General features: G+C 36.3%; 8 protein-coding genes, 2 long non-coding RNA genes and 3 pseudogenes across 32 annotated transcripts; 6 read left to right on the top strand and 7 right to left on the bottom strand.

Moving 5' to 3' along the window:
* The first annotated feature begins 11620 nt into the window (after positions 1–11620).
* On the top strand, positions 11621–13493 carry LOC147485468 (zinc finger BED domain-containing protein RICESLEEPER 2-like). Its single transcript, XM_086573530.1, has 3 exons — positions 11621–12182; positions 12363–12654; positions 12968–13493. Exons 1-3 carry the CDS (start codon positions 11621–11623, stop codon positions 13491–13493), a joined length of 1380 nt encoding a protein of 459 aa, XP_086429656.1.
* Positions 13494–16503: 3010 nt separating this feature from the next.
* LOC147485469 (putative LRR receptor-like serine/threonine-protein kinase At1g56140) lies at positions 16504–35774 on the bottom strand. 2 transcript variants are annotated; one of them, XM_086571350.1, is made up of 8 exons: positions 35574–35774; positions 35169–35489; positions 20614–20784; positions 18397–18518; positions 18081–18291; positions 17838–17988; positions 17619–17735; positions 16510–17478 (listed from the first exon to the last, which is right to left on the bottom strand). In XM_086571350.1, the coding sequence occupies exons 3-7, from the start codon at positions 20720–20722 to the stop codon at positions 17711–17713; spliced, it is 618 nt and encodes a 205-aa protein (XP_086427476.1). In that variant the 5' UTR covers positions 20723–20784; positions 35169–35489; positions 35574–35774; the 3' UTR covers positions 16510–17478; positions 17619–17710. The 2 variants fall into 2 exon arrangements, with proteins under 2 accessions (XP_086427477.1, XP_086427476.1); XM_086571351.1 differs by lacking the exons at positions 20614–20784; positions 35169–35489; positions 35574–35774 and adding an exon at positions 18648–18840 and having other exon boundaries at positions 16504–17478.
* Positions 18916–20126, top strand: LOC147485470 (uncharacterized). The gene is made up of 3 exons (XM_086570974.1): positions 18916–19279; positions 19356–19830; positions 19951–20126. Exons 1-3 carry the CDS (start codon positions 19235–19237, stop codon positions 20124–20126), a joined length of 696 nt encoding a protein of 231 aa, XP_086427100.1. The 5' UTR covers positions 18916–19234.
* On the top strand, positions 21486–32952 carry LOC147485471 (calreticulin-1-like). Of its 11 annotated transcripts, none has more exons than XM_086571342.1 (12): positions 21486–21769; positions 21855–21962; positions 22051–22243; positions 22347–22605; positions 22683–22739; positions 23294–23628; positions 23763–23844; positions 24349–25442; positions 25541–25630; positions 26308–26794; positions 27112–27200; positions 32439–32952. In XM_086571342.1, the coding sequence occupies exons 1-6, from the start codon at positions 21742–21744 to the stop codon at positions 23348–23350; spliced, it is 702 nt and encodes a 233-aa protein (XP_086427468.1). In that variant the 5' UTR covers positions 21486–21741; the 3' UTR covers positions 23351–23628; positions 23763–23844; positions 24349–25442; positions 25541–25630; positions 26308–26794; positions 27112–27200; positions 32439–32952. The 11 variants fall into 11 exon arrangements, with proteins under 11 accessions (XP_086427468.1, XP_086427474.1, XP_086427471.1 ...); XM_086571348.1 differs by having other exon boundaries at positions 25391–25442; XM_086571345.1 differs by having other exon boundaries at positions 23294–25286; positions 25391–25442.
* Positions 35775–37150: 1376 nt separating the features above from the next.
* LOC147485472 (uncharacterized) lies at positions 37151–40415 on the bottom strand. Of its 6 annotated transcripts, none has more exons than XM_086572306.1 (4): positions 39793–40415; positions 39316–39400; positions 37997–38066; positions 37151–37748 (listed from the first exon to the last, which is right to left on the bottom strand). In XM_086572306.1, the coding sequence occupies exons 3-4, from the start codon at positions 38049–38051 to the stop codon at positions 37411–37413; spliced, it is 393 nt and encodes a 130-aa protein (XP_086428432.1). In that variant the 5' UTR covers positions 38052–38066; positions 39316–39400; positions 39793–40415; the 3' UTR covers positions 37151–37410. The 6 variants fall into 6 exon arrangements, with proteins under 6 accessions (XP_086428432.1, XP_086428429.1, XP_086428430.1 ...); XM_086572303.1 differs by having other exon boundaries at positions 37997–38061; positions 39793–40412; XM_086572304.1 differs by lacking the exon at positions 39793–40415 and adding an exon at positions 39563–39720 and having other exon boundaries at positions 37997–38061.
* Positions 40416–44075: 3660 nt separating this feature from the next.
* LOC147485473 (E3 ubiquitin-protein ligase KEG-like) lies at positions 44076–48055 on the bottom strand (annotated as a pseudogene). The gene is made up of 5 exons (XR_015202733.1): positions 47058–48055; positions 45892–46247; positions 45581–45813; positions 44522–44646; positions 44076–44422 (listed from the first exon to the last, which is right to left on the bottom strand). The product of XR_015202733.1 is annotated as an E3 ubiquitin-protein ligase KEG-like (transcript).
* A 1381-nt stretch (positions 48056–49436) lies between these two features.
* Positions 49437–51855, bottom strand: LOC147485474 (sm-like protein LSM5; annotated as a pseudogene). Its single transcript, XR_015201299.1, has 4 exons — positions 51647–51855; positions 51431–51553; positions 50096–50170; positions 49437–49738 (listed from the first exon to the last, which is right to left on the bottom strand). The product of XR_015201299.1 is annotated as a sm-like protein LSM5 (transcript).
* Positions 51856–52472: 617 nt separating this feature from the next.
* LOC147485475 (E3 ubiquitin-protein ligase KEG-like) lies at positions 52473–55243 on the bottom strand (annotated as a pseudogene). The gene is made up of 6 exons (XR_015202734.1): positions 55053–55243; positions 54126–54247; positions 53741–53763; positions 53432–53668; positions 53128–53316; positions 52473–53017 (listed from the first exon to the last, which is right to left on the bottom strand). The product of XR_015202734.1 is annotated as an E3 ubiquitin-protein ligase KEG-like (transcript).
* A 1073-nt stretch (positions 55244–56316) lies between these two features.
* Positions 56317–58674, bottom strand: LOC147485476 (F-box protein At2g32560-like). Of its 2 annotated transcripts, XM_086572755.1 has the most exons (3): positions 58523–58674; positions 56920–57501; positions 56317–56458 (listed from the first exon to the last, which is right to left on the bottom strand). In XM_086572755.1, the coding sequence occupies exons 2-3, from the start codon at positions 57472–57474 to the stop codon at positions 56375–56377; spliced, it is 639 nt and encodes a 212-aa protein (XP_086428881.1). In that variant the 5' UTR covers positions 57475–57501; positions 58523–58674; the 3' UTR covers positions 56317–56374. The 2 variants fall into 2 exon arrangements, with proteins under 2 accessions (XP_086428881.1, XP_086428880.1); XM_086572754.1 differs by lacking the exon at positions 58523–58674 and having other exon boundaries at positions 56920–58346.
* Positions 58675–63856: 5182 nt separating this feature from the next.
* LOC147485477 (uncharacterized) lies at positions 63857–67370 on the top strand. 2 transcript variants are annotated; one of them, XR_015203070.1, is made up of 6 exons: positions 63857–63987; positions 64067–64127; positions 64924–65010; positions 66584–66653; positions 67122–67196; positions 67294–67370. It is a non-coding gene; the product is annotated as an uncharacterized LOC147485477 (long non-coding RNA). The 2 variants fall into 2 exon arrangements; XR_015203069.1 differs by having other exon boundaries at positions 64924–66653.
* A 97-nt stretch (positions 67371–67467) lies between these two features.
* LOC147485478 (uncharacterized) lies at positions 67468–68769 on the top strand. The gene is made up of 3 exons (XR_015203071.1): positions 67468–67545; positions 67950–68018; positions 68192–68769. It is a non-coding gene; the product is annotated as an uncharacterized LOC147485478 (long non-coding RNA).
* Positions 68770–82717: 13948 nt separating this feature from the next.
* LOC147485479 (uncharacterized) lies at positions 82718–83596 on the bottom strand. Its single transcript, XM_086573531.1, has 3 exons — positions 83480–83596; positions 83299–83394; positions 82718–83065 (listed from the first exon to the last, which is right to left on the bottom strand). The coding sequence occupies exons 1-3, from the start codon at positions 83594–83596 to the stop codon at positions 82718–82720; spliced, it is 561 nt and encodes a 186-aa protein (XP_086429657.1).
* Positions 83597–96559: 12963 nt separating this feature from the next.
* On the top strand, positions 96560–100478 carry EMB2752 (embryo defective 2752). Of its 2 annotated transcripts, none has more exons than XM_086573312.1 (3): positions 96560–96818; positions 99341–99551; positions 100139–100478. In XM_086573312.1, the coding sequence occupies exons 2-3, from the start codon at positions 99369–99371 to the stop codon at positions 100247–100249; spliced, it is 294 nt and encodes a 97-aa protein (XP_086429438.1). In that variant the 5' UTR covers positions 96560–96818; positions 99341–99368; the 3' UTR covers positions 100250–100478. The 2 variants fall into 2 exon arrangements, with proteins under 2 accessions (XP_086429438.1, XP_086429439.1); XM_086573313.1 differs by lacking the exon at positions 96560–96818 and adding an exon at positions 96936–98686.
* Positions 100479–108657: the final 8179 nt, after the last annotated feature.

The following is a 108657-nucleotide window of genomic DNA, read 5'->3' on the forward strand; positions in this document are numbered from 1 at the left end:
GGTATGACTGTTTTAAGAAATAGATAGCATGACCTCCTTCGTTAGAGACGAAAATTCAGTTTAATCTCTCTGAACTGAACTGTGTAAGTTGGCCTGATATATAACTTGCGAGGAGTTGTGGAGGTCCTATACAATTTTCTTCTTTGTAAAAGTAAGATTGTAGCCATCAAGTTGCGCTCAGGGATTGTGATTGCTTGTAACGATGGTGTAGGGATATTATTTGTTTATAAAAAACATGTTCAAGTATTCTTGGGTTGAAATTGCAAGTTCATTAGATTCTGAAACCAGTAGATAGTGTTATAATATGAAATGACATTACTTATCTTCCTGAGAAATGATTATTTTTTTTATGTCTTTCCATGCCCTTTCTACTCAATATGGAAACGAAGAAGGAACCTTTTTTATGTCCGGAATATATGAGTGTGTATGTCTTTGACTCAATATCTAGCATTGATAATTGAATTGATGATCTTCTTTCTTGTAGATATATATATACGCATGTCTGAAAATTTTATTTGTTTTATAGATTTTCATGTCTTTCATCTTATTATTATTGATAAGGTTCTTTTTTTCGTGTTTGAATTTTTATGTGTTATTTCATTAGCTTTAAGGCTTACTTCCCTATTGAATTAAGGAGTAAATTAAAATGAGATTATCATTCACGTAGTTCTCCGGTGCTTGATGTGCATGCATGCATAGCGAGGATGCACCTCAATTCCGCCAACTTGTTGTTTTCCTAGTGCATAAATTCGGGTTGACCACTTTCTTCTTCAGAAGTGAGTTAATTTCCTTTATGAACTCTCCACAATTCTTGAGGGAGAAGTTTAACTTGGATTTTACGTCCATCATGGTTCAGGTTACGTAATATTATGTGAGAACATCCACAAAGCATGCCAGGAGAGAATTTATTACAATTTTTGACATAAGTGTTGTCTGCTGATTTGGCATATGACACCGTTCACAAAAGTCAAGATTGTGGATTCCAGTCCAAAGGTACGTCCATCTAGTCGATAACACACTAGTACCAACAGCATATTTTGTAGGAAGACAAGAGAGAATGTAATGAAGAATATATCAATATCCCTCGGAACAACGCAGTTGGCCATAGGCCAGATATGCTTCGATGTTGTTCATGCTTGCAGTTCTAACACATGAATGGAACAGATTGATTGCCGCTTAATATATCCTTCTACCCTATCTTTTTACCGCTCAAAGAAAGAATGTCATCCTCAATTGGAGGGAAAACATGACTTCCATAAAAAGCACATTGAAATAAGTAAATAACGATGGACCATATCAAATGAATATAACAGCCCTTCAATTTTACGAGGGAAATCTACAAATTCATCGCAAAGACTATGAATGTGGGATATAAAGAAGAAAACACTTACATAACGGTCAATGAGCTGTGGAAAAGAGAAATACAATTTGGGCCTTTGGGGGCATACTGCATTTTGAAGTAATGAAGTTGGGACTTCTTGAAGGCTATTCTAGAACATTAATTATAAAAGTATTAATTGCAGTTGAAATTCCCACATACGTAATGGACCTACCCTTTTCGAGAAAAATGAACATATATTAAGAGAATATCCTCACAAGAAAATTTAAGTGCATATATAACATGTTAGTGGTTGAGTGGACCAACCTCCACCATCTGTTCTTAATACGGCCGGACATAATCTAGAAGCTACAAGTGCTGTTGGGCCTGAGGAGGATCCACCAGTATAAAGTTCCAGAGCATGTGGATTTCTCGTTGTTCTGTTATACAATTAGGTTTCATAAATGTTAGCACACCAAAACAACAGCTCCAAAGAAATGAGCATTCAATGCTATAATTGTCCAATCAAACGCGTGTTTCATCATACCCCGATGCCATCACTATCTAACAACATATCAAATCATACATCCAAATTTTCAACAACATTAAACTCAAATTACATAGAATAACAAGATATTAAACCTGTTTTACCAGGCTACAAGCTTTCTCTCGTGAATATTCGATAATCGATATTCTATTGTGAGCTTCAACTTAGTATGTGTATTAATTCTTCTAGGTCTTATATAAAAACTTGAAAATTTGATTTCATTGAGTTCCATTCAATCACAAAATTTGATTTGCAATTCTAAAAATGAGACAAATAAATTTAATCCAAACTAAAGGTTATAATTAGGATATATTATGCAATTCTTCGTTCTAAATAACATTTTAACTAACATTATTTGAACAAATAGGTGAATTGACGAAATTGATTGAAAGAAAACAACCATGGAAAGAAGAACACTTACCGGAATCGAGAGAAAACAACGCAGTTCAGAGAGAAAGAGATTGGGAGTTTGGGAGAGAAGATGAAGAATTGAGTAGAGGGAAAATAAGTGAATCAAAACCCTAGGGTTTTTGCCATTTAAATCTCAGAGAAACTTGGAAAATGAAAATGAGGAGGAAGAAACCGTATTTCCTATTTTTTACTACTTTTGAGTAAATTCTAAACATATCTTCTAGATGTACGATCGACGGTTTTAGACAGGACACGACGCTTATTTGTGTTGGAACCGCTCGATAGATGACAAGTGTCGTTTGGGTTAAAAAGATTTTGTCATATTTTAACAGTTCTGGTGTAGTGGGAGGACCAGAAAAACCTGGAGGAGTTGTCTTGCTATGAACAGCCAAGACAGAGGATTCAGTTGATACAGAGCGCCCCATAGCCTGTTTCTCATATTGTACCTTATGAATTTAAGCATAGCTTTGTTCCAAGGAAAATTTAGGTTCTTTCCGAAGGATCTCTCCACGCACCTGATCATACTCCTGATCTAATCCACGTAAAAACGTATGAACACGCATTCTGAACATCGTGGATGTTTCATGGACGACAGCTTCAACACTGTTATTCTGGGAGGTCACCCTCTGATCAATCTCCTGGAACATAGTCACCAATTTGTTGTAATAGGAAGGAATAAGTCTCCCACTCTGCTTCGCTTCAAAGCACTTCGTATTCAATTCAAAAATTCGAGTTTCATCAGAGTCATCATAGAAAGTCTTCTCCACGGCCTCCCAAATATCTTTTGCAGTAGGAAGACGAATTTAATGGTTCATAAGAGAAATCTCCATAGAATCAATAAGCCAGTTTTTTACCTTTTCATTATTTGTTGCCTAACCTTCATATTCGGACGAATTCATAAGCGGTTCAACCTTTGCGCCAGTTAAACAACCAAGCTTTCCCCTTGCTCCAATCCGCATCCACATGAGAGGAGCCCAGATAGTATAGTTGGACTCATCTAATGGAACAGTTTTTGGGAACGTTGAGTTGTCTTGTGGGATGTAGTGGTGATGAATGATGCTTGAAGAACTATTGCCAGATCTAGCCATTGCAGAGAGAGAAAAAACGAAAAATTTGGGTTTTAGGTTTAGGGTTTGGAAAAAATTTGGGTTTAAGATTTAAGGATTCAAGGATGGTTTGATTAATGGTTGTAATACGCAGTAGATTTCAATGGTTTGGCTCCGATACCATGTAGAATCAGATGATTCAATTCAATTCAGTGTATATTTACTTGATTGAATTCTAAAGAGATTATAATTGTTTATATAGAGTTTACAGAAAATGAAACAACACAATTTGGTGGCTTTGAAAAACACGGGCGCGGGTCGCGCTCAAATCACTGGACATCTAAAGGGTTGAGGCGCGGGTCACACCCTATGCAAGCCTCATCAGAGCGCGGGTCGCGCTCTATACATAAAAATCAATATACATCTTTCTACACATAGGCCATCTACAAGGTGCCGCAGGCCGCTCTCCAGATCGCCCCAGGTTAATACTAGGCTATGACAAGTTACTGCAGGCCATATTTCTAGCCACTGCAGGTCATTTCCAGCCACTATGGTCCATTCTTTCTTGAGTTCTCTGACATGTCATTCACTAAATATGCATATTACTTCGTTCAGAAACCAAAAAGCAGCACCACAGCATTCACACAATTATGCTCTATTTTCTACCTACACGGCAATCAAGCATATACAAATACTCACTAACCACCATAACCCTTATCTTATATAAAGATTCTTAGTTCACTTCAACTCAATATCATAAAGAAGCGTGTCTGAAATTCTCTGATTGGGAAGTTCAAATATCCCAACTGATTTGATTGAAACTAAGCAAAAGAGTATAAAGAACTAAGTGTATATATATAACTACTACAGAATGACACATATACCACGGTCAATAAGAACGTTTATACCACGGTTCTTTCAAAAACCGTGGGAAATACTTATATACCACGGCGGAAATTTCTTTGGTCATTGGTTTACTAGTATATGTCACAGTTAGATGAAAACCGTGGGATAAGTTGGGCCATATACCATGGTTAGTTTTTTTTTCAGCATGAGAGTACTCCACATCCCCACTACCTTAAACATAAACAGTGGTATATAAATTTTCCACTTTCTACCGTGGTTTATGACTTTATGCCAAATAGTCAAATACGCGGAAAAAAAAAAACACAGTACGAAACTCATTCAAATTGGATTCCCGCTATTTTGTCGGTCTCTCCCCACAACTTCTACAGTTTCTACGACTCTTAGAATTCCCGCAGTGAGAGAAAACCCAATCGTCACTACACCATAACAAAGGCAAAGAATTGGATTTCTTCTCGACCTCAACTCAATAACACAACAAAGAGAAACCCTTCCCTAGCCTCTTAACTCCGCGTGATGTTTTCTCCATGTTTCTTTATCTATTCGAATTCCACCTTCGTTCGAAATTGAACTAAAGGAAGCAGTTTTGTTCATAAAACATAACCTCTCTCTCTCTCCTCTCCTCTCCGCCGCCCTCTCTCTTTGCCGCTACCCTCTCCTCTCTTCCACTCCCTCTCACTTTGCTTTCTGACTCAATAAAAACTAGGGGTAAGTTGTTTTTTTATTTCTCTGAATTAATTATTTTTCATCTCTCTCAATTAATTGTTTTTCGCTTTCACTTTGTTTAGTTGGGTTGATACAACTTCGATTTGGATCAACCCTAACTACTAATCACTTCTCCTCAATCTCTGTCATCTTTATCGTAACCCATCTTTTTACTCCCTATTGTTAGATTAAAGTTAGTATTTTTAAGTTGTTTGGGTTTTGTTTTCATGGTAAATAATGTTATCTATAGATGGCACGAAAAGATATCATCCCAAATGAAGATAGCGAATGGGGATCTAATTATAGTATACGAACGTCCACGATATAATGAAAGCAATTAAAGTAAGTGACAGTTTAGAGTTACAAAATAGGTTCGGGTATTTAAACATGGTGACTGGATAGGGAAATCATATGGGTCCAAAGTGTTAAGTAACAAAGGTGGATTTATTTACTTCTTAGCTCCAACACCGAGTTGTGGACATTGGTTTTAAGTCATAGGACACAGATTTTGAACATTTCGATATTACTTTTGTGGTTTCCTTCTTGGAAATTGTTCCCGGTTGTGTAGTTCTTGAATCTGGGACTGGTAGTGCACACTCACAACCTGAGTATCCTACATGGCAATATATGAGTTGGCCTAAAGTCAATAAAATCTCAGTAGTAAATAGTTAACGTTATTTGTACTTCTCCTTACTGCAAACTAGAACATACTCAAACTCGTATTATCATTTCTTTCGGTGGACTTAAGAAGAGTGGAGGACTGAAGAGTGAAAAGAAAGATGGAGGAAAGTAAATGTGGGTGTTGCAGTGGTGTTGTTGTAGTAAAGAAGATTTCTTCCCGTAAGAATCTTTCAAGAGTTGGAAGTCTTATGGGAATGCATTGAAAGAAACAAAATCAAGACTCACGCATTGATTCTTGGCAAGATCACAAGATGAAGAGGAAGTGAACCAGATGCGTCGTCGCCGTAGTAAGAATGAGATGAAGAAATCGCTAACTTGGTGGGACTTATTGTGGTTTGGCATTGGTTCACCATGGGTGCCGGAATCTTTGTTCTTACCGGACAAGAGGCCAATGGTCATGCCGGTCCAAATTGTGGTGCTTTCCTTTGCCGCTTTCTCGGTTTCTTTGCATTGCTTTATTGTCTTCTCGTTACCGAGTTTGCAGTTGATATTCCCCGTTGCAGGTGAGTTGTTAAGTAGGTACGGATATTTGACCAACTTTGAACTTTGATTAAGATAGTTGTGTTGACGAAGGTGGTCACTTCAACCGGAGTTGATATTAACTCACTCTTTTTGCCTCAATTTATAGAGAGAACCGGGTAAGTTAATTTAAGCCGCACATAGATCAAATGATCCGGTTGTCTAAATTGTAGACCGTCCTTATTTCCATGGCACTACATCGGCATGCGTAAACGTGAAAATTTTGTCCTAGGAATACATATGCACCGGTTGTCATGTTGTATAAAATCAGTAGTGTGCTCTCGCAATAGATGCAAATTCCTTTCCCTGATCAAAGTTGAATGTGGTCTCCTCATTGTACAGAGGATCATTTGCCTACATAAGGGTGGAGCTCGGAGACTTTGTTGCTTTTGTCGCTCTTTGGTAATATTCTCTTCTTGAATATGTTGTGTACCACGTGGTTCACTTACTACTTCTTTGGCTAGAGCTGTTAACCCGACCGGGTCATGTTTATACTTTTGATTTTCATGAACAAAGAGCTGCATCGGCTAGGTAAGGTGTCAATATGTTTATTATGCATTGTATTGAAAACTGTTAGCCATATAGAAACATGTGGCCAGTTCTATCAAAGCTTTAGGTTGATATTTACAGCTAGACTTGTCGATTGAATTTCTGGAACTGGGAATGTAATTGGGAATTAACCATTTTATCTTCTAAATGAAAATGACGAAAATGTGCATTTTTTTTAGTTTCGGTTAAAATGTTAGCTATTACGGAACTATTGTATTGTTATGTTATACACTTTGAATGACAAAAGCTGTTTTTGAAATTCCGTAAAATTTATTTCTACACGTGAACTTCTTGCGGTTCAACCGCTCAAGATCCTACAAAGACTTTGAATTACCCTTCACAAACTAATAGGGTGGAAATCGATGGAGGTGATCCTTGTGAGGAGCCATGGAAAGGAATATCATGTTTTGGGTCTTCTATTATATACATGTAATTTATAAGCCCTCTCTATGTTTTCGAGTGTGCCTTTCATCTCTTTTTGCCGATAATTTGAACTTATACCTCCTCATCTCTTCCGAACCAAATTTTTAGTGGACTTGACATTGGTGGATACCTTGGTGGGCAACTTGGCAATCTATTAAGTTTAAAGCAGCCGTAAGTGTCTTCACCCGAATCTTTCAAAATTAACTTTGAGTGGATCCTAAGTTGTACGATAACTTTGAGTGGATCCTAAGTTGCTGCACTACACCGAATTTAAGAATTAGGACACACTCTTGGGACTATATACCCCATCTCTAATTAGGGAGGCACGCGAGAGAGCAAAATGTTCGCGATGCTCGCCTAAGGGGTGTAAAAGGCTGCTGTTGATAAGGTCAATGCCGAGGGCACGCGAGCCGCGTGCGAACGTTGTCTTTGTCGCAGAGAATACAAGCTCGTGCGTAAAAAAGGCAGCAGCGCGCTAAGGAAAGAGCAGAGAAGGTAGCTGCGAAGCAAAAGAGAGAGCTGCTGTTGCAAGAGTTGAAGCACGACAAAGAAAGAGCGAGCAAGCTTCTCGAGAGGGCAACTGCAGAGGCTTGTGAGAGGGCTCGCTACAGAGGCTCGTGAGAGGGCTGCTGCGAGAGAGAGTCAACAAAAGAATGAGAATGATCTTGAGTCTTTCTTCGGCGGTAGAGCTAGCAGTGCACCAAGGCCTAACAGAACCACAACTTCGGTACGCTTAGGGGAATAAGATTAGAAGCAAGATATTGTTTTTTTTTTCTGAAATATTAGCAGACTATTATTTTCGTCTTTGTTTTCTGCATCAGGAGTCTACTTTTGAGTCCCAATTGAAAAAAAAAAACAGCACCTGAAACAGCCCGTCGGACATCTTCTGGAACCTCGTCGACCATGCGGAAGGCATCCTCAACTACAAATATTGTTGATGATCTCACTTCAATCTTTGGAGGTAATCTTGTTGATTTTACACTTTCTCTTGTGCCGATGAAGAAGCCTTCTGGCAATAGTAATCAAGAGAGCTCCCGAGAAAGTATGCTAATTGCTTAAATTCTACTTTGTTAAAGGTGCTTCGTCATCCGGAGAATTCCGGGATGTTGAGGGGAAACTGAAGAAAGACGAAGAGCGGATCGATCGCCACCAACGCATTACCGAGCCGCCAGCCGTGGAGATTAGCTTTTCTCTATTTGTTTGTGTTTATGATTATCTTTACTTGTCACGCCTTTATAAATGTAGAAAACCTATTCAAGTGCATTGACTAGTTTCATACTAAATTATTCATCAATATTATTTCTCTTTTTATGAAAATTGTTGTCAAGTTTTTTTATGGAGTCTCGTCCTCAAGCAAAAGCATTGGCGAGAAAAGAATGAGCGTGACCGGCAAACTCGAGAGAGATCGACAGAGACATGTAAGTTTTGCAGATCAACATCAAGCATACGGTTTGCTCCTAACATTATGAGTTTATATATAAAAATGCCTCTGCTGTAGATATTAACACTTCCATCCAATCAGTTTTTTAGATGCTTAGCACTTATAAAGGAGTTGTGTTTCTCATGTATGCCTTCTATTGAGCACTTGAAATAGACATACTTCTCAAAATCGCTTATTGTGAAGTCGGGTCCTCACATTGCAAAGGGTTGATGGGAAACGAGTTCACCGTTGGGACAAGATCAAGGTAAACAAATCCTACACATTATTGTCTTTTTCTTTGAAAAGTATATGTTTACATATGTTGTGAGTCTATATGTTAGGGCCCATATCAACCAGGTGGCACAGAGTGGGGGTATTATACAATGAAGTTTATGAGGGAAATAGTAGAAGCTTGTTCAACTGGATCATTTGAAAATAAGGTATTCGAAAGTTTTGACAAACACTTTATTTGGCTCAACGACTTCGCCTTATTCTTATATAGTAACACCACATGTTGTGCTTTGACTCATCCAGATAACAAATTTAGAATTGAAGGAGACATACACGCAAGATGAACTTGACGGTGTTCGACTCGATATTATTCAGTTCATCCAGGAAAATGGGGTGCTTCAGTCGGAAGCGAATGAGGATGAGTTTTAGCTATGTTCGGACCCCTCCAATTTAATTTATGAGTCTTACCTTTTTAATTTATGAAAAGGAATTTGAAGTTTGTTTTCTTAGTGCACTCAAAAAATTAATGGAAGTTTTTTTATTATTATTATTATCTTTTTGCAATGTTTGATAGTTTATTGTACATTTTGGAATTTGTTGGGAAGATGGAAATGTTGTATGTAGGCAGGCTATGTAAATTTTGTTATGCAGGTTCGGTTTTTAAGTGGAAGACTGTTACTAGCATATATATATACCACGGTTTGGCATAAACCGTAGTGTTTAGTATAACTATATACCACGGTATTATAACACATACACTAATATAAACCACGGTTTCAATAGCTTATATGCCACGGTTATGTTGACAACCGTGGTATATAATGGGCATTACAAACCACGGTTCTTTGAAAAACCGTGGTATCCTTTAAACATATATACCACAGTTTTGCTATTATTATATACCACACCACCTATTGTCACGGTTGTATAACAGTGGTAAATATATTTATACCACACTTAAAAATAGTGGTATAAGTATTATTCTGTAGTAGTATATTTCAATGACACAAAGAAGAACTAAAGTCAAGAGAGTTCTTACCTATTCCGATGATAGATATTTCAAGAATGTTGCTGGAAATTTATGTTAGGAATATTGTTAGGGATCGACCCTAACCAACACGATGATTCGAATTTATAAAACTTAGAAGAAAGAGACAAAAAGCAGAACACACAAATATACGTGGTTAGACAATTGCTTTATTCCATAAGCGCACCAAAATTCACTATTATAAAAAAGTAGTTACAAACACCAATACCTCTCTCTATCAATCTCACACAAAGCACTCACAAAAAATAACTCACCTAATTTGTAATCTATGCTCTCAAGTTTCTCTCTAATGTGTGATCTTAAAACTCTAAGGATTGAGTTCTATTTATAGACTCCTATCGAATACAAGTCCTAAAATAAAAGGGAAACTGAAACTGATTGAGATAAGGATCATGTGTAGTAGTTGGTTATGATAACCAACTCCACTTATAGAGTCCTAGTACATAACCAACTCCATGAACTAGTAGTTATCAAAACCAAAACCAATTTGGATAAGGCTTCATGTGCTGGCGGTTGCAATCAGACTTGAATAACATAACAATCTCCTACTTGGAGACTGATAAACAAAGTAACTGTACTCCTTATATAACTAGTGCATCATGGTGCGCTTCAACAATGATCCTTAGTCATAGGCTTAGTCAACATATCAACTGTGTTTCGACTTCCTTGAACCTTCTCAAGTACTAGTACTTCATCCTCCAGAAGTGACCTGATGAAATGGTAGCATATACCAATATGCTTAGTCCTCGAATGGAATGTTGAATTCTTCGCTAGATGTATTGCACTTTGACTGTCACAATACAACACATTTTCTTCTTGTATTAAACCTAATTCTTCTAGCAAACCTTGTAGCCATATCATCTCTTTGCTAGCCTAAGTGACTACAACATATTCTGCTTCTGTAGTAGACAAAGCAACTATCTTCTGCAATTGTGAAACCCAACTAACGATTGTTGCACCCCCATAGTAAACACCCAGTGGTGCTCCTCTTGTGATCCATATCTCCCGCAAAGTCTGCATCAACATAACCTTGCAGTCTCATATCATCTCTGTGATAACACAAATAGACATTAGAAGTACCTTTCAAGTAGCGCAATATCTATTTAACTGCCTCCCAATGTTGCTTTCCAGGATCACCAAGAAATCTGCTCATAACTCCTACTAGGAGTGCCTATGGTTCGGGTCGGGTCAATTTTAGGCAAAAATAGAGATCGAACTAGGGGTGATAATTTGGCCTTCAGGCCCTCAACCCGGCCCTAAAAAATGCGTGTCAAAACCCTCAAAAGTTGGCCCTCACAGATTTGAGGGGCTGGCTGGCTCGGCCCTCATGCTTGTTAGGGGCGGGCTAGGGTCTAGGTTGTGGAGCATGGGCCCGACCCTCATTTAGCCCTTCCAAGCCCTCACTTTGGCCCTCACTCATATGGGGCATTTTGTAATTTGGCCCTCAGTCAAATATAAAAAGAAAAGTGATAATTATTTTGTGTTAACCCTAAATGAGTGCCGCCATGGATAAGAATCTGACTTCCACCATCCCACGCTCTTTCTCAAAGGTGAGAATTAGACTTCCACCACATTTTGGAATTTGCTCTAATATTATGTGGTTTCTTTCAAGCTTTAACTGTATTTTATTAGTTTATTTTTTTGTTGTTGTTGCTTGTTTTATTTTATATTTTTACTTGTGATAGATCTTAATCATCTGATATTGGTATTAAATACTAAATGTTCTTTCACTTCTATGGACAGGGTTTAAGACTTTGAAGTAGCATTTCAAGTTTTCAACCATTCCTCTGTTTCTGATATTTTCTACTGCTACATTAAGGTTTGCGTATTCTGTCTTTGTCTACTGTTATTAAATGTGATGGAAGGTATGCCTTTGATGGGTTCTGATCGAGATAGTGATGTGGATATGGTTGTAGGAAATCCACCAATTGTAACCCCTAGAATTCCAAGGAAAACATCTCAAGTATGGAAACAATTTGACAAAGTTACCGAAAAAAATGATGATGAAACAATTATGAAACAAACTAATGGGAAGGATGTTATGAAGGCTGTTTGTAAAATTTGTAGTGAAAAGCTTGTTTTTGGGGGTAGAAGTGGTACCAATCACCTTAGTAGGCACGCAACAGGTTGTTTGAAGAGAACTACATCTGATGTAGGTCAAACTATCATAGGTAGAACTCCAACTGGTGGGATTTACAGTTTTACTTTTAACAAAGCAAGAGCTCGTCGAGAAACGGTTAGGTACTTTATTCGCGAAGAATTACCATTTAACAAAGTAAAAAAACCGGCTTTTTGTAGGTGGATCCAAAAGTCTTTTGGGCCTCAATTCAAACCTCCTGGTCGTCTCACATTAAGAGCCGACATATTTCTGATTTTGGAAGAAGAAAAAGCTGTTTTGAAAGACCTTAGAAGTGTTCCCGGTAAGATATGACTTACGACTGATTTGTGGACTTCAAATCAGAAATTGGGATACGTGTGCATTACTGCCCATTTCATTTGCACTGATTGGAAATTTCATAAAAGAGTGATTAGCTTTCCTATGCTTCCATGTCCTCACACGGGTAACACAATTAGTGATGCTATCTATGCAAACCTTTTAGGCTGGAACATTAGTGACAAGATAGGGACATTAACATTGGATAATGCATCCAATAATGATGTATGTGTGTCACGTTTGAAAGATCAACTCTTTGGCCATGATATGTTGAGCAGGGAACTATTCCATCTTCGTTGCAATGCTCATATAACTAATCTGTTGGTAAAAGATGGGTTGAAACATGTTGAAAGCTCACTTGAGAATATAAGAGAAAGTGTTAGACACGTCAAATATTCTCCATCAAAGCTTCAAAAGTTTTTTGAAACTTGTCAAAGTTTGAACATGAAAGAGAAGAGGTTACTAATGGACATTCAGACTAGGTGGAATTCGACTTATCTCATGTTAGAAACGATTTTGCATATAAGCCTGATCTTGTTGATTGACAGAATGCTATTGTTATTAAAGATTTCTTTGAAATATTTTATGTGTCTACAAAGTCGTTTTCTTGTTCTAACTCTGTCACATCTAGTACATTTTGCTTTCAGTTAAGCAAGATTGTATTGATCTTGAAAAGGGTTGAAAATGTGCCTAGTTTTAAGCCTTTGTATGATAGCATCAAATGGAAGTATGATAAATATTGGAAAGATGTTCCAATGCTTCTTGGATTAGCTTCTTGCATGGATCCTCGTTTCAAGTTCACTGTCTTAGAGTTGTGTTTGGACTTCATGATTATGACTCTCAATCCCAACTTGAATCTCAGTCTTCATCTGTTTCTAATGAGAACCCATGGTTGTTGCCCTATAAAACCAAATTAAATGAACTTTTTGAGGTGTACTTGCAAAAGATGAGTAGTGGTGTTACTGGTATGAATGGGACAAGTTCAAATGCTCCTCAAGAAGAGGACATGGTGCTTGCAATGCTATCAAAGCGTAGAGAAGCAGCAATTAAGAAATGCAAATCTGAGTTGCAACGCTACCTGGATCAGCCAACAATCATTACTTCCAACGAGACATTTGATGTTTTGGACTGGTGGAGGACCCTAGCAAGTACATATCCTGTTCTCTCTGCAATGGCACGTGATTTGCTGACTATACCGGTTTCCACAGTTCCTTCTAAATCAGCCTTCAAATTTGAAAGTGAAAGAGTAGTTAGCAAATGCCGAAGTTATTTGCTTCCTGAGACCGGGAGGCTTTAATGTGCTTGAAAGACTGGTTCCAAGTTGAGGAAGGGCTTCAAGATGAAGATCTGACGGACCTAGAGGAAAATATGGGAGAAATGGAACTATAATCTTGGTACTTTTTTTTTTGGGAGAACCTAGCATTTTGATGTCGACTTTTGGTATATATTATTAGGTATATATTAGCGTAAGGGACGTGACTTGATATATATTGCTAACTTAGAAGATCTGGCTTCCTTGCTATATTTTGAGATCGACATCTTGTTGATTAAACGCGATCTAATTGGTAAGCGTATGTCAAAATTTGCTTAGTATACATGTTATATATGTTTATTGACATTGTGATGCTAGTGCTATTATTTATTCACTCGTGGTGATGTGTAACAGATCATCTTTTGGATATTTTTGCTAATCAAAGTCTGATTGGGCCAGGCCCGGCCCTCTAACTTGGCCCGCAAAAGGAGGGCTGAGGGGCGGGTTAGGGTGTTATATTATATGGTCTGACCCGGTATGGCCCTCAACACAATTAAGGGTTAGGCTAGGCCGGCCTTCAAACTATAAGGGTTTTATAGTTTGAGGGCCGGGTTAGCCCGGCCCATTTATCACCCCTAGATCGAACCGTTCCTCTCAGTTCTTAAAATTCAAAACCAAAACCGAATAGACAGATGACAAAAACCAAAAGCAACCCAAACCTTAAATTCAGTTCGGATCGGTTTTAAAACCGGCATTGGGCCCTTTACACACGAATATTTGTTAACTGCCTTAAGGACTACAATCCCGAGCCCATACGCTCATAGCTACTATGTAAGTCTACCCATTTTGGGTTTGAGGGCTAGCCCAACTCTCAAACCATAAGAGTTTTATAGTTTGAGGGCTGGGTTAGCTCGTTCCTCTGGGTTCTTAAAATTCAAAACCGAAACTGAATAGACAGATCACAAAAACCAGAAGCAACCCGAACCTTAAATTCGGTTCGGATCGATTCTAAAACCAGCATTGGGCCCTTTACACACGAATATTTGTTAACTGCCTTAATTAAGGACTACAAGCCCGAGCCCATACGCTCATAGCTACTATGTAAGTCTACCCATTTATATATAGCTTTAATTGTCCAACTATTTGTATGTTTGGGAATGTGGGACTATTTTCCTAGTTCAACTATTTTAAGACAAGTTTTGGTGTTTGTACTGTACCCATAATGGATTTAGGTTCGCAGTATTAACACCCCACTTTATGGAATTGGCACCCCTTTGACCAATTTAAAGGTATTGGTACCCCTACATTAATCACATAAAAAACACTCACGGCAAGAAGTTGCTGTGAGATCACACAATCTACGGCATCGGGTTGCCACGAGATCCCATATGCCACGGAATGTGGTTGTCATGGGTCATTTTTTCTTTAAAATTTTTTTTAATAACCATCGTAAAAAAAGTTAGTTACTGCGAGATGGTTGTGTTAACTAAAATGGAGTCTTTGCTTGTGTTAATTATCAAAACTCTTCTTCATTAATTTGATCACAAATTTTTCTTATAATATTTGAAAATATTTGTCGCGAGATAGCAAAATTACGTCTCGATTGTATATTTTTTTTTGTCATGGTTTTGATGTTGTTCTTGAAATGTATAAATAAGCTTTAAAGAAGAAAATGAAGTATACATATGTCGTGTGTATTCAATATACAAAATTTGAAGTGAAAAAAAACAAAAAACATAAAAAAAATGTCCCGCGGCAAATGCCTGCCGTCGGATATGGAATCTCGCAGAAGAACCCCCGATCGTGGATTGTGAATCTCACAATTGCCTGCCGTGAGATATGGAATATGGGATATCGCGGCAACCCAATGATGTAGAACTATCGGATATGTGGAGTGAAAAAAGACATATATTAGAAATAACTATTATTGTTTTATTTTTTGCTAAAAGGGTGTCAATCCCATAAAGTGGGTACCAATACTGCGCCCATGGATTTAAACTTAACTCTTCAACAATTCACGTATGTGAAAGAAGTTATAAGTTTGTTTAGGTGAATACCAAAGCCATTGTTATCTACTTATATACTTGTCAACTTTCTTGGCCAACAAAGTTTAGATGGGAATGGATTGTGTAAGTACTTAAGTAGGGGAGCTGGTGAAGTGATTTTTTATTCTAGAGAGAGATGGATAGGCACCAAGCTATAACAATATGTGTTAATCAAGGTATAACAGTTGTGTGGCTATAGTTCATGAATTATTCTTGAATCAAGGTATAACAATATGTGTGTTAGCCACACAACTTTAAGTTAACGGAAATTAATAGATTTAGTTTCTCTGGGTATTGTTTAGTCACCAATTTTCTCCAGCTACCACATAAATTGTTCTTGTTATGAGTTTTGTTTCATTGGATTTGTGACTACTCTTCATGTTTTTGGTAAGCATTATCGCTACTAATCTGCTAGCTGCCCAATGATTTTGATTTGTTGTTACTGCTCCTCTATTGGTGTTGAATTGAATGATGGGGGAGGTGAATTTTTTTTATATAGAGAATGCTTGTTCTTAATTTGGTATTTTGTAGTTTCTTGATCAATGTTTTATGTTTTGAGATATTTTAATTGAAGTAGATAGATAGGTGGATTGTTGCAGATGCGGAGATGGGCGAGTCGAAATTTGTTCGATCTTGGTGGAGAAGACGACCCTTCACTGATGAGAGAGATGGTATTAGTTTGAGTTGAATAATAAATCTAATCTAACAGTTCTGGCTAAAGCACCAGTTTACTAGATATAGAAGAATTTAACAATATATATATAATGAGTGCTTCTACAGCAACACACACTTTGAACCGAATTTGTGAACACAATGACGTGGCAAGCAGAGAGACCTTGATTTGCCGTACTTCTTTGAGAAATACACACGCACCCCTTGCCTGATGAGTGCCACGTCATTGTGTTCACAATTTTCGGTTCATTTTGTGTGTTGCTAAAGACTTTTCCATATATAATAACTAAACACGGTTCAGTTCGGTTTCGGGACATAGAACCGAGAACCGCACCAACTCTTTCGGTTTTAAGTTTTAAGAACTGAAAACCAAACCGGTTATGCTAGAAACCGAAAAAACTGGCCGGTTTGGATAAGTTTGGTCCGGTTTTTTGGTTTTCGGTTATTGGTGAAGAGCCCTAACTCCTACTGCTTGAGCAATGTGTGATTTCGTGCAAACCATTGCATACATTAGATTTCCAATGGCTAGAGCATATGGTACCTTAGCCATGATATATATGTCTTTATGGGTCTTGAGAGATTGTTTCTTAGATAACCGAAAGTGACTACCCAAGAGTGTGCTAACAGATTTAGCATAAATCATGTTGAACTTTCGAATGACACGTTCAACATAATCAGCTTGAGACAATTTCAAAGTTCCCTTCTCCTTATCTCTACTGATTCTCATCCCAAGAATTTGTTTAGCTGCACCTAGATCCTTCATAACAAATTCACTTGCCAACTGTTTCTTCAAAATTTTAATCCCATTCATATCTGTCCTAGCTACCAATATATAGCAACAAAATAAGATAACTAGAATCAAACACTACAAAAAACAAGTTTTATGCCACGGTCCAAACTGTGGGAAAAAGACTATGCTAGCCATTTTCCCACGGTTTTGGACTATGGGCTTTTTGTACGTCGGAAATAGTCTGCCCACGGTTTTGGACCGATCAAGGCTACCAATAGCAACGGCTTTTGCATCGGTTATTGCCGACGGTCATAGTCTGTGTGATAAGATCAGTTTTGCCCACGGTCCTAGTGCGTGGGATCTGGTATTTGCGTAGTGGGTTTTGATTGTGTTTTGGGGTGGTCCTAGTGCGTGGGATCTGGTATTTGCGTAGTAGGTTTTGATTGTGTTTTGGGGTTTGTGAACCGTGGTAAAGCTAATGACCGTGGCAATTGAAATGTTTATGCTATGGCAATGGATCGTGGCAAAGTTATTATTAATTTTTTTTAAAAATGCTAATATTTCAACTCTTGGTTCGTTCCACCTGCAATCCACAAAGAACCACCAATCATTTGAAGCAATTCTTTCCACTTTTCAAAATAAAAAGAACTTTCCATCAGCACAGAACCAGGTGATCAGACCATATGAAGGAGGTTATAACCATCAGAATCTAAGGACTCTTACCTTTTGAACCTTGACATCCAGTGCTTTGGTTGGAGGAACAAGTCTTCAATCTTAATTTCTGAGGACTACTAAGCATTCCATGATGGTTCCCATCAAGCATAAACACTGTACCACGATCTGTTTTCCACGGAAAATTAGATGACAAATAAAGTAAAGTAGAGCTTGCACAAATTTAGATTTGTTTAAAGAAAACGTGGGAAAATTTGAAATGGCATATACCTATTAATAGCAAAGCATGGAATGTTACTAGCCTTCACATCTCTGTGCACGATCCTGGGCTTTGATTCCTCGTGAAGATAAGCTAAACCTTTTGCTGCTTGCAAGCATATGTTGTAGCGTGTTGGCCAATCTAGATGTAAAACAGTCTTTCCTGCATGGTAGTTGGACCCGTTCGATGAACGAATGTTAAGAATAGCTCTGAAGATGCAATTAAACGAAAAGCGCACAGTTCAGATTGCTTACCAAAGAGTGCTTGATCAAGGCTTTTCTTTTCAAGATATTCATAAACAAGGAGTCTGTCCTCTACTTCAATGCAACATCCATACAATTTTACGAGGTTGTGATGTTGCACAGAAGAAATGATGGAAATCTCTGCAATAAATTGACTCTTTCCTTGGTGAGATGGTACTAAGAGTTTCTTCACGGCTATCTCTCTCCCATCAGACAGCATTCCCTGTGGGATGATAAATGCTAATAAGTCGCTAGTATACACACACACATGTATGTTTTGCGGGTGCATAAGTTCTTGTTTGAAAATCCAACTAGACTTTGATATTACCTTATAAACAGGTCCAAATCCTCCCTCTCCTAACTTATTTGTTGGACTAAAGTCTTCTGTAGCAGTTCTCAGCTCAGCATAACTGAAAATATTTGGCTTATTGTCTATGGCCCCTAGAAGCTCTGGAAATCAATGAGAACACAAAGTATATATTGTAATACGTACTTCCAGAAACAAAGGAAGAAAAAATTAATTTTGTTTTCCAAAATGACGTATCCTACTTCGTTTGTCGATTATAAGGAAGTACTTACCATCGTCTTCTTTGCTTCTTGATCTTTTCATTCTAAAATAAAAGATAGTGATAGGCTGATAGCACATATAATGCTCAGAAGCTCAATGGAGACTGTGACACTAACAATCATGCCAGTACGTCCTATTATTTGAAGTTTTTGAACCCGTAGGTGGACAGTTACTGACAGTTGGTTTGAAATCTGATAGTAGCTCAATAGTCAGAGTAGTGGATAAGTAATTGACACCACAATGACAAGAAGAGCTAACTAAAAGACCCAGACCATCTATTCTACGTTGTAATGAGGCGTAGGCGAGTTAGCCGAATGCGCCGTGGAAAATACCGTTCGCACCTCTTTATCTGTTTAACACGTGTTTTAAAAATCAATTAATAATGAACGGAGATGAAAAAACAAAAGGGACCCTTCGTTGCTCGAAGCTAAACAATAAACTCTGGATCTTTCTTGATCATCCCGGCAAAAACTCTGGAAGTCTCTGTAACAAGTGAAACCCTTCGATTCTCAACTCTCTCTGTAACACTCGCTACAACAACTGCATATTTGTCATTCACGTTAGAAACGGTTTTGTAATCAGTGGAACCGCAGGTACAATGTGTATTGTGCTATCAATTTTGATTTCGTTTTACTGTTTTAGGGTAAGTATTGTACTCTTTGAACATTCATAAATAACTGAATGTCTTATCTTTTTTTCTTGATTGTTGCTTGCTACAGATTCAATTGCATAACATTATGGCTGATGATCAGTGTCCCGTTATCGTGAGTCGATGTAGGAAGCGAATGAACAATATGACTCAGGAACAAAGAGTTGCACACCTAGAACGTCAACGCCTTCGAATGAGAATACGTCGTCTAAATATGTCTGAAGATCAGTGTATTATACAGGCTACCCGTGATTGCCTTGGACGCAAAGAACGTTGGGAAAGGCTTGGTGGTGAACAAAGGTCAATGCAATTGGAACGTCCTCGTGCTAACTACAGGAAACATTTGGAAAACCTATCTGATGAACAGAGGTCTTTGCTAAGAGAACGCAAACGAATTAGTGAACGTAGCCGCAGATCTGCTATGCAATTGCATAAGCAGAACCCTCAGCATTCAGTAGAGCAACAATTACTTCCTGTAAACTCATCTAATATCATTACATCATCGAAAAAATCACGTCCCCCTGCGTTGAATGTGATGCCATTAGGTACATTCCTATTTGTATCAGTTATCAATACTATTACTTATTCTTATTATTGCAGCTACTTTATTTTTTTTGCTAATATTACTAACTTATTCTTATATGACTGATATTACTTAAAAATAGTTCACGGAACTTCGACAATTAAAAGTGCTACTTCTACATCTGGGCCTGCAACACTTATTAATGGTGATTCAGAAAATGACCATTTTCTCCGAGTTATGGAACAACATTTGAACTCGGAAACAAATAGACTTAATTGGTGGCTCACTAAGGATTCTCAACAACTCCTTAGGAGTTAGTCTTTGCCGTAATGAAAAACTAACTGCTCCATTCAAATCTGGCATATTGTTAATACGTGCGAAGCACGTGCACATGACTAGTCCAATTAAATGCAAAGTCAAGATTCCTGATTGGTAGGCCATATCAGGAATTAAAAAAGACAGGAAACTGCGACCATGTAAGCATCGTATTTGGAAACACCACATATTCTTCAAATAAATAAAAAAAATACAATGGGTACACCTATTTGTAGATGGGAAGAGCCAGTTGGCCTACAAATACATGACTCCAACATTTTCCATTTCTCTGTTCAAAGGACTCCCTAATGATATAGTTTTGCATAAATGGTTTGAAAATTCCTCTACACTCAGGATTGAACGAAGTATCAAATATGACAACGCTTGCAATGGAACTAGTTTAACTGAGACAATCTTAAGTCTCCACTAGGTAAATTAGAATCTTCAGCATAACTTCCGGATACTGAAAAAAAGTAACACAAGAAGTTACCTGTTAGTGCTGCACTTTGATCTCCATTAGCAATGATCCGAGCTATATTAACTTGTTGAAATCCAAAAATCACTTGAGGAAGATTCAGTGATTTCGATATCATATCCATGGATGTACCCAGTTGCCCACGCTTTCCTGAACCAAATCCATACAATGCATCTCCTGAATTACCTGCACCATAGCGATCACAGTTCTTTCATACTTGAACAGCTGTAAGTAATCTGTATCAAATCAAGATTACCAATTTACCACCAAAGATACGGAAGGGAGTTGGCAACATGTCAACAGAGAGAAAAGTTTGATTTTAAAGACAATTACAACACTACTGGGAACACTATGACTATTACTCTACCTTAATTAAGGTTCATAAACCTAGGTATCGATTATCAACTAATGCTTCATAATCAGGCTTCAACACTTGAGCAATATTCTTGAGTTATTTAGTCAATAAGTATCTAAATTATATAAACGACGCTTAGCAAGAATTATGCACCTTATCCTTAAAGGAATATCGTGTCCAACTAACTGACCCTTTGGAAGCTTCACAAGATCATTTTCATCAAACATTTGTTATCTCTATTAGTAAAATACACCATAATTAACCTGGCATTTTAAATTAGACCAGCCTTTTTTCTACCACCTAATACCCCTAATTTAATACAAAAAAATATTATTCAATGTCTTTAAAAAGGACTATTTCGTCATTTAATTTTGTATTTCCATTTATACCCTTCAATTACAACACACAGACAAAGGAGTTTTATGTAAATTAAGGGCAAAAACCAAATCCACGCCTCTATATTGACATGTACGCGGTTTTTGCCACTTAACTACCATTAATACCCACTTCAATTACCATTAATACCCACTTAACTATCATTAATACTGAGTTCTTCCAACTTCCCCTCATTTCTTCATGGGTAGGTAGGCCTTTTTGTTTCCAAACACAAATCCGGATATCCTTGACACTCTGTTCCTCTGGTTGGGTTTCTTCTGCCAATCAGAGATAGTACATTTATCTGATAATACCAAATATTCATTTTTTAAGTTGTCGATTTCAGTCGCGTTTCTATTTTACATAATTTGAACTCTGATTCTGGAGAATGGCAACAGAGAAACACCAATCATATGCTAATAACGACCTGTCGTTTTCGAGGTTCATTCTACTATTTTTTTAAGTGATTTATAATTTGAGTTTTTGTAAGTTTTGTGTATGTTATGTTAATGTTACAAATTTGCAGATGGATGGGAAAGCCGTTGGGTTAAATCTGAATGGAAGAAGGATGAAAACACAGCTGGCGAATGGAACTTCACTGCCGGTAAATGGAATGGAGATGCTAATGATAAAGGTATTCATATTCTCAGCTATGACAAGTCAAATGTTTCTTACTTGAATGTGTTTTGTGTGTTAATAACTTTTAATGTTTTTTGGTATAGGTATTCAAACTAGTGAAGACTACAGATTCTATGCTATATCTGCTGAATTTCCCGAGTTCAGTAACAAGGAGAAGACATTGGTTTTCCAGTTCTCTGTCAAACACGAGCAAAAACTTGATTGTGGTGGTGGCTACATGAAGCTGCTTAGTGGTGATGTTGATCAGAAGAAGTTCGGTGGCGATACCCCCTATAGGTAATTAAATAAGACTCCTTAGTGAATTTAATCTCAGTTTGCACACTAACTTCCCAATTGTAGTATTTTAACTTGGTGATCATTTTGTGTGTCTCGATTGCAGTATAATGTTTGGACCAGATATTTGTGGATATAGCACCAAAAAAGTCCATGCTATTCTTACCAAAAATGAAACAAACCACTTGATCAAGAAGGAAGTTCCCTGTGAGACTGACCAGCTGACTCATGTTTATACTTTCATCCTCCGTCCAGATGCTACATATAGCATCCATATTGACAATGAAGAGAAACAAACTGGAAGTGTATATACAGACTGGGATATTCTCCCACCAAAGAAAATTAAGGATCCTGAAGCGAAAAAAGTTAGTTATATCTTCTATTTCTCTTAGTAACGTTTTCTTTTGTGAATCTTAATACTGATCCAATTCTTATTAAACAGCCTGAAGATTGGGATGACAAGGAGTATATTCCTGACCCTGAAGATGTTAAGCCCGAGGTACTATCCAAATATTCATTTTTTAAGTTGTAGATTTCAGTCGCATCAGATTTGTGTATGTGTTTATAATTGAATGCCAATTCTGTGAACGTGGAGATATACTTCTCACTCTCATCAATTAGCCTATATAAATTTTGATTTGTTTGACTAATCGCTTCATAAAATACTCTGGTTTCTGAAATATCTGAGATTATTCATAGGATAACGTTATTCACTAATGCCTCGAGGGCTCAAGGTACCTAATAAGTTAAAATTTGACATGTAACTTGCTGTATTCAGATTTGATTTCTTTAGTGACTTCACTTTGTAATATATTTTCCTCATTTGGGTCATTGGTTGATGCTTCTTCAATCTCCTTATTGAATTTGATTATCTAAGGACAATGTAATTATCCTTTTCCCAAAATAATCATTGTTGTATATGGTGGTAAAGTGTGTCCTATTTTATCTTTTGTATCCAATACTTTTTCTCATGTCCATTTAAATTTTTATGAAATGTTCTATGTGGATGCTTTTTGTCTCCGTCATTGGTATTTTTGGAGTGCATTTCTGCAGGTTGGCTGCACACCATTGCATCAGGCAACAAACACTGGGAACTCAAGTTTTGTTTGAACTTCTAATCAAGGAAGGAGCACAGGTTGATGTTGTATTGATAGAGCAGGTCAAACGCCATTCCTGAGTGCAACACTCTTGGCATAATCTCAAATATTGAACAGCTTCACAAAGACGTAGCAGAATCGTACAATACACTCAATACACAGGCACAGGAGCTGGGTGCCAAAGTGACGGGTTTATGTGTAAAACTTGAGGTACTGTTGAACTTGAAGAAGTAAAATCGAACCAACCGGATGCTTATGCACATTCAAGGATCTCGAATAATAGTTACAAAGGTCAGACTAATTCCTAAGGATAATATTCATCTATAACATTTCCCTGATTTCTGTTTTGTTCTTAGTTTTGTCTTTGACTTCCAATTTCAAATGCTTAATCTTGAAGGAGTGAAAACTTCTTTGTGTGTGCATAGATTTATAACAAGATCACAAAGAGGACCTCTTCCAGTCAAATCTTTATTTACTTGAGATATACAGAATTACGTAGTCGTGCAAGTAAGTGAATTTAGCTAGCTCTATAATCTTTCTGATTATTTTTCTGCACTAGAGCGATGAATTGTAAAATTGTAGGAGGATACAATTTAAACGTAGTCAGGGTAATAACCAAAGACTTTCCTATTCTTGGAGCTCAATCACTATGGCAGGCTACTTACCAAGTCTTTCCATTTCCCTACTAGGCTGAATAGGGTGGGTTACTGGGTTATCATAGTCTCCATTTCGAAATGGTGGATCAGGCTAAGAGGATATACTTCCTACTTTAGTCATTTCCAATAGTATTAAATTAACTGACTCAAAGTGTGTTGTGTCGAACGTAGCATGAAATCTTTAGACATCTTTTTAGTGAAAAATATATGTAATGGGTACAAGAACTCCATGTTGTTCTTTGATATCTTGCAACATTTCTTTTGGCCTAGACATTAGGATAAAAACTTCAATTTTCTCTGTTATGTTGTCTTCAGTTGTTTTGCTGCTCAAGGATCTCAAAAGTTTTTCTTACAGGTAGAACTACTTGAACTGTAGAAGGGGTGATGAAGATCTGTCTTAGTAAGGGATATGAAATCAGACTCTTTACAGAGCCATCTAGGTTATAAAGGAAGAAGTTAGTCCTAGCTGGAGCCACAGCAATCTATCAGAACTTATATGGAACATGTATAATACCTCAATGAGGTTTATAAGGAGTTGATACAAGAGTTATCAGAGATACAAAATGAACTGGTGGGCTTCATTCATATTCATGTTGTGAATATTCTATTCCACCACTTGATATAAGGTTCTTTATTCAGAGGAAGATAAAGAAATTATAATCTAGCATACTATATATGTTAGACACGGGGATTTAACCCATTATATTGGGAAGAACTAAAGGCTTAAGGCGTGCATAGTAGTCATTTTCTTATTTGAGTAAATGAATCACTGCAATCTTAATTGTGCACATATTTTGGATTGTTTATATCTTAGTACGTATCGATGTTCACTAAAAAATTTATAGGTTGTGCCATATGTACAGCGTTAAGGTAAGGGATGGGTGAACCTGGCGCTTATAGAGAACAGCGGCACCACAATTTTGGGATTTTGACTTGGACGGAAACTTGACTTAGTAGGTTGGCTCTTGGATTATACTGTAGATGGTAGACCTGTATCTGCTTCTCTTTTACATCCATAGAATTCAGCTGCTTACTTTCTGATAATCTGATTCTTTAATAAGCTACATTACAAAGTCATCTTTGGGGCTTTGTTGAATTACAAAATCAATCATCATAAGGATTGGTCGTCTGTCTGGAATAGGATTTCATTCTAGCAGTCTTATAGCATTTGTTTTTGCTAACGATTGGGTGCAGAATTATGTTTACTTATTACAATTCTTATTCACCTAAGTTCTGAATTTCTGATTAATTGGACACCTTCACGAACTATAACTCCTGGCCTTGGTATACACTGTAAGGATATCCTCTATTATTGTGATCCTCAATAACTACTTCTTTTAATGTTTGTTCTTAACAAGATACCATATCTATTGTTATCCTATTTGTATTACTTGCAGGTTAATTACTTGCCTTTCGAGGATTCTAATTCTTATCAACCTGTACAAAAAAGTGAGCACTTTATGGACTTTAGAATATCATTTTCCTGTTTTATTTCCATTTCTGTTTAGGGTCCCTTCTGTTTAATAGTTGCTTCTTCTTGCCTCCAGATTTCGATGGCTGAGTTTACCTGCCCTCCTTGGCTCTCTTTTAATGCAATGAAACTGTTAAGCAGAATTTTGGATCCAAGCCCTATAACTGTAAGTACTTATGCCTACTTAGCTCCTAAAGCGATAGAAATTGGTATTGATCACATGGCTTGAGATATGTACGCATATCACATTAAATAAAAAAACTCCATCGGAAAAAAATTCTACATGTGTGAGTACCATTACAAGATTTTGTCAACATGTTTATATGCGTGTGCAAACAACGCCTGGACGTTCTAGGATTTCTTATTTGGATTTTTATTGCAGAGAATTTCATAAGAAAAAGAGGTTATAAGGATGAGCAAACTATGTACCTTTTGATGATAGTTTAGTAAGAATGCTAATGCCTTCAGTCATATAGGAAATTTCAGTAGACTGAACCCTCATAATCATTTGGATAATGATGGTTTTAAAAGGATTTTTTATAAGATGCCTAGGACACTAAAAATTTGCCCTCTGGGAGTTTCTGTGCCTGTAATCAGCTTCTTGCTTTGGCTCCAGTTTTTTTGCCCATTCCCGTCATATAAACTAAGGCTTGAGTAATAGGAAGAGAGATATGATAGAGCGGACCTTTTTTTTGGATAAGTAGAGATAGGGCAGAATGTTCTTGGCTACATCTTGGGAAAATTTCCAGATGTTGTGCATGACTTGAAACAGGTACAATTATTATTATGATTTTTACAATCTCCCTATGAGACATTTAATAAATGATTCTTCTTTTGTTCTAGCTTCTGCAAATGATTGATGGTGGGCAGGCAGTTGACACGACAGGGATATCTGATAGATATTTTGTTAAACAATTGAGGAAGCTATTTGTTTCTTTGAATCTTAAAGAAAGTGATGATGGGATCTTTTTATTGCCTCCAAAATGTCAGCCCTACTCTGGAAGTTGTTGGCCCCATGATGTCCTTGCATGAGAGGCTTAGGGACCAGAAGCTTCCTCAGTCTGGTTCAAATATTGAACCTATGAAAACAACAGATGACGCTCATGGAAGTCCAATTGTTGTTGAGGAAGACCCTGCTCCTAGAAGAAGGGTGATTTGTCCTGAAATGCCTTCTTCGGAGTTACTAGCTGCTGCAGCAAAATTAACAGAAGCTACGGCTGAGCTAAGGGACGCTGAATTTGAGTTTTACAATGATTTATTTATTGGCCCTGCACCACCGGCTGTAGCTGCTGAAGCTGCATCATCAAATGAGGCAGAGCGTTTTGAAGAGGTATTGAAATCTGACATTTATAAGTCGTCAAGAAATTTTTGTCATGTTCGCTGGTCAGAGTCAGTAAAGTTCATATATTGAGACATCGTAGGGGAGGAACATTCCTATTGCTACACACATATTTGTCATCACCCCCAAAATATTGCAACTGTAGTATGGTCATTTGCTTTTGATGATAATAATTCTCTTCCTACATCACTTTATGGTTATATGAACGATAAAGTCATGTTGACTTTCTTGAAAGTCCTTATCCCGCGGTGCACGTTTGATAGTAGCATGAGTATTTAGTACCTTCTTTGCTTTATTTGGTTGATCAGGTGACAAGAATTATGGAAGTCAAGACTGGAAGTCCATATGATTTGCTTGGAGTGAATCGAAACATGTCTGCTGATAACATTAAGAAGAGGTAAGTCAGCAAGTCTGTGTTGAGACACTAACTCCAGCTGCCAGACCATTCACCAGACAGACAGCTAGAGCTCTACGCGCATCACACACCTATGTGTCCTAAGAGTTTATTTTAAGTAAATTACTATTTATAGAATATTGTTGAATATTGTTTCCTAGTTATAGTAGGAAACTGTTAGGGTTTGGACCAATATATAAAGGTCGTAGGATTGTTCTTTAAGGGGAATTGAATTCATATTATAGAAAAGGGTAGTTTTAGTCTCTAATCAAAAGACTATTGGTAGCTGATCACTAATCAAAGGATCAATTCGAATTAATATTTAGACTCAAGAACTGAGTCTCATCATCTTGGTAACAGAGCCAGTCGATTTCTCTCAAAAAAAAAAAAATTTTTTATTCACCATGACGGTTAAAGAACTTGAGGAGATTACAGGAAGACATGCGGATACCCTTGCCACCCACACCACCACGCTCGGCAATCACACCACCCTCCTCAACGATCTCACCACAAACATGCAGCTCCTGCTTGATAGGGTTGATAATCCTAATCCTATTCCGCTAAACCCTCATCAACGACTTCAACAGCAGCACAATATCCAGGGACGACCACTTCGCCTGGATTTTCCCCGCTTTGAAGGAGAGGAACCTGAAGGATGGATTTTTCAAGTGGAACAGTTTTTTAGTTTGAATCCTATGGCTCCTGCGCAACAGGTCATCATGGCCTCTATTCATCTCCGTGGAGAAGCAGTCGCTTGGTACAGGTGGCTCCATAATTCGATGGGAGATTTAACGTGGAATCAATTTTCTAGGGCCCTTTGTAAACGATTCGGTTCGAGAAAAAATCTGGATCCTATGAGTGCAATATCTAAATTGGTGCAAACAGGTACAGTCTCTGCCTATATCTCACAATTTGAAACAATGGTTAACTTGGTTCCGGATTTACAAGAGGCTCACCAAGTCAGTCTGTTCCTTTCGGGACTAAGAACTGATGTACAGGCAGGTGTCCGTCTTCTAACACCTACAAGTTTGTCCCATGCTTTTGAGTTAGCATTGTGTCAAGAGGACGCACTAGTGGCTACTAAGTCGTTCCATGCAACAACCAATCCCTATCGCCAATATACCAAACACCCCAACCCGACCAATACCCCTAAACCTAACTCCTCGAATCCTTCGCTGCCAACGGGAGTTAAACGCCTTTCATGGGTTGAGCAGAAAGCACGGAGAGAAAAAGGCCTTTGTTTTAACTGTGATGAAATTTATAAGCCAGGCCATCGTTGTATGACAACTCAATTGCTGCTACTGGATGCGTACTCACCAGAGCAAGACCAAGAGGGTTTCAACGATGATCAACAGTCCAAGGACCAAGAAGACATCATTCAAGTATCTCGCATGCATGCGAGGGGATCATTTGGGTCTAGCACAATGCGCACCTCAGCGCTAATTAAGCATACACCTCTATCCGTGCTCGTCGATTCAGGATCAACTCACAATTTCATCCATCCGACAGCAGCTCGCCGTTGTGGTCTGTCTATCACCAGTTATGCCACACTCCAAGTAATGATCGCAGATGGTGGATATTTACCAAGTAACGGCGTGTGTTCGTGCGTTAAAGTAGAAGTGCAAGGATTTAGTTTCACCACGAATTTCACAGTGCTTGCTATCAAAAGTTGCGACATTGTGCTTGGCACACAATGGCTTCGTACACTAGGCTGTATACAATGGGACTTTGGGCAGTTAGTTATGAAATTCTCTGCTAATAACCAAGTCTTTACAATAATGGGTAATGGTTCCCCATTGGTCAAGCTCATCGACTCTCCAACAATGACAAAGGCTATCCAGCAAGAGAAACAAGTATACCTACTTTCCTTGGACGCACCGGTTACTTATTCGAATGCGGGAGCATCTCAGAAAATTCATCTACAACCACATCAGGTATCCCTACAAAGCTTACTTCTTCAATTTGCTGATATATTTGGAGTCCCACAGAGCTTACCACCTCCTCGAACACATGACCACCGCATACCCCTCCAACCAAATTCCACCCGCCGCTTGTCGGACCATACAGATATCCTCACTTTCAAAAAGCCGAATCGAAAAAATTGTTAAAGAACTCCAATTGTCGGTTTTATTCGACCTAGCTCCAAACCCGTTCTCTTCACCCGCTTTACTAGTCAAGAAAAAAGACGGTTCATGGCTTTATCGTTGATTATAGAGCCCCTTAATGCCATCACAATCAAAGATTGTTTTCCAATTCCAGTTGGGACGAAGTTATTGGATGAACTTCACAATGCCACAATATTTTCTAAACTTCGACTTAAAGAGTGGCTATCATCTAATTGGTACATGACGGTGACATTCCTAAGACAAAGATTTAGGACCCATGATGGACACTATGAATTCTTAGTCATGCCCTTTGGCCTCTAATGCACCCAAGAACATTCCAAAGCTTGATGAACGAGTTGTTTCGGCCCCTATCTTCGACCAGTTCATTGGTTTTCTTTGATGACATATTGGTATATAGCAAGAACGAAGTCCTCACATGTGCTACACCTCCGCAAAGTATTGGAAATATTGCGCATTACACAAAACTATTTGTCAACGATCTAAGTGTTCGCTCGAAAACCCTCTATTGCCTATCTTGGGCACATTATAGATGCAACCGTGTCTCCGCTGACAAGAAAAGATTAACGCAGTTGACTTCATGGCCACTTCCTCATTCCAACATCAAAGAATTACGGGGTTCCTGGGTTGACAGTGGTACTATAGAAAATTAAGTAAAGGACTATGGCAAGATTAGCGCCCTCTCACTCACCGCTTAAAAGGATTCATATGAATGGAGTCCTCAGAGCCACCGTTGCATTTAACGACCTCAAACTTGCTCGACAACAACCCCCCTGTTGGCATTACCAGATTTTACCATGGACTTCTATATTGAATGTGATGCTTCGGGACATGGTTTGGGTGCGACTTTAATGCAAAAAGCGGCGTGCCACTTGCTTATTTCAAGAAGGCATTAGCAGGAAGAAATCTGTCTCTACCTATCTACGACAAGGAAATGCCGGGTAAAATATTGCCGCGTACAAAAGTGGAGACCCTACCTGCTGGGACGCCATTTCAAGATCTTCACAGACCATAGAACGTTGAAATACTTCAACGAGCAACGATTAAATTCGTTAGAGCAGCAAAAGTGGGTATCCAAACTTTTAGGATATGATTATGAGATATGTTTCCGCCCTGGCAAGCACAATCAATCTGCCGATGCTTTGTCAAGGTTCCCTCAAGTCAGTGAAGTACTTGCACTCTCCGCCCTATAATCGATTTTGACGTAAATAGCAATGTATCGTTCTTCCCACCACGCCATGCAAGCCTTAATAGACGCCATCACGCGAGATCCATCTTCACGTAAGTTCTTCACTTATGAGGCTAACACCTTGCTCTATAAAGGACGATTGGTAGTAGCCCCCCATTCTCAGTGGTGTAACAAATTGCTAGAAGAATTCCATGCCTCTCCTGCAGCAGGACACTCTGGGTTTCTACGGACCTACAAGCGACTTCAAACAAGTTTTTTCGCACGCACGAATGAAGACTTCAATTAAAGCTTTTATTGCTTTCGTTGTGATATTTGTCAACAAAACAAAGCGTAATCCGTGGCTCCTCCGGATTACTTTACCCACTACCAAGACTCGAAGATGTTTGGATCGACCTATCTATGGACTTCATCGGGGTCTACCTCGTTCGCACAACAAAACAGTCATTCTTGTGGTGGTTGACAAGCTCTCTAAATATGCTCATTTTAAGCCATTGCCCATCCCTATACCGCAAGCAAGATTGCTGAGATTTTGTTCGAGACATTGTCAAGCTTCATGGACCTCCAGGTCAATTGTAAGTGATCGTGACCCTATATTTATAGGTAATTTTTGGGAGTCTTTTTTCTCGTTACAAAACACAAAGTTGTGTCGCAGCTCAGCATATCACCCACAATCTGACGGTCAAACAGAGGTAACAAATAGGATTTTGGAATGCTACCTAAGATGTTTCGCAGGTGACAGACCATCTACTTGGGTTACATTTCTTCCCTGGGCAGAATGGTGGTATAATTCTACCTATCAGGCTACAATCAAGATGACTCCGTTTGAAGCAGTTTATAGCAGAACTCCGCCTTCGATTCTACAGCACATTCCAGGCACAACCGCTGTTCATGCAGTAGACGTAAACCTACGTAGCAGAGATGACACCTTGAGGATTCTAAAGAAAAATATGATTGCAGCTCAAGAGCGTATGAAGATTTTGGCAGACACCAAGCGAACAGAACGCGAGTTTGATTTAGATGACTGGGTCTACTTAAGATTACAGAAGTATAGGCAAACAACTGCTGCCTCTCAAGCTTATACTAAACTATCTCCAAAGTTTCACGGACCATTTAAAATTATCCAGAAAATTGGAGCAGTGGCATACAAATTACAGTTACCATCAGGTTGCAAGATTCATCCAGTTTTTCATGTCTCTTTATTAAAGAGGTCCTTGGGGGCAAATCAACCTATTTCAGATGACCTGCCAGTTCGGCCAGACAGTACAACTTGGATTCCACACCAAATTTTAGAGACGCAGCTCACTAATGAAGGTACAATGGAGTGGTTAGTGCAATGGGAAGGATTTTCATCAGACGAGGCTACTTGGGAAGATTCTTCCCAACTGATGCAGCGTTTTCCTCAGCTTAAGCCTTGCGGTCAAGCCTTGTTTGTAGAGCGCGGGGATGTTGAGACACCAACTCCAGCTGCCAGACCATTCACCAGACAGACAGCTAGAGCTCTACGCGCATCACACACCTATGTGTCCTAAGAGTTTATTTTAAGTAAATTACTATTTATAGAATATTGTTGAATATTGTTTCCTAGTTATAGTAGGAAACTGTTAGGGTTTGGACCAATATATAAAGGTCGTAGGATTGTTCTTTAAGGGGAATTGAATTCATATTATAGAAAAGGGTAGTTTTAGTCTCTAATCAAAAGACTATTGGTAGCTGATCACTAATCAAAGGATCAATTCGAATTAATATTTAGACTCAAGAACTGAGTCTCATCAGTCTGTTACATGTTACTGGATCATACATACTGTAACGTGCGGCTTTGGATGCTTATATATTTTGAATATTTAAATAGTGTCTGTAGTTTTAATACGTGTTCGTTAAAAAATATATGTGTCCTCATTATGTGGAAGAACCATGCCATAACTATGTCAGGGTTGATGATGAAGCAAACACTTACCAATCCGAGAGGTGCCATAGGCAACTCAGCTAGATGAGGATGGACTCATGCACGCAATACCTACAACCCTACATGATATTGCGCAGAGGCGGAGGCAGAGTGCACAGTGGAAGAATGCAACAATGCTGCCAGGAATTAGAAGAAGTTAACCAAGAATGTAGGTGCGAGGCTTTAAGACAAATGATGCAACGCATGGAAGGTCGATATGAGGGCGAGCAACAGATGGAGGAGACTGTGAGGAGAGCACAGCGACTTCCCAACATGTGCGGGATGGAGCCACAGTATTGCAAAATCCCTCAACGTGGATACTAGACTAAGGGTTAAAAACCCCTTATATAGTTTCTATGTCGTGAATGCTAATAAAAGTCACCCAACTGGCTCTTTGGGAGCTTAGTGAATAAGGGCTAACAAACACATGGTCGTGTGTTCTATAGACACTTTCTAAGCAACTAGAAATAAAGTGAGGATCTTTTGTTTTTTGCACTTTCATTTCTTTGAAGTATCATATTCTACGCTACTTATTTTCTTAACCAGGAATCCCAAGTAACTAATGTTATATATTATGCACAACCGCAGACTCTGATATCAAATCATCAATCAACTGGAAAGGATATGATGTACAGTGAAAACGATGAAGTAGCTAGGAAAACTTAGAGACTAGCTCAGACCAGATGTGGTTCAGAAAAATTATATTAGTTATCATCAAACTGCAATGCATACATACCAAAGGTGAGAGTACATGAAAGATCATCCTCACTTGTGGAGAGAATATATAATGTGGGGTGGTGGAACTTTGAAGTATAAATTAGAAGAGAGAATAAGTAGTACTGAGTAAATACATGAGAGTCAATTGAGTGTGCTGAGTTATATAAGGTTTGTTTTACTTCAATTTGATTATCAGTTTATCACTACAAACTAGAAAGGTATATGTTTTGCCTCATAGTGTTCACTTATGGTCCATCTAGACAAGTGCTCTCATCCACAGGCCCATCAAGCATTTGTTAAGCTGAACGAGGGTTTTAAAGAATTGCAAGATCCAGATAAGGTAATTATTCATAAATCGTAGCTGTTTGCTCAACCTTAGAGAAATTAGGCGTGATTTTGTTTTGGAGTTTTCCCTAGGAGAAGAATACCATACCTTAGGAAAATGCAATTTTAGAAATTGATGATACTGTTTAACCATGATCAGACGTCTTTTGTATATATCGTTTTTCACCTCCCTTAACTGATCTTCATCTATAATCTTTGTGAATAATGTACAATAAAAAAAAATAAATTAAAAAAAACAATTATGGTATATTACTATATTTGGTGGTGCTTATTGGAGAAAGTTGGCGATAAATCCAACGCCTAAAATATCCATGTTAGAATAGGAAATATCTAATTCAATGAATTATAAAAAGGTCATCCAATTATAATTCTAGATAACTATAACAATCTGAAATTTAATCTCTTTAAATGAGTAAAGAAATATTTTCTAACTGAATTAAATTCATCCCAAAGATACTCGGTTAATATTGGAGTATCAATGGATTCAATGGGTCGTATTCTTGATGATTTCTTGCATATATGTGAGTATGATGCATTCCATTTCATAATGCAGTTACTATACGAGAATCATTCCCTTTGACAATTGCCAACGCCCAATGCATGAACACTCATAAGAAGAACGTACTTCCATAGATTCCCACCCGTCTCACTCTACCTCCTGAGTAGTTGCTTATGAGTAGATGGTTACAACATATCGATTATTATAGTTGAGGACAAGTCGAGGCGACCTACTTCTTTTTTTGTTATTGGTGTACTTTAATTCTTATATTGATGTAATATCCTATGTAGATCGAGTATGTCGCTATACCAAGATATGCCATTGTAATTCCATTTTGGATGATTGATTAACAAACCAAATGACTCGGCTATGGAGAGCATGTCCCATTCTTCCAATTCAACACCTACTCTGGTTTGCATATTATCTATTTACCTAAGGTTTGGATAATTGATTTCAAATAATAAAGTTACATAGATGCTTTTGATGCACTAACCTTTTATCTTTGTCGTTTGCAACGTGCATTTGCTAGGATGAGAAGCTTAAAGTACATGTGATTTGGAGCTATACTTAAAAGTTTATTACTTACATATGTTTGGAAGTCAAATAGGAATGGAGTTCCATTCAATTCAAATTTTAAATGGCTGCAAGTGTGTCTACTCAGGCATAATGTCAATTGTAAGTGTGCTCATCCAAATTATGTTTACACTATTTGGTGAGTTTTGTTTGATATCGCGTGCATAGCACGTGCATCTTGCTAGTACCTTTAAACATTCTACTATCCTTCAGTACATGACTCTTAAGGTATTCAAGTAAAGCAAATGTAACAAGTCTTTCGAAATAGTCCAACTATATAAAGGACAAAAATTCTATAAAACAACATCAAAAGGGTGCAAGATGGGCCATGCTAATTGTTATCACTCAAAAAAGGAAATATTAATAACTATATGTTCACCTTTAAGTAAAACAAGTGTATGGCACATTCCACAAGTTTTTTTTTTTTTTTTTTTAAGTGAGCATTAAGATTTATATTAAAAGAATAAGAAGGTTACATAGATTGGGAAAAGGGGAAAGAAGTACGAAAAGGAAGAAAAAAAAGTACAAACGAGGATTTGTAAAAAATTGGCGATGTAACAACCCTACTAGGCGTGCCTCTTACCTTACACCAATTTGTACCGCGCCCTAGTCAAATCTATAATAGATACTTGTGCTTGCTTCCTACTTAGAAATCCATGATGGCTTGCCACAGTACATAGCAAGGTCCTCATTAGCCTTACTGGTAGCTTTTTTTGCAACTTGGTCCGCAGAGAAATTAGCTTCCCTCCAAGTAGATGTCGAGATACAACTCGTAGTTCACTTCTGCATTTATCCTATCTTCTCTTAAGTCTCCAAGGTAGTTTCCTTGATCCAAAAGCCACAATTGCCACTGCTGAATCAGATTCTACCCAAATGTCCCTCCAATTTCTTTGAATGGCAACTTCTACACTTTCGAGAATGGCTAAACAGTCAGCCATATAGTTAGTGTTTACTCCTATCTTTCTCTATATAACGAGGAGAAAATCACCTGAAGCAATTCTGTATGTAGCTCCAAGGCCGGCAGTTCTAGGATTGTCGAGGGAAGACCCATCACAATTAATCTTAACAATACCATTACGAGGTGGCGTCCACCGGCATGGCCGAATTCTTGGTGCTCTTGGTAATATTGCATTAAAATTCCAAGTTTTAAGAATTTGGAGGTCGGCAATCTTGTTGAAGGAATGCCCAAGAATGAAAATGAGTAATCAGAGCTCTAATCTCCCTTCTGATCATAGAGGTATAACGACTGAGGTCATTGTGTCTATCGTCATGATAGATCGTGTTCCTATGCCTCCACAACGTTACAATCGTTCCCACAATGGCTGCATCCCATAATTGTTTTATCATAGGGCTTCTACCATTAGTGGCTTTTCTAGCATCAAGTAAGGAGGAACACCAATTTCTAAACTTGAATTTTAAACAGACACACTTCCATACCTTCTTTGCAAATTCACACTCCCAAAGAAGATGTTTGAGGCTCTCTTCGTATTGACAACAGACATAGCATCTAGATGGCAACTTGACACCCTTTTTCTGAACATTCAAGTCGACTGCCCCTGCATTACATAAGAGTTTCCAAGTCGTAGCTGCTGACTTGACTGGAATATGCGAGTTCCACACCATAGAATGCCAACTGCTCTTATTCTTCTTGGCTCTAATTTCATCAAAAGGCCCCTTTACTGAAAAAGCCCCCCCTAAACCCTAAACATTCCACAAGCTATCTCGCTCAACATGCCTAGACACGAAATACATAACTTCATAGGTAAACACCGTGGATTGAAAATCTCCATGCCCAAGTTGCCCAAATGTTCCATCTCCACAAGTAAAACCCTTCTAGTATCTAAAACACAAAAAACACCCAAGTCCATTAAACACAAGTGTTATATATAAAAAAACAAAGAAACACAGTAAATAAAGCAATGAGTAAGAACCTGATCGATAACCACCTTCAGCCATTCTGGAATCGTGCACTCGGAGTTGCCTTCTTACCTAAGGAGGATCATCTAGACTCAACCATAAGCTTTCAGCGGTATCTCGTGGCTTAAAATCTGCACTTTTATTTTGTGTACAACTTGATTAGGATATGATTTACGTTCAAATTGCTTACCTTTTTAGCTTAATGCTATTGCTTGTGAGAGACCTCAAAACAACTAGCCCACGGTCCTTGAGAGAGGAGGCATAAGCTCACTATCAAGTAAGATATTAGCGACCTTTCAATTCGCGGTGAGGCCGAATGTGCACCAATCTTTTATCCTATTAATAGATAAGCATACCAACTCCGGTATCAATACCATATTTATGTATGCAAATCGAAAAATCAGTAAAGGTACCATATAAAGACTTCTACGACCCAAATCCCTGTCTTTGTGGAATTTTTTTTTTTCCTATGGCTATGCATGCCATGGTACAGTCACCACGAAAACTTCTACATCGGGCACACCTATTTCCTTTGCAATCTTATGGCGAACAAGTTGCGCCGGTGTCCTTCCCCGAAAGCAAGTGGGTTACGCTTTGCTTTGCCGCGATTAATTTTATTTGTCGCGACTTTGTGCCTACTGCCGTCATTGATATAAATCAAACCAAGATAGAAAGAGAAATCATAATTTATCAAACAACATATTATCAAAAAGGTAATGTAAAATGATTGGTTATGGTTTACAAACCTTAAAGTTGTCTAAATTATAGAGCTCCACAAACCGTCTCCAATCCTCCAAAGGAATGTCTCCTGGGGCTTCCATTGTTCTCACTTCTTCCGAATCCTTCCCATTAAGGTATGTCTTCTTTAAGTTATACTTGTGGCTCCTCCAAGCAGCCATGATCTTGTCTCACACATAATCACCATCAAGCCCCTCATCATCATCATTACCCGCAAATTGAAACATATTATTCAAACTATCAATTATGGTTTTATAAGGGAAGATATCGTTCTTAGCACAAGCTAGAATCATATCTGGGAAAGATTTATAATAAATCGGGATCTCACGCTTAACGAGGTTAGCAATTTCACTAGACAAGTAATGTACACCATCTTCAGGAATGCAAGGCTGCAAGGTGTCTTCAGTTAGTTGAAGAACAATTTTCTCACCCGGTTTCAACCTTTTTGAAAGCGGTATAGCGGAACCTCTAGTAGTACCTGACCTTCGCCGTGAAGTGGCAGACATACCTGATCATAGAATGCAGTGAAAGTCAGAGAAGCATGTAGTTATCAAGTAAGAAAGTGATGGTCCAACACAAACAATGCATACACCTTGAAGGAGACCAAAGAAAAATAAACATGGTAAAATCTTAAGGAACCAATAGATAAGGAGAGGTCTTAAGGAGTAAGGACACGGTACTTTCTACACTTCTCATACCTAACATTTTCATTGGATAAGAGATACTAACCAACAATGTAAGAATTGAAAGTAGTACCTGCCCCTTCCGACTCCTGAAGTGGAACTGAACCATGTGATGTGTTGCTAACCATTGTAAATTACCTGATCTTAAAAAAAAAATGCATTATAAAACAAATAATCACACATGGGACGTGCACAAGACAATGCCACAAGAGCTAATAATATAAATCATGCATGTGAAGATGCTTTCAGCAGGTCAAGTATAGACAAAACAATAAAAGAAACTTCATAAACAACTCAAAAGATGGACTAGTAGACCAAACTGAAACAAATACAAGCAAGCAAGACCCCCTAATAGCAAAAGAAGATTCAATCGAAAAGAATAAATAGCAACTTTAGGAGAAAATGCAAAGTTTCAGCCTGCTACTGAAATATATCTAAAAACATATTTGATAGAGTGCAGAGCTAGTATTACCGTTGTTAGCTAGGCTTCATGAGTTAATATTCAAATTACAATCTACTGTTTTAAAGGTTGTGCTGACACATTTCCCTTCTATTGTGAAACCCTTTGCTTTATACTCCTATCATTGCCAGCCCACAAGAAGCCTCTCTGAAGATTCAGAGGCACCAGTAAAGCACCACTTGAAAGTCCAGCAGTTCTAAAGCAGATTAAAAACCTAGCATTTCATGAGAAATATATTGATCGACTACATTCACAGGACGCTAGGAGAGTGGCAGGAGGCAGACAATGTACTACTACAAAGGAGGATAGAGAAGAAAATGTGCAAAGGATGGATGTGATTAAAGCTGCGAAGAGTTCCCTTGTTTCTGACGCCACAAATATGATCAACAAATCTAAGCATATGAATTTAAGCATCGAACAATTCAGAAGATGATTACCAGGGTTCTGATGGACAGGATGGAGCTGAAGATGAATCTTAATACAATTATTGTAAACTCTGTAATGCCTGCCTAATACTTGGTCTGTCTCTCATTTACAATTATTTGGACGTTACCACTGTCTATTAGTCCATTAACATTGTAAACTCCATACATGGGCTGTGCATACCTTTTAGATCTACCCAGCAGAAATAAAACAATTAGATATAAGTAATAATTTAAGGAATATACTTATGATTCATCTTTCCACTCCAAAACTTCAATCCTCTAATTGGCATTGATAATGTTAGCCGTAAACCATTGGGCATGAAACGTGCTTGTTTATCCTTTGTGACGCCTTGTTGTAACAACACCAATAACAATAAGAAATCCCCATCCACTCAATATGGAATTGATTAGTAACTAAACAATGTGGTTTTTTGATAATATAGCATACTCAATTGACTGGTGTGAAACTTACATGAGCATCAAAAGTAATCGATAAATATAAAATACCTTCTATAAAAGTTGTGAAGCTGAATTGGCACCTAGAAGGCGCTGAAAAGGAAGAGGCGAAAACTTAAAATAACTTGATACGGACCTGCACAAAATTCAAATACATACAATGAGTTGAAAAATAAATAAAACAATTAATTGCATTCAACAATAGCACAATTTTAAAATCTAATCGTGTGAAATATAGACTCCTAGAGTATAACTGGGGGTATCCACAAAAAAAGATGATGAAAACCAATATTCTGACCGAATATCCATACAGCAAAACTACAATGCAAAAGAGCCAAATGACTGAAGACACCTCGAGGTGGGGCGAATTGAAAAATGACTGTCAAACAAAAAAGGGCATTTTTGTTTCATGTACTGTCTGCCATTGTCGATTTGTATGTTATGGTATTTCCTTATTCTCTCGCATTTGTATGTTAAGGAAAATATTAAAAAAACAGACACATATTTTAAGTTCCAATATATAGATACCTTCACTTCTTTCTAAGTCTTTTTCTTAACCTAGGAACTTCAATAGCCCATGTCTTCTTCGTCATTAAATATGACTTCGTCTTCCATTCTAATTGGTTCTTGATTCACTAGCCCCATGAAAGATTCATCCACAACTACATCTTCCTCCGACACCAATCTTGTTGCATCTAGATCATAGTATACCCTTCTTGGAACCTCAATGACCGCATGCCAATCAGGATTCATTGGGTCTTGAGAGTAAAATACTTGCGATACATGCTCAACAAGAATAAATGGCTAGTCACTCCTTTGGGATGACCCATATATATTGGACAAATTGACCAACATCAACTTTGATTCATTGTTGGCCTTCACACCATGTTGGAGCTTAACCCAGTCACACTTGAATATAACTGGTTTATAACCAATACTCCTGTACTCCAATTGAATGATTTTTCTAATAACACCATAGTATTCAACAGACCCATCTATTGGATTTTTATCCTTAGCACTCGAGCGAAAGGTAGTTGGGCACTTGGTAGAAACTCCACTGTTCTGATTTCATTTAGTCATCTCATAATCCTTGGGACAAATAAAAACCCATCCACTGTGTACTTATTGTAAGTTTTGGCCTCTCGTGTTGGTCCCCTTGCTATTTGTATGAGCTCATCGTCTTTCGGGTTTTGAGCGTCAAGTTGTCTCCTCAGCCATGGCATGAACTCATCTTTTTCAGGTACTTTGTACTACCCTGACCTTCTCCCCATGGTCCTCCTACATGTTTCTAGGAAGCTACCATACTCCCTAAAGTGTGCAAATTTCTTATAAAACACATAACAATACAAGGATAAAACATGGAATTGAAAAATCACATCCAGAGTGTAACAACAAGAAAAATACGTACTTTTGACACATATCATACTTGAGGTGGCTTTTCAATATCCATTGTCGGGCTTGTTCCCACTCAACACCTTCTAGAAGATGACGTTTCTGAGGACCAAGAGGACCAACTTCGTCTTCCTCACTAACACTAAGAATCATACTTGGAGGTATTGTTACCATAGAACCCTCGGCGCATTCATCTAATTTTTGAAGGATGCTACCCCCTCCTTCATATCCTCCATAGTATGTCATTGTTTCCTCCTTCAAGTATCTCTCTGCAATGCAACTTGGTGGACGTGCTTTGTTCATGACGGAGTCCTTGTAAGTTTTCATTAACCTTCAAGTACTAAAATGAATTAAGAAGATTCTGTAAACGAAATTCTAACTATTTATAAAAAATCAAAATGATTGTACCTTTCGAAAACATACATCCACTAGTAGAACACGGGCCTCATATGCTAAATGAATAGGCAGATGCATTATTATGACAAACAATGAAAGGGGGCACATCTTCTCAAGCTCACATAAGGTTCGGACCATACCCATCTCAAGTATAACCAGCGACTCAACATCAAGTCTCCTAGAGCATAGAGCACGGAAAAAGGCATAGAAGCTTAGTAGAACATTTCGAGCCTGTTTCCTATCTTTATACGCATGTTGGATTAATAATGGAGCAAATGTTACATTAAAATGTGATAATCATGAGACTTCATCCCTTTCAACTCCATAGACGATCCCTCATTGGAGATAATCCTCCAATTACTACTAAAGCCAACCGGTACATGCATATTCCTTAAAGTAGTAAAAAACAACTTCTCCTCGGGTGCATTAATAAAACCCCAAGTTTCTTCTTACGAGCATTTTCATCAACCGATACTTATTTTAAACCCCAAGAGCTCCAAGTCTTTATGCATTAATTAATGTCATTTTGGATTTTCTTGTCCAACATCATTGCAAGAAGTATTTCGTCGATAATTCTTCTCAATGTGCATTACATCAAGGTTATTAATGATGGGAAGCTCCTCCCAATAGTCTAGCTCATTTGAAAATATTGACTGCTTGTAGAAACAAGTCACTGATATCATCTTCCTCATCACCCTTCCTTACGTTTTCCCCATTTCACTTAAGATGCTCAGTCAGCTCTTTAACCTCCTTACCAGACAATCGGGTTGGTGGTGCCCAATGTTCTTTTTTGTTGAAAGTCGATTCTCTCACATCCAATTTGCTTGGATCCGACTACTCTAGATCAAAATCGCCTTGTGCCAAGATAAACATTTTTCCTCCCATGAACGAGTCTCAAAGTTGAAGTATTGGGACTACAAGAGGGGCAAGCAAATCTCCCCTTAGTCCTACAACCAGAGATGTTTCCATATGCAGGGAGGTCATGAATTGTCCACATTAACACCACACACATGTTGAACAGATCTCCCTTATTAGCATCTTTAACTAATAATCGATATCCCACAAAGACCGCCTTCGGCAACCCAATGGCTACAAGTAAACATCAATATCTTTTCGGTGCTGTTTTGGACCCTCAATAAAGTAGTGCAAGCATGGTGAATTGTGGTTTCATACACGAAGGGGAGGTTATATGTGACACACATTACGGCCATGAACCATCTGCGAAGTGATTTGCATTCCAAATGGATTGAACCCATCTCGTGGTAAGACCCAATCGAACATTACAAGGCTCAAGAGAAAACTTGGGTATGTGTTATCAATATGTTTCAAGATGTAGAGTCAACTGGGTGCCCCAACTCACCATCCTTCAATCTGTTTGTAGAGTGCCAACACATTGCTTTTGCTACCCAATCAACAACAGTACATTCTCTTCAACCTATCTATAGGAAAGTACCCCAATTGCTTTGCGGCTTGTCTAACAAGTTTTTTTTTGTCTTGAATTGTTGCAAACTTGTATCTATATGAGTTACCTGCTGTATCTGGGTGCATCCAGCAATCCAGCACCAAGTAATATTCTCACCAACTCCTACCATCATCTAAAAAGACAAATAACAAGTGAGAACCAGTAACGTGCAAAATGACAGATAATCGTGATGATGCATACACATTTCCCTGGCCGGAAACTATCTGGGTATACCATGTTCATGGTCCTTCTTTAGGCTGACTGCCATACACAGAGCGGTTCCAACTGAACTTGGTATTTCGGATTGCTTCAGCTATTTCTTGTGGGGATGCAACCGCCCACCTTTTCATGACAGCGACATTCCATGTTGTTATGCACATGTGCAGAGGTCTGTCCCATCCAAGCAGGAATACAAATCAAACCCATTGAACAGATAAAAGAGCGAATACAAATACTACACTAATATAAAACTATGCAAAATTCCCATCACTGTCAGAATTATCCCTGAAAACTAAAAATATAATAACAAAGACAACCGCACAAATACATGAAAGATTCGTACCCAAAGCGATGTACACCTAAGTGACTAAAGATTCAACAATCAACATGCATGTTGATAAAATGCATTGCATCCAACAAACCATGTCCCTACAGGCTATTAAGTGGACTTTTTCTTTTTCTATTAATATTATCATTAATCACAAAAGAGTTAAAAAGGCGTTAAATTGATAAAAATGCACTTTGACAAAGTAACACCAATCACATACAAACTCCTCAATCGTTAGATTATGTTGAAGTCAAAGGTCCTGGAAAACAAAATCCTTACATCTCTCCGATAGACTTAACCAAAATGAGGTAGGGGATTTGATGTTAAGAATGATCCCAAAAAGGCATCATCAATAGTGGCAGGACGCTATTATGTAACCCAATAAGAACCAGTTCATACATTTGGATAAATAGTATGAGAACATCTCAACCAAATTAGGGATCACTTAGATCACCCCAACTAGTCCAAACCCCCAAAAAAACTGGGAGGAAAATTGACATTTTGTCTGAGAATGATCAAATCATAATTGAGAGTACACATAACATGGAGCAACAACTCTCTCTCTCTCAGAGGAGGTGAGATAATTAGTCACTTAAGTTTGTCAAGAACAACCCAAGCAAAGAGAGAAACCTAGGGAAAACCCTCTGAACTGCTGATGTGAATTTAGAACACTAAAGATGAAAAAACAAACAAACTTAGAACTCAGTCTCTGACCCTGATGACAACAAATTGGGCAAAGCTTATTAAGCAATGATGACCACATAATAGATACTTACGTCAAACTTTTGCATTCAGAACACCCATCGACCTGCAGCCTCCATTTTCCAATATGACAATAGCACATTCTGTGTATTTCTTTTGCAATGGCTCTGTGCAGTAATGTTTCACCTTCATCATCCACTGCATTAGGATCAGCTCCAGCAGACAGTAACTCCTGTGATCATTAGAAACAAGTCTCGAACTTTTTTCAGAATGAAGAATCAAGTAACCAACTGAAAAATATGAAAATGAAGTTCACAAGACGCAATGCATACAATCTGGTTGGCCATGGTAAGCACACACATGAGCAACAGAGGGACCAAAACCTTCCCTTAGTCTAGATCTAACATTAACAGATCTTTTGATCAGAGCTCGGACGCATTCGAGACCCAGCTGCTAAAGCAAACACAATAGGAGGATCTCCATCTTTGTCCAGAACATCCACATCTGCCTCTTTGTACTCTAAAATAGCTTCAACAAGTTCTAAGAAACCCGTCTACAGGCCAAATGCATAGCAGTTTGTCCATCAGCATTCCGATGCTTCTAATAGAGAACCAATAGAGCTGCTGTTGTTTCCTGATGCAGCTTTAGCAAGTATGTGTCTACACATACCAAAGGAGGGTGAAAAGAGATTATATTCAAAGACAACGATCAATCAAATAAATATCTGAAATTAGTAAAAGCATAGCTGTTGAACCCACCTAACACCATCCAAATTGCCCTCAGATACTGGTTTATGTAATATGTTTGGGCTATCCTGTATTACCTCAAGACAGATGTAGGGGATGGTTCTGCGGCATGTGTTACAGAATTCTTGGCAAAGTCGCTGCATTTCATAGATAAGACATTAGGCATGTATACTTCTTCTACAGAAAGAAACTTTTCGGACTCATAACAAAAGAGAAATACTGTTAGGTGTTTGTGCGCGCTATTGAAAGAATATGCATTCTAACGTACATTCTTTTAACCATTGTAATAATGATAGCAGAAAAATATTAAATAAGGAGAAGCGGTGCATTTAAATATAGAAAACTAACTTCGCTTTAATTGATTGAGAACTAGCAAATAGGTTAGCAAAATCTATCTAACAAAATAGGGAAATGTGGGGCCAAAAGGTCCCATCCAATGGTAGATAATCATTCTCACCAAAATATGACTTGGCAGATCCAAGTGTTTAGTGGTTTGTGCAATTTTGTTAAAAGTGCAATCAATACCATGGGATCTATCCAAAGTCAACAATGCGGCTGGGCTTATAAACTGTTGGGCCTCAAATTTGACATGGTATTGCACAATTGGCTAACCCAATTGATGCTATTGGGCTTATGGATAATGGGCAATTGGGCTGGCCTTGCTTTTTCGACGACGAGTTATTTAGTGCCGAAGGCGCATTATACGCAGCAATGCCCGAAGGCATGACGAAGTTGTTTTTTGTGCCATGGTGCGGCTGGCCTTGGCGGTTGTTTTGTTTATTGGCACGCGCTCATCTTGGCTGAAGGGACGAGTTGTCGGGTAGCGGCAGGCGTGGTCTCGCCAACGTAAAAGGGCGCGGGCGTTAGTTATTAATAAGTTGCAACGAAGAATGACATTAACATGTCACCAAGTAACTGATATGCAAATTTCTTTCCAGCTCTAGTAAACAGCAGTCTTTCAAGTTTTTATTCTCTGATTTTCACATGCTTAACATTAGAAACAATGAATTACGGATAAACTGTGCTTGCAAAAAAATAAAAATGAAAAGGATGGTAGAAATATATCCATGCCTGTCAGGGCTTGCAGGTGGGCTCGCGAGGTATCTCTTGCAAATGACGAAGGAATATTGTGAGCATTGCATGGAAAGTAGGTCTCTTTGATGCCTTGAACTGTAAACATTCACCTACCATCTTCCATAGCTCCCTAGGTATCCCCACACCCACCACACTTGCATACTGAGGAGGAAGCTTCCTGGCCTTGACAACAGATCGATAGATTTCCTCTGAACTTAAAGCCTACCCACCTATATAAAGATCATATTTGCTTGTCAAGCTCTTTCAGATACTAACAACCATAATATAAAAGGAAAAGTGAATGTCACGTGCGGGGACGGAGCCAGTGCACATTTCCACCAGGGTGCACAAAACTCCAGGCATCTGACTCTGTCGATATACCAATAAGCGTCATCCCAGAATAAGGTCTTTTTCACTGGTTCCCAAGCCTCAGGAGCTGTATAGTGTGGATTCAGCATGGTACAATCCATACATGAATGTGATATTGAAGGGTCATCTTCAGGAACTGATTTAGCTTTACGGCAGGAAGGCCTTTTCATAATTGCTGGAAGGCCGTAATCAGAAATCACCGCGACGCCACTTGCATCTAAAAAGAAGATTAGATGGCTTGATGTTCATACAGACAACACCTGCTGCATGGAGCTCAGCCACACCGCGGCGATATCTGCCCAGATTATCTGCAATAGGAAAACAATCTTGTTCAACATGGCGGAATCTTGACAAGCTGGAGCGATGACCATTTCAGCTAATGATAGTAGCTATCTTCTCATATGAGTTGATAAAGGTGGTTTTCCTACAACAACAATAACACAATACTCCCTCATAGTTGAAGGACAAGCCCAGAGTAGGCTAACCTAACTTCAGCTCCAATTGCTCCCCTCACCCTATTTTCTACACTGAGCTGCTCAAAGTCTGCCATTTTAGAAGATGGTTAGGTCAGGTAGCACTTCTGTTTTCCTTTTTTTCCAAAGCTGAATGTAATTAGGTATAAATTAACATGTGGAACAGAAGAACTTATTCCAAAAGAGGAAAGTTTGGAGGCATGAATCATATTTTTACAAAAGTGGAGCCACTTGAGGATTACAAGGGTGGTTCTGAAGACTAAAATGAAACGAAGAGTCTGAAAGGGTTTCTATTCTACTATGGAAAGACAATAAAAATCTCTGGTTTAATAAAGGATATTTAAACTTTACGATCTTCGTATCCTTTTACCTGTACTTTATAGACTAAACTCTCGAAATACTTGTCCAACAATAGTGAAAAGGGATATCATTCTTTTATTAAAAAACACGACTAACTAAACGAGTATATGGTTTTATCAACGGATGTCATTGATCCTTCACAACATGGAAATGATTCTCCTTTCTTCAAATCTATAGTTTCACTTTCCTTATAGTGTGCAATACGTTTCAACATAATTCCTAGCAATAAAATCATTAACAAAACCGAAAATGCAATATAACACAATTTGAACCTGAGAATTTGCTCCAAGGTAAGACGCCCTTCATTCATCCATTTCGACTCAACAGAACCAACATACTTATCCATAATCAAACAAAGCTTCCCATCCATTTCTCATAGCACCATGAAAAGTACTAACATTCCTACACCACATGGAAGACCTTCTCAATACCTCCAATTGACTTTGTACCCAAACTAAATCACTATCTTCCCAAGTATAACTCTCTTAACCGCCACCTTATGCCTACACCTCCTCGAATTACTACTACTACTACTACTACTCATTAAAACCCCAGACCACATTTCTACCTCCCATTTATTCTTTTCCCTTCCTCATCAATTCTTTTCACCAATCTCAAATCATTATGTGTAGATAACTCAATAACACACCGTTTCCCACCCCGGAAAAAGTCTTCTTCATCCCATCAGCATCAAGTCTACCTCTACTACTACTCCCATCATCGTCATCTTCTTCATCGGTGAAGTCGCAATCGAAAGCAGTAGGGCCATTATTGGATTGTGTAATTCATTAGAATGGATTAAAGAGAGGATAGCGAAATTTTTACGGAGAGCAGAAACGGAATTACCAACTAAAGACACGTGTCGACAGCGTGGACATGAGAGGGAAGTGTCTGATGAAGAAGATGTTTGGAACATTTTTGATAAACAGTCTTTACAAAAACCATGTCCACATTGAAGTAGTAGTGGCACTCTTTCTTCTTCGTTGTATTTATTTTGACACACTGAACAGCAAGGGACTTTCATTTTTTTTTTTATTTGTAGATCGTTCAAGGGATTGAAGGAGTGGATCTGTGGAGTGGAAATGAAGAATTTGAGAGAGAGAGAGAGATAAAGTAGAGGTGGGAGCAGCTTTTTTTTTTTTTTTTTTTATATTTATTTTATATATTTTGTTATTTTGGGATGTGGTGGCCGGTGGGTTGTGTCAAGTACTGGGGAGATCTTCTTCAAACCCGTTTCTTCCGGTTCTAAAAACTATACTTTTTTTTATTTATTTTTACTTTTTTGGATATTTATTTGTTTTTTGAATTTATAACTAAAAATTTAAGGTGATCTTGGACATACCCATAAAACCACTCCCATCCCCATAACTAACTAAAGTTTTTGCTATACTCCGCTTCAATCTAATAATATCTCCCAAATTCATTTGGAGTATTTCCAATAGGGGCAAAAAAAAAAAACCACCAGCAACAACTTGTAATTTTTCACTTCAGAATCCAAAATAATTAGTTGTTGATTTGTAATCATATTTATTGGTGAGAGAAATATTGTTAGAAATGAAGCTAAATTATTGGAGAAGAATTCAATAAAAAAAAAATGAGTAAATAACTTGTTTTGTCGGGTACGTCTTAAATATGTCTTAAATAATTTTATTTATTTATTTTAAAGTTGGAGTAGAGGAGTGTTTTTATGGATGTGTCCAAGATCACTCTCTCTCGTACTATAATTTTAAAATAAATAAATAAAATTATTTAAAACATATTTAGGTTCTTAAATTATCATTTTTTTTATTAGGCGTACCCAAGACAAAACAAGTTATTTATTTATTTTTTAATTCTAAAGTGCAATATTACAAGGTAGTTGTTGTTTTTTGTTTTTTTTTTACTAATGAAAATACTCCAAATGAATTTAGAAGATATTATTGAATTAAGGCGGTTATTGGGCATAATAAAACTTTTAGTTAGTTATGGGGTATGGGAGTGGTTTTATGGGTGTGTCCAAAATCACCCAAAATTTATATTTGTTTATTATTTAAAAAAGTAGACTTGTTCTATGAGTTGGAAACTTGGAATTGGGAATACTTCTTGTTTTGACATTTGGGTGTTGATTGTTTGTCGAATTCACACGCTTTTCGGGGTGGAATATGGAGGATGATGTTGAAATTCGATCATGGATTTGTGGGCTTTTTAAAAAGCCCAATTCAGAGCAAAACGTGCAAATTTTGTTGGGACTCGGGAATATAGGACGCACGCTTTAAGTTTGAGTACATTTCAGTTAGAAGCCGTGAACGAATGGTCTTGGTCGACATGTCCATTTATGTTGGCGTTGATATAAAGGTATGGCAAAGATCAATAAATGTCGGGAGTAATTACTAATTTACCAATAGCGACATTTGCAACATTTTGAGCTGCTTGAAAACTAATTTAGTAATTACAGTTCCACACTCCCCTATCTCGTGAAGTCATCTCCAAAAATGTTAGATGCTTGAGACAGTAATCCAGCATGAAGCATTAGAAAAGAATGTGTTTCGTATATTCAGTGTGTGGAAGCATTGTGCTAAGGCATGATGTTTTACCCCAACTTGGGCACCGATATAATTCTTTGATAACTAGGACAGTCAGATTCACCTAGAGGAATGCACAAAAGGACAATAGATCATCTAATAGGGGTGTTAGATTAGAGTCACAGATTGTGATTAACTAAAGTACAGACTAATTAGATTCCACCAGCATGAAGTTTACAAGTTCTTTAGCAGAAGCAAGAATCCAGTACTTGATTCAATAATCTATCGTGTGGGTCTACAAATAGTTGATAAACTGATTGCGGGGATTTGTAAGGTTGTCGTGTCCCCATGAAACCTGAGAACTTGATTGCTTCAAAAAAAAAAAAAAAAAAAAAAACAGCCAACCCAACATGCACCTCTCACTCTGGATCAGGGGAACCTCCAGGCACAAGCTGCATTGAAAAGATCGAGTAACATCAGTGTACTGGGGGAAAAAAATAGGTAAAAGAGAATACACTTTCATGCTCGTCTTGAAAAGTTGCAACCATTTCTGTTTAGCAACTCTTACTTGTCGACAAGAGGTTTTAAAATTCTACAAACTCAGTTCATGAGTTCATGGCTTCTAACTGAATTATACATATAGGAAGCCGTGAACGAGTCGTTGAGTATATAAATATAGGAAACCGTACCCTAGAGGCCTAGACACTCTTGCTTGTCGAAGTGAAGTTGAGTATATATATAGGAAGCCGTGAATGAATGAATGTTGAATGTTGCAAATTCTACAAACTAGAAGTTCGTGTATTACTTACAATGGCAATGTTGTTCCGTTAAGCAATATCTGATCAAGCTTTGTTATCCGCCTCCCCTTCTGTCGTGTGATTTCACTGCAATGAGAATATGAATTTGTACAGAGAATATTCACAGATTCAAAAAAAGTAACCCAAAAAAAACATATTCTAGATGCACAACCATATAGTAGCAACATAAGCACTGAACAAGATCAGGGAGAGTAAATCTGTAAATGACAATAACCATTCTGATGTAAGAAACATTTGTAATCATAAAAACAGTACCAAAACTAAATATTTCCAGAAAAAACTGCATTAGGCAATTACCAAGGACATTGCATATTTGTACCTATTCTTTACTACATTGTATTGGTACCAAGAACCAATAATAAGACTCGATAAGAAGCAATACATGTACACTCGTGCCTAAGCCCATTTAGAGAAGTAAATATAAGGGTTAGAATATTTGAGCCAAGGAAAGACCAATTATGATCCTCGTGAGGAAAGGAAAAACATGAGCACTGTGAGACAACAAGAAATAAGAGCATGTGAGAGACAGAGAAGTTTGAGCACTGTGAGGGAAAGAGAACCATGAACATTGTCAGAGAAAAAAGAAAAAACAACTAATACCATAAACAAAGGATTGGTTTGGTGAACCATATATAGCATCTAAATCAGAGTATGTTTTCTAGCTTCACTAGTTACATAATCGTGTATCAGAAACATGAATTGCAATTAAATGCACTAATTGTATGAGAAAATGTTCCTATCTAAGAGTATGTTTGACTGTTTTGTAGGGGGAAATATTCCTATTAAGATGATACAAAAACATTCTTACATTTTTTTCCCGATATAATAAAAACAATCTACCACAAAAATATACAAACAAAATATGTATATTGCTAGATAGACAATTATCATCTATGTTATGTGGAATATAGGAGAGAAAATTACAAGAAAAACTGAAGATTCGCTACCATTCCTACACCAAGGATAGCACAACTTACAAGAACCAATGTGGGTGTAAATTTGAATCATTATTATTCAACTTCTCCAACCAATGTGGGGTAAATTCTGAATCATTATTATTCAACTTCTCCATTGTAACTCTTACCACCTTATTGTTAGCTACGGAATGTGCTAGTTCCTAAACATTCTACCCCATTATCTTCTTTTGTTATAGTAATACAAAATATAGTTGGCTAGCCCTACAAATTGCCACATTTATTTAAAACACGCAATTATGTCCCAGTGTCACTACATTATAACAAGTTCTCTCTCCTTGTGCATCAACTATGAACTACAATACTAAACTCATTTTACCAATAATTTCTACTTTCAATAATTATAACTTACTATTCAGTAACGTCTTCAAGAACCATGTTGACGTAAACATCAAAACTCTTAGAGTACCAACAAGCTCCTTGTCTCCTTTCATTATAACCCATATTTTCGATCCAATACAACGATCTATCAACTCTGTAATAACAACACCAACAACAACAACACATAAAAACAATCTTTTTACAAAAAGTGATGTAGTAGAGAGAAGAAAAGGAGAAAAAGAAGAACCTGATGGAAGAAGTAGTGATGGATTGGTTGTTGACATTTTTTTTTCCTTGCTCAGAATTGCAAAGAGGAAATTTTACAGCCCCAGTGGTACACTCCCTTTGTTGATTCTGAACTTCGTTCGCGAAGGAACGGGCCCTTCTTTATGCGCCGCTTTACGCTGGAAGGAATATGAGCTTTGCTTCTCTGTGGTTCAAGAGAAGGAAAAAGGAGGTATGGTTTCGGAACTGAGTTAAATGGTCAGTCAATTTTACTTTGAGTCTTATCAGGAAACCAACCCAGTTGGACTACTGGTGCACCAACTGTTCACATAGACAGAGAGTGGGCTCAACTCAACTCAATTTGAAGGCTCTATATAATGTGTGTGTTAGTGTAACAAATGGTTAATACTAACAGATACATTATTTAGGCTAGTAGAGCATTCCCAATGCAGTGTACTTTTATTCAACTCTACGTAGATAGTATTTCCTTCTTTTTCTACCATTTTGGTGAAAAACAAGGTGAGACTGCCCAATACAAAGGTGAATATTAATCTCGAACGGGAGGTTAGATTCTCGTTTGGACGTAAAAATCTAAAAAAAAAGCTCCGTGACGTAATCCAATATCCCCGTCCAAGTTCACAATTCGCCACTATCTATCTCGGTTGAAGATTTCATCTTCGCTTTGACTTGGGAAAATAGTCACCACTATATTCATCTTTGCATTGGGCAAAAATTTTGAACAAAAAGAGGTGAATAAAGTCACAAACCCACCATATATCCACTTGCATTGGGAATGCTTTTAGCAGATAGTGTTTTGCGCTTGAATTGGTTGTTGTACTTTAAAAATGTTTATGAGAAAACTGAAGTGTTCTTTGGATTTTGTTCGAAGTAACAGTGTTACACACTTGTATTCGTGTTCTACATGTTTTTATTGTAACAAACAAATAAACTGACTAAGAATCCTACACATAAATGCATTTGACTACAAATGGCGTCATGAAGAGAAAGGACTCCAACTAAAACTTGATATCACCTTCACTCTCATGGTTCAAAACTTAATAATTACAGCAGAAACGATATCACATTGAGAGCCCCATCCATGTCTATCCTGCAATCTTCCCAATGGTTGCTGCAGTTTCTGTTTGACCAACCAAGCCGTGGCTGAGCAACAGACGGTGTCACATGAATCTCTTTCTCCCACTTCAAAAGGTGGCACCTTCTCCATGTCTGTCACAGAACAAGAGAAAGCCTTGCTCCTGAAGCAGAACGCAACACCCATATCCCCTATCCTCCTCCAAGCTATGGATTATTGCAATACTATTTCGAAGTCACGTCCTCCCAACCATATTTCGGGGAAGAGACTGAAGCTTTCTGCTCTCACCCAATCCCCAACCTGGTCATATTGATGCAAGAACATATTAGCAAATGGAAATATCTACATCATAGCCAACAACTATTGATGGTTATATACATTCATAAACATAATATAACAGATTCGACTACCTTGAAATCTTCCACCTTCTCCATGTCAGAAGGATCAGCTTGCCACAAAATGGGCCGATTTTGTATTTCAATCATCAATAAGCCATCATTCTCTATCTCACTAATTCTCCCCATACTGTGATGTGTCTCACCACCCCATGCATACCTTGGCTCAGCAACAGATCGCTTCACGCATACTTGGTCACCGATCTGTAGAGCATGCATACAGTTGTTTCTTAGAATAAAACCATTGGCTAAAACTATTTAAAAAGAAAAAGACGAGGACACTTAAATTTTAATTGAAAACAAATGTCATGACCCTTACCCTAAATGGTACAACAGGCTCAACCTCCCCAGGTTCACAATGCCATGGACTAGGAAGATAGCTCAGTTCCAGCAAAAGACTATTGTCCGGGTCTGATACAGTATACAATCCCAATGCTCCCAGGAGTTACAGCTCCCAATCCATGTTTTGCAGTTGTCAGAGAGGGGCGATTCGAACCCAATCACTAACCTTGAATTCTTCAACCCTTTCCATTTCTGCAGGATCAGCTTTCCACCCCTAGATGCTCCAGGGAATCCCACACGAGAATACCGCCATCATCAACACACAAAACAGTTCCAATGCTATCACGTGATTGACCACGCCATCCATACCTGAAGGCAGAACATATGATAACTATCAATATCAGAAGTTGGTTGAGGTTAAATTTCATGACTTTTAAGATTCTAATAGCAGCTAAAGCCCTCATGAAAGACAAGTAACTATATTTTCTCTTTATCATGTCATGATACATCCTCACCAGTCAGCAAAAACACAGCCAAATGCATGATATGTGAACTTGAAAGTACTAAAGGTGCAGCAATCTATGTAGCTTTACTTTGTTAGTAATATAGTTGTACAACAGCGTTGGCTTTTAACCTAGATTTGAAAGTCAATAGAAGTGGTGTGATTGTCATCAAGCAATCAAAAACAGGTATTGGGTTGGAAAAGTAGCAGCAGCTATTCAGTGTCTTACCGCGTTCTTTAACATCAGGCTTGAGTTGCACATGTTGTCCTCTGTCTAAGGGGATGACTTTTATAACCTCTTCAGCCAATACATGAGCCTCTCCAGAGCAAAATGACACAATGAGATTATCCCTGTCCTGACATTCTGAACATAACCAACACTCTTATGCCTTGCACCTTGCCATCCAAGCTTAGGAGTCTTGCCACTACTTCATATCTGAGCAACACTGAAAATTGCAATATAACAAAATTGAACCTGAGAATTTGCTCCAAGGTAAGACTTCCTTCATTCATCCGCATTTCGACTCAACAGAACCAACATACTTATCCATAATCAAACAAAGCTTCCCATCCATTCTCATAGCACCATGAAAAGTACTAACATTCCTGCACCACATGGAAGACCTTCTCAATATCTCCAATTGACTTTTTTACCCAAACTAAATCACTATCTTCCCAAGTATAACCCTCTTAGTGCCACCTTATGCCTACACCTCCTCAATTATTACTATTACTACTACTACTACTCACTAAAACCAAGACCAAAACCCCAGACCACATTTCTACATTCCCATTTATTCTTTTCCCTTCCTCATCATTCATTATAATAAGTTGGTAACCAAACACCACTATACCTTTAGAAAAATGAAATTTAATGGTGTCATATATGTGATACATCAATTGGTAGCTATTCTAAGACTAAAGGGCATATATTACTGTATGGACTGAAGTTACATTGACCAATTTTCAATTTCAACAAGCCGGAAAAACATGGCCTCCATATCCACCAGCAATAACCAGAACCTATCTTCAGCTCCAAAACCTTCGATTATGAGAACTACATAAATTTCAACAAAATCGCCCCCCACCCCCAACCCCCCAACCCCCACCACACTCAGTAGTGTGAATGAGTGGTCACTTAACTATATGAAACTACTCCAAGGCTTCCTTTGGCCAGAGACGCTTCCACATAGCAAGCTCTTCGAGGTTGTAAAGTTTTCTAATTCCTCCATAAAACCCATCTGCTTCATTTCCTTCTTCTCGATGGTCCTTCCTGTCTATAATTGTTTGCCTCCACCTTGAACCAGGGGTATATTGGTTGAACTCTAACACCACAGTATCTGTCATGTTTAGTAGAGAGAAATCAAATGAAAATGCATAGGTATAAATATTCTTAAAAAGGAAAAGGAATGAAATATAAAAAGATACATGAACAAGCCTAAACGAGGGAATGGGAGGTGTCTAGAAGACAATTGGTTTTAGGGGTTTAATGACAAATCAATGTTTGATTACATGGTTTGACATAACATACAAGGATAGACTTTAACTATCCCAAAACAGGCTATCTAAGCATCTGACTGCAACATAAACAGGCTCTCCCTAACGCTATGAAAGCAATGTTACTTAGTCAAAAAAGAGGGAAAAAGTATTGGGTAGTGTGACCATCTAGAAACTGGTGAGATATTTGGAGGTGATAGAGAAGCTTTGGGGGTGGTTTTATATGGTCTTGTTGTTCTTAGGGATTCTAAAATGTTTAAGATAAGTTGATAGGTATCTATTTAACATCCGTAATGGATATAGCTTGATTTTTCTTACCACTAGAATGACATTGGCAGTAATTCTCATTCCTGTCACACAATTCCAAATGACCTACAACCCCGCATTCACCAACCTGCAAAAGATACACCAAATGTTCCAAGTTCTTTAAGTTACATTTTAAGACGATTACAGGTGCTTCATGCCAAAATCTACAAGATAAACTCATTTTTGTACTTAATGATCAGGGAATATAAGTATAACAAGGTTTAACACAATCACTCAAACGGCAAAACACAGATGCATCTTTCCCTATAACGCCAACAATAGTTATGAAACTAAATAGTCATTAATTTGGCTGCAAGAACACACCATAGGGAAATTTCTTTGTTCCTTCTCCACTGAATCTCAATATGATCACCAGGGCTTAGATCATTTAGACAGTCAGTTAAATGAAGATCGCGGCGGAGGGGGTATCAACTGGTGGTGCTCTTAGTCTATCCCACCCACACCTTCTTCAGTCACTATCGTCCGGTCAGCCTTCATGGTGGGGTAACTGCAAGAGAATATTCAAATGTCAAGCCATGTCTCTAATACATACAAATAAGCAAGGGAAATTCTGTCACTTATGAACTGATACACAGCACAGTACACTGAATCAATTACAAACCAGAAAAACACAGTAATTTAGTGAGGTTGAGTTTGAAGAAGCCATGTTGCTTATTACCTGGCACGAAAGGTGTCTGTGCGCCTATCGTAGCAAAGCTCAGCATCATAACATGACAGCATAAAACCAACATGCCCATGCTGAAAGAAACAATAATGTTTAGAAAATTGCCAAATTCAACCAGCACATACGTCGTCAACTACACTATGAGAATCGCAAGACTAAACACCAATCAATAACATATACACAAAGCAATATCAAAAACATTACAGGATGTAATTTGTTCATCTTTATCTGCACAGAGCAGAGAAGACATGAAGTCTCTTGTTCTTCTTACTCATTTTCCCCTGATTTGATTTGGAGAGATTGGAGGATGAAACATCAACACTAAGTGTGTGATTGGTAAACATCAATATGCAGTTTACTCCTATCCTCAAATGTTAACACGTTGAATTTAATTGTAATTTATAATTGAATTATGACAATTATATACTAAAAATTTCAGTATAGTAGAATATGAATATTTTCTTTTTAAACCTCGTCTAGGAAGACACATAGTATAAACATATCTGAATTTAATTCTAGTATTTAACAATCATACCTCACGATTATAGACCTGAGCCGGGAACCAGAACTTGCCACTCTCGAAAGAGATATACCTAGACATAATTGAATCAACAGGCAAAGGACTCATAGGTTTGCTATGGTTGTCAAGCGTTGATCTAATCCACGAAAGAGGCCAAAGGCCTTTATGCGTGCTTTTGTTGAAGGAATAATCCTTCTTAGTGGCAATATGCCATTGCCACTGTCTACAAGCAGCCTTTCCAATCACTTTCCCCCACTTCTCCTTCATGTGCCTTTCCCAGAGGTGGTCACTCGTACACCTTTCTCTCAATGAGCTACAAACACCTGCCATGTTACACAAACTGGATGGAGGAAGCATTCCTAAAATGCACTCCAAGGTCAATTCAGGCAAATCCAATATAGACATCTCTTCTATCTCTTCCACATTCTCTACCTTTGAACTAAGAGGCCTCTTCTTGAAAGACATCATTGCAGGAATATCAGACAAGCTACCACTGAGCTTCCTTTTCTTCAGCCACAGTACCAAGAAACAAGGTAACTCTTTACAAAACCAAAGTGATAACAATCTCATCTCATTTGCCCGTGGCAGAGAAAGGGACTTAGAAAGAAGTATGAAGGAGAAACAAGATATCAGAAAGAAAAGCATCAGTTCAAGGATAAATTCTCAGATGATAAAAAAAGAGTTAAAAAGGAGGGAATTCTGATAAAGCAACGAAGACAATGACCATTTATTGGAAAAACAATATCCAATTCCAATTCCTCCTTATCACCCAAAGGAAGAAAAATGAAGGTAATCTTAAGGAAGATACCCTTGAATATATTTGGTTTTGATAGGCGCTCAACGAAGCCCGCCAGACCCTACCGTGGGGCCTCGTCAAGGAGTACGTATAACCAAAGAGGGGCAACTGTAAACACCTCAAACACAAGATTTAATTGGTGGTAGTTGGACTAAACAACTATAACACCAAAGAGAGTAATCAATATTCTAATGGTATCTAGATACACTGGATCTCCCCTGTATGGACTAAAACATACAACAAACAGGATAGCTGTCTAAAATCCAACAAATAAGAGATGGGTATTTGTTAAATGAACTTTAGCAATCATAACAGGAGAGTGTTGAGATGTTCTGTTATGGATCTAGATCTATATAGCAAGAGTCCAGTATTCCAAAATTTATGAAATCTGTCAAAGACAATAATAAAATATACAAGAGTGGGTAGCTGAAACTTGAAAGTAGACCTGCATTAGGTAAGTGCAAGTGCAACCAACAACAGTATGAAAGATACAAAAATATAATATCCACAGCTTCACAAGAGAAACTTGGGTTGGGAGACTTGATATTGATGAAGATGGAGATGAACTTGAAGTGGGTCCTCTTTAGTACTCACTCAAAGCATCCATATCTTCATCACAGCACACCAAATCCCCAGCCACACCTTCTCTTTTCTTTCTTTCCTTCTCACAAACGTGGAAAAAAGAACAAGGAAGCTTTTAAGTAGAAGAAGGAAGTAAAGAATAGTTTTTTAGCCTTTATTTGATGGAGGGAGTTTTAACGGTTAGGAGATTAGTTAGTAAATATGTCTGACATGTATCAACTAAAAACCATAAACACACACCTGATTCTTCTCCTAACTTCCACCAAACTACTTCCCTCCACACAATATAAGTTTGCAGTAAAATTTGCTTAAACTAGAAAAAAGAAACCGTTGGAATGATGACTCCAAGTCAAGTAAGATTCAAGTGTTTTTATAGGCTTATTGAGAATTTGAGACGACAAGTTATCTAACTTCTTGTACCTGACACCTGTTAATGACATTTCCAATGCACTCGAAAGTCCGCCAAGATTCTAGCTCGCCAGATGCCCCAGACAATAGCTAGTCAATTCCTAGACGGCAAAAGTTGGATACGTAAATTTTTCGCCTAATATTCGAAATTTTCAACAATAATATTTTTAAATATTCGGTCCAATAAAACGCTAACAGTAAAAATATGATATATGTGTTTTAAATGGGTATAATATGAATGTATTTCTTTAAAATTCGGCTATATATTTTACATTTAAAATTTTGATATATAAGTATATAACGTTTTTATTTTTATTTTTACAATTTTATTCATGAAAAAATAATACAAATGTCAAATTTTTTGTTCTACTTACTATTACTAACACATTTATTTTTGGTTCCAACTAATGCTCGGCCCAACCAATTCGCGAATTAAACCGTATTATTCAAAAATTTGTCGAATTATTCATTTTATTCGCTAAACCTTATAATTCGCGAATAATTCGGCAATTATAAGCCCGACCCAACTAATTCGTGAATTAAACCGTATCATTCAAAAATTCGCCGAATTATCCGTTTTATTCGCCAAACCTTATAATTCACTTAATAATTAAGTTAATAATTCGGGCGATTACTAGCTATGCCCCGGACTTGGCATTGCGATTGTGAGTGCATGGTGAAATATGTTCTAGCTAATATTGAATTACAAAAACCGAGACTACCTAGAAACCTTTGGGTTATGCTTTAATTCTTCCGGTTTGATTTGTTCACAAGAAAAGGTGAACTTAAATTTGGGGCTCTAGTTTCACTAATTGATAATTTGATATCAATTTTCGCTTTATTAGTTCTCACATGGTAATTGTTTTTGTGGACATGTATGATTGTATGACCACTAGGGGGTGGGCAATGGGCGAATGCCATGGCGCCCTAAACATTTAAAGCCCTTTAAGATATTAGGTAGGGCCTCCCTACTCTAAAGTCATAGATGGAGGCGGCCCGGGCCGGTCACAAGTCGAAAACCTCAAGCCTCGACCACGACCACAATTTCTTTAAAGGCTTTAGGGATTCGGGCTTTAGTGGTCGGGCTTTTTAGGGCCTATATATTTTTTTTTTACTACATCGGTTTTAAAACTCATTTATATTACAAAATGCATAATAATCTACAAACTCAAAGTCAACCAATCTAAGAATAATCCCGATAAGTTCAAAAATTTAAAATGCACATCCACAATCTAATGAATCAAGACATCGAGTTCGAATTTGTTCTTCCTCAGACTCAAACCTCACTAAAATTACATTTAACATTCAAATACATAGACAAATAATTATATTATCATTTTAAAGGAAGAAAGAATATATATAAAGAAGAACATAATAGTTTTGGTTAAAGTCGTGGAAGTTGTTAAACTATTTGTAATATCATAAATTATTTCTATAATAGATTCAAACAAATATAATTAATACCTTCTTCTAATTTAAAAGTGATTGAGCCTTTCAGATATATGGAAATGAAAATATTGGCTTTTGAACAGTGATGGAGAAAGGTTTGAGATTACAAATGTCATTTTTCCCGACAAAGGTTGTTTTTGGTTTTCTATGTTACAAATGTCCGGCTCAGATTTTGGCTTTTAATGGTGTGGAAGGAAATCTTAAGTTTTAGACGGCTTGGATGTGAATAAAAATATAATTTATAAAAAATGTCGTGAGTTAAATCGGAATAATAAGTTATGAACTTTGACTTGATGAAAAGGAATAAAGTCTTATTTTATTAAAGCCAAATCTTCATTGTTTCTTCACTACCGCTAAAAGTCGACAAGTTTTGTTATATAAAACAAGTTATTGGAAGACTTCTTGGGTGTAAGTGATAAATTACAAAAACAATGTTATTTTAATTGAAAATATTTAACAAAAGAGTTGGACAATTATGGATGTGACTTTATAGTGAAAGTATGAAAACGAGGGGCGGTTAGGGCTTGGTTAGGCTTTGTTAGGGGTAGGCCCATGTTTTAGAATCTTTAGCCCAACTTGCCTCTGAAGGCATTAAGTAGGGGGCTACCTACCTAAACTCATGAGGGCTTTAGTTGTGAGGCTTTATAGGGCTTAGGGTCCGGGTCGGTCGGCGGGGTTAGGGTCGTTAGGGCCAAATTCCCACCCCTAATGACCACTAATTTAGACTGGATGTGATGATTTTTTTTTTTACCAAGTTATATATAGTTGTATTTCTATATTCTATAATTTGCTTTTACTACTGATTCTGAAACTTGTTATTGACTGAAGTCTGATTAAGGTTTTGAATTCATTGAATGTTGGACGTGGACACTAAGACATATAATTAAAATGCGACCAAATCATGATTTAGTACCTCTTACTTTTAGATCATATAAACTTTCCCATGACCATGGTTCATGCATTACTAAATAGTAATTATTAACGATATTTAAACCGCGAGAATATCCTCATTTCAAAAATTAGTAGTGATACATGAATAGACACGAGTAAAGTTAATTTTTATATTGCTTTTGTCAAGACTATTGATTTTGTCGTAGGCCCATTCCCAACACCATCATGCAGGCTTTGTGCTGAAAGGGACATGGTATGAAAGTTGAAGAAAGGGAAAATGTAGGATTCAAGGATTGTTCTGAGTTGGGCACTTGGGCTGCTGCATAGAATGGAATCCTGATCTATAATTCTATTACTTGATCTTCCAAATCTTTGGTGCACTTTTGATGGTGTGTAAACAACATTTCAAGTAGAGCACGTTCTCAATAAATAACACACCATTATTGAACAAAAGGGGATAGGTGTGATCTCAACATCACCACTTTGGAGTTTTGAGTTTTTACGCATAAAGGAAAAAGGGGCCACAAAAATGAAGGGATTGTTGTCTAATTTTCACAAGCCAATGTAGTCTGAGCTTTGAAGTTTAGGAATTGGGATTAGGTGGGGTTTACTATCAACGTTGGTCTTTAACATATAAAATTAGGGTGGTGATATCCACACTCACCTTAATGGTTACTAAACTCACCAAGACCAACCAAAGAATTTGCACCGGTTTATCAATAAACCCACTATATTATTTTTTTCAAAAAATAGTCCACAAGTCACCAAAGAATTGACAAGCTAAGAAACCCCAAATGAAAAACTAGTTAAGTGTATTCCGAAATCCGAATCTATATATTCCTTTTTTATGTTATTTCCTTATTCATAGTAACAAGTTTTTGAACTTAGCATATGTCCGGACTCTTTTAGATAGTTTGCATAAATTAGGTAAGAGAAAATTTTTCCTCCCATGTAATAATCTTAGTGGGAATTAGAATTCACTCCTTACTCAAATTAGATTTTTTTTGTAAAGGATTTTGTTAATATACAATTTAAGTTTTAGTTGTATAATGAAACTTATGATAATTTAAGCGTGTCTACGTGGGCTTATCTCTTTCTCAATAATGGTGCCACATACGAGAGAAAGATTGTCCACGGAAAAAAAGTATATGCTTTAATATAGAGAGGGGAGATGAGGATAGTTTAGTTTGTTTTGTCCCTCAACAGTTGGGAAGACAATATTGTAAGGGGTCATACTATTCATATTGACCTCCACCAATTTTACCAAGGGCGACCCAACAAACTAAAAAAGTGGACACCGCATAACTAAACTCCAGTTAGACTTAATAAAGGCAACCCAAATATGCAAGAAAAACAAAACAAACAAATAAACACAAATTAAACTCTTTCTCCCAAAAATCTAACTAGCACTTCTTCCTCACAAAAATGAAAAAACAAAAATAAACCCAAAATTCATTGAAAACTTTTGGAATAATAGATTGAGTAACATAATTTTGAACTTTGTAGATTCTCCCCATTATTAACACTAGAAAAAATTAAAGTGGTGAACAAAAAGTTTTTTGTTGCTTAAAATTTTAGCTTAGTAATTGGTTGAGCTCTCTATCCAAGTAATTAATAAAATCAAAATTTTCAACTGGTTGACATCCAAATTGCTTGTAGATATTCGAAGGCACACAATATAATACTTTTAAATTAAAGTCTCGCATTTTAATATGTTTGCAAGAAGAATTTCTTGGGTTTTCATGGGGTTTTTTTTTCCTTCTTCTTCTTTTTTTTTTGTTTTGTTTTGTTTTTTGTTTTTGAAAAAGAGCTTGAATAGAAAGAGTTTGTAGGGTTTATGAAGGAGAATAACATATATGTGTTGGGTAGAATTGAAAAAAGTTCTATGTGTGGAGTATTTATTTTGGGTCTAGGTCACCCTTAGTAAGTTTTAATTAGGGTTTAATTGAGATGTAGTTATTAGCTACTTAGTTGGGTCGCAATTTGGAAAATTAGTGGTGTCAATATGACAACTCCATTATAAGTGAGGAGATTAAATAAAAATAGTTTGTACCAAGGCCCAAAATTTCGATATCGATGAATATATCGGTGTACTCAAAAACCGATATATATTGGATATATCCAATTTTTTTGGTGACCAGTCCAAATTATTTAAAATATCGGAAATATCGGATTTATATTAAAAAATGGTCAAAAAATCAACTGATATATATCGTAAATATTGGATATATTGATTATATCGGCAATATAAAGTTTCATATCGGAAATTCTGATATATATCGAAAAAAAGGGTTCAATATTCGGTGGATATATGTCGGAAATATCGATATTGGTGTACCAATTTACCCAGATATATCAGCGATATATCGGATATATCGGCGATATTTTGGGCCTTGGTTTGTACTCTATGATAATTCAATAAATACAAGTGAGGGTCTGTCAAAAAGAAACCCCAAATGAAAAACTATGAAACACAAATGAAAGAGATTCATCGTCTAATTAGTTAAATAAGGTAATCGTTAATTGCATCACTTTTCATGATTTAGAATTGTTGCAGTGCATCACTTTTCATGATTTAGAATTGTTGCAGTGGTGTTTCAGTATTTGTTTCCACTCCAGAAATAAAAAAAAATAAAAAGATACACTACACCAAATTGGCCAAAAAACAACACCCACATGAGATGATAAATGACGGTTAATAGCTATTGTAATAGAACAACGCCAATGGCTGTCATTGTGTAACTCAAAGCCGTCAGAAGTGTATCTAAGAAATTCGCCCATTCGCAGCTTTTAAGACTTAAGTGAAATATTGAGTTGTCCCGCTCGCTTTTTTGAGGGCATCCGAAACTTATGGTGAAAACTTCTCAAAATTTCAGTTCTCTCTCTTCACCTCACATCAAGAGCTAGGGTTTTAAGTTCTCTCTCTTCTCCTTCAACATCAAGAACTAGGATTTCAGGTAAGTAATTTCGCGTTCTCTGTCTCAAGAACTTGGGTTTCAGGTAATTTATCGTTCTCCTCTCTTTTTATGCTTTCAGTTCTTCACTTGGGTTCTGGCTCTGGTGGATTTCTCTTTATAATAGTGCATCCAATTAACAGGTAATTTTCGTCTTATTATTTTATTAATGGCTGTTATTAGTTAAATAATTAATTTTTGTTGTTGTTATGTTTTACTCCATTGCATGGTTTTTTCAAAAAGGTTGAATTTTTCCTAAAAGCTGATAAATTTGATGTTAGATTCATTGTTAATTGCATCAGAAGTTTCACAAACAAAATGTTTAGCTTGGTCATGAAACCACATTAGTGTGTTTTAGCTTGAAAAATATTTTGCACCACAAAATTCTGTATAATAGATTTTGATTTCACGTGTTTTATTGTTGTTGGGTTGTATATACATGATTAGTATATTTAGTTGTATTTATCAGCTGAAGGCTATTTGGTGGCTTGTTTTTTGTTCATTGGTTTTTTGTTGGATCAATTTGTGTGATGTTTGTGGCTTGAATTTCATTGTTGTTAATCTATTCCTATGAAGTCTATTGCAAATGATAAGTCTTATATAGGCTCAATTGGTAGCTCAGTTTCACTTCTGTTGTGTATTAATTCTCTTTAACATGCTATTGAATGACATGCTATCCATATAAATTAACTTTAGACCTCCTCACTATGAAGTTAAGTAGACCACAACTATATTTCATCATCTTGGATCAGTATGTAATTTTGTTGGGACTGATTATGAGTATTGAAATTTAGAAAATCCTAAAGTGTTTGTGTTGATATGGGTTATAGCAATTACCACCTAGTTGTGCACTTGTGCATTATCCGATGAATAAGTCATGTTAGTTAAAATATATAATTTTATTGCTGTTAGTAAGACTTATTATGCCAGTTTGTACAGGTTCATACAAGTCCATTGTACAAGTCTGTTGAAGAAGAACCACATGCGACAGGTACGCGAGGATCAACTGGGGTAGCAGAAATACGGGTAAGTATGGCGCATTTATTTATGTGAATCTTTGAATATTAATGCATGGACTTGTGCTCTTTTTGTTGTTAGGTAATGCATAGACTTAGTGTGTGCATATGCTAAAATTGTTTATAGATTCTATTGGTCATGTATATTGAAGTTGTGATGCTTTTGAACTCTCTTGTAGATGTTTGTTTTGTTAAGAGTCCATGTGATGTTGATACTGAGGGGCATGTTAAGTCTTGAATTCTCGTTAAGAGTAATTTGGTAAATTATGCTCGAAACCGGACACATACGTAATTATCAAGCCGGGTTAACGTTTTAACCTTATGTAACTTAAATAAACTTAACACCGACTTAGAAGCTAAGTTAGTTGATTTCCAACTCACTGACGGAAATTTTAATTTACATATCATTGGTTCCTTAGAATTAATAATTGTCGCATAGTGAAATAAATATATAAATAAGTGAAACAATTTAATTATATAATAGTTATATACTAAAGTTCGTTAAAAATACTCGCTTAGTTGACATGAGTCCCACGCAAATTTTAGACTAGATTAAGTCATTTAGTGTCGTTTCGCATTTATCAATTTAAGAATACACTATTTTCTGTTTTGTTTCTATGGATGGATATCCTGAACTTTTTAGGAACTTAGTACCATTTAACGACTAAATGTTTTGGTTGAGTTTTCTGTTTTGAGTTTTGGTTGAGTTTCTATGGATGGAATATCCTCAACTTGAATATGTTATGAGAATCAGTGGTAGTGTTAGTGGGTTGTAAAAGTACTAAAAGAAGCTGCGATGGTTTGTTAGTAGGAGCTGAGTAACTCCTTGATGGGAACCTTTAACTGTTGCTATTAGGCTGAGTCGCTGAGTAGGCTATAAAATTGTTTCTATTAGCCATTTGATGATGGATGAGGACTGGGCTTTGTCTATTACTGCACACTTCAAAAGGCACAAGTATCTGTTTATTACTGATGCTATTAATGCTATAGAACTGTAGGGGCATTTTTTGGCCGCCTTTTTTAAAAAATAAATGAAAAAAAAAAGACACTTGTCAAGTGTTGTAGAAAAAAAAAGACTGCAAAAAAAAACGAGTCACCATACGACACCCAAAAGTGTCTTTTTTTTGGAAAAACGACATCCAAAAGTGTCTTTTTTCAACAGATATGGTGTAGTGTATGTTATGGGCCATGACCAACTAGATGATAGGCCTGATGACTAGCAGCTTAAGTCTTTGGTCTTTATGCCTTTAGAAACTAGTGTTGCTAAGTTGAGGATTTGTCATGTAAATTTATTAAAGTTAGAACTAGAACTAAAGGACAAAATAAGATAACTAAAGGACATATTATCAACTGATTTAGAGTGATATGATTACCTGGGAGAATTTCTCTGGTATCGACATGGATCAAAATGTGTGGATCTTGTAATTAGTATCGGTGAATGGTGATGACCTGAATGGACAAGATGACCCATGTGATATTGGAACTTTGGTTCAAAAGCATAATATTATAGGACTAGTCTACTATTATGTGTTGCTAGGCTACTGAAAATTCTAAACAGTTTGCATTGCCTCCATCTCCCAAAGATGATGTCAGACATGACCGATTCAATGGTGGTACATATAAGGAAATGGTTATTCAAGTTCCTAGGGCCAGGTATTAACATCAGTTATCTGTTGGGAAAACTCTCTTTATGTGATTTTATTTACAAATATTCAATTTTTATCTGCTATCGACTTGAGCCAGTGATTTAAAGATTGACTAATGTACAATGTCGCCCACTTGGTATGTTGGAAACCACAGAAACCTGCAAGATTAGTGTGGTTGTCTGAACCAAGTCTTAGTAAATTAGTCTGTGAAAATACCCTGTTATGTCTTGATTCTTCTGTTCACCCCCCCCCCCCCCTAGGCTTAGGCCTTGTACCTAGGGGTGTTCTATTCTTTCTTAGGCTTTGAACAAGGACTTGACTTTGGTTCAGGAAAATCAGGTGCTTCTATATCACTTGGTACTTTTTCTTATTCTTTTGTTCTGTTATGTGCTACACATGGCCAACATCTTATTTCACCGTTTCGTGTTTATATGATTATTCTACTGTAGAATGTTGTTTTATTTTCTTATTTCAGTGAACATCGCCACTAAACTGATTTTATTAGTCTATCTCGATTCTAGAGTAGGAAGCTGCTGGTGCTATTATAGATGTAAGTGATTATTTTTCTTACTTGTACGATTTCTGCTTGTGTCTATTCATGGCGAGAAACTCATCTTATACTCCATCCTTATATTGTTTTTGTGTAGGATTCTTTTATGTGTTGTTTCCATTGTGGTGTTTTGGCGTGGTGGTTAGATATGGGATACTTTTTCTTGTTAGGTGAGACCATATTTACTTTGGAATTAAAATTATTATTGCTCCTGGAATGAAATATGTTTTTTTAAATAGATAGTTCTTATTTTAAGTTTGCTTTGGTTGCGGGAGACATGGCGTTACAACAGAACAAGTTTTTACCTGCAGAAAACTAGATTATAACTGCCAACCCAGATCTAAACATTGTATGTACCATATGTTTTTTTTTTTTTTTTTTTTTTTCCTGTAAATGAGGTGGTTCATGATAGGTTTAGTTTATGTTGCTTTCTTCCTTGGGTATATCTTACATTAATAAGAGCTTGTAGCTCATATATTTTCATAGCTTCAAATCCTCCATAGCTTGTGCATATACTCGACTTTCTCTTGACCATTTGTCCAAGGGATTCCAATACTTAATATTCTCGTAAGCTTCCATTTGTTTAATAAATATTTGTAAGTGTGGAAGAGTTAAGCACTTAAGCATCAGCCACATTAGTAGAGTGAACATGAAGTTGTTTATAAAACACTATTATTGCGTGCCTAATTTCTTGTTTCTACCATATGATTCTAACTACATTCTGTTTACACATAAAATTGCCGCAAAAACTAGCACGTATGCTATCCCGTTTAACAAAGATAATTGAGGAGTTCAATGTTGCAGTCTACATGACTAACCAAGGTAACACTTTTAATATGAAACTTGAATGTCCATTGGTCTTCAGTGCTTAAATCTTTACTGTCTTTTTGATGGTTTAAAGCGTTAATTATCCGGTTACTCCATAACAAGAAACTTAGTTGTAGGAATTCATACCGACTGTTACATGTTTGAATGGTCAGTCATTGCTAATCCAGGTGGTGGTGTGTTCATATCTGGGGAAGGGGGCAAGCGCTAGCTCATGCTGCCACAATTAGGTTAATGCTTAGAAAGGGCAAAGGTTAACAACATGTTTGCAAGGTGTTGGACTCTCCAAATCTAGCCGAGTTCGAAGCTATATCTAGACTAACAGGAACACCAGGTGAAACTATTGATTGAAATCATAGTACTCCGTGGGGCGGTGGCCTTGGTGATCCTCTCTTGTTATTTGAATATTTGAAGGCTTATATTAAATGTTGCTTCGCTGAAATTGGAGTTAGACAGTTTGTTTTAGATCGTATGGGAGTTCTCTTGTTGGGTTCCCTCGAGTCCATCTCTATATCATGTGAGTCGCAAAGTGTTTGTTGTATAAATCTTGCGTTTTGGAAGACTGCTTGGTGATCATGAGTGGGTACTGCAAAATGCATCTTGGAACTGGTGGACGAGATTCAAGACCTTAGTGACGTTGAAGCAGATGGTATCGTTCGATGGTTCAAAGCTTATACTCATGTAATTTAAATTTAATTTTCTGTTGTATGAAAGACTTGTATACAAAAATTTTACTTGAGATTGACTTTGGCGGAAGTTAAAGTATTAAATGAAAAAATTTGGTTTTGGTTCAGTACTTGTGTTCTATTTAATTTTATAAAGTTACAATGCACAGTTCGTATTATTGTTAAAAAGACTATCAAGTGGGCACGAGGTACTAAAATGAGCAACCAAAAGCCTGCATATATGATTATTAATAAACGACGGCCATAGGATGTCGTTAAGGGATTTTAAAATGGGACCAGACTTGCAAAAAACAAGTGCCAATGACCGTTGTTTAATAAACAAGTGTTAAAAGCCGTCGTTTTTTTATTTGAAAGACAAGTGTCCCGGGCCATCGTTTTTCAAAAACTACAACCATTTTTATGACGGCCCTAACAACAGATGGAAGCACACGTTTTCATCTTAAAATGACAGATAATGGCTGTCGTTTATTGGCTGTTTTTTTTGTAGTGATATATATATATATATATATATATATATATATATATATATATATATATATATATATATATATATATATATATACTTTTCATTTAACAAAAAGAACTCACCACACAATTTGGTTGCTATTAGCCTATAACATTGACTAGTAATCTTAATGAAAATCACCAATGAAGGTATTTGCTTGCTTAATGAATTTTTCAACAATCCAATTAATCAAGCAAAAACAAGAACCCATTTACATGAAATTGACCCATTACAACATGATTCATTAATTATAAAATTCATGTTATTTGTTTAGATTAAAAATTATATCAAATTCTAATCAAATTTAGTTGTTATCTTTGTTAGCACGAAGAAAGCCCGACCTTGTTTAAAACGTGAGATGAGGTGAGTGAATGGCGAAACATACATCAAAACAGCATTGCATAGACGTGGGGTGTGATCAACAATCTATGGGGTAATCTTGCGATATTTTTTAAAATTTGACGCATTTTGTACTATTTACAAAACTATATTCCAATTCGTTGGGCTTGACAAGCTAGATGATGAATAAAACTACATAGATGCTTTATCAAAGGTTTTTTTTTTGGTAAACATATTAGAAAATATTGGATTCCGAGGACTATTAATATTTTGTGGCTTGACGCCTTAGCATTTAGCATTAATGGTTAATTTGTAAGGCAACAAAAGAAAAGAAAAAATATTGAACAACAATGTGATGATAGACAGCTAGTTTCATTGAATATGTGCTTAGAAGGATTGATTTTGCTATTCATAATAGGTTTGTCACACAATTTGTAACACGTTTGACTTTCAAATTTTTTGTATGATTTATTTTGGATAACAAATAAAATATACTCTTTGGGAAGAAAACAAATGCATAACGATTCTCTATCAAAAGGTGTGAAAGGGAGGAGCTAATTTGAGAATGGCATGTCAACACGAGCTTAGTGACAAATAAAAAAGAGCGAGATGTTGTCGGTCGTCGGTTTGGTGGGGAAGGATATGTGGCTTTAGCCTTTAAGCGCATAAAGTCATAAAGATGTGGCAAAACACTACTGATAAAATTAGTAACGAGGCAATTTAAGTCACAAAATGAAATCAACTTTAGCTAGCCATTCTCTTCTAATTCCAGCTACAATATTTTTAATAGACAAGGCATGTAGTATGTTGGTGAGGCCCATTTGACGGTTTAACGTTGTCTCAATCTGAAGTGGCCGGTTTCCTACAAAACGTCCCTACCAAGAATGGCAAGGCTGAATAGTTGAGGTTCATACTTCATAGACTTGAAATATTTGAAGGTTACAAGTTTTATTTGAGTTACCGGAAAATCAAGGAGATATAGAGTTATTATCAGACTTAATAATTAATATAATATGAAGCCCATCAGATAATGTACCGGGCAAAGCTATATTCCAATTCGTTGGGCTTGACAAGCTAGATGATGAATAAAACTACATAGATGCTTTATCAAAGGTTTTTTTTTTGGTAAACATATTAGAAAATATTGGATTCCGAGGACTATTAATATTTTGTGGCTTGACGCCTTAGCATTTAGCATTAATGGTTAAGCGCCGAGGAGAAAGGGGTATTAGTTTGAAGTTGAGATAGGAAGAACAAGATGTTAGTAAGGAAATTATCAGGGGAAGAATTAGATTAATTTGTTGCCTTACATAAACGAAGATTTCATCTTCAATATCTTCACTAGAATCCCAGCTGATATACTGATTGAAAAATTCAAGTCCCAATGTAAACATTGGTTCAACATAGTCTCTAATCCAGTTTTCATTGACGCTCACGTCGCTCAATCTGAAGCAACCGGTTTGCTACAAGAAGTCGTTACTAAGAATGGCAATGTTGAATTTAGGTTCATGGACCTGAAAGGTTCAGAAGCTCTTAAGGTACGAGTGCTAAAAGTTTTGCCAAAAAATATAGGAGTTTTTCGTCCTTGTAATGGTTTGCTTTTGTGCCAAGATACATATGGGACTATTTATGTTACAAATCCAACAGAGTCAGATGAAAAGATTTCACTTCCTCGAAGCCAGCCATGAGATGTCTATTCCACTGAGGCACTGATTCATGGACGCCGATTGAAGAACCAAGTGTTAAGGCCTTATTTAGTGAGAAATATATCTCTCCACGAACATCAGTTAATGGAATCCTGTATATGGAGGGTGAGCTTGATCGGAACTTGACAGCATCTTTCGATATTGAAAACGAAACAACAATATATGCGGTCCTTGCAACTCCCTACAAAAATATTGTTATAGCAGTTCCCTCGTGGAGATGGATGGTTTCTTGGCAGCTGCCTTTCGATGTCTGGATTTTGCAGGATGTTAATAGGCAAAAAATGTGAGACAATTCAGATTCTTAGACGCTTTACGGGAGGATATTATTAACTGATGTGATAAATTGGCGAAGGTTTTGGGAAGGTCCAACAATGGTGAAGTAATTGTCTTCGAAGTTCAGGGGCAGATCCAGGATTGCGGAGGCTGCTACAACTAACATACACTACAAATATATATTTTGGGGTGAATTATACACTAACTAGTATTTTTTTTCGATCGAAATGTTGGGTGGGCTAGCTGCATCTGCCCCTGTCAATGGTGAGTCTAGACTCTAGAGGACAAATAGTTGTCTATTACGTTAAGACAAGGCAGTGGAAGTGTAAGAATATTGAATTCCGAAAAGGAATTGAAGTTGCAAGATATTACCATTGTCCTCCGTATCTATTGCAATAGCCTTGTATAGAGAATTAAAGAGAGGGAGGGATAAAACCACATTCTTATGCGCACATTATAGCCATATTTTTGATATACAAATGAATTAAGACTTGTTTTTTTTTTGTAGAGATGATCTCCCCACTATGAAAATCATTCTCACAAAAAATTATAATATTTAGATATATCTAACCATGTGAAAATTAGTGTATATTTTTGAATTTTTCATCTAACGCTCCAAATTTATTTTTATGATTTTGTGGCCTCCTTATTAATTTTCCCCACCCCGCTGTAGCATTGAAAATATATTATGCGTGCTTATTTTGGTTCTCTGAAAATATATAATTGTATCGGATTGGATTCCTACAGTTAGGCCTCTTATTTTGGTTTGGGTTTTTAGATTTACACAATGGTTAAGCGCCATCCGGGGGGGGGTGGCTGCAGCACACCTAACTTTTCCGGTTAAAAAAAAATACTAGTTATAATAGTGTATATAATTCCCCCAAAAAATATTTGTAGTGTACGTTAGTTATAGCAGCCTCTCTTGAATGGCAATCCAGGATATTTGTGGTGTATGTTAGTTGTAGCACCCCCCTTGAGTGGCAATCCTGGATCCACCCCTGCGGAGAGGAGAAGGGGGTGTTAGTTTGAACTGTACCATGGAAGAACAAGATGTTAGAAAGGGTAAAGAAGAAGAGCAAGCTATCATGCTTTATCTCAAAGATGAACTGTCATATCCATTACAATGATGCAATCCCTCTATATAGGTTTTCCTGTTTTTTTATTTTCTCTTTCCATGTTCTACTTCTACAGGAATTTTTCATTTTTACTTTAATGAAATTTTAAGCTCACTTAGCTAATAAAAAAAGGGTGAACTAGTGTTACCCCCATTAGATAAGCAAATTGGGATTCCCCCTAGATGGGAAATTAGGGTCTCCTCCCTAAACACACGGTCAACTTGGTTTGACCATTAACTTTCAAGTCAAACAATTAAAAATGACATAAATGTCATCATTACTTTCAAAAAGAAAATGTTCAATTTTAATTAGGTGGGGGCATTTGTGTCATTTTCAGTTGTTTGACTTGAAAGTTAAGAATTAAACCAAATTGACCGTGTGTTTAGGGGGAGACCCTAATTTCCCATCTAGTGGGGGGGGGGTACTTCATGAAAAGTTCAAGCGCCAATGTAAAATGTGGTGTAATATAGTCTCCGATCCAGTTTTTATTGATGCCCACTTCGCCCACTTCACTCAATCTGGAGTGGCGGTTTGCTACAAGAAATTCTGTAACAAGAATGGCAATGTTGAATTGAGGTTCATGGACCTGAAAAGATTTGAAGGTAATACAGTAGAACTATTACATGTGTTACCATATACCGGAAAATCTAAGAGATGTTCGTCATTGTAATGGTCTGATTTTGAGTAGTGATTTGCATGCGACTTGTTACCAGATTACAAATCCTACAACAAAGGAAACAATTTCACTTTTAGTTCCTCGATGCAATGACAGAATGCGTAGAATTTGGTATGATTTAGTACATGTTCCTTCTACCAAGAAATACAAAATAGTAGAGTTGTTCAGTGATAGATCATCGTTATTATCCTTATGTATTTCATGTACAAACTCCGCATATATCGCTTAATGGAATCTTGTATATGGGAAGTTATGTTGCAACAATGGTAATATTTCTTGATATCGATAATGAAGTAACATTGCAGATATATGGTGGACCGTCCCACTAGAGACTGTGATGGCGATTCTCTCATAGAGATGGATGGTTCCCTTGCCGTTGTAGAGAAACCTCGAGGTATGTTAACACGTACACGTTGTGTGGGTTTTGAAGAATCCTTACAAAGTTACAAGCAAGAATGGATAAAACATTTAGAATTAGAAGCATTACCAATGAATATTGTGAAAGAATGCCCTAAAGTGACGGGCTGTGGGAATTTTAAATAATTAATGGTGAAGTAATTGTCTTCAAAGGTAAGTCCAGGGACAAGTAGTTGTCTATTATATGAAGACTGTAGGAATATACAACTTAATTGTACTTACTCTTTACCAATTACCAAACTATACAAACCTTTTGTCTTGTAAGTGTCTTGTACTTCTTAATTAAATCCGAGCCTAGTGTAGATACACTATGTCCTTAAGACTGATTTTCCCTCTCACGGTGCTTGAAGGTTGATGGGAAACTATCTCCCAAGATAAACGGATTTCCTTGATAGAAAGCTAAGACTTCAATTCTATGACTCAAACACAACACAACATATATTTGACTAAGAACGAGGGAGAAGAGAAAGATCGAGAACTTCTGTGTGATCCGGTCTATCTTTCTCTCCAAATTCATCCACTATTTATAGGTGAGTGGTGCCTTTTCAAAACAACACGGTGACTCTTGGGAAAAAGTAAGCAACTCTTTGAAAAGTCACATGTTTGAAAGGACACACTATTTCGATATAAGATTTGTTTGAACCGGTGATTTTTATTTCGAAAGGTTGCAGACCTTTTCGGCATGATCTGTTGTTTCAAACCAAACAAGACATTTTGGAAAAAGGTCGCGACCCTTTTCGGCATAATCTTATTTGTTTCAAACAAATCATCATTTTGAAAAGGTTTTTTCTCACATTACGTCTTGTTTGAGAAAAAACCTATTTCATCTTAAGTGGGGTAACTTGGGAGACAAACTACTCATTCATATTTAAATGGATTTGAGCAAATCATTTTTCTAACAAAGACAAGACAGTGGAAGATGATGAGGAACAAAGTTGCTGACGTTGCAAGTTATTCCCATAATGTTCATATCTATTGCAGTAGCCTCGTATCGCCGAAAGTTTTCAGAAGAAGTTGTTTCATATTTCTAACTTTGGCTGGAATAATATCTAGTGCTTGCTTCATTTAATTGTCTGAATTGCACTTTTACTTTGCTCAAATTTTTTTAAAATTTGAACACATACAGGAAGGAATATGGACCTTTGTCCTGCATATTGAATCTTTGGCCTCCTTTCTTGTGACAAATACGCAAACCACACTTAACTTGGAATCGCAGAATGAAGTTCATCTTCCGTTGGAATTTTCAGGAACATTTTGAAAATATCTATCAATTGTAGTAGCACTATCCTTCTCTCATATTGCCTACATTTTTATGTGACGTTGCTAAAAACAAATGTTTGGAGAGTCCATTTTAATGGTGAAATTACTACAAGGAGTAAGCCACAATAATTAGAAAAAATCGGGTTGTGCGAAGGTTTGTAATGGTGTAGAATTTATTATCTTCTCGTGTTATTGTAGATGATACAGACATATTTAACCCAGAGAAATCCTAGCATAAATTCACCTACTTATTAATCCGGATAAGCAGAACTAATTCAGTCACTATTAATTTAGAAATTTTGAGTCATCGTCATGTTGTGTTTTCCATAATCTAAAGAATGTAACTATTTAGATTAAGGATTTAGGAACTTGGGTAAGTAGTCAGAATTTTAGCATAGATGTGCAGTACTGCAGTCGTCCAACCCAATGGGCTTGATCTATTCTGTGCATTGGTTCGTGACTATAAGTCTATAACACCCTTTTTTTTTATTTATATTTTTCTAGTACCATAATAATAATAATAATAATAGATAAAATAAAAATAGGATAAATATTAGTTAATTATACAAGAAATGGGTCTCAGCCCCCTCATTTCGGTTCAGTTACATATAAACCCCCTGCTTACAGACGTACCCATAAAACCTCCCTATTATTCAAGTCCAACCAATTAACCTCCGTGCTTTCTACAATTGACGCAAATCTCGGTCTAATTTTTATCTCTACACTTATTTGTTTCCTTTTTTGCCCTTCTAAAAAAAAAATCGATCGAAGACAAACAAAAGTAAGGGTTTCTCAGTCTCTCGGACCAACTTGGCGACATGCAATGAATAACGAGTCTCTTAGATCACATTCTATGGTGACAACATCTCCTTTCTTAAGTTTGTAACGATCTACATATTGGGCCCAATCATTTCTACGAATAGTGTAAGTCACTTTGTTTTGTTTATAACAAAACAGAAATGTGTAGGTTTGTCCTTGCTCATCTTGAATTGGAAGCTCAATTCGAAAGCATCCAAAACCAGTGGAAAAAGTGTTTGTAGCTTGCTACTTTTTGGAATCGATAAACATGGCTTTGCTCCATTGATGGTTGGAATCATAAACATGGTTTTGCTCCATTGATAGCCATGCATGATGCCTTATGGAAAGAACTTTTGAGCGACTTCCCTCTAAAACAAAATTTTAAGTATAAAGACCAATCAATCTAGTAGTTGGAAAATACTTTTTACCACATACATCTTCATAAAGATATTTATAAGTCAATGAGACATTTTAAGGAGTTTGAACCAGGGTGTTATTAGCACTCAATGATTGATGAGAGATCACTAGATTGAGTGGAATTTGTTTGATGAAATGTTTGTAGGAAATAAGTTGGTGTTTATTTGATCTGAAGAGGTTAGTGAAGTAGGAGATCTTGCATATATGGGAGAGAACGATCGTTTTAATCTACTCTGAAGTGATGGGTAAGGAGAAACCAAAGCAAATACAGGAGATGTGAAATTGTCTGACGCCTTGACAAAATATATGTAAATATATATTTACATAGTAACTTGACATATGTAAATGCAAATTCACATATGAAAATGGTGTCATAGATCATAATGCATAGTAACAATTATTACATGATCTATGACTTTCCCTTTCTAAAACACAATATGTTTTCAATTACAGGAATGAACTAGCCATTGACACCATACCAACTTTAAAATCCGAACAAGCTCGATTTCTGATTTTCATGTGGAAATTTAAATTTACATAGTTACATAGTAGTTTGACATATGAAAATTTAATTTTACATAGTAGTTTGATATATGAAAATTTGAATTTACATAGTAGTTTGATATAAGAAAATTTAAATTTACATAATAGATTTGTGAAACAAAACATGTCCGATTAAAAAAACATTTGTACTATACAAACTTAAATTTACATAGTCACTAGAGCTATGAAAACTTAAATTTACATAGTAACTTGATCTATGAAAATTTAAATTTATTTAGAAGAGTGTGTTTACATGCAAGTATGCCACACAAATAAGAAACTATGCATGATAAATTGTTTTCACATAACATTTCTTTGAAATTGACCAATCTAATATCTGACAAACGAACTCATGTAATTTTATACAACCTGTTAAAATGTATTTTCACACAGAACTTATCTATGTAAATTTAAATTTACACAATAATTTGATCTATGAAAAGTTAAATTTTCATAGAGAAAACAGATCATAACCTATGCAAAATTATTTTTACACAATATATTTTTGAAACAAAACAAACCCAACTGTTTTACCAACCAAAAAAGATAAAAGCAGATTCCCATTACATCATTTACCAACAACACATTAAGCCAAATTAGCCTTTTTACATCCAGAATTCTAACAATTGTAGTCATTACATTAAAGATCTAATAACAAATCCACCAAGAACTGATTAAACAAAAATCAACTCATAATTTCTTGCATTCTTCTTTTGAATCCCATATTCATTGTTGAGATATGGTCCTCAGCTCTAAGCCTTTTCTTAAAATCTGCTACAACCCCAAGCGTAGGTAATGCAGAAGCTCTAAAGGTCTTGTACGACTTATTCTCGTTTTCCTTCTGTTACAATGAGAGAAAACCAATTAATAACAAAGACTATCTATGCAAAGTTTAAAATAACATAAATAAATTAATACGTAAATTTAAAAGTGCAGAGTAAAACTACTATGCACATTTAAGAATGCAGAGTAAAACTACTATACAAATTTAAGAATACAGAGTAAAACTATCACCACATATTACACAAACATGAAAAAACAGAGTAAAAACACTACATAAAATTTAAGAATATAGAAAAAAAAAACTATTACGAAAATATAAAAATGCATGGTAAAACTACTACATACACAAACATAAAAATTCATAATAAACCCAAACTTGAAATTGCAAAACTATGAAAACTATAAAATACAGAGTGAAATCACTAAACAAATGTAAATTTATATTTACAAACTAACTCACATATGAAAATTCATTTTTTCATACAAATTTCTAAAAATAGGATTAAAGGTTGAAGATTCTCACCAGATTTGGTTTGTTTGCTGTAGTTTTTGGAGCAGCCATCTTCTTAATTTAATCTCCATCTCTTCTAGAACTTGAAAGTTTGATTTTTTGTTTGCAAAATTATTGTTTTCCCAAAGAAGTCGGAGATTTTCCAATGGGTTATGGTTTAGATATGCTTTTTAAAGAACTAAACTTCTTGTTTTGATTTTGGTAGTGTTTTATGACAAAGAAATTGATATTTCACATCTGAATAGCGAGATGTTTCTACACTAATTCAAAAATGAGAAATTTTTGGAACTGAAATAGAAAACAGAAGAAGGTGGATTTGGTGTAGATGACGGGGTATTCAGGTCATTATTAGTTTTATTTTCTTATTTCAAAAAACAGGGAGGTTTTGTGGATTAGTCCATGGCGAGGTTTTTAAGTAATCTGAATCAAGTTGAGGGAGATTTATCCCAAAACCACAGTTAATTATAGGAGTACACACGGAGAGTTTGATTTTTCAGGGGTTATAAAAACAAAAAGAAAAAGGAACAAATGGAGGAGTACACACGGAGAGTTTGATTTTTACACGAGAAGAAAAAAAAGAGAGTTTTTCACATAAAGGAGAGGCGATGATTCTTAATGGAAATCTCTTGATGATAGATAGTCGATAGCCGAGGCGATGATCATGGGTGAGTAGAGAATACATCTTTTCTTGAACATGCATTCTTACTCTTATTACTCTTACGCTTTGTTTTTGGTTTCTTGACAAAGATATAAAATATAAGTTTTTAAGCTTTTCGCTCATTCTATATATGGCCGAATTGGGAATACATATTATTGTTCATACTGTCGATTATTTATTTAATTTGTATGGTTTATCTATTTTTTTTTATTCCAATGGTTCTAAATTGTTAATGGTTGATATATTGAGTGTTGGGTTTTGTTAGACTGTTAAAGTGTTGGAATGATCATATGGGTTGTGGATTATGTCATGCGGTTGGGTTTTTTTTTCGAGTTTTGTTTGTTTAAGAACTGCTTCTCGCAGTAATGGCGATTTGTGAGGAATGGGGAAATCGAGTTTTTGAATATACCATAGTGTTGGGGATTAAAATCGAGCGGTTTCGGTGTGGTTTGGTTGTTGATTGAGTGTTGTTAAAGTAGCTCAGGTGGTGTTAATGGCGTCAAAACGCGATTTTTGGCAAGTGATGGAATAGGGTTTTGATTGTATCAAAAGATGGGGTTTTTGTAGAGGGTGAAAACCGAACGGTTCGTAGTGGTCAAAGAGTGGAGGTTTGTGGTGGCTGATTCGGTGGTGGAGGTGCGCTGGTGAGGAAGAAGAAGAGACAACGATTTTGTTTCTCTTGTTTTTGTTGGGCTTGGGCCGAAATCAGACTTGTAGGCTTGAGTGTTTTGTTTTAGATTTTCACATATGGGCTTAAGTTATTTTAGTTGGGCTTGGGGAAGGCTAAAGACTTTGGGCCTTAGTCTTTGGGTTTTTCGTTAGATGAGTTTAGGACTGGTTGACTGCTGTTGACCTTGGTAGGTTGACTTTGACTACTTGAGCAAGTTTGACTTTTGACTTGGCTAAGATTAGGTCTATTAGGATAGGTCTAGGGCTATTAGTGTGTTAGGCTTTAGGTTAAGATTATATATATATATATATTTTTTTTTTACATAAGCGGTATGTGTATTAATTAATATGTGAAAGTACATTCCTACTATAATTATTTTATGATATATGACACTATGACACTTAGACATCAGGAAATTAATTACACGTGTCACCCATATCTTTATAACTCTCCATGCCTCCTGGTTGAAATAAAAAGAAATGTTTAATTATGACTAGTGAAGTCATGTAGGAAACCGTCATAGAAAAGAACTAAGGTATTCGCCTTGCGGGTTGGTTATATTCCTTGAGTGTACGTAAATGTAGGTCTGGATTACTTGAATGTACGGGAATGACCTGTTAGTTTTATGCCCATAAGAGGCTTGGTTTTATGAGCATTAAAAGCCTAGAGATAGTTGTGACTCACAAGTACGAGTTTACAAGAGAGATATATGATATTTATGCGAGACAAATAAGTGTAAGAACTACAAAGGCTTGATTCCAATCTTGAAAGATTTGGATACGTAGGCAGCTTTGAGCAAAAGTGTAGCTACCATATTACATATTATATATTAGTTTTAGTGATAACTATATGTGTACAATGTTAGTATTAAATTGTGTACGTGATAGTGGTGGTTTAAAAAAGTATTCATTGAATGTGTCATGAATAACCTGTTGGTGTTATAATATGTATTCTTTGAATGTGGCGGGAATAACCCAATTAGGTATTCTTTGAATGTGTCATGAATGACCTGTTAGTGTAATGATAAGTGATATTTCCTAATATGCGGGACGAACTATGTGGTATCAATTAGACTTCAATGTCTTAAATGAGATTTTGATTATGAATGAAAATTTATTGGGTTGAGATAAATCCTTTTATTGTGATGTCTAACTCTGTTTTTGTAGGAGGGTAGGATCTGTTAATCTTGTATACAGGGACGTAAATATCCTACCCTAAGACGACGTGCTGGCTTAAATGTAAAGTGTATGAAATTCATATTTAAATAAATTATCATATGTGTATTTAATAAATGGAATGTAAGTGGTATTTATATTGTGAGTTAATTTGAAAAATGGGAATATTGAGTACTGTTAAATGAGTTTCTTTGAAATGTATATAAGGATTTAAATCTTACTTGGGAAGAAACTAACTTGTCATCCAAGTTGAAATAATTGAAATAGTTTCATTCGCGAATGAAGAGTTGTTAATTTTGTTTTCAGTTTTTTATAGTGTGTTTTTTAATGGGTTATTAGGGTTTCGTTTCATCTTGAGTTTTCAGATGATTGAATAGGGTGACGATTGAGATATTTATATCTTGGATAATTTTCTATTTTAAATTTTTTGGAAATTTGGGGTGTGACAGTGAGTTTGGCACATTCAACCTTAAGTAGTTAAACATATCGATCGTGTCCTTAGGCTAAGTCCAATGGTACGCCATCACACTAAATATAAGGAAAATTGAGATCCAATGGTGCGTCAATACACTATACCGCCAACGCTATCGTTATTATTTTATCTATCTATACCGCCAATTTTAGCGAGATAGCGTATGCTCTGCACGCCAATATGAAGGGCGGGTAGAAGAGAAAACATTTCCCACGCCACTATCAGAAGCGGCTAGAAAATGTGTTGACCAAATTTGATTTTAAAGAATTAAGTTTGTCCAATTATCTTTTTATCCATAATATTTTATATTTTTAACATATTTTTGGTGATAAGGATTAAGGAGAGAGAATTGGAAGAAGGGCAAAATGGGTAGGACATTTAATGCTAAAACTCCATATGCCTCTGTAAGTGGCGGCCACCAAAAAAAAATTTGTTTTTCATACCCACCGGCCACCGTTACCAATGGCAGCTAGGATAGGTTATTGTTTCAAATTACACCAAAAACTATTGGTCCATAAATACTATCCGGTGTTACCTGTATATAGGGGTGGCAATGGGTCGTGTTGGGTCGGGTTCGTGTCGTGTTATACTCGGGTCACGTGTTAGGAGAGCAAACCCAAACCCGACCCAATTACTAATCGTGTCAAATTTGTCAAACCCAAACCCAACCCGCATATGTAACGGGTTACCCAACGGGTGACCCGCTAAGCTAGCGGGTCAATTTCGGATCGGGTTAATAGATAACCCGTAAGTTTTTTTTTTTTTTTTTGGATAAAAAATATTTATTAATCTAAATAATAAAAGAACTTGCAAAAGTACGCAGAGTTGTTGAAGCACATGCATCTGCTGAACGCCTAAACCAAACAAGTGAAACAACCTGTTAGCCAAACAAAAAATATAACCAAACTAGAAACAACAACCATGCATGTCCAGTTTATCCACTTTGCTACCTCGTGGGCAAACATATTATTAAATAAATGCAAATATTATTGTGACTTTGACGGCTTCATTGTTTTCTTTATATAATTGAGACTAGGGTAAGGGTTCAATGTTAATGTACGTGATAATATATTTTATTGAATGAATCTATAATATTCTATATGTTGGATTGCCGGCTTATCCTTCTAAATCTAGTTGATCATTTTCTGTTTAGTATTTTCTTTTAGGTAATTGGGATTATGAGATTTAATAAAATTCAGAAACATATATGTTTAAGGACTTAAAACAGGTCATACAGGTCACGGATTGATGACCTGACCTATTGGACCTGGGAACTAATCGGGTATACTAACGGGTTACTCGGGTTAACATGTGTGACCCTAACCCAACCCATTTATTTGACGGGTCAACCCTTAAATGACCCAAAAGCCTTTTTTTCCAACCCAAACCCGCTTAATTTCGTGGTCGAAGTTAGCGGTCGTGGTACAAAACCGCCACTCCTACCAGTATATATCTTGTGCTATTGTGGTTTGTGGTAGTGCAGTCTCAAAGCCCCAAACCGGTGGACTTAGTCTTAAAGACTTGAAATATATTTTGCCTCCGTGCCAACAGTTAGAAACTTGGGTACACAGTTATGAAGGCCAACCTAATGGGCTTGGGGTCTGCGGCGGTCACAATATGGTGACCTTAAAAGTTAAAAAGACTTGGAATATTCCAACTCGATGTCTTACACGTGTAAAAAGCAAAAAGCACTTACGAAATCCAGCCAATATAAGTTAAGTAGAGTACACTAGATGTTGATGTATCAGCAGCAACGCTCTTTGTACATTGATCTTTTATTTCCATCAGGATTTGGGTGAGCGTAATCATATGTTTCTCTATAGTCCCAACCCGCTCTTCAACCATAGTGCGTTGTTGAGTCTCTTGGTGAAGCTTCTCTTTGGCAGGACCTGATGCTATGAGAGAAGTTTTTGACACACCAACACCCATACCAAGCACACGACCATATTGATCGGGACCACATACTTGTGCAACTGGATCATTGTCCAAGTCCAAGTCAATGCTAGATGGGTCATCTTCAATTATAGCATTAATTCTAGCCTGTTACAATAGAAAAACACCTGTGAATCTATTGTCTAAAGTTGTATTGAATCAGAAGTTCATAACATTTTCCTTACATTCTATACTCATCTCTACTATGAGTTCTATCTGTGCATTGCTATTACAAATATGTCTATAATATCTACGCAAATATACAGCAGGAAAGGAGACATACAACAAAGGAGTAATTAGAACAAGAGAAGGTACAAAACAAGGCAGCATAAGAAAAGAACCATCCTCTCCGGCGCAAGAAAAGAACCATCTTTGCGAGTATGGATAGCCATGTATGAAAGTGTTCGGGTGATCTTAACATTTGGATTCTTCTTTTTCTGGAAAAAAAAAGTATATAATAACTGATTTGGAATAGAAACCGGTTTTATGACTTCACATAAACCGAGATGTAAAGGAACATACCAAATTATGGATGGTTCTTTCTTTGCTCCTCTCCTTCCCGATGTATGTAATGATTTCAAGGCTTTTCTTGAGTTCTTGCCCACCACCGCATTCGCTTCCTAGAAGGTTTTGCTTCATTATCTACAAACTGTCCCAATCTTCGCTTCACTCCTTTTTGGGCAGTGCCTCTTCCTTTCATCGTCATTGTCATACTTGTCATAATGTTTAACTTCGAAGCCGATGCTTGTACTCCCTCAAGACTTAGCAAACTTCTTGAGTTGACATTTCTTGTAATTTCCAAACAATACCATACTCGTCCCGCCGCAGTTGGAAGACTATGCTATTTCGGACATTGAAGATACATCATACATGAGATTGGCATTGGTCATCCCGAGACCTCGAAACATTATGGCCCTGTGACTTTTGGTGAATAAAAATCATTTGTTTAAAAGAGTTATTATTGATAACAACATTAACGATGACAATAACACTCCTAAGTGAACACCACCATTCGGGCTTCCGGTTTATATGCCTATAGATCTATCATTTGATTCATTTCTAAATTTAAGATCTTCCACGACAATTCTCGGTCGGCATAAACAATTTGGAGAAGTTTAATTTTCTGACTTCTGTCTTGTGTATACCTCATATCTCCTTGAAGTTGAGGATTGTGAGGAGAACTATCTAAACTCTTGACAATAGATTCCTAACAAGTATAGGTAATAAAGCTAAATGCTTATTAACAGGACTCTCCCAACAGACAGTACAAACAGGCTAATATGTGTTTAGTTTATGTGGATGATGGATGCAATATGATATTAAGTGTCAGATTTAATAGATGAAGCCGGAGGTCAGGAATACTATTTTCTTCAGCCATGGAAATTGATCCCAGTATTTCACCATACCATCCAACATCAAAGAACATACCACAGACATGACTTTCTACCAAAGCCTGCATTCAGTGATCTAACTAGTGGATATACACAACTTCATTCTTAATCAAAAGAGGAAAAAAATAAATGATTGTTTATTACGAAAGACTCGAATAAACACAATAAGAATACCAGTCTATATTTTCTGAAGGAACAACAACGACACAGGCTATGCAACTACAGAACTAAGTGGAAGGGGGGTGGGGTGAATACACAACTAGGTAGAAAGACAACAAAATTAATATTAAGAACTTAACATCGTAAACTAACCTTAATTTTCTTCCAAATCAATCTCTTAGTCGGAGAAGGCACATCCTTAAAACTTTCATAAAATATAGGACAATGGGTTTTCGCGGTTCCACCAAGTAATGCTTGGAATAGCTATCTGAATCATCTCCAACCGCTTGTCCATCGCATCAAATTCAATTTTCTTATTTCCTATACAATCACAAAATCCAATCACTTTAAGTAAAACCCAAAAATTATTTTCGTTCTTTCCATGAAAAAATGCTATCGTGTATGTGATTGAGAGAAAAGTTTATGTACTAGAAGATGTCCATCATCTTTGGCTTTAAACTTGGAAAGCACTTGATGGCGACCACGAAAAGATGAAGTATACCCATTCAAAATTCATTACCGGTAATTAACTTTAAAGAAAAGGTTAAGCTTGTTTCTCAAAATTCATTACCACCAAGTTGCAAAAAAAAATCGTGATATAAACGAAGGCATTGAACCTTGATGGCACATCCTAGCACCTGATCCTGAAATTGAGAATAACTTTAAGCGATCAGGTAATGGTAACTTAGCGAGATTTCTAATCGTAAGATCAGAGTAAAATTTAATGATTTCCAGTTCTAGTAGAAGCTACAGGAGGAATCAGGAACACTTCTCCAGGTACTTAAATTTTGGTCTTTCCAGGTCACTAGATTCAAATGTGGAGGATTCGTTGTTGGGCTGGGAATGAACCATTGCTTGTTTGATGGGATTGGCGCAATGGACTTTGTGAACTTCGTGGGTGAAAGCGCGAGAGAGGTGTATCTCTGACTCTCCCACCAAAGATAGATAGAAGCGTACTTAAAGCGAGGAATCCACCTAAGATAGAGTACCCCCATCGTGGAGAATCCTTTGTATTTCACAGTTGGACTAATCCGAAAAGCAGTTAAGATGGTCACAGACAGTTTTAGACTATATATTGGTCAAGTAAATCAACAAAAGGAAGATGTATGGAGTGGATGATCAATCAAGTAACTCAACAAAAGGAAGATGTATATAATTTAGACTATATATATTGGCCAATTAATTTTCAAGTACTGTAAAGTAACGGGATTAGCCGATGAATCGGACTTGCATGCTCCATTTATCTCACTTCCCCTCAACATATAGTGATGCTTTTCCCTTTTTCGGCATTTCTTGTACCTTGGTTTGAGCCCTTAACACAAACTGTTAGTAGATAGCATTATTTAATGAAATTTATTGACTTTAGCAATTTAGTAATGAAGATACCTTTGTCGTTGAATCGATAAATCGTACTCCACCATTTTCATTTCTAGTCAACGCAAAGATATATTGAAGCCTTTTCTTTTTCAATTCTTTTCATCCCTTGCTTTGAGCTCTTCAAAGTAATATGAGCTTTAGTAAACGACATTTTCATAAAACTTGTATACCTTTAGTAATGACATTACCTCTCCCTTGAAGTAGAATTATATATTCTTTGATTCATATCTCACCAAAACATCCTGTTTTGAAGCTTTATCCTTCTTTGCTTTCTTTCTCATTTGTGGGGCTCTTTATATAACACAAACCGTTAGTAATCGACATACTTCATAAAACTTATATACTTTTAGTTAATGATATTACCTCTGTCATTTCTTCATTAATATCTCTAGGCATAACAACATGTAATAGAGCTCTTCAAAGAAATGAGAGAGGACGGTGAATTATCACCGTTACAAAAATGCAATGAAAGTTATACACCTTAGTCATGAAATTACCTCAACCCTCGAAGTATTTGTAGGCTTATCATCTTACATCACAGCTTTTCCCTTCTTGGCCTTTTTAAACAAATCATTAAATGCGCACAAAATGCAATGAAAGTTATACACCTAGTCATGAAATTACCTCAACCCTCGAAGTATTTGTAGGCATAACATCATGCATCACAACCTTTTCCTTCTTGGCCTTTTTAACTTTTTCCTTGAGCTCTTTATAGAACACAAACCATTAGAAAATAGCATATTCAATGAAACTTACACATCTTTAATCACTAAGATATACCTTTGCGTTTTCACAGTGCGTCATATCCTAAAAAGCAAACAGATTATTGGCTCAAATATTGTACAATGGAGAAACAAAGTCTAAAATGTCTTAATGACTATACTAGACAAAGTAATGCTAGACAAAGTATCAATCTTATAAATCATCTTATAAATCTTATGACACAACATCTTATAAATCATGCATAAAAAGTGTACAATAACAAGTGCTCAAGTGTTGAGCAAAGTATCAATCATTGGCTAACGAAAAATCATTGAAACATCCATAAAAGAAAAACATGTACCAATTTGGTGATTATAGGTTACAAATGCATATATTTCTCTGCCTTTTCCAATGTCATTGGACTAGGTTACAAATGCATATCATTCATTCACCATTTTTTTTTTTCAAAATACGAGAATTTTTTGGTACACATCTGCACCTATTTCTCCAACATCTTCTAAATGTGATGTATATAAAAATTCTCTAGGCACTCTAGACTCAAAAGTCAAAGGGGTCTTCATAAGCATCCATATCTCTAGTTAGTCTCTTTGGAGCATCTAACACCACATTCCACCACTCCTTGTTGGATCTTTACAATAAAATACTTGAGAGGCACGAGATGCTAGGATAAATGGCTCATCTTCAAACTTTGAACTTCTTGAAACTTGCTAAAATTCACAAAAACTAAATTAATATCGGGTCAAAGTAACATCCATTCGGCTTTATCCTCAATTCGAACCCAATCACAATAAAATACGGTTTGAGTGAAGTCAAAGTAGTTCAACTTCGAGAATTTGTCTTATGACCCCATAATAGGTAGCTTCTTCATCGATAAGATTCCTATCTTTAGCACTCGGCTTAAAATCGCGTTCATTTTAACTCGAATTTCGAGTTGTCTTGTTAATTTCCCATTCAGCGATTAGATGAAAACACATATCCACTTGCTTGATAGGAATTATAAGATGTTGCTTGAAAGTCGCGGACCATCGACAGAAAGTCTCTTGATGACGGACATCTCAATGTTTTCAAGCTGTCAAAAACCCAACATATATATGATATTAATTGAACAAAACTACCTAATATTAATTGAACTTTAAATGTTGAATTGGTGTCAAGATGTTTTACTTGTTGCCTTAACCAAAAAATAAAACTCATCGGATTGTTGCTTTTACGTTTCGCATTGCTGGATTTGAATCCATTGACGTATGCTTGGTATTTCCTAAATATGAAACAAAACTAATACAAGTCAAATATATGCCTCCCGACTCGTAGTCACAAATTAAGATAACCTTGACTAGTTATACTTACTTTCTCCATGGAATCGCAACTTTTGAACATTGAAGCACCCATTTTAGCACTTGTTCATATTGCACATTAGTTAGTGTATGTACACCTTTTTGTTAAGGGTTTTAAACACAAATTCACCATCATCATCAATATATCTCTCCTTGCCTCGCTTGTGGCTTCCCTTTTGAGCCATTAGGCATGTGCTCCATGCGATTACATTATTGATTCTTCAATGACATAACGTTCAGCAATACAACCTTCAGGGTGTGCCGGATTCTTTACATACTTCTTATAAGATCTCAACATCCTAAGACATGTCATCACCAAAATATTATTTATAACCAATAACAAAAATAAGCATGATTTGCTCAAAAGACTTACCGCTCAAAAATGTACATCCACCGACTCCAAACTGGTCCACAAATTTCTGCTTCTTCCGCCAAATGCACAACAAGGTGTGTCATGATAACAAAGAACGAAGGTGGAAAATATTTCTCAAAGACACATAATGCCGACTACTCTTTCTTTCCAATCTGAAGCTCATCACGGTAAATTACTTTGGAGCAAAGGATTTTAAAGAATGTTGACAATTGCCCAATAGCTACACCCAATGGCTTGTGTTTTTAAAAGCATGCATTAGCGGTAATGGTAATAATTGTTGCATCAAAATATGATAATCATGTGACTTCAGGTCCTTTCAATTCAAAATCTACCACCGCTTGCATGTCGCTTCCAATTAGAGCTATATCCAATAGGTACCTTCAAAGTGGACAAAGTCTCTAAGAAGAGTTTTTCTCAACCGGGATAGAGCAAACTCGGCCTTTGGTAATAGTAACTTATCTCCCGATTCTATGGGCCACAAGTGTTGCTTAATTTTCATCTCTTTCAAATCTAAGTGCTTTCAACCCATCTTTACTCTTGTCCAATTCCATAATAGTTGCAATGAGATTCTCCGCAACATTCTTTTTTCTACATGCATCACATCCAAATTGTGAAAGACACACAAGTCCCGTGCATTATACAAACATTCAAATGACAATGACACATGATAAATCATATTCAAAATATTGTTAAAACATTACTTGCCTCCCAATATGGCAACTTAGTTAGAATTGAGCATTTGGTCCACGACTAGGACCATTATCCGGTGCCCCTTTCCATACACCGTTTCAAACCCTTCTACTATGCTCAACACACGAGTACCGGGTCAATCGGGGATGGAGCGGTCTCAAGTTCTTCCTTTCCATCAAGCGGTTTCTTTTGATGCCTAAAAGGATGATCTGAGGAAGAAATCTACGTGACCCATATATGCAGTCTTAGACCCATGTTTCAATCTAATTGAACCGCGTATTTTCGGCACAAACGGGACAACCACAAGTTCCACCAATTCTACAAAGAAAGCATGCCATACGCAGGGAAAGTCGTGAATAGCCCATAATAAAACTGCTTTCATGGTAAAAGTAGGAATCGAGTATAAGAATCATAACATGGAGTGCCCGTGGACCACAACTCTTTCAACTCTGCAATCAAAGGCTGCAAGTAAACATCAATATTTTTTCCCTGGACTACTCTTCCGGGTATCAACATAGACATCATAACAAATTGCTTATTCATGCAAAGAGATGGAGGTAAGTTATAGGGAACAACCATAATGGGCCAACAAAGTATCTGAATTGCTCGATGAGAAAAGGATTAAACCCATCCGTTGCAAGTCCTAGGCGGACATTTCGAGGCTCAAAAGAAAACTCCGGATACTTAGCATCAATTGTACTCAATTAAAGAGTCATTTGGATGACGATTCTATTTTCATCGACAAAGCCCTCGAATGCCATGTCATTTGCTCCCTTAATCCAAGGAACACTACGAAAACATAAATATCTTAATTGGCTATGTGTTAAAACCAAATGAAAATGTGTTATAAGTATTTAAACAAGAGGGTTACCTATACAATCTTTGCAACCTCGGTATCAAAGGGAAGTATCTCAATACTTTTTTTGATGAAGTTTTTTCTTCTCTAAGAGATCATCACCTTTTTCATTCTTCCATCTACTTACACCACATTTTGGACAACATTGTAGACTTTCATCATCTTTCCAATATAATATGGAGTCATTTGGACAAGCATCTATCGTCTCATACTCCATACCTAAGGACTTGATCAATTCTTTGGCCATTATGTCTTGACCGGTAAGGTATTATCTTGAGGGAGAATTCCTCTTAGAGTGTTCAATAGATCGGTGAAACGGTTGTCCGACGGTGATGTTTCGTCTTAAGGTTAACCAAATTTCAATCTATTCTGAGATAACTTCGTTTGATTGTTCCTACAAGATGAATAAATAGGCCTCTTCACATCCTCCCATAAATTGTTAAACTTCGTTTCCTTCCCTATATCATTTGGATTTTGATGACGATTGGTACTCATTATGAGAATTTGAATCATCGTCCAAGCTCATCTCATCTACATTTCGATCTTCATCCAAGTACTCCCATCCATGAACTCATCCAAACCATCAAGATGAACATATCCTAACTCTTCACTAACTAAATCAATGTCTCGAGAATAGCCATCTTCATATTGGCTATGGGAGGAAGGACCAACGATCTCAACATTGATTGCATCTTCTTCAAATGATTCCCCATGAAAATACCATGTCGTATAGGATGGGTCTATTCCAATCTGAATTAAATGGTCGACCACTATTTTCGGATCAACCCTTCCACTCACATTACGACACCTCACACATGGACAAGAGCACCAAGTTCCTTTTCCTAATCTATCGGTCATGAACTTTAAAAAGGATTCAAGTCCATCCAAGTATTCATCGCTATTCAATGGTGCTGACATCCAATCTTTGTGTGGTGGTAATAAAGCCATTCCTTTCACACAGAAATGGCTTTGGTTTGTGAGATTTATTCCTGCGTGCCTATTGAGAACACAAAAGATGTGTTGTAGTGAGGATACAAAAGATGAAACAGACCAGACACTCTCAAATTAACAGATAAGTGGACATAATAAATGCAATTATAAACAAATAATATCAAAGGACAACAACGATATCAACAAATAAATCTCGTAGAGCATGAATGTTATGTCTGCTAGTTTTTGACATTGTGTATCAGTGTAAGAATAATTCTGATTATCCTATTAATTTACACAATACAAGCCTGCCGGATTACAATGTCAACTGTTGGAAGTTTCTTAGCCACAGCATGTATAAGCATAAACATCACACTATCACAAATAACATGGTATTGGAAAAACCAAAAATAAATAAGTCATTTTCAGATTAGCGAATAAGTTGTCTTAAATTCGATAACAAAGGTAAAAACACAAGATTAGCTCCTTTCCTCAACCATAATTCTTTTGATTTCAATACTTCATTTATGTCTTAAATTTGAATCTAAAATCACTTATATCTTGTTACCATACAGATACAAGCAAGCACTAACTAATGGTCAGTACTGTAGTACTACTCTTCACTCGTGGTTGTAAATAAATGCAAATTGTTTTATCACATGATATGAAATGCTGACATTGCTAACAGATCTTGAAGTTTATATAGATGTGACATTTTCCTATATAGATGTGAAATTTTCCGATCTGTTTTCAGCCAGAAGCAAAAGCTGGGGACTGGGGAGAGGCACAGACCACCACTGGCGTTTACTAATAGCTAGAAGTTTATGCTCTCTGGCTAGTGTCACCATTATTCCTGCTGCATTGTCACATATTAAGTGTAAGATCCTGTACACTGCCTTTAACGTTTGAGCTCAACTGTGCTACTTATCAGTTATCTAGCTAGTTCATTGGCTTGACGACATGTTGAGGGATACAATTAAACCAGAGGAAGAGAATCCTGGCCTCATGATATGTGTGCCTTCCACTCAGGTAACACATCAAACTTGCTTCTTATAATTAATATTCCTGGAACTATGTCACTCCTGCCTAGGTTTCGTGTAAATCCTCATCCACATGTGGTGTCCTCATTGTTGAATGGTCAAAGGTTGATAGTACTGTACCATAGGGAACAAGAAATAGGGTTCCTTAACCCTGAACTTCAAACCAATTCATAAAGTAGCCCAACATAACATGATTTGTTGTGAAATAAGTAAATAACACATCAAACCGGGCTCGTTTTGCTTTTTTGAAGATTATAATAGTCCCACTACTTGGTTGTTGTGCTCATTGATGGACAAGAAGGTTAAGTTTGAGAAACATATATATGGTTTCTAGGATATATATGATACTTCTCAAATTAAGCTAACTAGGGACCATAAATTCATAATAATGTGACTTGTCGTCATTGTCATGGATGCGCTTAAGGAATTCTCATACGAGACCCTTCAATGGGCCCTCGACCATGTCATTGGCATTGGCATCGATTATTCAAAAATACCAAAAATATTTACAAAAGCATCACTCATTCAAAAATATTTCTCAAATCAATGTTAAAATTCAGGTAAATAAGATAACTAAATCAAAATTATTCAAATCAACAAAATCAATGAATTTAACAATTCGATTTGAGGAGAATATAATGATATAATGATAAAACTAGGGTTTCTAATTAGATTTGAGGAGAATGAAAAATCACCTTATTGAGGACAACGAAAGAGAGTGGAATCGCCTCTGAGTAAATCACCTCTGAGTAAATCACCTCTGAGAAATGAAAAAAAGAAATGAAATGAAAAAAGAAAAAAGAGTTCGGTGGTTTTTATTTCATTTTGGGCTGTTTATATTGGGCTTTTCTTTTTTAAGTATTTCAAACAAAAAAATAAACGAGACTTTTTGTAATATAAACGGCGCTGGTTACGGGTCCAAAGATTCGGCACTAATGTTAGCGTCTTTTAACCTGTCTTTTATTAACCAATCTGGTGTAGTGCACCAAAACTTAATCGGAAATCGATCAAGTTTGGGATTTTGTTTTGGAAACCAAAATAGAAACCTTTGGTTGTTCTACATATATATATATCAGAAAACAGTAGTGTGACAGAAAGAAAAACTATTAAGTCTCATCAATTTATAAGATTAAATTAAGAGGAGAAGAAACCAAACTATCTACTATGGAAGAACAGGAAGGTAAGCCAGGACAGCTTATCATCTCTGGTCTGGACGAAAGTTTGATTTTCTTCGAAATCTTTACTAGAATTTCTGGTGATATACTCCAGAAAAAGTTCAAGTATCTGTGTAAGCAATGGATGAACATAATATCTAATCCAGTTTTCATCCATACTCAAACTCTTCGATCCGAACATGGTATTCTCCAAGAAGCCGGTCCTATGAAGAAAGGAAAAATGGTATTGAGGTTCATGAACTTAAAAGGATTAGAAACTAGAGAGGCGCAATATCTAATGACTTATCCGAAGTCATGGAGTGTTGTGTCTCTTTGTAATGGATTACTTTTGTGCAGAGATTTACGCACTAATGCTCTTAATGTTGTGAATCCTACAACAAAGAAAATCATATCGCTTCCTCCATGTAAGAATTACATACATTGTAGAAGTAGGTGTAATTTAGTGTTTGTTCCTTCTACCAAGAAATACAAAGTAGTAGATATGCACTATGATCGCGAAACTAGATGTTGGGTCTTTCACACACGAACCTTAGGTGGTTGTTTGACAGAATCATGGACACGGGTCGAAGAACCAAGTTGTAAGTCAGCATTGAGCTTCTTCAGTTATTATGAACGAGTATCAATAGATGGGACATTATACTTGAATGTTTATGCAGGTAACCCGATATTATCCTTTGATGTTGGTAATGAAACAACAGTACGATTGTTGAATCCTCCAAATCATCTTAAGAGGGTTTATCAATGCATGTCGCTAAGAGAGATATGTGGTTCCCTAGCTTTCTTTGGCGGCTCTTATGGTTGGTATCCCAATGATGTTTGGATTCTGAAGGATGCTAGTAGGGAAGTATGGGTAAAACAATACAGCATTGGCACATTCCTGCGGATATAAAGGTATGTTGGTTAAGGGTTTTGGGTATTTTGCATAATGGAGAAGTAATTGTCTTTGATGATGATACTGAGACAGGAGAAATCCTAGTGTATTATGTGGGGACAAGACACTGGAAGAAGATTGTGATTGGAAAAGAATTCCGTGAAAGAAAATGTTGCAATCATACTCATGTCAACAGCTTGGTATCGGTAAAAAATCTCAAATAATTCAGTAGTGGCGATTGTGGTCTAGTTATGTTTTGTTCTGTTTGTAGACTTATTTCTTTTAGTTCAGAAGCGATGATCGATACTTGTCTTCTTCTAATTTGTGTTATTTATTGTTTCTTGTTATGTTATCGTTGTTAAAAGGAGTGTATACAACAGACTATTCAGTAGATTGCTCCCTAAGTCTAACACAATTGCATCGAAATGACAGTTGCATCAGAATGATGACACCAACAAATGTGAAAACGGTCAGGTATTCTGGTGCAACACAGAGGGAGGGGAGGTTAAACCTTTTTCTCAAGTGTGGCTGTTCTGGTCTGGTGTTTCAGGGGCTCCGTGGTGGGACAGTGGAAATGTGGAACTGAAACTAAATTCCTAACAAAAAAAATTACAACTACGAGTTAAGCTCTGTAGTTTTGAAAGGCAGAGAAGATTTGACAAAATAACATATTGTTACAAATTCTAATGGGTGGAACCATCTATCAACTCCCCAACTAACTCAAGACCCAAACATCTGCCACCAGTCCAATAGAACTTGTTATGATAGTCTCTCATGATTTTAATCTTATCTTTAGAGGTCACATTGTAGAACCACTCATTTAGAGGTCCTCAATATCATGTTTGTCCTTTATCCTAACCTCTAAAATGCTGACGTGGCCCTTTATTTTAAGGGCATGCATTGGCGATGTCCTAAAATTTTAATGGCTTTATAAGGAATTGTATTTTGCCCCTCATTAGTGTTTTTTTTTTTTCGATAAGTTTTTCACACAAAAGTTTTTCCTCTCCTTTCTTCACTTTTCTTCTCCTCTACTTTCTTCTCTCTCTTTTCCACCCAAATAGATTACACCAAAACTACCCAATCACTGTTTCTTTCTTTCTTCTCAAATCAACAAATTACTCTCCATCTTTAAATCTCTCTCCATCATCTTCTTCTTCATCTCTTTCGAAGTTTTTAAATTTATTCAACCCAATGTCGGTCACAACCACGGCATTGTCATAGCGGTTTTCTAGTATAGTTTATCAAGGACATGATCCTCTTTTCATGTCTAATATATTTCAGAAAATTAGTTTAAGAGAGTCGGTTAAGAATTGTTTGGACTCCAAAATCATAGGCATAATATTTTTAGTTTCTACACCAAAACCATAATTTGACACGTGTTAAACAAAAATACTCTCTTTTAATTATTTGCATCTATTGAACAACTATATTTCCTCTCTCATTATCTTTAAAATTTCATAAATTTTAAAATGTATTTGAAAATAAACATTTAGTATTGCACTTTAACTCAACATTTTAAAATTCATTAAGTTATTTTGATCTCAATATTTTACAATTCATTTTAAAATATTAGAATTCACTTATAACAAACCACCTGCTTTGCATTTTAAAATGTATATGGTGTATCACAAATTAAACTTGTTGACACTAGACCATAAGCCTAAACCCTAAACCTCTACACACTAAACCCTAAATCTCTATAAACTAGACTCTAAGAATAAACTTTTAACCCCAATAGACTAGACCCTAAGCCTGAACTCTAAAAACCTCTAGACACTAATCTCTAAGTGCATAAACTTTAAACCTCAAGACACCGATTCCTAAACCTCTATAAACTAGACCCTAAGTTTAAACCCTAAACTTCTAGACGCTAAATCCTAAACCAACTCATTGCATTTCATAGTAGTTGATCGGAACTACTAAATAATAAAAGGGATAAAATACATTTTAAAATGCATATCATATACATTTTAAAATGTATTAGTATTTTAAAATAAATTTACTACGTCGGTGGTTTATATTTGTGCATATATATTTAAAAATACAAAACAAGTGGTTATAATTGAATTATATTGTTTTTAGCGAAAATATTTAATTTGGTAGTTATATAAGGGTAAAAAAGAAAATAAAATGGTTACAGATCTCAATAACTAAATTGTCCACTTCTTAAAAACGTGGGTAGTTATAGACACCTTTGAATATTCAAAAATGCTTTGTGTAGGGTCCTCCAATATTACATAAAAATCTAGTTCAAAATAACAAATTGTTCTATCATTCGAAATATGAACCCGAGTCACTTCTCCATATATAAACAAGAATAAAATATAAATCAAAGTGATGTGATATGATCTTTGGTATATAGTAATAAATTTTTTAATCAACTTCAACTAATCAAACACAAGTTATTTTACAACCTACAACACATCATATTTTTAGTCTCATATACATTTTTTATTGATTCATATAGTATATCGACACATAAAACCTAAGAACGAAACTTTTGAATTTTATTATCTTACAAATTTTAGCCAAATTATTAATTAAGTACATTAACCAAAATCAAAATTGAGAAAAACTATTATTCAAACGTGATAATTAATTTATCGCATATCAATTTAGCAAAATTATACTGTAAATAACATAAAGTTGAAGAGACTATTCAAAACCCAGCCCTCAAATCTGTAAGACCGCACAGAGAGAAGTTGTTACCTCGGAACAAGTGAACAACACGAGATAGAACGTCAACATAGAAATCAAACAATTCCTGCTCGGTAGCAAACATGCCTTTCCCACCGTCCAGAAGGGCTGCACCAGTTATTTCGGAGGCCCAAAATTAAACCCCAAGTCCAAACTAACCATATTGGTTCACTCTATTTTCTTATATTGAACTTTCCAGCATCAGTCTCATTTTCCAGTTGCACATCTCTTCATTATTTCACAAAGTAAGTTCCTCAATTCTCACTTGTCTATATACTTTTTTTTTATCTTTCAGTTCTCCATTGAATGTTTTGTTTATTACATGGCGAAATCCCCATCCTCGATATTTATTTTCCTTCGCCAAAGATTCCAAAACCAACCAAAATCTCGAAACTTCACTACTGCCATAAGTGAAGGAAATAATAATACTTTTCGTGATGATGATGATAAACGTTTTAAGGATATAGCTAAACAAGTGTCTAAAACCATTAGAGTTCAACCCAGATGGGAAAAGACTCTTCTTTGTGATTACCCACCATCTGTTTTACTCACTACACATTGTGTCGAACAAGTGATTAAGTCTACAAACAATGCATTACTTTCGTATCGTTTCTTTCGTTGGGTTTGTTCTAGAAATGGATTTACACCGGATTCTAGATGTTGTAATGCGGTTTTTGATGTATTAGTACAAGCTAAAGCGTCTAAGGTTGCGAAAATGCTTATTGGTGATATGGATTTTGTTCCGGATATAGGGTCGTTAGAGTTGTTTGTAGTTTGTTTATGTGAGGATGGAGATGTGGATGAGGGTTTTGAGTTTTTCTTATATTTGAGAAAGGCTGGGTATGTTCCATCGTTGGGAGTGTGTAATAATATGTTGTCTGGGTGTCTTGGGGCGGAGAGGAGTGATGTTGTTTGGAAGTTTTATGGTGAAATGATGGAATGTGGCTTGGGTGGGGATGCGGATACGGTTGGGTATCTGATTCGAGCATATTGTGCAGATAATAAGTGTTTTGAAGCTTATGAGTTACTTAAACAAGTTTTGGAATCTGGGTTTGTTCCACATGGAATTGTGTTTTGTAAGTTGATTGCGAGATTTTGTAAGGTGAGGGACTACGGAAAGGTATCTGAGCTTCTTCATCTCATGATAGCGAAGAACTGTGCCCCAACTATTTTTACTTACCAGGAAATTATTTATGGTCTTTGCAATAATCAAATGGGAGCTGAAGCGTTTAGAGTCTTCAATGCGCTCAAAGAGAAAGGGTATGCTCCTCATAGAGTTATGTACAATACTATGATTGATGGGCTTTGTGAGATGAGGCAGATGCCACTTGCTCAGAAACTTTGGTTTGAGATGTTAAGCAAAGGATTTATTCCTAATGAGCATACATATAATGTTTTCATGCACGGATGTTGTAAGTCTGGTCAATTTGATATGGCATGGAAACTATGGAAGGAAATGAGCGATCGAGGCCTAAGAAAAAATAAGTTCAATTACAACACAATGATCGCAAGCTTTTCTTTGGGTGGAAAGTTGAATGAAGCGTGTGCCTTGTTCGAGGAAATGCCAAAGATGGAAATTAAGCGTGATGCAGTTAATTACAATTCTATGATTCAAGGATTTTGCAAGATTAGGCAGAAAAAAAAAGCTATGAAGTTTTACCATGATCTCATTGCCACTGGGTCACAACCGTCTGCTGCCGCTTACCATTCATTGATCCGAGCTCTCTGTGTTACTGGAGAAATGCAGGCTGCACTAGATTTGTGGAAAGATATGTTGCATAGGAATGTAGAACCATGGATTTCTACTCATGATAATATCATCATGGGGTTCTGCAAACAAGGCAATACCAGAGAAGGCATGAGTTGGTTGACAAGGATGTTAGAGAAAAACTTTATACCTCTAGAGAAAACTTTTAACGAGATGATTAAATGCCTCATATCTAAAAATTTGCGAGATGATGCATTGCTGATTCTATGTAAGATGCTTAGGTTGGGTTATGAGCTCAAAGAACCTCATTACTACAAATTTGTTGACCGACTATGTAGTACAAATTCTGATCAAGCTGGGTTATGTCAGAAGGACATCTTAGATTGAACCTTCCCGGGTCTCATGGTAAATTTTCTTCCCATTTTGGGTTAATTGTGTGTATCACTCATGTGCTTTAATCTATTTTTTTTTATGACAAGCGCTTCTAAGTGGTTTTTTATAAAATAAAACAAATAACAAAGATAATATGTAACTAATTCAGGCTTAGTGAAGATATCTGTATAACGACTTACTATAAAACGTGGGTAAATCCACTACATATCATATCTCAAAAAGGATTTTTTTTATCTATAATTTCTGTTGATGAAGGTGATTGTGATTTAAAGTTTTAACTTCCGCATGAATATGAATTGAAGGAACTTTGAAGCCATGGACATCACTCATATACATGGTCAATTATAAAAGTAAAACCTGTGCACCATGATTTTTTTCCCGGGCAGGTTAACTGTTCAAAACTTTTTATCACACTTTTGTGAAGTTTGTAAATTATGTGTTTAACTTTTCTTATATAATTAATTTGCAAAATCGTCATATGAGTTGTGCTGCTGAGTGCGAACACTTATTCTTTGTATTCTAGTTGTATTTCCTGTTTATGCTCCCTCTATGTTTTGTACTTTCCTGATTCTGTTGAAAGCATTTATTGTGATGGATTTTTATCATCTCTTAATCACAATATGTGAAATTTTAAAATCTGAAGACTTGCATTTATTTTCTTTTCAGTTGTTCTTGACGCTTAGATCCTGGAGAAATGGCGACCTATCTGTGGAAGAGATATGCAGCATACCTGCACACTAAGTGGGAGAAAACTTTTCTCTGGGACTCAATCGAACATTACAGGCGCCCCCAGACGTTCACACCACTTGTCATATTATATGCTAGCGCATTCTACACTGGGGTCATTGGAGCTGCAATAACAGAACAACTTTACAAGGTAATTATGTATATTTGGTCAACTTTGAAAGATGTTGGATGCTCTTTTGAATTCCCTGTGGAAATTTGCATCGATTATCTCTATATAGCATGTTGTTAACTGTTTGTAACTTATCTACTCTATGCAGTCAGTAAAGGCTCTTCATAGTCCTATTTTAATGTGAATTCTAGTCGTGGTTTAATTGTTACAGTATGTTTCTCGCCCTCTTCACTGCCCCAGTGAGTGTTGTTCATTTTCGCTCACTTATTCCACTTAGTCTTGGAAAAAGCTTTCAAGGTTTTATGTGATTAAACATTCATGTTAAGAATCATTCTTGTCGGGTTCAAAATGATCTGGGAGATAGGACACAGATTAGTCTTCAGGAATTTCCCTATGGTACAAGATAATTGTGGTCTTTATCTCATCAAAGAATGAATAGTAAGTGTGAATTAGTTATGGATTTCATTGATGCAGAATAGTTAAGGGAATACAGGCCTTAAGACGTGTGAAAATATTAGGTCCTCTTTCTTTAGCAGCATTTGCCATCGGACCTAAAATTCATGTATTTTAAGTACTGCTTTTGATTTTAAGCTTCTGACATCAAGCAGGAAAAGTACTGGGAAGAGCACCCAGGAGAAGCAGTTCCTATGATGAAGCCGAGATTCTATTATGGCCCTTGGAAGGTACGCAGGGAGGATCATGCCGCACCGAAAGAGTAATGATCTAAGCAGAGAATATGATTTCTGTTGGCATTCCGCTGGAGTTATCCTGAAGGGCTTCCACCTTGTGACATCTAAACTTCAAATACTTATTTTGCCTGATATTAAGTAATTAGATGAGAACATGATGGGAATGAGATTCTTCAAGCAATCTGATTGTTAAAATTATTAAGTTGAGATTCTTCAAGCAATCCAATTGTTGAAGAAACTTAAAACATGATGGGATTTCGTCTAGGTTATATTGACACGGGCACGCGTGTCGGTGTCCGACACGGATACGGGGTGTCGGATACGGCGAGCAGTTGAAGATCAACACGGGAACACGGATAGGAATAATTAATTAATTTTTTAATAATTATAAATTTATTAAATTAGACTAGCTTTCGAACCCGTCCTACGAACGGGTGCCCTTATATTAAATTATTCTAAAAAAATATTAGCAACTATGCATAGCTATGAGATATGAAAATTATATTAATCACTCATTCAAATTTCTTGCACCACTCTCTATAAAAAGGAAGCACCATACCTTGATAAAACTTATCGACTTCTTTTTGTTGTTAGGTTTAATAATATAAGTTTCATTCAAGTTTTGTGAGAATGCCAAATGTGGCGAAAATAATATTGAAGCTACTTGAAGAAGCAAGACATTCTCAATCATAATAAAATAATTATGATAAACACTACTTATAATACAAAACTATATTTGTCGAGACATTCTCCTACATGTAATACAAACATGTTTTAGGGTTATTAGTTCAATGCATATGCATCAAGTTTTTGATTTTCCATTAATTATTATTTGAGTTAGTTCAATGTAGTACATTCCATCGGTTTCCAATTTCTCATTAATTATTCTTTGAGGTTAGTTCAATGCAATAATTGCATCAAGTTTCGATTTTTAGTTAATTATTATTTGAGGTTAGTTCGGTGCAAGAATTGCATCCACTTTATGATTTCCCATTTGTTATTCATTAAGGTTAATTCAATCTGAGTTGCATCCGGGTTTTTAGATGTTTAGTTAATTAGTCTTTTAGATTAGTTCATTGCATTTGCATCCGTGTTCTAATCTCCTATTAATTACTCTTTGAGGTTAGTTCAATACATCTGCTATGAACCAATTTCGATTTCCCATTAATTATTTTTCAGGTTAGTTCGATAGTTTACAATTTCTAGTTATTTATAATTTGAAGTCGAGGTGTGATCTGATTACATCAAACCCGATTTCCACTTAACTATTCTTTAAGGTTATTTTAATGCATTTGCATTCAATTTCGATTTTATGTTAGTTAATCTCGATTTTAGTTTAATCCGGTTGCATCCGGTTTAGGATTTTGAGTTAATTATTCTTTGAGGCTAGTTCAATCTGATTTGCATCCAATTTTCGTTTTATGTTAATTGTTATTTGAGGTTAGTTCAATGGTTTTGCATTAAGTTTTCGATTTTTACATTTAATTATTTTTTGAGGTTAGTTCAATGCACGATTACATCAAATTTATAATTTCAGATTAATTATTCATTTAGGTTAGTTCAAATGCGGTTTTCATCCATTTTTCAATGTTTAGATTTACTTAGTCTTTGAGATTAGTTCATTGCATTTGCATCCAGGTTTTTTATTTCCGTTAATAACTCTTTTAAGGTTAGTTCAATACATCCGCATCTAGTTTATGATTATTTATGTTTTTGAGGTTAGTTATTTTGCAATTACATCCGATTTCGATTTCTGTTAACTATTTTTTGAGGTTATTTCAATGCATTTGTATTTAGTTTCGATTTCCCACCAATTATTCTATGGGGTTAGTTCAATCACATTTTCATTCGTTTTTTTATTTTTGTTAATTATTTTTTGAGTTTAATTGATGCATTTGCATCCAGTTTCCTATTAGCTACTATTTGAGGTTTGTTTGAAGTATTTGCATACTATTTCCAATTTCTGTTAAATATTTTTCAAGGATTTGCATCCAATTTCTAATTTTCCGTTAGTTATTCTCGGCGTTAGTTTAATGCAATTGCATCCAGGTTTCGATTTCTAGTTAATTACTCTTTTGAGCTCGGGTTATGTATTTGAATCTAGTTTCCGATTTTCTTTTAATTATCCAATGTAGTGTGTAATACCAATTTCTAATGATCCATCTGTAGTGTCATTGCAAACATGACATAAAAATTAAATTTTGCTTGATTTACTATGTGGGATCATCGAAGATTATCCAGTTCCCGATTTCCCGTCAATTATTCTTTAAATTATATGCATGACTCACTATGTGGAATCTTCAAAGATTATCTACGAATGGGTGTTGTTATATTAATTATTCTGAAAAATATTTGCAAATATACAGAACTATTATATATTAATATTATATTGATCACTCATCCAAATTTCTTATAATGTGAAAACCTCACTTTCCATTAAAAAAAAAACTCACCTTTGATAAAACCCTTCAATTCAACTTCATTTTGTTGTTTAATAATAGAAGTTTGATTGAAGTTTTATAAGATTGTCTAATAAGGCGAAGTTCATATATATTGAAGCTACTTGAATAGCAAAGAGTTCTCAATCATATGGAAAGAGATAAGATAAACACTATTTTAAATGCAAAATTGTACTTATCGAGATATTCCCACAACATATAACCCAACTATGTTTTGAGGTTAGTTCAATGCATTTGCATCCAGTTTCTGATTTTTCGTTATTTATATTTTGAGGCTAGTTCAATGCAATTGCATCCGATTTCCGATTCTCGTTATTTAGTTTGTGAGGTTAGTTCAATACAGCTGCATCCGGTTTCAATTTCACATTAATTATTTATTTGAAGTCAATTCAATACATTTTGCATCCAGGTTCTAGTTTCCGTTAATTATTATGTGAGATTAGTTTAATGCATTTGTATCCGGTTTTCGATTCGATTTTCGTTTATTATTTGATAAGGTTGCATTTACATCTAGTTTCCGATTTTCTGTTAACTATTGTTTGAGGTTAGTTCAATGAATTTGCATCAATTTTTCGATTTTTCGTTAATTATTCTTGAGATTAGTTCAATGTATTTGCATCCAATTTATTTTTTGAGATTAGTTCAGTACAGTTGCATCCGATTTCCGATTTCCCGTTAATTATTCTTTAAGATTAGTTCTACGCATTTGCATCATGTTTCTCTACAATTAATTTTTCTTTGAGGTTAGTTCAATGGAGTTGCATCTAATTTCCGATTTCCCATTAATTAAATCTTTAAGGGTTAATTCAATGTATTTGTATCTAATTTCCAATTTTCCGACAATTTTTTTTTTTATGTTAGTTTGATATATTTGCATCCAAGTTTTGATTTTCCGATAATTATTCTTTGAGGTTAGTTTAATGCAGTTGTATCCATATTCCAATTTTCAATTAATTACTTTTTAAAATTAGTTTAATGCTTGTATTTACATCCAGTTTCCGATTTCACGTTAAATATTATTTGAGGTTTAGTTCGTTGCATTTGTATCCAGTTTTCGGTTCCCCATTAATTGTTTTTTAACGTTATTTTCATTCAATATTATATATATTTTAAAATATTTGTCATTATTGTTTTGTCGTTATTTTTTTTTTCATTTTCTATTATATATTTTGTGATGTTATTTTTTGTATAATTTAATTTTCCACATGTAATTTGTTTTGATTTGGTATATAATTTATTTAAATCCAATGTCCACTTTAACTTAATCTCGTTATTCCGCTGAATATATAACATTATAGAGTTGAAAATTTATATTATAGTGCTGAAAAATTATAAATTCATAAATTTAATTGGAATATGTCATAATTATTGTGGTTAGAATTGTGATTTTTGGAATCCTTAACTATGAATAAATGTCTAATTCCCACAGTGGATGGCGCATCAAATCAAAAGGCTTTTAGGAAAATCGTTTGCGGTAGAAACTATTGTTTTTAGCAATTTAGTTGTTTGTCTCATATTTTTTTTTCATAATCAGCTATATTGTTTAAGAAAAATTGGAGACTCTGTGAAACTCTAGATGAGATTTTCTTTTCGTATTTAGCTATAGTGTTTAGGAAAAGTTAGAGACTCTGTGAAACTCTAAATGGGATTGTTTCCTTATTTATATCATATTTTTTTTATAATTAGTAATAGAGTTAAGAAAAATTAGAATCTCTCGAAAGTGCTCCAAAAATAGATTGGTGAGGGTATAACTATAATATATATCTAAGGAATTGGAATATGTAAGTAATTATTGTGGTGGAGAATTGTGATTTTTGGAATTCTTAACTATGAATAAATGTCTAAATCCCACAGTGGATGGCGTATCAAATCGAAAGGATTTTAGGAAAATCGTATTCGGTGGAAACTATTGTTTTTAGCAATTTAGTTTTTTGTCTCATTTTTTTTCCCTTAATTAGCTATATTATTTAGGAAAAGTTGGAGACTCTATGAAACTCTAGATGGGGTTGTTTTTTTCGTAATTAGCTATAGTGTTTAAGAAAAGTTAGAGACTCTGTGAAACTCTTGTGATTGTTTCTTTATTTATATTCTACTTTTTTATAATTAATAATAAAGTTTAGAAAAAACTGGAATCTTTGCGAGTGCTCCAAAAAATAGATCAGTGAAGATATAACTATAATATATATCTAAGGATAAAGATAAATATTTGTTTCCTATTTTATCTCCTACTTTTTCTTAATTAGTCATGACACGTGGACACCCTAGAAACGCTTCCTCAATTGAAGAGGGTAGAGCTATAATATATATATAAAGATAAAGATGGTAAATCAGAAATTCGAGGTAAATTAAATACAATATGTGTCCGTGTGTGTCCAACACGGATACAGACACGGACACGTGGATACGTATCCGACACAGATTTTTTTCAAAATATGGCGTGTCCATGTAACCTAGGATTTCGTACATATTTTATTTTTCAAAACTTTTTTGGAACTTGAATTAATGTGTCCTACTTAAATTATTAAGTGTTTAAATTCAGCTATTATGTGTATACAATGTTCGAAATGTATATAATGGGCTGGCACCATCTTTGAAAGTGAAGTTACTTGCGCTTGTATGTTGTTGTACATGCGTGGTATTATATAAGTGTGTGTATTACAATTATTATGTGCTTGTGGGTGTGGTGTGGTGTGTGTGGTACAGGTGGTGCTATTTGATTTATTAATAGTTGTATGACTTTAGGCATTCATCATTGTGTGTGGTGGTGCAGTACAGGTGGTGGGATGTGTGTGGTGTGTTGGTGTGGTGTAGGCAGGTGGTGTGGTGTGTGCTGCTGGTGGTGTGGTGAGGTGTGTTCGTATGGGTGTGGTGCAGGTAGTATGTGGTGGGGCGGTACCGGTGGTGGGATGTGTGTGATGTAGGTGGTGTGGTGTGGTTGTCTTTGGTGAGGTGTGTCTTTGGTGTGTAGCAGTACTGGACACATCCAAATTAGTGAAGTGGTTTCTGAAGAAGATTGGGAGAGGTGGAGAGATTTTCTAGAGTTGTTGGGATTTGGGGGAGGTGAGGAGAATGAAGGAGGGAGAGAGCCGAGTGTCATAGAGTGGGTGGTGTTTGAGTGCCATTCTTTTCTTCTTGCTCTCCTCAACTTGAATTTGGCAGAAAACAAGTTGGACTTTGGTCATTTGTTTCCGAAAAACGATTAAAACAATATGGGGACTAAATTTTTTTTTTGGTCAAATTGGGGACTAAACTTTTTAATTTTTGCAATGTGGGGACTAGTTACACATGTAGTCTAAATTTCTCACACGGTGTTTCATAATTCACAAGTTACATACATTGTTATACACTTTCTTATCAAAGTATATCCATACTACAACCTCATGACCATAGAAATTAATTCCAATTGTGAAACACTATGTGAGAAATTTAGATGTCATGTCTCCAATTTGACCGAAAAAAAATTTTAGTCCTCATATTGTCAAAACTTGTAAAGTTCGATACCCTTTTTAGTCGTTTTTCGATTTGTTTCTGAAAATATGTGTCATCATTTTACATCGTCGAAATTTATATATCAATCTTTTTAAAAAGAAAAAATGGTGAAAATAAAATTTCGATAGGTTCTGCTTCTGCTCTTCATCAGAAGTTCATAACGATCCTAAATCTCAAAGGATGCTTTTCAGCGTATATAATATAGGTGGTGCAAAAAGATAGATTGGAGCATTGGTTTGCGAGTTAGATAACTGCTGTTATTCGCATTCTAGTCAATCCTTTCTATTCAACTTTTGTTTCATGTTGGTGTTCTCCATACATTTCATCCTCACACCAATATATATTCGTGTTGCTCACCGTTCTACACTTATAAGAGCAGATCATCTAATCCGAAACCATACTTCCGACAAATTACGGACTTTCAAATTCGGATACATATGATGATTCTCTTGATGAAGTTGTGTAATGTATTCCAAAGCGAATTTTGAGCCCAAGTAGTGAAAGTACAAGTCTATTGATATCTTTGTTTATCCGGCCCATTCCAACTCGGAAATCTTCCCAATCATTGGTCAAGGCAAGTTGAAGGCTTGTTTATGTTTATCTTGTTATTTGTTCGCTTGTGGAAGTACGCTTAATCCACGCCACTGGATTGGTTGGTCACTTGGTTGGGTTCTTCCGAAGCGGGAGAAGGTCGAATTCTCACGGGACCTCCCAATCCGTTGGTTTTGCTAACCGATTTTCTAACACTAAACCTATTTTTCATATTAGAATAAAGTGCCAACTTAAATTCTACACCCACTTTATTTATTATTTATTTTATTATTATTTTTTTCTCATTTATTCTTCCTCCATCAGTCACCAACATGCTAAATTGGACGTCAGAGTTTTACGTCCAAGCCAAAGAGTCCAGTACTCAGTAGTCAGTACCCCGTGTTCAGAAAAAAAAAAACACTCAACCAATATATCGACCTGTTAAGTTGTTAGGATTTGTTACTGCTTTGTTAATAATCCCTATTGTTAAGGGAGTGTTTGCTTTTTTGCCCTATTCTTTAGTTTCATACCACGTAGTGAAATAATGTTAAATGTGGGTTGCATCTTCCTCTGTTTTCAGTTACTTTGTAAGGCTATTTAAGCCAACTTGTTTTGTTCAATTCAATAAGATAATTCTCCCAACTCTTGCATACTTTACATCAATTATTTAGTTCTTAACATATGGTATCAGAGCCACGTCAAGGGGGTCTGATTGAAACGTAAGAAGCAGCAGTTTTCTTAGTGTGTAGTAGTAAGAATATGGCGTCAGAAAAAAACTTTGTGCAATCAGCTATTCCAAAGTTTGACGGGCAGTATGATCACTGGTCTATGCTTATGGAAAACTTCTTTTGTTCAAAGGAATATTGGAGCCTGGTGGAGAGTGGGATCCCTGCAGTAGCAGAAGGAGTTGATCTCACTAAAGCACAAAGGAAGGCGATTGATGAACAGAAGCTGAAAGACTTGAAAGTTAAGAATTATCTCTTTCAAGCGATCGATCGATCAATTTTGGAAACTATCATGAACAAAGACACTGGCAAAAACATATGGGATTCTTTGAAGCAGAAATACCAAGGCACGACAAGAGTCAAGCGTGCACAATTACAAGCTCTTCGAAAGGAGTTCGAAGTTCTTCACATGAAGGCAGGAGAATCTGTTGATGAGTACTTTGCTCGGACTCTTACTATAGCCAACAAGATGAAAGTACATGGTGAGAAAATGGGGGATATTGTTATCATTGAAAAGATTATGAGATCTATGAACCCCAAGTTTGATTATGTTGTGTGTTCCATTGAGGAGTCTAAAGATCTAGACACCTTATCCATTGATGAGTTGCAAAGTAGCCTTTTTGTGCATGAGCAACGCATGAATGGCCACGGTGTAGAGGAGCAAGCGTTGAAGGTCACATACTTATGAAGATTGATCTGGAGGAAGGGGTCGAGGTCGTGGAGGTTTTAGAGGAAGAGGAAGAGGCAAAAGAATATTCGACAAGTCCACTATGGAGTGCTACAACTGTCATAAGCTAGGACATTTTCAATATGAATGTCCAAGCTTGAGGAATTGAATGAGGCTAACTATGCAGAGATTGAAGAGGAAAAGTTGTTGATGTCTTATGTGGAGATTAATAATGCTAGGAGAGAAGATGCGTGGTTTCTCGACTCTGGTTGCAGCAATCATATGTGTGGTAACAAATAATTTTTCTCTGATCTTAATGAGAACTTTAAGGAAATTGTGAAGCTGGGAAACAACTCAAACATGACTGTGATTGGAAAAGACAATGTAAGGCTACAAGTAAATGGAATTACTCAGATTATCACTGAAGTGTTCTATGTACCTAAGCTACATAACAACTTACTAAGCATTGGGCAGCTACAAGAGAAAGGGCTTGCAATTCTGATTCAATGTGGAAAGTTCAAGATCTATCATCCTCAGAGGGGCTTGATTATGGAAACTGAAATGTCC

This window comes from Coptis chinensis, chromosome 7 (assembly GCF_015680905.1).
Source record: "Coptis chinensis isolate HL-2020 chromosome 7, ASM1568090v1, whole genome shotgun sequence".
NCBI lineage: Eukaryota > Viridiplantae > Streptophyta > Magnoliopsida > Ranunculales > Ranunculaceae > Coptis > Coptis chinensis.

Coding starts and splice junctions, on each gene's coding strand:
- LOC147485468 (XM_086573530.1), top strand. CDS start 11,621: ATGGAAGGTATGCCTTTGATGGGTTCTGATCGAGATAGTGATGTGGAT. Junction 12,183..12,362: donor AGACCTTAGAAGTGTTCCCG/GTAAGATATGAC, acceptor CAAACCTTTTAG/GCTGGAACATTAGTGACAAG. Junction 12,655..12,967: donor TTGAACATGAAAGAGAAGAG/GTTACTAATGGA, acceptor TTCTTGGATTAG/CTTCTTGCATGGATCCTCGT.
- LOC147485470 (XM_086570974.1), top strand. CDS start 19,235: ATGTGTATTGTGCTATCAATTTTGATTTCGTTTTACTGTTTTAGG. Junction 19,280..19,355: donor TTTCGTTTTACTGTTTTAGG/GTAAGTATTGTA, acceptor TGCTTGCTACAG/ATTCAATTGCATAACATTAT. Junction 19,831..19,950: donor GTTGAATGTGATGCCATTAG/GTACATTCCTAT, acceptor ACTTAAAAATAG/TTCACGGAACTTCGACAATT.
- LOC147485469 (XM_086571350.1), bottom strand. CDS start 20,722: ATGGATATGATATCGAAATCACTGAATCTTCCTCAAGTGATTTTTGGA. Junction 18,519..20,613: donor TCAAAGTGCAGCACTAACAG/GTAACTTCTTGT, acceptor ATTGATTTCCAG/AGCTTCTAGGGGCCATAGAC. Junction 17,736..17,837: donor CCATGCTTTGCTATTAATAG/GTATATGCCATT, acceptor CGTGGAAAACAG/ATCGTGGTACAGTGTTTATG.
- LOC147485471 (XM_086571339.1), top strand. CDS start 21,742: ATGCTAATAACGACCTGTCGTTTTCGAG. Junction 22,244..22,346: donor GGTGGCGATACCCCCTATAG/GTAATTAAATAA, acceptor TCTCGATTGCAG/TATAATGTTTGGACCAGATA. Junction 22,606..22,682: donor AGGATCCTGAAGCGAAAAAA/GTTAGTTATATC, acceptor CTTATTAAACAG/CCTGAAGATTGGGATGACAA.
- LOC147485472 (XM_086572306.1), bottom strand. CDS start 38,051: ATGGTTAGCAACACATCACATGGTTCAGTTCCACTTCAGGAGTCGGAA. Junction 37,749..37,996: donor TCAGGAGTCGGAAGGGGCAG/GTACTACTTTCA, acceptor TTCTATGATCAG/GTATGTCTGCCACTTCACGG.
- LOC147485476 (XM_086572754.1), bottom strand. CDS start 57,549: ATGCTTTTCTTTCTGATATCTTGTTTCTCCTTCATACTTCTTTCTAAG. Junction 56,459..56,919: donor CTCAGGTCTATAATCGTGAG/GTATGATTGTTA, acceptor TGTTTCTTTCAG/CATGGGCATGTTGGTTTTAT.
- LOC147485479 (XM_086573531.1), bottom strand. CDS start 83,596: ATGAAGCAAAACCTTCTAGGAAGCGAATGCGGTGGTGGGCAAGAACTC. Junction 83,395..83,479: donor AAAGAACCATCCATAATTTG/GTATGTTCCTTT, acceptor TTTTTTTTCCAG/AAAAAGAAGAATCCAAATGT. Junction 83,066..83,298: donor TTCTTGCGCCGGAGAGGATG/GTTCTTTTCTTA, acceptor CTATTGTAACAG/GCTAGAATTAATGCTATAAT.
- EMB2752 (XM_086573312.1), top strand. CDS start 99,369: ATGGCGACCTATCTGTGGAAGAGATATGCAGCATACCTGCACACTAAG. Junction 99,552..100,138: donor TAACAGAACAACTTTACAAG/GTAATTATGTAT, acceptor GACATCAAGCAG/GAAAAGTACTGGGAAGAGCA.